Here is a 144,179-nt window from a genome sequence, read left to right as displayed (position 1 = left end):
GGCTTCAGCTAAATGTCACTTTAGTTCCCAGTTTTCTACATTCAAACCAAACTTGCAATTTTTACACATGCAGCTAGCACGCTGATTCTAAGTTCAAAACTATGGCATTTAACAGTTGCAAACTATGTGCCACTCAACAGTAGGTCACTCATTTATTTTAAACATTTAGATTTTAGTGTCTTTCAGTCCAGTTTCACTTCAGCTGCTGACATCCACAGCTCAGCCAGTTTTGTTATAAACGTTGTTTTGGGCTCTTTCTTTTTCCAGATTTTGTATGCACACAAGTCTACCTTCTGCCAAATGTCTGCTGGTGTTCATTGAGATTTTTGAATATCTTGCAATGTTTAAAATAGGCATTTTTAGCTTGCATTTCAGAGAAACAAAGGTGATTTCAAAGCGCTTTTTTTTTTGTAGCCACCGGTACTGCTATTTTTCCTTTGGCACACATTTCACTCCTGGCACTCCTGGCCTATCACGCTCGCACTGGTGGGTGGCAGGTCAGGCGACCATTTTGGTGTGCGCAAAACTGCGCAGTTCTCCTGGTTCTGGGATAGAATGATGGGCAGCGACAGCTCATCCCCACATCTACCCAGTCTATTGATTTAGTTTTGTTCTGGGATAGAATGATGGCCGGCGACAGCTCATCCCCACATCTACCCAGTCTAATAATTCAACATGGGTCAAAACCCTTGACAGGTTGTGCCACAAAGACAACATATTCAAGGTATCAGAGGTGGTTCTGTCTCCAAGCTCCACCTTAAAGGCCCTTACGACTTATAAGACCCTCTTTACCTTTTTAAAGACATCTTCACTAACTTTGACAATTTTTGATGCAATCATTGCCTGAGCATCCCTGCCTACAAACCCAGAGTGTCCCTTTACCATAAAGTCTGTTTTTCCATTAGTGTTTCATTATTTGTGCACATTTCTTTTGTTACTTTAGTTAAAAGTCCTATTTTCATTCAATCTTGGTTGGGCATTCTTTTATTTTGGTAATCTTGTACTTTGTTTAGTTTGCTTATGTTACAGCTTGCATCCCTCCCGAAGATTATAGACTGTTTTCTGCCTGTGCTGCTCTAAGAGTTGAAGGTGGAATTCTTGTCAGGCCGTGACTTTTTCACCTTTATGATTGGCATTGCTGCTAGTTTTGTGTAGTGTGGAGCTGATCAGGAGTTGTATTCACTACTCAGCCCTGGACTCCTGTAGAGAAGGAGTGTGAGGAATTGCCATCTAGCAAGGGTGCAGGAGGCCTAGCTTTTTTGATTCATATTAATGAATAAAATGATGTGGTAATTCCATTTCTGAAAGGGGAATCTGCTGATCAGATTCCCCTTTCGTAAACTCCATGCTGAAAGCAATGTGTGTACCTGTGCCATTCTGCATCAGTATTCCTATCTGCAGTGTCTGCTCTACCCGATGTACAGAGCAGGTGCAGAGGTCAAATATGAATGCTGCAATGACAGCCAAGTCTCAGGAGCAAAGGGGCAGCATTTAAGATATGCACCTTGGTACAAACACTGTAAAATCGTAAGGCTACTGTCCTGGTGGCAGATACATCTTTAAAACTGCAATACCTGAGTTACGGCATGGTGTATGTTATTTCTCCTAATTTTTAGAGCCACAATTTGATATCACACATGTGTTAGCCGTGTAAGCCTACATAAGCTGTTAAAGGATAATGTTTTTTCTCCCAAAATAGGTTGGACCCTGCCACTGCTAACAGGACTGTAGCTTTGGTGATTGCCTCTCGTTGTTCATTTGAGAGGGCAGGTAACAACCTCCCCAGAGAGAGAGACACTCCACAGGAAGCTGACCTTTGAACAGGAATCAAAGGGCACACTATTTCACAACAGTACTACACTCAGACCATTGTGCTGCATATCTAAAGGCTTTTTAATTCTATTGAGAAGAGAAAGCAGTGGGGTTAGTGTTGACTGAGGGAGCTATTTACATCTACAGGAAGTATCCACAATCTTGCTTTTCTCTGCTTCTATGTTTTTTATTCCTGTACCCTCCTCTTCCTGTAGAACAAAGAACTTTGGGTGTGAAGTTAGAAGGCAAAGTCCACTTGTTCGCTGACTCAAACCAGCTGTTTGTCCACCCTCGACTTGAACGTCAAAAATGTCACTTGCCAACTCGACCGAGAGGTTACATGGAATGAATGAATGCATAACGGCAGCAATGTTGCTGGCGTAACACGTAGTACACGCGAGGGTGTTCGCGAGAATAAACTTCAAGGGGAGTATGTGTGGGCAATGTAGGAGTAACCCAGAGTGATGCATAACATTGTTAGAGTGGAAGCAAATGTTTTTTTCTTTCTACCGCCTCAGAGTATGAACTAGTAGGATCCTGGAATATACATCTATAAAAGTAGAGGTACTGATTGTAATTAAGATACAGGAAGGTCAAAAAATGGGGAATGGTCCCCTAGGGGACCAATATACTAGGTTGATGTGTAGATATGAGGAACAGGAATACATTTGAAAATGATCTTGATTAATATGGAGACAGGGTGTTAGAAGGGAAAGATAGGCAATATTATTTGCCTGTGCTCATGGGAACCCAATGATTCAAGGATATGACGGTTGTATAATAGAGTAGTTTGATTGAAAACGAGAATATAGATCTAGCATGTAATTATCCCAAAATCTATTACAGAGCTTGACTGACTTGGAAGACAGTTCTGGATAATAAGAATTGCTGGAAGTCTGAAGTTTGCAATTGACAATATTACATGTAGATGTAAGTATGTATAAACATAGATTATATTAAGTACCCCCGAAGAAATGACCCTGTCTCACTATAGTTTTCCTAGTCTGAAGGAAACAATTTGAACCATCTGATGATCAATTCTTTTGATATGCATTGCTGAGATTGAAGAACTTCCCTTGAAGGAGAAAGGAAAAACTTTGAGCGTTTCCATCATAACATCTAGATGTGATCATTTTGAATAAGTATAGTGGCAAGTGTTCGTGCACAGAGTTGAAAGAAAGGAAATCAAAGAGGTTGATTTCATGTTTGTTTGCATCCTGGGTGGGGTCAGATGGTATTGAGCATTATGTAGGGATGGGAACAGGATTAATTCATCTATGAACGTGGACCCCTTGCTCACTATTGTTGGAGAGGCACAGCTCCACCCTACTGGGGAGTTCCAACCAGCCCAAAACACGTGCCTGGGGTTGCTGTTGGGGTTGCTGTTGGTACTGTTTGGTTTATACGTCAAGAAATATCACTCTAACATGTTAACTTAATGATTACTGTTGAGAATCATGTTGTGGAATCAGAAAAAATACAATATTACCGCTGTTACACCAAGCAATGGAAAATACACCAACACGGGCTTGTAAAGATTCCCAGAATCTTTATTACAAAACTGAACAGTATTCAACAAAGTACACAAATAGCTATTTGGCCGTCAATACATCACAGAGACCACCAGCAGGGTTCAATGTGAGCAGTGAACAGAATTTCCTAGCTGGACATCGACGCATTTATACAATTTGTAAAATGATGTCCAGCCCTCTTACAGGTTAATTATACACTGGGCGAGGGTCGCGCCAGGTTCACTTTCCTAATTTACATATCACGTGCATGTGGTTTACTTTTGAATATATTTACTAACACACTTCATTATTCTTTAATTTAACATTTATACTCTTTATATGCTGTTTTAATACAGATCAAACAAATGTTTCACATATTATATTTGGATAGCATTACTGTTCTTGTATAGTTGTACTTTAACATTGCTAATTCAAGTAATCCCCTGCACCCGAGGTCAACAAAGGACAAGGTCTACATGACCCTAACATGCAGCCTGAAGGCAGGTTGGACATTAACTCTCCTACAGAGGTTGGAGAGGTTAAGGCAAGAACAAGGGCACACGAGACAGCCATTTTAGATTACAGGGTGTCTTTGTACAAAAAAACCCAAAATGGCGGTTCTAACCTAAAATGGAGGCTTGATTCAAGATAGCGGTTTACATCAATTTCTAAGGTCAAGACCTTGCCGTAGAGAGTTATTCGCATACAATTTTAAGCAACTTGGCGTAGGCCAATATACATACAAATCGTTCTAATAGGAGGCATAATTTAATATCCGGTTTGACAAACCCTTATTTTGGTCTATGCCAAGTGCTAACACTACTTCTGATCTGCTTACAAGTAACTCCATACGTCATTGTCCATACACCCGGAATCATTGTCGGACATATCTATTGCCATTAGATCTGACACCAGAGTTTCTTTCAACACATACTCTTTGGAAACCTTCTTTGGGGCGTATATGTTATGCCCTAATACACTTGTTGCTTGCGTGCAACATCCCCCTAATAATGAGCATATACCAGGGAGACACTGTATACAACAGCAGAGAAACAGAAAACTTCCCAAGATAATCAGCAGGGCCGAGAACAACTTCCATCCCCATGACCGTAGGAGGTCCCAAAACCATGTACCAAGTTCCCAGTTTCCCTCAGGAACATGCACTTCTGAACTGTAGATTTTGGATAGCACTAAAGATCGTCGGAGAGGAGTCTGGTACATAAACGCAGAAAGCGGACCCCACTAATTTACATACTCCTCCTCGCTCTGCCAGGATGACATCTAATGCCACCCGGTTCTGAAGAGCCACCAATCTTATCGCTCTCTGTTCTAACGTCATATTATAGAGTATGTCAGTGGTCCGGTTGATGGTTCTCTCCAATACTCTCGCTAGTCCCCTGATATCTTCTGAATTCGTAATTTGCCCAAAAAATGGCACAAAGGATTTCATAATATCCCCTAGAGTTTGCGCTGGAGTATCCCTTTTTACACCTCGTCGTGGACGAGTCTTTGAAATTTTTACAGGACTGGCAATAAATACCCCAGGTAATAGAATCCCCAAATAACAAGTTCCTTGCCAATCCCTGGGCAACCATGGAAATGCCACATCACCGCAAATGGAATAGATAGGTTCACCTACGTACAGAGGTCTGTTTTCACTAGTCAAATTTGCGACATTTGGGCACTTTCTAAAATTACCCATTGACCGTGTTCCATTCCTCTGTATGCAGAAGAATGCTGAATCGGGGCTATGATTAACAGAATAAGATGGAGGCGTGGCATCCTTATTGCCTATAGGAGCCATTTTGAAAGAGATTAAAGACTGAAAGGCATGGGACAATCTATCAGAGGGCCTAACAGAAGCAACGTTCGGCTTACTTCTATTTGCAAAAAGCGAGCATCCCAGGGGCATCAAAACATTCTTTTCAAAACTATTTAAATTTGTACCATCAAAGTTCCCTGAGATGCTGTCATTCCATCGACCAAAAAATAGTGCTCTAAGAGAAGGGTAACAGGCAGTTGTCAAAGGTAAGGGATAAATATACCAACCTAGCCCCTTATCCCCATGTTGCGGTAGATGTGTACAGATCCAGCAATTGGTCTTATTAAAAATTGCATGAGTGGCATTCATTATTAACATAAGGGTATTATTCTGATAGTTCCGTCTATGCAAAGAATCCCTAGGTGACAAGGTATGTAATTGCACAGAAGGAGTGGGAATAACAGATACATTTTCAATAGGTAAAAAGTCCTATAACGGATATGCTTCTTCCAGATACCATGACCCAAACCCAACAATTATTAAAAATCCAGCAATTATCACGAAAAGGCAACAATACACTTTGGGGGTCCCTTTACATGCTTGATCATTGTCTCTGCTAGTCACATATTTATCTAAAAGTTCGGTACGAGCGGTAGCGGGTGCAGGCATTGTAGTCTTGAATCGAAAAAACACCAATTGTTCGTTTGCTGGCGACTCCAGTTGCACGTCTTCTTAATGTCTTTCCCTCAACCCTTAGCCAACAGAATCTTCCCGCACAGTCGGGCCAAAAGGCAAGCCGTCAAATGAGTTTCTCAATCGCACAGTCAGACCATGCTGTACGTTTACTTCCTTGGGCGCAAATTATATTTTGCAGTTTCTGGCGAGAACAAAGTGTCGTCACTTCCTGCTGGAAGTGGCGAATGGACGGAAATGGGATCAGAAAAGGATTGATCCGGAAGTTCCACTGTTGGGGAGTGCGGAGACAAGATGGCCGTTTTGTCCGGCCTTGCGGATTCTGAAGCGGTCTTGGATTCTCCGTTGTTGGTTGTTGCTGTTTCAGGCACCCTAGTTACAGCATTGGGAAGAGTTTCTGATTCTTCTGTATCGTATGGCATGGGCTGTGGGATACGTTTGGTGTGCGTTGCATGGATCCAGTGTTTACGACCCGCTACCCGCACGGCAGTCTGGGTGACTAGCAGGACTTGGTAGGGACCACTCCACCGAGGTGCAAGGCAAGACAACCTCTCAAAAACCTTCGTGAGGATCCAGTCCCCCGGTCGTAGACTGTGACCAGGACCCTCGTAGTGCACAGGTAATGCCTCTCGCATCTGGTGATAAATTGAAAACAGATTTTTAGTCAACTGGTTACAGTAACCTGAAAGAAGCACATTTTCTATATCCCGTAATGAGCGACTTTTTGGCATACCCCAAATATTAGCAGGTCTCCCCATTACCACCTCAAAGGGAGAGAGCCCAGTCTTAGTTTGAGGGGTTGTTCTCATCGACAGTAATGCAATCGGTAAGGAGTCCGGCCACTTTAGCTTGGTGCCAGCACACGTCTTAGCGAGTTTGTTCTTTATAATGCCGTTGTGCCTCTCCACTAATTCGGCACTTTGGGCATGTCTAGCAGAATAGAACCGCTTGTCAATCTGTAATCCTTTGCAAATTTGTAGGATTACAGTGGCAATAAAGTGTGACCCATTATCTGACCAGATGACTCTCGGCAGCCCAAATCTAGGAAAAAACTCTTTCAACAGAGTCTTTGCCGTGGTTATGGCCATTGCATCTCTAACCGGGAAGGCAATAACCCACTTAGTAAAGGCACAAATAACAACCAATACATATTTAAGATTGTTACACCGTTCCATTTCAATAAAATCAAAGTGAATAACCTCAAACGGGACAGAAGGTGGAGCGAAACTTCCTCTAGGAGTCGAGGTACCTTTCCCACATTGTGCTGCAAGCAAACCATGCAGTTCTGGACAAAACGCTCCGCAGTTTTGAAAATCTTATCATTGGCCCATACACTGTGTAGCATTTTTGTCAATTTTCGCGCACAAACATGTGTCGGACCATGAGCCATAATAACCATCATTGTAATGTAGGCGTCAGGGAGTAACCATTTCCCTTCAATATTGTTTACCCAACACCCATCATCATCCAATCTCCCTGCACCCTCGATCCATCTCTTAGTTTCCTCTATGGTGGCATCTGCCAGATTATCTTTTACAGCATCAATACTTTCACCCAAAGTGCAAACATTTACAATTTCTTTTACAGCATACATTTCTGAACTGAAATATCGGCGAAAGCATTCCCTTTTCCTTCATCATCTGTAACCTTTTGATGTGCTGAACATTTTATGATAGCTAACTGAACAGGGAGTGCAAGTGCTGAAAGTAATCGCACTATTAAAGTGCCATGCTGGATTTTCATTCCATGTGTGGTCAAGAAACCTCGTTCTTTCCAAAGTCTACCGAAATTGTTGCCCACCCCAAAGGCATACTGACTATCAGTATATATATTCACTGTAAGCCCTTCAGAAAGTTCACAAGCTCGAGTTAACGCTATAATTTCTGCGGCCTGCGCAGAGTTATGCATAATTCTTTTAGTTTCCACAACCGTGCTTAAAGTAGTAACAGCATAAGCAGCCGTGGATGTACCGTCTGGAAGTTTAAAACAAGAGCCATCACAAAATAGCTCTCCTTGTGGGTTATTCAAAGGCGTGTCTTTCAAATCGATTCTGCGTTTAGTCTCTTGTTCTGTCATATAAAGGCAATCGTGTGACGTATCGTCACAATCAACAGTATCTTGCGAGACAGGTAAAAGTTCAGCCGGATTTAATACACAACACCTCTGAAGTTGAATGTGGGGGGCAAACAAGATTAGTTCATATCTTGTCAATCGTGCAGAAGTGAGGTGTTGCGTTTGAGTTCTATTCAATAGGATATCTACAGAGTGAGGTACCATTAGGGTTAACGCATGACCCAGGACCATTCCCTCACTCTGTTTTACAGACTCAGCAGCAACAGTGCGCAAACATCTTGGCAAAGCGCATGCTACAGGATCAAGGGCGGAACAATAGTAACCGCATGGCCTATTCTTCCCTCCATGCTCCTGCGTTAACACAGCCAAAGCACATCCATCAAGTTCATGCACAAACAATACAAAGACCTTATCATAATTCGGAGTTCCTAAAACCGGCGCTGAACACAGCGTGGATTTGAGCAAATCAAATGCTGTCTGGTGTTTCAAAGTCCATGGCAATGGCAAAGAAATGCCCTTCTTTGTCAAAGCCAGCATTGGTTTAATCGTTAACGAAAAGTTAGGGATCCATAATCTACAATAAGAAGCCATACCTATCAAGGCTCTAACTTCCTTTTGCGTATTTGGGACAAACATGCCAGAAATGGTCTTTATTCATTCAGGTGTCAACCGTCTTCCCTCCTTTGACAGGAGATGGCCTAAATAGGCGACCTCCTGACAACAATATTGGAATTTTTTAAGTGAAGCTTTGTGGCTATGTTTTGCTAGATGAAAAAGCAACAACATGGTGCCTTCTTTACAGGCGCTCTAAGAATCAGCAGCCAAGAGGAGGTCATATATATACTGCAGTAATGTGCAAGTAGTAGGCAACTCGAGGGTATCAAGCTGCTCTTTCAATGCCCTACTATAAATACTTGGACTCTCAGTGTACCCTTGTGGTGCACAAGTGAATGTAAACGAGCGTCCATCTAGGGTAAACGCAAACAAATACCTGCTATCCTTGTGTATGGGAATACTGAAAAACGCGTTTTTAAGATCAACAACGTTAATCAGCAGAATACTAAACAGAATCATGGTTAGTATCGTTGTAACATCAGGTACAATAGGAAATTGAGGAGCCACAATTTTGTTAATGGCACGTAAATCAATTATAAAACTAAAGGGAATCGCATTATCACCTTTTTTGTATACTGGCAAAATGCGGCTGTTACATATGCTACCCGTAATCTCCTCAATTACTCCACAATGTACAAAATCAGAAACTATACATTTCAAAGCCTGTTCGCTTTGAAATGCGTCAACTGAGATCTAATATTGCGGGATGCGAGGCAATTTTACTCCATGTTTCAAAATAATTTTGACAGGTTCAATTTGAAGAATGCCCACATCAATTGCCCATAAGCACTCTGGGACATTACTAAATTCTGGCGGTAAAGGTCGAGTCAAAAACTGAGAGGCGAGTGATTGCTGAGGTGAAATTGTTAGCCGAATTCCGTCCGGAGAGCAATGTATTACTGCATGCAATGCCTTCAACAAATTTAGCCCCAGCAAGTTCTCCCCACAGTTTGTGGTAAGTAGAAATGGACACTGTTCCGTGAAGGGACCCAGTGTTATTGGTACCGGCAAAGCGACCGGACAAACTACAGGTGTGCCTGAAAAACCCTACGGAAACGTTGGACTTCCCTGACAGGGGAATATTTGGAACCCGTGAATGATCAATGGAACATTTCTGTGCTCCCGTATCTACTAAAAATAGATGCTTTGTATTTCCCACCGCCATCTCAACGTAGGGGCCTTTCTGATGAACGGGAATAGGCGTAGGTTCCAAATCCTGCTTCGGGCAATTCTAGCGGAACAGAATATTATCAAAAGGAAGCTCTTCAGAAAGGTACGCGGCAGAAGGGTGATCAAAAATGTTTCTATTATCCACATTCGAAACTTGCTTATCTTGTGAAGGAGGTTGCTGTGATTCTGGTGTAAACTGACCTCTGCCAGGGCCCCCTGCACCTGGGCGACCTCTGGATCGTCTACCCATGTTCCCAAATGACCTTTGCCTTAAGGTCGGACATTGTGCGTGCCAGTGGCCTTCCTGCCGGCAATAGGCACACTGGTTAATGGTTACCTGAGCCAAGGGCGCACTTCCCTGTAGACTGTACTGAACTCTAAATTGAATCCCCCTCTAGGGTTTCTAACAATCAGTTGTAATAAAACTTTAGTTTTCAGGTCACCCCTTTTTTTCTCAAGTTTTTCCTTTTCAATATTTACACGATTTTCATAGTACTGAGCCATATGCAGTACTTCTGATTGAGACTTCGTCTGCCAAGCGCTTTCAGAAGACATAATCTGTAACTGGATGTCAGGCAGCAATCCCCGTACAAATTTGTCGACAAACAACCTTTTCCCTGACTCTGTGCCTAAGTCTTGTCCACTGAAATCTGAGAATACCTGCTCGAACCGATTGAAGAAATCGGTAGCACCCTCAGACTTTCCTTGGACACAGGCCGTAAGCTTGTCCCAAATGATTCTTTTTTCTGGAACCATAGTTTTCAATTTTACAATCATTCTATCAGGCAAGGTTAATATCACTTGAGGTGGTCGCTCGCCAGCTGGTCTTTCTCTGTCTAGCCTAACCATGTTATCCCATGTATCTCCTAACCCAGGTATGTCATCTATAGTCCTAATCTGTTTCCACAAATCAACTGGCAGGAGTACGGGAAATAATAGGTCAATATCACTTGAAGTGAATACCGATGACTGTAAGACCGACTCTATTTCTTCATAGAATCCGGTCAGATTCTTTCTTATGTCGGGAATAGATTGCTTTATGGTGTTCACTTCCTGTCTTGAAAACGGGACGTGAACAAACTGTGAAACGTAATGTGCAGGAATTTCTCCAGCTACTATTCCTCGTCCAGCATCGGCTGCAATCTCAACTTTCGGATCAAATGTCGGAGGGACCTCTCTCATAGGCAACTAAGAAGTAGGCAGCTCCGAACGCTTACTAAGCAACAGAGCCAAATCAAGCGCGAAGGCAGTTGAAGAAGTATCAATCGGAAAGTCTCTCTTATAAACACTCAACAATTTTGCGGGACAACAAATCTTTCTTCTTACACACTCATTCTGCAGGTGCTCTACCATCACCTGGATCACTTTCTTTTGCATTTCTAACGTATACTGACTATATGTGTCATATACTTCATCTGGAGTTATCGACATAACCGAAATCCATCTTATCGCATCCTTTATACAAATTCGCGCTTCCTCTCCTTTTAATTCTCGACGAGGAGAAAACCGTTTCTGTAAGCACAAAATACCTAAACTACCACCATCTTCTTCCTCATTCTGTCACTCTTCCAACTCCTTTCTATACTCAAAAATCCTCTCAACATGCTCATATACCTTCTCCGCAGTATCTCTGGACAACGCTAAGGCGTTCAAATCCCGTAACCCTTGTGGGAAATCTACATCATTTAGTCTATTCCACATTATGCTCAAATGAGTCCCTAATCCTTCGATAAAAACATTTTTCTCAGGAATATCTTTTAAATTTTCGAGTGTGGAAAAAACATCAGCTTGTTCACCCTTCTTCATACAATGTTTAGCCCAAGCTGTCAATTCACTCCTTTTGTCTGGGGACACAGTATTACGAGTCACAACCCTTGGTCTTGCTCCCTGGTCTACTACAAGCGATGCAAAATCACTTGGAAGAGGAAGAGTAGGCACATTCTGAATACCAACAGGTGAGGCAAAGGGGCAGGCAAAGGGGCGATGGCTGGAAGAACAACAGGAAGAACAGCAGGGAGGACTGGAGGAACTATAGGAGGGGGAACTACAACAGGAAGGGGCAAAGCGCCTGGAGGAGGGACGTACAGAGGTGGCGCGGAGGCATCAGGCCTTCGTTCATGCAAAAGCTTATTAATCAATTCATCTGACGTATGAACATCTTTTGAAGGGTACATTTTCTGAATGCCTAATTGAAACGCCCTGTCCGTGTTCCTAACTGACTCCAATTGTTTATTTTGATCATATAACTGTGCCTTTTCGACACTTGTCATATGTCTATGCATGTGTTTCTCTCTACTCTTTTGTTGCTGCAAAGCTTCTGTTTTCCAACTGTGCAACGTGTCAAATGCTGCAGGTCTTGCCTTTTTCTTTACTAATACAGACTCTAAATATTCTATACGAGGGATTTCAAAACTACCATTGGTTGGCCACTGAAGTTCAGAATTATGTCTGGTTTGTCTGTGCTAAATGTCATTAAATGCTATACTACCAAAGCCTTTCTTACAGTACATACAAATACATGCCGGCGACCCCTCCTGTGGTGCGGGATGGCTGTCTTCCAAAGATTGTCTGTCGCTGTGGAATAATGCCCTAAAGCAGGCAGACAATTTCCCAGGCATATCAAAGTTCTGGTGTTACCTGGTTAAATAATTGTGCTTGCAAGTACAATGCTCCATATTCAAATTGTCAGGGTTAGATTAAGAATCGGGGCACGATTCACCTGACCAAAGGACTGGGAGGCCCGATCGGGTTACTAAGGACAATGCTAAGGACCCACGTGTCTGGTGATTTTCGGCAAATTTACCCACCTCAAATATATGGACCCTCGTCAAGACGTCGCCTCGGGCGACAGCTCACCGTCCAGGGATCGGATTTTGCAGTTTCGTTGAGGAATTCACTTCTCGTCTAGAGTGGCCGGTTCTGTTGGCACCGGCGGATCCCGGTCCGATAGCCGAGCCAACCTTCAACGAGACAAAGTCAATCTTGAGGGTCGCTATTCGGGCGCCATCTGTGGAATCAGAAAAAATACAATATTACGGCTGTTACACCAAGCAAAGGAAAATACACCGACACGGGCTTGTAAAGATTCCCAGAATCTTTATTACAAAACTGAACAGTATTCAACAAAGTACACAAATAGCTATTTGGCTGTCAATACATCAGAGAGACCACCAGCAGGGTTCAATGTGAGCAGTGAACAGAATTTACTAACTGGACATCGACACATTTATACAATTTGTAAAATGATGTCCAGCCCTCTTACAGCTTAATTATACACTGGGCTAGGGTCGCGCCAGGTTCACTTTCCTAATTTACATATCTCGTGCATGCGGTTTACTTTTGAATATATTTACTAACACACTTCATTATTCTTTCATTTAACATTTACACTCTTTATATGCTGTTTTAATACAGATCAAACAAATGTTTCACATATTATATTTAAATAGCAGTACTGTTCTTGTATACTTGTAGTTTAACATTGCTAATTCAAGTAATCCCCTGCACCCGAGGTCAACAAAGGACAAGGTCTACATGACTCTAACATGCAGCCTGAAGGCAGGTTGGACCTTAACTCTCCTACAGAGGTTGGAGAGGTTAAGGCAAGAACAAGGGCACACGAGACGGCCATTTTAGATTACAGGGTGACTTTGTACAAAAAAACCCAAAATGGTGGTTCTAACCTAAAATGGAGGCTTGATTCAAGATGGCGGCTTACATCAATTTCTAAGGTCAAGACCTTGCAGTAGAGAGTTATTCGCGTACAATTTTAAGCAACTTGACGTACGCCAATATACATACAAATCGTTCTAATAGGAGGCATAAGTTAATATCCGGTTTGACAATGTGTTCACATTTGATGTGATAAAAATAAGAGGGAATAGCCATAATTTTTAACAAATGAGCATTTGTATGCTATATTTTAGATTTTGATATTGTGTATTTTTTTTTAGGTGGTGTAACTCACCCTAATCGTTGCTAAGTGGAACAAGGAAACTCCCCATATTGGTCTTGACGAAGGTTGCATTAATAAGTGGGCAAAGATTGTTGATGTCCTGAAAGACAACTGAAACACGTGTAGACAGATATCGGTGTGACTAGGAGCACACAGATAGAACCATCAGATCACTTGGTGGAGGACTTATTTCATAGTATAAAAAGAATTTGTAGCTGACTAATAGTGGGTCAGAAAAAAAATATATGTTATTGGTTTGTTATAGAAATGAATAGTGAATGAATGGTAGGAGTGAATCAGTATGAGTTGAATATGAAGATATTTGTTTAAATGTTTTAAAAAGGTATTTTATATTTTGATATGAGAATAAAAGATTTTGAATTCAATATTGGGCATTTATTGGTATATGTAAAAAGATAAATGTGTTGTCGTGGCTATTTCCTATCCTAGGGTCCAATTTTTGGTGATTACTAATATATTAAGCGTAGAGGCCCAGGGATTAAAACCAGGCACCCTTTTTGTTTGGAAACTAGTGATGTTCAGTGCAGTAACTGCACAAAACAAGGGGGGTCCTGGGAGTCTCTCTGCTGGACATTAGTCGTGGTTATAAGAGACTTACCCAGAGTCTTTTACTCACTATCTTTCAGAGAGGAGAAATATGTAAAACATCATCCTGTATCCTGTCCTAGGGAAGTCCAGCACTGAAATGCTAAGCAATTCTCCTCTGAACAAGAGTACCAACAGCAACCCCAGACATGTGTTTTGGTCTGGCTGGACCTCATCAGCAGGGTGGAGCTGTGACTCTCTAAGAACAGTGAGCAAGGGGTCCACGTCTGGATTCCCGTAGTATCTTAGAGTGAGACCCAAAGTTACTTAAATTTGCAAGAAACAAGGGGAATCCTGGGAGTCCCTCTGCCGGACATTAGTCCCAGTTATGAGAGACTTACCGAGAGTCTTTAGCTCACTATCTTTCACAGAGGAGAAATATCTAAAACATCATCCTGTGTCCTGTCCTAGGGCAGTCCAGCACTGAAATGCTAAGCAATTCTCCTCTGAACAAGAGTACCAACAGCAATCGCAGACGTGTGTTTTGGTCTGGCTGGACCTCATCAGCAGGGTGGAGCTGTGACTCTCTAAGAATAGTGAGCAAGGGGTCCACGTCTGGATTCCCGTAGTATCGTAGAGTGAGACCCAAAGTTACTTAAATTTGCAAAAAACAAGGGGAATCCTTGGAGTCCCTCTGCCGGGCATTATTCCCGGTAATGAGAGACTTATCGAGAGTCTTTAGCTCACTATCTTTCACAGAGGAGAAATATCTAAAACATATCAGTCTGTGTCCTGCCCTAGGGCAGTCCAGCACTGACATGCTAAGCAATTCTCCTCTGAACAAGAGTGAAAACAGAAACACCAGACACGTGTTTTGGACTGGTTGGACCTCATCAGTAGGGTGGAGCTGTGCCTTTCTAAGAACAGTTAGCAAGGGGTCCACATCTGGATTCCCCTAGTAACACAGGGATTTGCAAAATATTGTTGTGGATATTTTCCAACTGTTCTATACAATGTGTTTATGTATCATCATGAACAGTATTGTGTTACACCTGAAATTATACAACAATGGAAATGCATAAAGCGTAATACTATTAGTGGTCGCCATGGGAATCTTATTTTAAGGTATTCAGGTATCAGGTGTATTACGCAATCACATATGTGTGTTTGGGAATGGTTTAGACATTGCAGCACCGTTTTCTCAAATTGTATAGGGGATTCCTACATAAAGGCAAATCAATTAATGGACGGGCTGTTAAACTGAATGTTGGATTCTTTGTCTATGAAATAGTGTAGTTTTGATTTGGGTTATAACAATGCGTGTTCATTTTCACATATGCAACTGTAAGCTTTAAACCTTTCAAGATGTCTAAGGTTAGGTGCTGAACAATTTTTCTAAACTTTACGGGGCTACCTGCGATTAGTAGAATTAATGAATGGACAGGTTCTTCAGCCGAATTTCGGATTCTTTGTGAATTAGTGAAGGTTTGATTTGAGTTCTAACAATGCGTGTTAATTGTCGCATGTGTTACTGTAAGTCTCCTCACAGGACATTTAAGGTTAGATATAAAACAGGTCAATTTTGACGTTTGGTTTATCCATCACCAAGATGGCGTGCAGGTTGGGCTGCTTCCTGTATAATGAGGAACAGCCTAGTAGTCCAAGTATGCATTGAGTTGCAACAGGCAGCCACCACTTGCTTGACAACATTTTGAGGCTGAACAGCATTTATCAGGTAAGGGCGGGCTGTACTATATGAGCTGGAGAGGTTGGCTGAGTGGCTGGGTGGTGGCATTATCACAGGGACTAAGGATATGTTCCCTATGTGTCTTTTTTCTCCCTCACCCGTGCCACATCTGGTTACCATAAGCGCTCTGAAATTAAAACAGATTGGTATTCTGAAATTGCGTAGACATATAACTTCTTTTATATTGAAGTAAGACAAATTTTGCAATCTTTGTATATGACAATTTAGAAGTGGTTGGTTAATATACCATATCAATCAGTACGCAGGAAATGCTAATTATGAACATTGTGGATATGAATCCTTTTATATACGTAACTACAGACGTGCAACACTCTTAATTTGTTTTAGGTAAGTTGTCTAACATTGGTACAATAAGTATGTTTTGGTGAGGCTAACCAGCTGAGTAATTGATAACATTAACATTGTGTTACAAGCGGTTTAGGCTAATTAGGATTATATTTTGTTCACTCAATTTTAGCACTTATTCAACATGAGTGGGCATGGCAGGACGTTCAAGGTACGCATCCATCATAAATATATGTTCTTATTTTAATATTACTCTAGGGGTTTGAATCAATTAGCTTGGGATGAGCATATCAATATGGATTTAAATGTAATGTTATGGTGTGACACAATATGCAAAACATTACAAATGGGTTGTTTTTACTCATAAATTGTTTGTCATATTAAATGCGTATATGTGACTTGTGATATGTTTCAAAACTCTCACCTCCCACACATGTTATTCCAATTATTCCTTTTATTCCACTTACCTTTCATTTCCTCCCTTTGGAGTTTCTATATCGTCTATTGGAAATGTATCCTTTTTGCATCTAATGATACAGTAATAATAATAATAATAATAATAATAATAATAATAATAAAGTGAATCTGTATATGTATACACATTATATATGATTTTGTTGTATTAATTCTGGTTATGTTGTATTAACCATCATGATTGATAGCACACTCCTGTTGCAGACTGGACTTATGTCCGTCATTTTTTAAATGTATATTTTGTATCATCTAAATCACATAATTGATTGGATTTAAATCAATGACAACAATTGTATGATGGAAGATACAATTTGGTAAATATCAGCCTTAGAACAAGAACTGTGCTCGAAACACGTGTCCTCTGTAAACAAATTATTGATTGAATTCACATAAAAACTTGTGGTGAACATGCGCAGTGCGATTGTATCATTCTTTTAGTGGAGTAAGGATTTAGTCCCCCAGATCACTGTGTTCAACCAGCTAGTAGTAGAGTTGGAGTGGCCTCGGAAAAATAAGCTTGCCCTGTTCTATCAGGGTCTCTGTGATGATTTGCAGGATCTGGAAGCCCGGCTGCACCCTAAGCTGTAGGAATGCCCTGGCATGTTAGACCTGGCCTTGTGGTTGGATCATCGCCAGAGCGAGCAAAAGCAGGACGAGAGGCATTGTGAGAGCACGCCCGGCCCTGCCCGGCTAGACTACCAAAGTCCAGCAAAAGCAGAGAAATCAACAGATAGTGAAGCAATGCGGATAGGGAAGGTGAGAGGGCCATTACACCCAGCCATTATCCCTTGCCATTAATCCTGGTGTTACTAGATCAAGTGCATGAGGCTACAGTCTACACAAATCTGGACCTATGGGATGTGAGTAATTCGACGATCTGCACTGGAGAGTGTGCCTGCCTGGGCTTTTTTAATTTTTGTTTATTTAAAAAGAATTGCTGGGGATTGCCACGGAAACAGCAAGATACCTTATAGCCAGATCATGGGGGAAGCATACTGCACTGATGGTTACTAGATAGCTAGAGTTTATGAATACATGTGAACAAAGAGAAAATAGATATGCACAGACACTGCCAGCTAGTAGCCGTCCAATCGATTACTGGGCCCCCCTTTAGACAATACTACTCAAACTGGACACAAAGCACTCAGCCAGAGCAGGAGGGCTCACCATAAACAAATTCTGTTATGGGTGTCGTGGAAAGTCCCACATAAAAAGAAAGAGATCGGTAATGTGTATGAAAGGGGTACAATGAATGTGAGATCCCACTGTTACCCATACCACATTGTATAGCTGGTGGCACGTGCGGTAATAGAAGAAAGAGGACAAATGACCTCAGAGGCCTTGCAAAGGATAATATAACAGTTACAAAAAAAGTGAATTGCTCAGGATATACAGAATATGTGTATAGTACTGGCATGCCAAGTCTTGGGGGGGTGAGATGGGAGGGGGGAAAGAGCAGGGGGTTGATGTTAAGACTATTGTTCAACTGTTATTAAAATCAATAAAGAAACACTAAAAAATATTATAATAATAACAAAAAAAGAATTAACGATTTGAGATCAACTTTCAGAAAATATATGGGGCCATTACCGCACATATTGTCCACAGTCACCACACAGCAGAAACATACTCATGTACTCTGGGAGGACACAGCTTAGTAGCATTGCCCTCCCCTGTCATGGAAAGTTGAAACCTGACAGCTATGGGTACATCCAAAGGCTCTGGCCATGTGCAGCCTGATTAGCATTTCAAGGCCCCATGGATTTGCATCTCCATTGTTACACCTTGCTCGTGGCAGTGATACTGAAGAATGTTAATTAGCAGGCCTCAGGGAAGGCCTGGGTGCAGGAAGTGACAATGGAGACCAACACATCTTTGTAATGCAGTGTGAACTTGGTACTACCACCCCTCCTTGGTATGAAAGGGCAGTGAATTTCCTGTCTGGAACCACTCCTTTCAGAGCAGGGAAGTATGTGAATTGTACGAGACGAAAGTCTGTCTGCAACCCCCTACTCCAAAGGATGCCCTTGTTGTGACCAATCACCGTATAGGGCTCAGTTAATTAGGGATACACTTTGATGTACAGCAGACAGGAAGTTGGTTGTTGTCATCCTTCCATTGTCTGTTGCCCAGTGCTCTGGTTCAGACCTGATCCACCACTGAAGATTGTTGGTGTGGAGCCAGGATTGGTTCATTGAGTGGGCTTAACCTGCACCAATCACTGGCGCCCGTATGGCTTTAAAAGAGGTCTGAGCCCATCACTGATCACCTAAAGAATTTGCAAAGAGTAAGATTAAGGACTCATTTGGCCCAAACTGAAGGTACAGTCTACCTTATATCTTCTGCCAGTGAAGGAAGGCCTAGAGTCCCAAGAGGGGAGCAAGATCCCTCCCCTAAACATCTCCTAGGGAACATAGGTAGATACCGGACTGAGAGGACCCGTCCAGCAACTCCAGAACTAGTACCCAGCCAGCACAGAGCAGGCCCAGCTAAGTTCTGACAGCAAGCTTCCTAGTTGGGAAGTGCCGGAGATTCTCTGGACAAAGGACAAGGCAGTTGCCTACTAACAGCCTCCTGAGCTTTGGGCCATCTGCCCTGAAAGGACAAAAGCCCAGTGAATAAGATAAGAGGAGTGCAACACAAGCATCATCCAGTGTCCATATTTTTAATGACTTTTTCAAGACAGTTGAGTCCTCGAGCCGCATCTGGCTGCACCGCTGACTGTTGTCATGCCGCAGTAGCCAGGGCTGTCCGAGACGCCTCGAACAGCATTCCAGATCCACCAACCAGCTCAGAGAAAACACTTCTGGGCCCCAAGCCACCGCACCTGACAGCCTGCAGACCTCCGTCCAGCCTCACTTGTCGAACTGCCTGCTGCCTGGAACTGGCAGCTGTCTCTAGCCACTAAACTCCGTCTGATGGGCTGTGAAGTGCCCTGGAACTGCCTCGACTCTGTCGAGCACCAGGAACTTCTTCAGCACCAAGAACATTGTGGTTCTGCCCCCCTGGACCTTCTCTGAACGCCGCCAGAGACAGTTAAGAACTTTTGCCCCTTTGGAGCAAAGACCAAAATAAACTTGAACAGTAAGACTGATTGTTTCTGCAACTACCCTCCTGTCAGTGTCCAGAGTGCCTCCCTTTCCTTTGTGAAACTGTCTGCCCTCTGTGATCCTTTACAGTATGGGTTGTAATTGTAGTGTGCTAGAACTGTCTGTTGTAGTAATAATAAAGTATATATCTTTATACAACCTTGACTGGACAGCCCCTTTTATCATTGGGTAACAATTGAATTTTTGCTGTGTTGCAACTAACCAATGATCCAAGACGTTGCAGAGATAGGCCTGCTGTTCCGTCCATGTTACCAATAGTGGACAAGGAGGTCTTATAATTTACTTGTATTCCAATCTGTTCGGATCCCTCTGGTGCACTAAAGGTGTGGGGTTGATTGATGGTTTAGAAACCAAGATTCTTCCGTGGACCACTGCTGCCCCGGAAGTTGATTCGTCGCAGGGGTGCATAACATCTGGTGTGGGTGTGTGAAGGAGATGAGTAGAGGACCATGTTCAGAACGAAGTTCGGATTATACGAGTTTCAGGTCATGCCATTGGGTCTCTGTAAAGCACCCGCCACCTTCAACCACGTCCTGGGTGAGGTGCTTCGAGAATATCTTGATGTGTTTGCTGTCATTTACCTCAACGATATCCTGATCTACTCTCCCTCAAAGGAGCAACATGTCCACCACGTCAAGGCAGTGTTTCAATGGCTCCGAAAGTACCATCTGTATGCCAAACTAGAGAAATGTGAGTTTCACTGTACCACAGTGGAATTCCTGGGTTTCAACTTGTCATTGGATGGAGTGAAAATGCACAGCAAGAACGTACAGACAATCATGGGTTGGCCATCATCAAAATCAGTGAAAGAAGTCCAGGCTGTGCTAGGATTCATGAACTTCTGCCGTCAGGACATAAACAACTTCGCAGAGAAAGCCATGTTCATTGCCCGGCTGTTACATAAGGGGGTCTCTTTCACGTGGGATGCAGCAGCCGAGGAGAGTTTCCAGCACCTGGAGAAGACGCTCACAACAGCCCTGGTACTTTTGCATCCAGATGTCACCCAACTGTTCATGGTAGAAACAGACGCTTCCAGTTAAGCCATTGGTGCTCTATTGTCACAACGAGATCAGAATGGCCATCTACACCCAGTAGCTTCCTACTCATGAAAACGAAACAGTGCGGGACAGAACTGCATTATAGCTGACCAGGAGCTTCTAGCCATCGAAGCAGCATTCACAGAATGGAGGCACTACTTGTTAGGGGCCAGACATACCATCACAGTACTGATGGACCATCAAAACCTACAGTTCTTAAAGTCTGGACAAGCATTAAACCCGCATCAATTACGGTGGGCCATGCATTTTGCAGATTTCAACTTCATAGTAACATACTGTCCAGGCCAAGGGAACAGGAAAGCCTGTCATGGTATCCAGAGGAGTCAAGCAAAGAACGGGAGAAAGAAGTACCAAAACATATAGTCCCTCCGATCTGCATAATAGCAAGTACCTGTACAGATCTGTTCAGAGATATCGGAAAAGTGATGTCTGCTTAAGAATTACACCAATGGAATGACCCACAGAAGCAACAAACAGTGAAAGACGGGTTACTGTATCATGACACCAAATTGCACCTGCCTACTGAGGCATTAAGGAAGCAAGTCTTGCAATGGTGCCACAATTCACGTATGGCTGGTCACCCAGGGATCACCAAGACCAAAGGCCTGGTAAAGAGACACTACTGGTGGGCTACCCTCTACAAGGATGTCCCGTCATATGTACAGAACTGTAAAGCGTGTGATCAGAACAAATCAGATCACCAGAAGCCAGCCAGTCTATTACACACATTGCCAACCCGTGCAACACCATGGCACACGATATCTATGATCAACAACTGCGGGAGGCATGAGGGAAAAAGGGCCTATAAGCAATCCCTCCGACAGGTTTATGAACCTTTACTAATAAACAACAAAATGCTTGTAGGTGAAACACTGTTTCAGGGGGAGGTTCGCACATCTGTCAAGCAAAAAGATCAATCTAATTACAGTTTACCAAAAACAAATATTTTATTCTTATCTAATGAAGTTAAAACTTGTTCAATTCTTTGTTATATCTAACAGTACAAAACAGTGTATTAAGGGAAAAATACAGGTGTTTCCTTTCCGCTAATACAAATAAAGTGTCCAGTGCTGTGCAAACAGCATCAACTATGTAAAACTCACATCACGCACACCATGCTCTTCCAATCATCCAGATTTATAAAACGTTAACCATCTCAATATCTATGGAATTCATTGTGGACCTCCCACCCTATCAAGAGTACGCACCTATCCTTTCATTTATTTATTTATTTTATTTGGATTTGTTAAGCGCCCCACGTCCCGGTGGCTTTGTGGCGCTGTTACAGAATATTTGACTTGGTAACAAGCTGACGACAATGGTTACATGCATAGACCATGTCTATTTGCGATAAGTGTATGGAGGTCCATTGTTACAGTGGAACAATGTGAGAACAATTGTTATTATCAATAACAGACAGAGATGGTGTTCCGTGGTTACAGTGGAACTGCTTACATATTGTAAGGGTTAGTATTGGAGCATAGTTTAGTTGAATAGTTTGGGTTTTAGCGCTTTTCTGAATGTGAATAGGGATTCTTCGTTTCTGAGATTAGGTGGCAGTGAGTTCCAGGCTTTAGGAGCTAGGACTTCAAAGCTGGTAACACCAGCCTTGGTTCTGTTGAAGAATGGGACTGAGAGTTGGTTAGAGTATTTGTCGTGTTTAGGTCTGTGGGATGGAGCTTGGTGTATTCTTTCCACTAGATAGGCTGGTGCTGTCTCGGCGAGGCATCTGTGTGTGATCGTGAGGGCTTTGAACGTTATGCGATCTTTGATCGGGAGCCAGTGGGCTCTTTCCTAGCCTGGGAGATGTGTTCTTCTTAGGTATGTTGAGGGCTGCTCTGAGGGCATTGTTTTGAGCGATTGTTGTAGATTCACTCACTAAGTTAGTCCACACTTCATACCATGCAAAGGTGTCCCCAGAGCCAGTGGGCTAGTGGATCTATTTATACAGCACATCATTTGCGTGCATGAAGTACCTCAACATATTGTGTCTGACAGAGGAACCCAATTTACGTTGAGGCTTTGGTGAGCCTTCTGCGAGCACACAAGCATTACAATGAAACTGTCAACAAGCTACCACCCAGAGACTGACGGGAAAACTGAAAAGCTAAATCAAACAATCGAACAATATTTTCGCTGTGTCACTCACAGCGCTGAAGGAGCATGGGTAACAGCCATTTGGTTGGGAGAACTAGTGTACAATAATTCAGACACCAAATATTTGCTATTTATTTAGCACTTACGGATTCCATTCTCATGTTCAACATTCCACACAACCATCCACCGAAAACCCCCTACCCTCGGTACAGACCCATAAGGCCTGACTGGCGCAGCTATGGAAGGAAGTGCATCTCAACTTAGAAACAGCCAAGGAAACCTACAAAAATATGCAGACAGAAAACGTAGACCAGAACCGTGCTACACTGTTGGGGATAAAGTACGGCTATCCACCCGGCATCTCCGGCAGTCTGGACCCTGTAAATTGAAGCCCCGATAGATTGGGCCATTCACAATTGAAGCAGTTATTAACCCTGAAGCCATGCAGTTAAAATTGCCTGCCCATATGCAAATACACTAAGTCTTCCACACAGCCCTCCGAAAACCTGCATTGCCCACCACAAGCACCACACATGCGCCACCTATCTTGGTGGAGGGCTACCCCGAATATGAGGTGAAAGCTATCCTAAATTCACGTGTGAGGGGGGTCAGGTTCACTACTTGGTGGATTGGGTTGGTTTCAGCCTAGAGGATCGCTCAAGGGAACCGGCCTGAAACATACATGCCCCTCGGCTCCTACGCCTCTTTCATTCTAACTATCCCAGTAAACCTGGCCATTCCCCAGGGAGGGGGTGTACTATAAGGAGGCAAAGAGGCAATCAGGCAAAGGTGGGAGGCAGTATACTGAGTAAGGAGCTAGACAGAGGCAGTGTAACGTTTGTAAAACATGTCCCTCACAGTAGATGCCATATGTGCGCCCTGTGTATGTGTGCGAATTGCTGAGCAAGGGGTGACACACTGAAAGTCATCATAAACTTAAAGGAAAGCATGCATGCAATGCCCGAGCTCACAGCCATTGGAGGAATGGGGGAAGGACTACACTTCCCAGCATCCCCAGCCACCTCTCAAAACTCTCACAGGCTCACACACAGCAGGAGGAAGCCCAAGCCATGCCCGCTAAAATGCACATGCCTGCAAGACTCATTTTTATGTGCTACAGACTTTCGCCTGTGCATACGCTTATCCGGAGAGCTCAGGTACGCCTAAAATTACTTGCGGGGCTGCTGTGTTCCTGCAACACTCTGCAGGCCCCACGATCTAGAAGATAAGTACTGCGGTTTTCTGCATATTGCTTGCATGGGGATACTAACCTGACCATGCATGGTGGAAAGTTGCGATCTAAACAACTGGCCAGTTTGAGTCCATTGCATTCACAGGCGTGTACATGTGTATGTAGTGATTGTGTGTGACAGCATAAACAAAATAGAGGTCCAGAACCAGCACAACAATCAGAGACCAGGAGTAGATTTCCTTAAATCCCCATACTCATCCACTACTTCACCCTAATCCTCTACGTGGTTACCCTAAACTCCTTCTACCCATCCAATCCATGGACCCTAACCCTCCTTCCCTACAGGGGTTGAGGCAACTCTGTGTTATCAACTGCACAGACTCTAATAGACCCCCAGGGGGAGGCAGGTGTATGTGCCTACCTCTGCCTGTGGCTGGACCTTTCAGATTAACACCCCCAGGCAGAGAAAACAACTGACTTTCTAGAACACAGGAGCCTGTTTGCCCGCTAACTTTCCACCCATGGTTTCCATAGCTGACATACTCATGACATACCGCACATTCCAGCATGGATTCCCCAAGCCATTACAACAAATATATGGACCATACTTTAGTATTTCCACCCAGGATCATGGTGTAAATGAACAGAAAAAAATGTAAAATATACCTGCAGATATATGACACCAGATTCCTTGACATGATGACATCACAAACTTCTAACATGCCTCATGGGCTAGAACATGGCATTTTGCACAATGCATCATAAATTGGGTATGACCAAGTTATAAGATATTATGGGTGTGATATGCTGCGATGGTTGTGGCCATGGTATAGAGTGTATAATATACTTACTGTTTGGTTTAGTAACTGGGGTACATGAATTTCTTGTTAATTTCTGTGATAAAAGAAAATAGCATGTTAGTATTAGTATTTTGTAATGACTTATTACATTGTATAATCACCTTTTTTTTTTGGACCCTCATATTTAGTTGATTACAAACCAGAGTACTGTGCAATTTGCTCAGTTTCTGTGTTCGTTGCTAAAATCATTGGGTCTGTGGGAGAAAAAGAAAATCCATGTTGGATAAAAAAAACCCTTTTTCTGTTATGCTACAGTTTATTTGTTTGTTTGTTTTCAGTGTTCACTTGTTGCTTCTGGCTAATGCTTTATACATTGGGTTGTTGCATTTTTTTGGAGCACTAACATATTATTTATTTGTTTGGATATTATGAAATTTTGGAGCAGTTAGATACCAGTAGTCGTATTCTAACTGTCTATTTATTGATATATTTTAGTGGCATTGATTTATCTGTTTCAATATTGTTAAATTTTGGGACAGTTAGATACCAATTGGCGTATTCTAACTGTCTATTTTTTGCTCTAATTTAGTGGTATTCATTTATCTGATTAGTTGTTGTATAATCTTTGTGCAGTTAGATAGCTTTTGGGAATATTCTAACAGTTTATATTTTTTACTACAAGTTTACTTAAGGTTTAAGTACAGTTTAGTTATCAAATTTTGGTTTTAAGAACATTAAATAAGCGTTTGTAAGATTTGCTGGTCATCTCTGCTTTAGAGTAATGGTACTATCATTACATTCAAACCATCCACATTTCTTTTTTATATATGCAGTGTAGTGCCCTGAATTGGTTGTGGCTCCTGCGTGGTAGATTATACCTATTGTTGTGAAGGTTTTCTTACCAAGTGATATTTGACCATGTGCATTAGTATTACATATTTACTATGTGTTTGTATTACTAACGTGGAGCGATTATCTGAATTGCGGGTAGAACATAATCTTCCATGGTTTGCATTTTGTACAAGTTGCTGAAATGGAATGGATTCACAATTAGGTATTGATATATATATATATATATATGAAGCGTTCATTGGGGATTTCTTCTTGTGTCACATTGTTGCAGAGAGTGCATGTATGTTTCCACATGTATGAAATCTGGAAGATTTCATTTATAGGTATGTTTTTGTTTTCCAGTACTTGCAGTAAGTACATTAGACATTCTTGTCGATTTTCCTGTGAGTTTATAGTGAATTTCACCATTCCAGCAAAGTTGTCCAATTGTTGGCTCATTCCATAAACACTATACGTGTTGTCAGGATTGTTTGCTGCATTTCTGTGAAGTACTAACATTTGCATACACAATGGGTCTGTACTGTGTAAGTAAATGTTGTCAACATTTGGTGGTAATTGTATTGGAATATTCATTGCTACATTTGCGTAGCAACGTACACCAAATATATTTGAGATTTTAAATGGACCAGGTAGTTCTGTATCTGACTGCTTTTTTTGGAGTTTGTCTTCCTTCTTTGAAGAAGTACCTGGTTTACTTTCCCTAATTGATTCTTTTTTGCTTGTGATAGTTGCTGAAGTATTACTTTCTTTTACTCTCTTTGGAGGATATGCAGTGACATCATGTTGCATTTCTGTTTGATTTATTTTTCTTTTATAACGTTTTACTTTTTGTGGAACAGAATATGTGTTTAGATGGGGGGTGTATAGTGAGCGAAGTCTATTGTATTCTAAAATGCAAGGAATATCAGCGTTTATTTTACTTGCATCAAAGTTGATTAGAAATAGACCGTTTAGTGTACGTAAGCGTGATAGTGCTACGTAGCGCATGCCTTCTTTAAAAACTGTGTTACCAATATCTATCATTGCTTTGTCTAGGGGAAGACCTTGTGATTTATGAATCGTGACTGCATATGCAAGAGTTAGAGAAAATTGTTCTCTGCGTACATACATGTCTTTGAAGAGAAGAAATCGAGCTGTTGAGCGTCCTATCCTTTTTACTTCTGAAAGTTTGTCAAAGAGTATATTGACAAACTGAATTTTGTTGTCACATGGGTATGTTTGAAAGCCAACAACTGTACCCAGTGCTCCATTAACCAGTCCTTGGTCCACGTCAAGGTTACGTTTAAGCATTACTCTGCAATTTAAGGATACTTTTAATATCTTTTCTAAGCCTTCTCTGTTTGAGATTGATTTTTCTAAACTATTTAGTCTTGTTGTGGCTTGGTCACACATGGGTAGTGTCATACCATGCACATCTAGTTTGTCTGTGGCGCTAATTTCCATTATTGGTTGCATTTCTTTACTTAACATTATTTCATTGAATTTGAAATAGCTTGCAAGAGTTGGCATTAAGGCCATACAATTGACATTTTTGTGGGCTAATTGTTCCATAACATCTGTAGCACATGCATTATCGCCATAACGTGCATTAATTTGCTGGGTTTTCAATATTGGTTCTGCTTCTTTAGAAAGTATACCAACTCTGATACTTTTTAAGATGTTGGCATAAGTGAGATCTGCAGATTGCCGCATGTTTTCTGTTAATTCTCTGTATTGGAAATGTTGCCAAATGTTGACATTTCCAATGCTGCCAACAGTTTTACGGTAGAGTTTGTGTCCTAATGTTTTAAAAATAGGCTCCCCTTTTACTGGTGTCAATTGAAGAATATCTCCGAAAACAATAATGTGTTTTCCTGCAAAGCGCTCTTCATAGTTTGTTTTGAGTACTTCTTGTAATCTGAGGTGAATCAAAGCCAACATTAGGTTGGAGACCATGCTCACTTCATCTATTAGTAGCATTTTCATTTGTTTCAATACTCTGCGTAGTTCCATTGCAGCTTCTGCAGAAAGCTTGTAATAGTCTAATTTGTTCTGGTGTTCTACTGGCAATAGTAGTAATCGGTGTAAAGTGACACCACCTATGTTGTGGGCATTTACTGTGGGGGCAGTGACAACAGCTGACAGTTTGTTGTTTGTCAATTGTTGAAGGAACTTACTGATGATTTTGATTAGGAATGTTTTGCCAGAACCAGCTTCACGACTGACGTACAGTAGTATAGGTTTATAATTATAGCAGGAACATTCTTTATTTCATGTTGTACACCATGTGCAATTTGTTTTGTTACTTCTTGAAAAATGCTACGTTGTTCATTGTTTAGTTTTGATTGTAGTATAGTTAAGTCTTCTTTATCTTCATACTGACACATGGTGTTTTCTACTTCTATCATAGCTAATTCTGCCTCATTTATTATTAGTGGTTCTACCAGTGGTTCTTGGCTTCCTGTTACAGAAGGTTGACTACTGTCAGGAGTGTCCTTATCTAGTTGGGCCTGGAGTTCTTCTTCGTGTTGCTGTTCATTGTGCAAAATTGTTTTGTACTGTGTAAAGTTTACATCAGTTATAGTGCTTTCATTTGCTTTGAAAGCATCTTCATATAAGTCATAGTTATCTAGTATTTCTTCTTCTTTTCTCCATGGTTTAAAGAGTTGTAGCAGGGACGTGTAATATGCTTCTTTATGTTGAGGAGTCTTTAATGACAATTTGATATGATTAATTACATTTGGTTTAATGAGTTTAACTAAGCTGCCTTCACAGTTTGTCACTCTGTATTTACCTTTTTTTTCAACAGGTTTTATATTATTTTTGTATGTGTAGTTTTGGGCTATGTGGTATAGACACATGGTTTCCAAAGTATTACTTCTGTTTGGGTAGTATGTGTCCAATAAATTGTTTTTTAAAATGTCTTGGCTGTTGGGATCACGTTTGGCTATTGTTTCTATATCTTCGTATGATTTTAGAACTCTTTTTCTAGATTTAGCTGGACCATGACATAGCCATACTATATTTTCAGATTTACCATACAATGCAGTACCAGTTAAAGGATCAGCTGTTTCATATGATCCACATTCTCTATGGGAGAGCATTTTTATGCCCAAGCTGTATAATTTCTGAGACACTGTTTTATCTGATGACAGGTCATTCCAGAGGTCTTGGAGCTCTGTCTTTTCTGCTTTGGTTAAGTATGCTGTGACATATCGTGCAACTGCATTAGCATTGTCTGCAATGTACTGCACATCTATGTTTGCATTCCATAAGTGGGCAATGATTGCATTATAATCATTGATATATTTTTCTTCTTCTTTTCTTTTTATGTAATATGTATTTTTAGGTGACTTACCTTTAACACTATGTCTAACTGAAGACATGAGGTTGTTCACTTGACCTGTATTTGTAACTGGTCTAGGGAAACCAAATCAACATTTGGTGTAGTATTTCCCTTTGTTTTTGTATTTGCAACAACAATATTTTCCACATTTGTGTCTTTGAAATTGTAAAATTTGTACATGAAGATCACTATTTGTGGCTTCTGATGGAATTTCACAAGTGACATATTTTTCAATAAACTGTACTGTGGCATCACTGTCTTGACCAAATTTAGGAGCATCTTTAATCCATAAAAGCATGTGGATATGTGGTGCTCCTCTGGCTTGGTATTCTTTTCTGCAAAAGAAGTGTTGCACTTCTCCAAGGGGAGGAACAGTTGTATTACAAATAAAATGTAGCATAGCAATGAAGTGATGGTGAAAATATCTTGAAACATTAACAGGATCCAAAGAACAACGTTCTCCAGGTGTTAGTATATCTATGTTTCTTTTGTTTTTGTTTGATATGCGTAGGAAATCATGTAAATCTTCCCAGGCATATTCTGCACAACTTAATGTAACAAACCAAGTGGATGGACCAGGGTTTCTGATCAGACAACGTACATCTCCATGACGTTGAAACCAGTACTCTTTAGTACCACGCATATTTGCTAATAGATTTGTAATATTTGATTGTAAAACCTCATTCTTTTGTTGCACTTTTTGTAACAATTGTGTAGCTGTCATATTTTGAAAGTGTGATCCTGATTTTAATATGTGTGCAACTCCGTAACATAAAGTTGCTAGTTCACTTTCAAAGAGTAGGTGGAATATGTATTCCACATTTTGTCTAAATCTGGGATCTTCAGAATACATCCGTAATGAGCGGTATTCTGATGCTGATATTTGAATAGGTCTATCATCCTACCTTCCTCCTTTGCCAGTAGGAAAGAGTAGAGGAAAAGCACGTGCTTCTATACTTTTTCCCATATGCTGATTGGTTATCCTTTTGTTTGACGCATTTGGTACGTTTCCAGAGCATCTTCTACGGTGTCATTAGAGTGGAAAGGATGAATTGTATAATGGTCTAAAGTATTTGATATTGTAGCAGGATCTAGGAGCTCAAATTGACCAGTTTCTTGTGTTTCTTGAATTATTTCAGTTGTATACTTCAAGTTTTCTTCAATATTAATTGCTTTGTAATATTCATTATTCTCTTTAAGATATTGCGAGGCTTGTCTAACTTTATGTAAATCTACCAGCTGTTGCCATATTGTTTTGTCTTTTGTAGGTACTCCATTTACTAAGATAATTAAAGATTGCTGCATTGGACGTTGCACTCCTAGAGTATGCACATTTTCTTTTAGATCTAATGGTAAATAAACTACTCTTCCACGAACGCCTTTTACCAATTCAGAGGGAGGTCATTTTGCTGTTTTTGGTTGAAGGCGTATTATTGCTTGAAATTGGTGCACTGTTTGAATTATGATGCTCTCATATAAAATAATTTGTTGTAGGGGTTTTGCTAGTGGGTATAATTCCAAATTATTTGTGATAGCACGTGAAGGAGTTTGGTTATTGTCAAGTTTTGTAGTGCAGTAATTGCAAAGTATTAAGGGGTCAGTTATTTCATATTTGTTTTCTGCTAGAAGGTAGAGAGCTAATTCAAACCATTTAGAATCTTCATTGTCTTCTATTTTGTATGATAGGTCTACAGTTTTTGTGTTACTTTTATAAAAAGTTCTGTGGTAACATAGAGACACATGGTTTGGTACTTCAGCTAATGTACTTTTAAATTTTATTATTTCTTTTTTGTATGTGTTTAGTAAAAGGTTGCCATTTGTAGAATTGTTGCTAATGTGGTTTAAAGCTATTTCATTCTGTAAGTGGCTTTCACTTCCAAAATATTTTTTCTAGATATAGTCAATGGGCCTCATTCCGAGTATGGCGGTAAGGGATACCGGTCACCGTTAACGAGACCGGTGCCGGTAATCCCTTACCGCCACATTCCGCGTTCCCTTTGCGCCCTCGTCCTTAACGCCTGCTTTTAGCAGGTGTTAGGGACAAGGGCGCAAAGGGGCGTTTTAGCCAATAACGGTGACCGTAAAGTACGGTCACCGTTATTTGCAATTTCCCCATTCCCATTGAGTCTTATGGGGGCTCATTTGGGAATGGGGAAGGGCCCTGCGGAATGGGAAATTACCGCCCTGGTCAACTCGGAATAGGGCAGTAATTTCCCATTCCACCAGGGCAGTGCCGGTACGGGTCCGGTGCCGACCAAGGCACTACTACCGCCATTGGTTAGCGCCGGACTCGGAATGAGGCCCAATTTCTTCAAGTAGGTCTTTTGCTATACCATGTAGAAGAATGTTATTTAAATTTGCTAATGCTAAAGCAAGACTTTCAGCATAGTACAGTTTATAGACTAGATTTCTTATAGTTGAATGATGTGTTGAAATCCTTTTGATATCATGGAAGGTGGTTTTACAAGTAGGTCCTGTAATGCAGGCCAATGAATGTCCTTGTAGTCCTGTGTACTTGCGCACTGGACAGGTTTCCATATTTTGCAGTAGTTTAATGTTGATTTGGTCTTTGCTTTTTACATATTGATTGAGGAATTGGCGTAAAGACTTGAAAAATTGTTTGGGAATGTTACACATTGACGTGCATGGCCATTTGTACACTAGATGTTCTGATTCAGTTGAATGGAGGGGTAATTCTAAGTTTTCAGGGCATATTTTTGTAAGGAGTACTTCTTGTTCCATTATGGTATTATTCACTTTTTCATAACCTCGACCACTGCTTTGTATGGCAATTGTATTTGTTTGCTTTTGTTTGTACGCTTCTTCATTAAAGTATTGTTCTGTGCTCGTAGTGTGATTCCATTCACCTCCGCATATACTTAAGAAGTTCTTTCTGTTGACATTTTGTTTATTGAGAAGCCTTTTTTGTAATTTAGTTATTAGTTTTGTTAGTGGTTTCATTTTGTTTAACACTAAAATAAATAACTTTCTTTTGAGAAGAATTGCACTGTCTATCAACACTTCTAAGATTAATTTCCTGCAATAGGTTTTAAGGGTTGAACCTGGTTTCTCTCCTGTTTTTATAAGATTTTGAAGCACTCTGTGACGGAACATTTTGGCTAAAATACTTTTCTTGGTAGGCTTACTTTGAACTTTATCAAGATTTATAGAAGCAGTGTTATCTGTAGTGATAGCTGTTTTTTTGTTAATTGTTTTCTGGTTTGTTTTACATTTTGATAGAGAGGCACATTTTTTCCACTTGAAACTTCTTTTGTTTCACTAAATGACTGTATTAGCTGTTTTGTTCCAACTTCTTTTACAAATTCCGCTAGATATGGATGCTTATGTTGGACACTTTTATTTTCATTTGCTCTACTTCTGCGTTGCTTTCTACGGACTTGACTTTTGGTAGGCTTTCTTTAGGGTCTGTTGAAAAAAATAAAGAAGGTATGGGTTGGGGTGTTCTGCAATGTATGTGTGCTATGTGCATGAGTGTTTGAGTAAGATGAGAAAGATGTATATAATGGTGTGTGATTGTGCATTGGGAACTACAACTAGTAGGGATGGGTATTCTTGAATTTATATGCTACGAAACTGGGGTTCAGATGACAGAAAAAAGTAAGCTAGTGGTGTGGATAAGTACAAATAGTAAATCTAATGTATACAATTAAAACAGTTGTTTGTTCTATAATATCCAAATTGTAGCAGTTGAGTTGGGTAATTTGAGTGTACAAAAATAGGAATGTGTGGGCCATTCTGTCTGTAAATCGCTATTTAAGACATGCAGATTTTTGGACAGAATGGTGCACAATCTCTATTTCTAGGCACATAAATAGCATGAATTAACTTTACAGTGTGTTTCAGTAATAATACAAATATTATTGCGATATTCTACTTACTTTTTAAAAAAAATGAACAGGTCAATTCTTAGTTCTTCTTTGTTCTTCAAATTCGGTTGCTTCTTTTCAGGAGAATGGTCTTCACTGCAATTGTAAAAGAAACAATTTAGTAATTTTGTTTGTATATAGCACTGTTTTTAATTTAGACATTGATTTTTTTAATTGAAATCCTCAGCGCCTTCCTCAAAACCATTAAAACAATCTTATTTACATAAGATACGTCGCACAAGTTCAATACACATGATATGTTCTTAATGAACACATTGTATTGTAATGACTAACTTTAGCAAACAAAATATCTTTACTATGTTTGTGAAATTCATAATGTACCACTGAATACCACTATTTCTGTAACTAAGGTCTTACAGGTAATAGTGTCTCAATGTCATGCTTAAATTAAAGTAATTGAATAAATAAAGAAATAAAACAAAAATATTAAGTCAGTTTGAAAATGTGTTCATGTATTGTACAGAAAATAGGCATACCTGTAGTTTGTGTTCATGCATTTTGATACGCATGGAGCTGCAAGTAGAAATCTTGGAGACTTGTACAGTATTTCTTGTAGATGGTGCTTGCCAATGATATGACACTTGTACTCAGAGAGATTCACAGTACATTTACAGTGCTGATCTATGATGATGCAGTTAGATGTAGAGGTCTTGGTGGATGGTCATGTGACTTATTAGCTACATCCAATGATGGAATGGCACAGAAAGTGAAGTGGAAATGGTAGAAGGGCTGTTCATGTTACGATATGTCGGCGGACATGGTGGTAGTTCGCGGACATCGGGTGTTACATCCAGGGATTTTTGGGTTCAGAAGTCATGCAAATGAGAATGAGCACTGAAAGGGATTGGTCAGGAAAGTTTAGTGGGTGTGTTGTGCCAGGAGAGATTTTCTCAGATACTCTTTTTGCTGAGAGAACAACAGATAGCTATGGCTGTGTGTTTCAGAAAACAGATTGTTTGGATTTTGGGAGATTCATGGATACATTGGTTGAAGGTACATGCAGAAAGCTGTGGAGTAGCTGTAGATCTTGGATTTCCACATGTGGAAGTACACTGGCATGTAGTACATGGAATGAATTGGTTGAACTTGCTACCTCTTTGTGCTAGTTTGGAGACAGAACAACCTCCAGACATAATTGTAATTCATTGTGGAGGGAACAGTTTAGGACATGTGTCTGGAATTTCTTTGCAATTTTCTATGAAAGAAGGACTTGGGAAGGCCATGGACATGTTCCCTAATTCTCAAGTAATATTTTCACGGATTGCACAGAGACAAATGTGGCTGCGTTCTTCTACATTTGGTCCACAAATGGAAAAAGCAAGGCCCAATGTTTATAAGGCTGTTTGTGCCTTTCTAAGAGATTTTGGCATGTCCTCTTTTCACAATGAAAATATTATGTTTCGTAGTACATATATTTTTTGCAGAGATGGAGTCCATCTTACTTATGCTGGCAATCAGATTTTTTTGAGAAATATACAAAATGCATTACGACCTTTTTTAGATTCACAGCATCCATTTTGAATTAGGTGTTAAGTATTTATAATTTTTGACCTACAAACACCTCCCAAAGGCTCTTTTCAGAGCCACCACTTCCTTCCAGAGAAAATTGCAATGGTTATGATAGGGTAGCAACCCAATTTTTTAGATGTCCGCGCACTGTCCGTGGACTTCTGAAAAATACAAAGGGCCCTGCTTCATTTATTTTCACTTCTATTTTTTAACTGTGAAAGGCGGCTCTTGTTGTAATTTTGTATTTTTTTGTTTTTTTATACATGACACACTAGGAGAGGAGGGAAAAGGAGGGTAAGAAAGGGTGAGCTGAGAGAGGAAGATGTAGAGTGGGTTTTATTTGGGTAGTGAGCAGGTCTTCTCATGCTCTGAGACAATAGTCTCAAAAGCACTGCAAAGTCGCTCCCCCCTGCAGAGTACTGTGTCACAGTACATACATACAACTGTGACCCTCGAAAGGTAAGGGTCATCAGAATTCTGTATGGCCTGTGAGGCAGCTTGAGGAAGACGTTGTCCCACAGAGGTGGTCCTTGTGGTGACACGATCAGAAACAGAGGATGAAGGAAATCAACCTACTACGTTCTTCGCAAGGTACAACCTGGCAAATAGCCCCAGAGTGAAATGACCTCAGGTGTCGCTTCATGGTAGTGGTCCCAAAGCTGTACGAACCGTGCCTCCCACGACTGAGTATCATTTTGCACTCATTGCAGGTGACACGGTTCGCACAAGCCTTAGGACCATTCCCATGAATGGTAAACAACCGCCACACCCAAGACTCACGCCTAGTGTGGGTAGTAGGGATTTCCTCTACCTCATTCTCCTCATCCTCTTCTTCCTCTTCTGCATCCTCACTCCTGTTCCCCTCTTCAGGCCCTTGGGGAGGTGGTGGTGGTGGAGGGGTGGGGGTGGTGCTGAGGCAGACACAGCACCAGGTGGCAGCAGTGGAGCCACAGAAGCCATCAGGTTGAAGATGGAAATCTGCAGGTTGCAGCAAACATCTCTGTGCTCTGTAGAATAGCCAGAAACACAAGGGCGTAGTCTTTTATAGGGGTGCTTGTGGGCAGTCCGTGGACATGCGCGCTGTCCGCGGACAGATCAAACACAAAAAAAGGTTCAAAAGGTTTCAAAAACTATGTATAAACTTATAATTAGTGTGTGGGACTTGTGCTATGGTGAGTTTTTATTGGAAAATATTGTGGATTACTTGAAAATGTACTTTTAAATTGTTCGGGGACACGAACAGTGTCCGCAATCAGAACACGTGATCAGCGTGGACGCGGTCACATGGTCGCCTCGCGAACATGTTCGCGAAGGAATCGGCTGTCCGCAGGACACCAAATGCAAGGGCATTGGTTTGCGCATGCGCGTTGATGGTCTATGGACACTGTTCGGGTCCTGAAGTAATTAAAAGTGCGTCAGACGTCAAACGAACAGTTACAGACAGGCGTTTGTTCTTAGAACTGTGTCAACTTGCTTGCGAACAATACAGACAGAAATAGCGTCCTTAGAACACCTCCATTTTTGTTTCTTTACGAATATTTCAGGACACCGTGTGTGTTCTTAGAAAAGTTTCAACTTGCTAGCGACCAGTACGGACAGGTATAGTGTTCTTCAGGACAGCTCCATTTTCGTTTATTTACCGAACATTTCAGAACACCCGCGCTGTCCGCGGACACCTACATTGTTTTTTTTTAAAAAAAAACAGAAACTAATTACAACTCAATATAAAAATGTAACTTTATTTAATATATATCAATAATTTATGACAGAGAAGATGAGGCAGAAACGGAAACAAAAACAGGAGAATTAGGGGTTTCAACATGATTGGGATGAGACTTCCTCAAAACGTTTTGGGTTATGGAGAGGGTTTGGGGATAATTGACTGGGATATGGTGAGTGTGGACAAGTACACGTGGGGCAATGGTATGACGCTTTTGTTTTAAAATGATCTTCAACAAAAGTTTTCATGTTATTAAAATTGGTCAACAATAAATCCATCTTTTCTTTTATGCTGTCAAGCGTGTTTTCCATAACAGCTTCTTCAGAGGTATTTTCTATTTTGGTATGCTCTGTACAAAAAAAAAATATATATGTTAAATGTATATAAAATAATAATAATTAAATGGTTTATATTGTAAAGTGTTTACCATTAGCTTCACTATCTTGTGACATTTCCTCATGTAGGAAATGCTGCTCTAGCCATTCCAGAGTACTGGACATTTCTGTGAGAAAAAAAAGATATTATATTTTTTTTATCTAATGCAGAAAGTTTATAAATATATGAGTAAAATGAAGTACACTTACTATTTCAGGTAAAATATGTTCTAAGTACTGTGTAGGTCTGGTGTTGTTCTTAGTTCTGTAGTGTCTGTGAGGTAATTATGTTGGAAGCCAATTTATCTTCTTCTGGTATATTCAATTTTAGAACATATTGAATTTAAATGAATGATTAGTGTGTTACATATATGGGTTACATTTCTTATGTATTACTACATTTAATGTGTACGTGTGTTGCTTTTTGAATTTGTTAAATGTTCCTATGTTATGATATAACAATCATACATAACCCCCCAGAGTTTTTAGGTAGTGGTACTGTTCTCCGAACATGTCCGCGGACATTAAAAGAGTTCGCGGACATCAAGTTCAGTAGAAGAGGTTCAGTATGTTCCATATTACATGTACATAAAGTCAATGTTATTATTGTTAAGTTGCGCAACTAAAAACCTATAAAATTCAGTGAAAAAACTTTGTTAAAGGGACGTTATGGTTAAGTTGTGCTACTAAAAACCTATGAAATTCAGTGAAAAAACTTTGTTAAAGGGACGTTATGGTTAAGTTGTGCTACTAAAAACCTATGAAATTCAGTGAAAAAACTTTGTTAAAGGGACGTTATGGTTAGCTAAGCAACCATAACTCGCGCTACCACCGTGAACTGCTGTTAAGCGGAAAACCTGTGCAGTTCCCTCTGGGACCACTGCAAAAGATTTAGGCTTACAGGTGTTGGCAGTAAACCCACTTGGTAGCTGTCTGTACCACACAGATTCACCTGGTAGCTTTGGCTGAGCAGTCAGACATCTCTCAAGAAAAGTTAGCCAGTATGTGGAGTATACAAAATAGGGCAATTTACACAGTAGAACAAGCAAACACGGAACAGATCTTGGGTGTAAAGATATATAGGTATTTATTTATAACAACACATCTATGGAAAACGCTCTGGCACTAATACGGCAAACAACTTCAATTACAATTACTATAAGTAAATCAGTCCCCCCTAACAATAGTTTGACAAGTCTAGGTTCAATGGCACCACTTTTTTGCAGACAGAGGTGAATGCTTTAACCTAGATGGCACTCTAATATTCGTTAGAACGGGAGAGAAAAGGCAGGGTATGAAATCAACTCGGTACCAACACGTTTACGAACAAATGCAAGGCAAGTAAGGCAGGGTCCACTGTAGATCGCAAAGTTCAGAGGCCAGGCCCATTCGGAGAGAGGCAAGGCGATATGTCCCAAAAAGTATCACAGTGGAAATGCACTTCGAGTCTTTGTCGCAAATTGTTATAGAAAGATTGGACCAGTTCAGAACAGAAAGTTGAGAAAGCTTGGAGGCGACCCAATGGAGAGGCGAGGATTAAGACACCTCACGCTAACCTTCACAAGGGAAGCCAGGCGGACATGGTACCTTGTATGTGGAGAGACAGCTCCGGCGGGGGCAGTTGTTCCTGGTGGTGGATGCAAGTCGGGGCTTTGCCAAGAGAAGAGATGATCTCGTTGTCAAAGGAAATTTGAAGATCGTTGCACCACCAGGGAAGAGACCAGCCGCGGAGTGCTCCGTCACAAGGCACCACCGTTTGGTCACGGTACAGTGGTTAGTGGCTATCCGGTTGCCGGGGTGCTCAGCACGGGCAATTCGACCACTACGTCCTGGAACGAAGAAAAAGCAAAGGGGACTGGTTGTTCCCACCAGTCAGGGGAAGAAGACTCTCCAGCCGGGAGATCTCCTCTGTCGTTGGGAAGTGGTGAGTCGGTTCAGCAGGGCTCCATCGGAGGTGTCGTCGTTGCAGGTTGGCTCAGCTTTACCCTCGTCGGATTCTTAGGTCCTGTGGCGACTTCTGAAGATCCAGTCCCAAAAGCCCTGCTTTTATGCAGAAAACCCCCATTCATTCAGCCTAGCTGTCAATCAAAACACGCTAAGTGGTGAGCGGGGTGGCTCACCTCTTGGGCCAATCACACCAGAGTGCGACTTGAGTTGGCAAGGCAACTCAGTCCAGGGTGCCTAAACCCCCTCCCACATTCCCTGTGGTACCCAGACAGAATGGCACCACTTTGGAGGGCCTCTGTGCAGAAGCCTGCCAAAAGTGGAACAAAGGGCTCAACCTTTGGGTTAGGAGTCACAGAGACGAACACAGACGCCATTTTAAAAACCGAGTTCTGGCAGAAAATAACAACTGATAGATTTATTTAAGACAAATAAACCGATGGTATGTTAGAGACTAACGAGAAAAAGTATTAACCTCCAACAATGGGAAGAATCCCATAGAGTTATATTCGGGGCCAAATATAACAAGTAGTTTCCACTGCCACCAGCCAAAACTCGACAAGGGGGAACGGGACAGTGCCCCCCTCGAATAACAGACCCAGGGGTAATCGAATTACCCCTACCAGTACGTCCACAATAGGATGGTTTGTACTAGTTCTGTTAGTAAATTTAGGTCTAGTAAAGCCAAATGGTGACTTTACATGCCCTGGGAGACAGTAGTCAGTCCCAGGGAATGGAGTCTATGGTGAGGGTCCTCTAGGACGCCCCGGTGTTACGGCACGGAGGGTGCGTTGTAACACACATAGCAAAACATATGAGACCCTATGGAGTAAAAGACCCCATAGCCCATAGAACACATTGACATTCACAGGAATTATCCACATTCATGTCCAAGAGTGGGAAAAAAAGAGTCTCACTCTTGGCAGGATGGAAAAAACAAACACCAGAAATCCAGCAAAGCTGCTGGGGGACTCACTAGGTTAGGAAATTCAGCCTAAACAGAGAATTCTCCCTAACAACTGCTAAGACTAACACCCAAAACATCAAAGATGACATCACAAATGTCATTGATGACATCACTGATGACATCACATGTGTATGTACTTTTCATGAAATATGTGTACACGGGATTCTTATTATAATGTTGTGAAAAAAGTGTCAATGATCATTGCAATAAATATCATACCCTAATTAGTGCATTGAACGATGCATTGATATAAATAGCATTCTATTATGGGGTTCTATCTAGTATACTAAGCTACTCATGCAGAAACATAACATTGTGTGCAGCGTACAAGATGAAGGTATAATATTCGTAATGTTAACATGTTGAATAATGAAATGATAATTGTTTTCTGAATAGATTTTTGGGTACTGTGAAATGTGGAATAAGTAGCTAATAAAACACATGTATTACGTAATTGCATTACTATAGACAAAACACAAAGACACAAGAACACATAACAATATGGGTATATACAGGGAAAGTGAGGTTAGCAAAAAAGCACAAGTAGTAGCAGAAACAATTCATAACTTAACTGATTATTTTCATGCAAATAAATGATTGCTCTGTTTCAAAGCTGCTATTTACCCTAGGTATATGTATCACTTGATGTGATTGGACCATAAGGAAAGTAGTGAGAGTACAATGTATACAAATATGACCATACACAGGGAAAGTACAGCCATAAAAAAAACAACACAACTGTCAGAAAGTGCTCATATGTCTATTGATTATCGTTATGCACAAAAAGTATTGCTGTCTTTCAAGCTTGTGTCTTCCCGTATGTATATGTTTCACATGATGTGACTGGACTCTAAGGGAATTACTGTAAGAACCTACTTGAAGGATACGTCTACAAATAAAATAACATTTTTAGTTTCTGACTGTTACCGAAGAAAACCATGTGGCCTAGATATGTCAGCAAAAGAAAAAAGAGTGAGCCAGACATGTGATGTCATCAGTGTTAGTCTTAGCAGTGCACGGTGGTGGCGCCAGTTATGGCTGCTTAGCTTACCATAACTGGCGAATTTCAAGGGTTTTTCGGTTTTACTTGAAACCATAACGTCCCTTTAACAGAGTTTTTTCACTGAATTTCAAAGGTTTTTAGTAGCGCAACTTAACCATAACGTCCCTTTAACAAAGTTTTTTCACAGAATATATATATATATATATATATATAACCCTCTCCACAAAGAAAAACTTTTTGATGAGACTTCCATCCCTTCATCTCCTCCTATCCATCCTCTTAAACCCCCAATTCCCCTGTGTTTGTATCAGTTTCTGCTTCCCCTTCTCTTTCATAAATTGTACATCTATATATAATAAAACAAAAATATTATGTGTCTTAATTCAGTTCTTTTTTGAATTTTTGTTTTTAAAAAGGCAGTTAGGGTGACCGCGGACAGTGCAGGTGTCCGGAATGTCCACAACTATCAAAAATGGGGGTGTCCTAAGGACACTATACCTGTCCGTACTGTTCACAGGCAAGATGCAACTGTTCTAAGAACACATTCTGTGTCCGGGATGTCAGTAAAACCAAAAATGGAGGTGTCCTAAGGACACTATACCTGTCCGTACTGTTCGAAGGCAAGTTGAAACTGTTCTAAGAACACAGTCGGTGTCCGCGATGTCTGTAAAAACCAAAATGGAGGTGTCCTAAGGAGGCTATACCTGTCCGTACAGTTCGCAGGCAAGTTGAAACTGTTCTAAGAACACACTCGGTGTCTGGGATGTCTGTAAAACCCAAAATGAAGGTGTCCTGAGGACATTATACGTGTCCGTACTGTTTGCAGGTAAGTTGAAACTGTTCTAAGAACACACTTGGTGTCCGGGATGTCCGTAAAACCCAAAATGGAGGTGTCCTAAGGACACTATACCTGTCCATACTGTTCGCAGGCAAGTTGAAACTGTTCTAAGAACACAATCGGTGTCCGGGATGTCCGTAAAAACCAAAATGGAGGTGTCCTAAGGACACTATACCTGTCTGTACTGTTCGCAAGCAAAATGGAACCGTTCTTAGAATACACTTGGTGTCTGGGATGTCCACAATTAACCAAAATGGAGGTGTCCTAAGGACACTATACCTGTCCGTACTGTTCGCAAGTAAAATAGAACCGTTCTTGGAACACAATCGATGTGCGGGTTGTCTGCATGTATGTACAATGGGGGTGTTCTAAGGACACTATACCTGTCCGTACTGCCTAAAGAACATCTACGCACATGCGCACCACACCCGTAACTTTTCCGAACATCGCGCCTGTCCGTAACTGTTCACGTCAATTGTGTCACATTTTTAATTAATTTCAGGACCCAAACACTGTCCGTAGAACATCCGCGCACGTGCGCACAACCATTCCCGTGCATTTGATGTCCCGCGGACACCAATTCACTTCACGAACATGTTCACAACGCCATCATGTGACCGCACCCATGCTGAGCGTGCGTTCTGAATTGCGGACACTGTCCGGGTCCCCGAACATTTTAAAAGTGCTTTTTCAGGCTATCCACAGTATTTTATAGTAAACATTCACCATAGCACATGTCACCCTGACTCTCTACATACTTTTTGGAACTTTTTGAGCCTTTTTGGGATGTTCGATCTGTCCGCGGACAGGGCGGGTGTCCACAAACCGCGCACCCTCACCCCTATAAAAGGCCACACCCCAGAGCTCATCCTCATTGTGTTTCTGGCTATCTTACAGAACACGGTTTACTTTGGCTGCCAATCTTCCAGATTTTTCTGAAACCTGATGGCATCCATGGCTCCTCTACTGCCACCTGGTGCTACATCTGCCTCAGAACCAGTCCCACCCCCTCCACCACCACCTCCCCAAGGGCCTGAAGAGGGGAACAGGCGTGAGGATGCAGAGGAGGATGATGAGGATGATGAGGATGAGGATATGGAAGTCTCTACTATCAGCACTCGAAGTGAGTCTTGGGTGTGGCGGTTATTTACCATTCATGGTAACGTACACAAGGCGCGTGCAAACAAAGTCACCTGCAACCAGTGCAAAATGGTGCTGAGTCACACGAGGCTTGGTTCGTACAGCTTTGGTACGACTACTATGAAGCGGCACCTAAGGTCGTTCCACGGCGGGGCCGTTCGCAAGGTTGTACCTTGCGAGGAGCATAGTAGGTTGAGTTCCTCTACTTCATCCTCCGTTTCTGCTCCTCTCACCACAAGAGACACTCCTGTGGGAGTGCGCATCCCTCCATCCCTCCAGCTGCTTCACAGGCCATTCACAATGCTGATGACCCTCACCTTTCGAGGGTCACAGTTTTGTGTATGTACTGCGATGCAGTAATCTGCAGGGGGGAGAGACTTCGAAGTGCTTTCGAGACTAGGGTCTCAGAGCACGAGAAGACCTGCCCACTACCTAAGTAAGGCCCACCCTACATCTTCCTCTTTCCACCCGCCCTTTCTTATCCCCGTGGTTGGTGTCCCCCCTTACCCTCCTTTCCCCTCCTCTCCTAGTATGTTGTGTGTAAAAAACCAAAAAAAATATAAAACAACACAAATAAAAAAAGGCTCTTTTCAGAGCCACCCTTCATGTTCTAAAAATAAAAGTGACTAATAAATGAAGCAGGGCCCTGTGCAATTTTTTTGAGAAGTCTCTGGACAGTTTGCGAACCGCAAAATCATTGCACTTTTCTCTGGGTGGAAGTGGTGGCTATGAAAAGACCATTTTGGTGGTGTTTTTTTGTATTTGAAAAACTTGAAATAGTCAACACCTACTGCAAAAAAGATGGTTGTAATTCCACAAAAGGACACAATGCATTTTGTACATTTCTCTGAAAAATGTAATTACCAGCATAAGTAAGATGGACTCCACCTCTACAAAAAATATATGTGCTACAAAACATAATATTTTTATCGTGAAAAAAAGGACATGCCAACATCTCTTACAAAGGCACAAACAGCCTTATTGACATTGCGCCTCGCTGTCTCCATTTGTGGACCAAATGAAGAAGAACGCAGCCACATTTGTCTGCGCAATATGAGAAACTATTACTTGGGAATTTGGAAACATGTCCATGACCTTCCCAAGTCCTTCTTTCATCGCAAATTGCAAACAAATTCCTGACACATGTCCCAAACTGTTCCCCCCACAATTAATTATAATTATGTCTGGATGAATCTCTGTCTCCAAACTAGCACAGAGAGGTAGCAAGTCTAGCCACTCATTCCACGCACTCCATTCCAGTGCACTTCCACATGAGGGAATCCAAGATCTCCAGCTACTCCACAGTGTTGTGCATGCACCTCCAACCAATGTATCTATGAGTCTCCCAAAATCCACACAATCTGTTTTCTTAAACACACAGCCATAGCTAACTGTTCTTCTCTCAGGAAAAATACTTTCTGACAAACTCTCTCCTTACACAACACACCCACTAAACTTTACTAAGCAATCAATTGCTCTGCTCACTCTCATTTGCATGCCTCTCCACCCCGAAATCCCTTTATGTAATACGCGATATCCGCAGACTACCACCATGTCCGCGGACATATTGTAACTTGGACAGCCCTTCTACCATTTCCACTTCACTCTCTGTGCATTCCCTCATTGGATACAGGTAACCAGTCACACAACCATCCACCAATCACATCCACAACCTCTACATCTAACTCCATCAGCAGAGTTCAGCACTTCACATGTACTGTTGATCACTCTGAGTACAAGTCTCATATCATTGGAAAGCACCTACTACAAAAACTGCTCTACAAGATTTCTACTTGCATCTGCATGCATATCCACATGCATGAATACAAACTACAGGTATGCATATTTTCTGCACAGTACATGTGCAACTCTTATAAATGCATATAAACAGAGTAACTGCCACTTATACTGTATAACCTATAAAATGAATTTACTGTCATTTTCCCATCTGATATATTGAACTGTCACTTCCAAACCTGTCTGCTATCTATTTTTTTTGTACACACACACCTATCTAAAAGAAATATAATATTAGAAGATGGGAAAAATAACAATATAATTGTGGAAAAACACTTAGTAGTGTATTATGAAATTATACACAGCCAGTAAAAGGTCATGCATCTTCATACACTCACACACATAGACACTATAATTGAAAAGCTGCCAGCTGCAATAACACCAATACCTGTAAGTCACATCCTTCTGCTTTATTACCCACACCTTCACAAATGCATACATTCCATGCTTTTCTATACAGTTTCTGCCATTTACCTTATAAAAATTGCAAAATAAATATATCATTATTTCTTCTTTCTCCTAACATCCTATAACACAGATTTAAAAAACCAAGTGAGTTTCATACACTTAATATTCTGCTAATTTGCAAAGCATGTTGAACTAACATATTGTGAATAAAATATGAAGGCTGCACATAGTCAAAAGAAACTGCATGCATACACTATGTTCAGATATCAAACAAACATACTACTACAAAAACATAAAAATTAATCTCTCAATTAACATCATTGCTATAAACACACAAAATTACTAACTTCTTTCATTTACAATTGCAGTGAAGACCACTCTCTTGGAAAACAACAACATCTGAACTAAAAACACCAACTACAAAGAATCCTGCTCATTCCACAAAAAAGTGTAAGTACAATACTACCTTACTTTCTCTGCCTAGCCTTTAAATCTCTCCACAATCTTGCTGCCCCTTATCTCTCCTCTCTCCTCTCTTTCTACACTCCATCCCACTCCCTTCCCTCTGCTGACCACTTTCTTCTCACTGTTCCTCCTTTCCCTTGTACCACATCCCATTTCCGCTCCTTTCATCTCCTAGCCCCCCTGCACTGGAACTCCTTACCTCTCTCACTCTGCTCTATTTCTGCCTTTTCTACATTCTATACTTTCCTCAAATCTCTCCTTCTCCATTCCCTAACATGAAACCCCTCCCACCTTCTTGCCCCCTCCCCCATGAATTATCTCCTTAATCATCTCCCTCCCGTTCCCTCTCCCCCATTCTCACCTTTAACCCCATCTGTTTCCCTCCTCCTCCTCTTCCCCACCCTTCCCTCTCGCTTCTACTGAACTATTCACCGCCTTCCCTTCACTTTCATTGGTCTACTTACTGTTTTCTTGGTCTGATTCTCAATTTTAAATTGTTTCCACTGTTAGTGTTATAATTTTACTTGTTATATTTATCATCTTGTTACTAAAATATATTACTCAAACACACTGTGCAGGTGATTCATGTAATTTGTGCACCAAAAAAACAAAGATTTGTGTACCATTCTACCCACAAATCACCATTTATTAAACAGGGATTAGCATGCAGAATGGCACACAAATCCCCGTTTTTCAGAGCACAAATAACATAACTCAGCCCCTAGAATATTAGTATTACAAAACAAAGAATAGTTTTAATTGTATACCATTTGATTTACTATTAGTGCTTATCCTCACCACTAGCTCACTTTTTACTGTCATCTGAACTGCAGTATAGTAACACGCAAATAAAAGAGTAGCCTTCCCAAATAATTGTAGCTGCCCAATGCACAATCATACACCACCAGATACATCTTTACAATCATACTCAAACACTCATGCATACACCACACATACATTGCACAACAGCCCAACCCATGCCTTCTATTTCTTTGTTTCAACAGAACACACAGAATGCCTACCAGAAGGCAAGTATGTAGAAATCAACACAGAAATAGAGAAAATGAAAATAAAAATGTCCAAAATAAGCATCCATATCTAGCAGAGTTTGTACAAAAAGTTCAAACAAAACAGCTTATACAGTCATTTAGCAAAACTAAACAATCTTCCAGTACAGAAACTTTGCCTCCTCTATCAAAATGTAAAAGAAAACAGAAAATGATTAACAGAAATGCAGGTACCACTACTGCTAAAATTGCTCCTATAAATCTTGATATAGCAGGAAGTAACCATACCAAAAAAAGTATATTAACAAAAATGTTCCGCCACAGAGTCCTTCAGAATCTTATAAAATCAGGAGACAAATCCTGCACAACCCTTAAAAACTACTGTAGAAAATTAATCTTAGAAGCTTTGATAGACAGTGAAATCCTTCTCAAAAGAAAGTTATTTATTTTAGTGTTAAAGAGAATGAAACCACTAACAAAACTAAGTACTAAATTACAAAAAAAGCTTCTCAATAAACGGAATGTCAACAAAAGTAACTTCTTAAATATCTGTCGAGGTAAATGGAGTCCCACCACAAGCACAGATCCATATTTCAATGAAGAAGCATACAAACAAAATCAAACAAACACAATTGCCATCCATAGCAGTGGACGAGGTTATGAAAAACTTAATAATACCATACTGGAATAAGAAATACTGCTTACAAAAATATCACCAAAGAACTCAGAATCAATTCTCCATTTGACTGAACCAGAACATCCAGTATACAAATGGTCATGCACGTCAATGTGTAACATTGCCAAAAAATCTTTGAAATCTTTATGCCAGTTCCTCAATCAATATGTGAAAGGCAAAGACAAAATCAAAATAAAACTGCTGCAAAATATGGATACCTATCCAGTGCGCAAATACACAGGACTGCAAGGACATTCATTGGCCTGCATTTCTGGACCTATTTAGAAAAGCAGCTTCCATCATATCAAAATGATATCAACACATCATTCAACTATAAGAAATTTAGTCTATAAACTGTACTATGCTAAAAGTCCTGCTTTAGCACTAGCCAATTTAAATAACAATCTTCTACATGGTACAGCCAAAGGCCTACTCAAAGAAATCAACAATATCCAGAGTAAATATTTTGGAAGTGAAAAACACTTACAAAATGCAATAGCTTTACAACAGACTAGCAACAATTCTGCATATGGCAACCTTCTAATGCACACATACAAAAAAGAAATACTAAAATTCAAAAGTGCATCCGCTGAAATACCAAACCATGTGTGTGTGTGTGTTGCCGGAGAACATTTTATAAAAGTAACACAAAAACTATAGACATAACATACAAAATAGAAGACAATGAAGATTACAAATGGTTTGAATTAGCTATCTACCTTATAGCAGAAATCAAATATGAAATAACTGACCCCTTAACAGTTTGCAGTTTCTGCACTACAAATCTTGACAACAATCAAACTCCTTCACGTGCTATCACAAATAATTTGGAATTATTCCCTCTACCAAAACCCCTGCAACAACTCAATTTATATGAGAGCATCATAATTCAAACATTCAAGCAAAATTACCTCCCTCTAAATTGGTGAAAGGCATTCGCGGCAAAGTAATATATTTACCATGAGATCTAAAAGAAAATGTGCAAACTTTGGGAGTGCAACATCCAATAGAACAATCTTTCATTGTCTTAGTAAATGGTGTACCTACAAAAGTAAAAAAAAATTATAACAACTGGGAAATGTACATAAAGTTAGACAAGCTTTGCAATATCTAAAAGACAATAATGAATACTACAAAGAAATAAATATTAAAGAAAACTTAAGAGAAACAACTGAAATAATACATGAGTCACCAGAAACTGGTCAATTTGAACTTCTAGATCCTGCTAAAATATCCAATATTTTAGAACATTATACAATTCATCCATTACACTCTAAAGACACCATAGATGATGCACTAGAAACATACCAAATGCGACAAACAAAAGGATCACCAATTAGCATATGGGAAAAAAGTATAGAAGCACATGCTTTTCCTTTACTCTTTCCTGCTGGTAAAGGAGGAAGGTACGATGATAGAGCCACTCAGGTAACAGCATCAGAATACCGCTCATTACGAATGTATTCTTAAAATCCCAGATTTAGACAAAATGTGGAATACATAGTCCACCTACTCTTTGAAAGTGAACTAGCAACTCTATGTTACAGAGTTGCACACACATTAAAATCAGGAACCCACTTTCAAAATATGTCAGCTACGCAATTACTACAAAAAGTGCAAGAAAAAGATGAAGTTTTACAATCAAGCATTACAAATCTGTTTGCAAACATGCGTGGTACGAAAGAGTACTGATTCCAACGTCACGGTTGTATGTTGCATGATAAGAAATCTTGGCCCACCCACTTGGTTTGTTACATAAAGTTGTGCAGAATATACATGGGAAGATCTACATGATTTCCAACGCATATCAAACAAAAACAAAACAAACATAGATATACTAACACCTGGAGAACTTTGCTCTCTAGATCATGGTTATGTTTCAAGATATTTCCATCACCGCTTCATTGCTATGCTACACTTTATTTGTAATAAAACTGTTCCTCCCCCTTGGAGAAGTGCAACACTTCTTTGGGAGAAAAGAATACCAAGTCAGAGGAGCACCACATATCCACATGCTTTTATGGATTGAAGATGCTCCTAAATTTGGTCAAGACAGTGATGCCACTGTGTTAGAGTTTATTGAAAAATATGTCACTTGTGAAATTCCATCTGAAGCAACAAATAGTGATCTCATGCAAAAATTGTACAATTTCAAAGACACAAATGTGGCAAATATTGTCGTCGCAATACAAAAACAAAGGGAAATACTACACCAAATGCCGTTTTGATTTCCCTAGACCAGTTACAGAAACAGGTGAAGTGAACAACTTCATGTCTTCAGTTAGACATAGGCCCTCATTAGGACCCTGGCGGTAAGGGGTTTACGCCAGCGTTAGCTGCGCCGACCCCTTACCGCCAACTACGAGTTCCCAAAGCGCCATGGTCACTTTTACGCCCGCTTTTTGCGGGCGTAAAAATCCATGGCGCTATGGGACCTTGGTGTTAATTACGCCACCGTAATGTACGGTGGCGTAATTAACGCCTTCCCCACTCCCATTGAGCCCTATGGGGCCGAAATGGGAATGGGGAAGGGTAAATGGGTCAATGGGGACTTACCGCCCCGCCAACCTCGGAATGGGGCGGTAAGTCCGCCATCCGCCATGGCGTAAACGGACTTTACGCCATGGCGGAAAAGTCCGTCGATGGCGGAAAAAATCCGCCAGGGTCGTAATGAGGGCCATAGTGTTAAAGGTAAATCACATAAAAAATACATATTACATAAAAAGAACAGAAGAACAAAATATATCAATGATTACAATGCAATCATTGCCCTATTGTGGAATGCAAACATAGACGTGCAGTACATTGCAGACAATTCCACTGCAGTTGCACGATATGTTACAGCCTACTTAACAAAAGCAGAAAAAAACATGGAGAAAAGAAGAAGAAATACTAGGTAACTATGACTCCTATGAAGACACTTTCAAAGCGAATGAAAGCACTATCACCAATGTAAACTTTACACAGTACAAAACAATGTTGCACAATGAACAGCAACACGAAGAAGAACTCCAAGCTCAACTAGATAAGGACACTCCTGACAGTAGTCAACCTTCTGTAACAGGAAGCCAAGAACCACTGGGACAGCCACTAAAAGCAAATGAGGCAGAATTAGCTATGACAGAAGTAGAAAACGCCATGTGTCAGTATGAAGATACAGAAGACTTAAGTACACTACAATCAAAACTAAACAATGAGCAGCGTAGCATTTTTCAAGAAGTAACAAAAGAAATTGCACATGATGTACAACATGAAAATAAAGAATGTACATGCCACATTACAAACCTATACTATTATACGGCAGTGGTAAAGCTGGTTCAGGCAAAACATTCATAATCAAAATCATCAGCAAGTTCCTTCAACAATTGACAAACAACAAACTGTCAGCTGTTGTAACTGCCCCACAGGTTTAGCTGCCTACATCATAGGAGGTGCAACTTTACATAGATTACTACTCCTACCAGTAGAACACCAAAACAAATTAGAATATTACAAATTTTCTACAGAAGCTGCAATGGAACTACGCAGAGTGTTAAAACAAATGAAAATGCTACTAATAGATGAAGTGAGCATGGTCTCCAAATTAATGTTGGCTTTGATTCACCTCAGATTACAAGAAGTACTTTAAATAAACTATGAAGAGCTCTTTGGAGTAAAACACATTATTGTTTTCGGAGATCTTCAATTGACACCAGTGAAAGGTGAACCCATGTTTAAAACCTTAGGACACAAACTCTGCCGGAAAACTATTAGTAGCATAGGAAATGTCAACCTTTGGCAACATTTCCAATACAGAGAATTAACAGAAAACATGTAACAGTCTACAGACCTCACCTACGCCAACATTTAAAAAAGTATTAGAGTTGGTGTACTATCTCAAGAAGCACAAGCAATATTAAAAACCAGGCAAATCCATGCACTTCATGGGCATATCTCATTTGCTACTGATGTTATAGAACAATTAGCACACAATAATATCAGTTGTATGGCCTTAATGCCAACTCTTGCAAGCTGTTCCAAATTCAATGAAACAATGTTGAAAAAAGAAATGCAACCAATAATTGAAATTTCCGCAACAGACAAACTGGACATACATGGTATGACACTACCCATGTGTGAACAAGCCACAACAAGACTAAATACCTTAGAAAATTCTATCTCCAACACAGCTGGTTTGGAAAAAATATAAAAATTATCCTTAAACTATAGAGTAATGCTTAAATGTAACAGTGACGTGGAGGAAGGACTAGTTAATGGAGCACTGGGTACAGTTGTTGGCTTTCAAACATACCCACATGACAATAACATTCAGATTGTCAATATTCTCTTTGACAAAATTTCAGAAATAAAAAGGATAGGCCGCTCAACAGCTCGATTCCTTCTCTTCAAAGCCATGTATGTATGCAGAGAGCAATTTTCATTAACTCTAGCATACGCAGTCACCATTCATAATTCACAAGGTCTTACCCCACACAAAGCATTAATAGATATTGGTAACACAGTCTTTAAAGAAGGCATGAGCTACGTAGCACTATCACGCTTACGTAAACTTGACTGTCTATTTCTAATCAACTTTGATGCAAATAAAGAAAACGCTGATATTCCTTGTATTTTAGAATACAATAGACTATGTTCTTTATACACCCCACATCTAAAAACATATCCAGTTCCACGAAAAAGAAAATGTTGTAAAAGAAAAATAATTCAAGCAGGAATGCAACAGGATCTCACTGCAAATCCTCCAATTACCACAACCAAAGAAGAACCTATTACTCAAAGTAACTCCGGTACTTCTTCAAAGAAGCATCAAACACTCCGAAAAAATGACTTGGACACAGACCTATCTGGTCCATTCAAATTTTCAAATATAACTGGTGTAAGTTGCTACGCAAATGTAGCAATGAATATTCTATTTCAATTACCACCAATTGTTGATAACATTTACTTACACAGTACAAACCAATTGTGTTTGCAAATGTTAGTACTTCATAGAAACGCAACAAACAATCCTGACAACACGTATAGTGTTCATGGAATAAGACAAGAATTAGACTACTGTGCTGGAATGGTGAAATTCACTATAAAATCACAAGAAGATCCACACGGATTTCTAATGTATTTACTACAAGTACTGGAAAACAAAATCATACCTATAAATGAAATCTTCCAGATTTCATACATGTGGAAACATGCATGCACTCTCTGCAACAATGTGACACAGGAACAAATCCCTAATGAGCGCTTCGTGTATGTATCCATACCTAATTGCGAATCCGTTCCATTTCAGCAACTTGTACAAAATGCAAACCAGGGTAGATTATGTACTACCTGCAATTTAGATAATCACTCCACCATACTAATACAAACACATAGTAATTACATAATACTAATGCTTCTACGTTACAATGCAGATGGTACCAAAAACAACTGCAAACTGACTGGATTCACACATGGTCAAGTATCACTTGCTAAGAAAACATTCACAACAATAGGTATAATCTACCACGCAGGAGCCACAACCAATGTAGGTCACTACACTGCATATATTAAAAAGAAATGTGGTTGGTTCGAATGTAATGATAGTACCATTACTCTAAAGCAAAGATTTCCAGCATATTTTACAAATGCTTATTTAATATTCTTAAAACCAGAATTTAATAGCTAATCTGTAATTAAACATTAACAATACTTCAATTAAATAACTATAAACTTTTATTTATTATTATTTAAAGTGCATTAGCCACAAATTTGACTTTTAACACATTTCACAAACAAAATATTACATATAGACTAAAAACAAAACCTTTACAGTTTATAGGAACACATATTTCATAATAAAACAATGATAAAATAAATCAAGGAAAAAAGAGAAACAAAATGACAAAACAGTCTAGCAAATTAAAAAAAAAAGGAAATCAAGTTATTACTAGCTTCCATTTCTTTAAAACTCTGCCCACTTCAATCGATAGAGCCATCTCGTTGCCCGATGTTAGCCTCGCCAAGAAATCATCAGAATTTAAATGAGACTCGTTATGGACAAATCTGCCGAAAGAGCTGGCCCTGTCACTCCAAGTCCCCGGGCACTTAGAAAATAAATGTTTAGTGGTCTGAACTTTCATAGTTACACATCTATCGCAAATTGGATCAGTATCCCCTTTTTTATCCCTTATTGCAAGTAGTTCCAGTGTTGGGAGAATGTTTAAACGAAATCTCAAAAAAGCAGATCTAAACAAAAAGCTAGGGGACTTCTTGAGATAAGCCGGAAGAAATGATAAGCGCTTATCTAAGAGTGTGAGGGAAGCTGATCTTTTAGTTCCCCGCATCACCTCAATCGTATGGATACAATCAGCCAATTTCAATTTTTTCTTCACTCTTAGAGGGTTCTGTAAGAGGGACTCAGCATCAGAACCACAACAGGACAATAATTCCAAGCAAGTTGATTCTAACCTACACAGAAAAACATTATTGCCATGTACCCGCTCTACATCAGAGTCTTCAAAAAGTGAATTCTTAGGGGGATCAAGAATTGACCTATAAAGGGTAAGCCATTTCCAGGTTAGCCATGATCTGAGTGAAGACAGACCCAACTCATAACGTAAGGAGACGATCGCAACACAATCGGGGAGTCCCAAAGTGCGTTTCCAAATCTTCGATTCGATAACATCCCAGTCTATGTCAAAAGCTAGAGAATTGTAGTCCATACCATATAAAATAATGGGAACTACCTTCCCGATATAAAATCTTATGGGGGGAATAATGGTAAATCTGCCGAACTTAGAATGGATTTTTCTCATCTGGGCTCCCAACTTGATTAATTTTAAATCCATAGAGGCCATCAAATTAAGCCTAGAGGGGAAAGATCTTAATTCCGCTCCCAAATAGGTCAATTCAGAGACAACCTCTACCTGGGAGTGGTCTAACTTGCAACTCTAATTCCTCACTATTTTGTTGGGCCTCCTGAAAACAAGAATCTTAGATTTTGAGGGATTTATTCTTAATTTATTAATCCTGGCATAGGATTCTAAAGCACTTAGCAGGCGCTGCAGCCCCACTTGTGAGTAGTCCAACACTACTATATCATCGGCATAGCCTAGCCAATTGATTTTGGCATTACCGATGGAGGGAGATATCAACCCAATGTTCTGTAGCCAATCACCTAAGTCTGCCATAAAAAGGTGAAAAGCAAGGGAGCCAATAAACAACCTTGGCGAACCCCTCTCGTTATCCTGATTTGATCAGAAAGAAAACCTGACCTACCCAGTCTAACCCGCATGTAATTGTTAGAATGCAACTCTATCAGGATAGAGAGTAAGCCCGGTGGTATATCCCAGGCCACTAATTTACCCCATAATAGATTTCTATCAACCATATCAAAGGCCTGTGATAGGTCAATCCAGGCTCCAAAGAGAGGAGAGCCTCCCTTGGTGAAGGATTTCGCAGCTAGGCAGCTCAAGACTAACCCATTCAATGACGTCGACAGACCCTTTCTAAATCCGGATTGCTGCTTCGGAATAATACCCTTCATTTTTGCCCAGAGTTCCAGCTCCCCTAGAACGATACCCGAAAAAATTTTACTATCGGCGTCTAGGAGAGAGATAGGGCGATAATTAGAGGCCAATAGCCTATCTCCCTTCTTATAGATCGGAATGACTATTGAAAGTCTCCATGAATCAGGGATACTCCTCCCAGCGATAATATTATCAAAAAGGGCTTTAAGGACCTTCGCCCATGTTTCTGGATCCGATTTAAAGATCGAATTACTTAAGCCATTTGGTCCAGAAGCTCTGGACGCTGAGGATTTTCTAATTAATAGTTCTATATCTAGAGCGTTAATCTCAAGCACCCAATTTTGGATTACGTCAGCAACCGAGCATAATGAGGCATCAGAACCATACACCTTCGAAAAATGTTCAATCCACACCCCCTCTTGAATAATAGAATCTTGTTTCTGCTGTTGAGTAGCCTCATTCATATTGATTGAAGACCAGAAATTTCGGGAATTCTTAAGAGACAGGACATATAACATTCTCTCAGCATCTTGCTGTAATATCAGATGATGATGGGCACGAATCCAGTTCCTGTAGTTATTTTTCAGTTTAACCCACCCCTCCCTATATGCCTTCTCACACAAACCCGCTCTCCTTAGGATCGAAATCTGGGACCTCAATTCCTTTTTACGATTTATAATTTGAGCATTAAAAGAGTGTTTATGTAACTTGTGAGTTTTCCGCACGTGGGGATCCACTACTGCCTGTACAGACAGGAAACTCAGGAAAGCACTAGGAATACAGAAGTCAGACAAAGACTGATTAGATAGATAGCTCGTCCTGCGGCGTAGCTCACTATTTAGTAACTGACCTCCTTTTTGAAATTTTCTAATGGCGTTACCTGAGTTCTTAACAAAGAGCTCCTGATCATAACTAAAAGTTACTGGATCGCAATCATACGATACAGTCGCTTTCAACATGGCGTGATCATCTGGATTCCCTTCTCCAACTAGCAAAATGTTACAATTTTCAAAAATATTGCTAGAGACAAAGAAATAATCTATCGTGGAGAATGATGTACCTCTATGCCAAGTGGGGGAATTAGGAATATCCCCCCTTATATTTCCATTCAACATAGATAGATTCCAATCCTGCATGAACCTTAGCCATATTTTTCCATTCATAGACTTCTGTTTACACTTGCCTGATCTAAGATCCACAGTAGAGATGCATTGAGAATTAAAGTCCCCGGCAATAAGAATTTCATCCCCCGGGTATCGATTAGAACAATCGAGTAAACCCTCCGAGAGAGCACACAGGAACTCACTAAATAGAAAAACGCCTGAATTCCAGTATAGATTTACCACAATCCAGCTCAGGCGTTCATTGGAGTTTCTCAAAGATACTCTCACCATTAGGATCCCCTGGATATTATTTGAGACAATTACCGAGGATTTAAACTTCTCATTACTAGAGGCCACCAACAAACCCCCCATTGGTCTACCCCTCCCAGGAGCTACTGCCAACTGTTGAAAAATTGTAAATCCATCAATGCCAACTAGACCAGTTAGCCAGGTTTCTTGGAAAAGAATTAGATCGAAAGTTTTAAAAATTTCCGATCTCCTGGGCTCCTCAGAAAAAGATGTGTAGCCTCTAGTATTCCATGATAGCACATTAACTTGAGGTGACCCTAGAGCTTCGGATGGGTCATCCCTACCTTAAGAAAAACTTGGGCAATCACTTCTGGTAGCATATCCCACATATTCGTTGAGACAGAAGGGGAGAGATCCTTAGTGGTTACCCCCCAACGCTGATCTTGGTTGGCTATCCGGCGGGACTCGGAGGCAGTAATTGTAGGGCAAGTACTAGAGATCTTCAGGCCCCTCTGCTCCCATGCCACCGCCTCACCCATAATTAGATTCACACCCAAACTTGATTTCAGTTCTATTGCCACTATATTAGTATCAGTATCATATGGGAAGCTCACTGCTTCAATGTCATTTGAGGAAAAATACTTCAAAGCTGGGATTGACTTCAATTCCGTTATTATTGCCGAGCGATTTAATGGAGAAACACCACATGAAGATGGAATTATTCTTGATAAAAAGACTGTCAAATCTGAGTTCTGTTTGTATAGTTCATCAGGGAACTGAGCTGATAGGACGGAATTTCGATTCTCCGTCAAAGAACTTAAGCCGGGTGAGGCATCTGTTCCTGTAGCCCCAGGAGCACCATCATAACAATGGCAGGCCGAACCAACATTAGCTTGCGAATTATCACTGCTAGATGGTCCCCCCTTCGCTCCCAGATCAGTCCCCACCCTTGGTTTTTTCAAGAAGATGGGAGCAATTTTAACCAGAGGGTTAGATGGCAACTTTTTTTGATTCGCCCTTAAAAAAATTGGAGCAATTTTTTTTGGTTGATCCACGTAGTCGGTTTGACTTCCCACCGTGGATTTACCACCAGGCACTATCGATTCTTCCACAAGAGGTGCTTTTTGGGATTTTGGTTTGGGAATTTTCTTCCCTTTTTTGAAAGGAGACTTCGCCACAATTTTTTCAGATTTTTCAGGGGATTCTTGGTCAGCATTTGAGTTTCGTGGATGCTGATTAGATCCAGAATTGATCTGTTTTTTCTTTCCTTTCCCCTTTTTAATTACAGGAGTGATGGCTTCATTGGCTGGTGGCCTCCTATTTTTCATCTTCTTTTTGGACTTCCCATTCAAATTCTTCTTCCTAGGGACTGCTAAATCCAAATTCGAAGAGGAAATATCTATTGGAGAGCCCTCAGGTGGGCCCCCCACTTGAGGATCACTATCCGCCAGGGCGGCCAATCTCATGAACTCCTCCATCACAGATATCGAAAGGGGAGTATCGTCAACCATGGCCTCCACATGAAGAGGAATGGGGGGACCTAGAGGGCCTTCCTGTGATTGGTTATCCGATCGATCCGCTTTTTCTAATAGGATCAGGGACGTCTTTTTTAAATCCCCACATAAATCAGTCAAAAGGGCCATTTTACATGATTGGTCCTTTACTTCTTTATGGAGCTCAGCCAAAAGCCCTCCCAATGATTCATTGACTGCTGATTTTAGGGCTATCATGGCAATTTCATTTAGTTCCAAGTCCTTGTTCATCTCCATTAGAATACCCGTATGCTGGTAGACCTCAGTTTTCAGATTTTCAAAGACTTTAACCAAAGAGGATAGAACAAAGTTCAGAGCTGTTATAGTAGGTGGCACAAGTTCTTCAATAGAATTCTGGCTCGACGCAGCCGGCCCCTCTGGTACAGGTAAGGAAATAGGCAGCTCCTGGGGGATCTCCCGAGAGCTTACTTCGACCGATGTTGAAGTCCTTCCCCTATCAGGAGTTGAGATTACGGCTTCTAACTCCCACATATCCTCATCTCTAGGTTCAATCAAGACCTCAGATTGATGAATTACAGATTTTTCTAAATGGACTACACCAATCCTAGGGACTAACAAATGAGGCATAATGTTATTCAGGGAGGGGTCATCCACGGAGCCCAGTTGATTTAAAATCACATTCTTCATGGTAGAAGTCCTCAGGGTGAAATCAATGTCACCTTGGAATCGCGTACAAATCGGTTGGTTTCTAGGCGTTGGCAGGTCCTCCATATGTGATGCAGAATATGGCAAAGCCGAACCTGCTGGAACCTGATCATCTGATGGATATACACCTGGAGGAAGAAAGATACCACCACCCGTTTTATAGGGTTTAAAGAAGGATTCCCTCGCTCTTGCCTTCTCTTTACGTGGTGCCTTCTTCCCCATGTCCACCGGAGTAGAGTGTAAAGGTCTCTGAACTTCTATGGGAGCCACCGCACTGCGAAGATCATACATGACCCCCTTTTGTTTTGTTTCTGTTTTTTACCGATTTAGGGGCCGATTCATGGAACCAACGTGCGCCGAAAATCCTGGCGCAAGCATGCACAAGCATGCCCAGGCGGAAAGAAACAGGCGCACGCGCACGCGTGCGATTCATGGAAGTCCCTGCGCGTGTTCACCGCGGGATGTGCGCCAAACCCGTGCATGGCGCACAAGTCACTGCAACATCGCGAAAGGCGTGCACGACGCGCACAGTGAAAGCGCACAACCCCAGCGCACACACCAGAAAGTGGGCGGGACATGGGGCATAACGCGCGGAATGGGGAACAACTCTCGAAAATAAGGGCGTAACTGGGGATGTACTGCAGGGAAGCAAACGGAACGCCCACACGCACTCGAACCACACGTATTCATGGAATCGAATAGGGCAAAGCCACGCACAGCCAAAGCCACGCACAAGCTGAAACACGGCCGCCACACGAAGGCAGGCGGTAGAGTCCCAGCGCATCAAAAAAGTGGCGCGCGGGAAGTTAAATACGCGATTGAGCAGGGTACGTGTATTTCGGGGGTGCGCGGGAAGTTACACACGCGATTGGCCTGGGTACGTGGATTTCAGGGGTGCGCGAGAAATCCCACACGCGATTGGCCTGGGTACGTGCATTTCAGGGGTGTGCGAGAAATTCTACACGCGATTGGCCTGGGTACATGGATTCCAGGGGTGCGCGAGAAATTCTACACGCGATTGGCCTGGGTACGTGGATTTCAGGGGTGCGCGAGAAATCCCACACGCGATTGGCCTGGGTACGTGTATTTCAGGGGTGCGCGAGAAATTCTACACGCGATTGGCCTGGGTACGTGGATTCCAGGGGTGCGCGAGAAATTCTACACGCGATTGGCCTGGGTACGTGGATTCCAGGGGTGCGCGAGAAATTCCACACGCGATTGGCCTGGGTACGTGGATTTCAGGGGTGCGCGAGAAATTCTACACGCGATTGGCCTGGGTACGTGGATTTCAGGGGTGCACGAGAAATTCCACACGCGATTGGCCTGGGTACGTGGATTTCAGGGGTGCGCGAGAAATCCTACACGCGATTGGCCTGGGTACGTGGATTTCAGGGGTGCGCAAGAAATTCTACACGCGATTGGCCTGGGTACGTGTATTTCAGGGGTACGCGAGAAATTCTACACGCGATTGGCCTTGGTATGTGGATTTCAGGGGTGCGCGAGAAATTCTACACGCGATTGGGCCTGTGCGAGTGGGGCAGTGTATGACGTGGGTGTGCGGGAAGTCGAAGAGGTGAATTGCCAGTGTGGGTCCTCCCAGGTCTCCCCTCTACCCCCACCACGACCTCTGCAGGCAGCCCACACCACAGGGGACTACCCTGCACCCCTGGTCATGTCCCGCAGGCAGCCCTTCCACCATGGGCATGCCCCCCAGCCAAGCCACATGTCCCCTTGCACCCCCACCCCCCAGCACCGTGGGGCACCTGCCAGCAGGCCCCCAACCATGTCCCACTCATGTCCCCTTGCACCCCCACCCCCCAGCAGGCCCCCACTCATGTCCCCTTGCACCCCCACCCCCCAGCACTGTGGGGCACCTGCCAGCAGGCCCCCACTCATGTCCCACTCATGTCCCCTTGCACCCCCACCCCCCAGCAGGCCCCCACTCATGTCCCCTTGCACCCCCACCCCCCAGCACTGTGGGGCACCTGCCAGCAGGCCCCCACCCATGTCCAACTCATGTCTCCCACCACCCCCACCCCTCCAGTCACCAGTGGCAGCCTCCACCTGGCCCCCACCCATGTCTCCCACCACCCCCACCCCCCAGCCACCAGGGGCAGCCTCCAGCAGGCCCCCACTCATGTCTCCCACCACCCCCACCCCCCAGCCACCAGGGGCAGCCTCCAGCAGGCCCCCACTCATGTCCCCCTGCACCCCCGTCCCCCAGCAGTACAGGGTCACCCTCCACCAGGCCCCCACTCATGTCTCCCACCACCCCCACCTCTCCAGTCACCAGGGGCAGCCTCCAGCAGGCCCCCACTCATGTCTCCCACCACCCCCACCCCCCAGCCACCAGGGGCAGCCTCCAGCAGGCCCCCACTCATGTGTCCCACCACCCCCGTCCCCCAGCAGTGCAGGGTCACCCTCCACCAGGCCCCCACTCATGTCTCCCACCACCCCCACCCCCCCAGCCACCAGGGGCAGCCTCCAGCAGGCCCCCACTCATGTCCCCCTGCACCCCCACCCCCCAGCAGGCCCCCACTCATGTCCCCTTGCACCCCCACCCCTCCAGTCACCAGGGGCAGCCTCCACCAGGCCCCCACCCATGTCTCCCACCACCCCCACCCCCCAGCCACCAGGGGCAGCCTCCAGCAGGCCCCCACTCATGTCTCCCACCACCCCCACCCCCCAGCCACCAGGGGCAGCCTCCAGCAGGCCCCCACTCATGTCCCCCTGCACCCCCACCCCCCAGCAGGCCCCCACTCATGTCCCCTTGCACCCCCACCCCCCAGCCACCAGGGGCAGCCTCCAGCAGGCCCCCACTCATGTCTCCCACCACCCCCACCCCCCAGCCACCAGGGGCAGCCTCCAGCAGGCCCCCACTCATGTGTCCCACCACCCCCGTCCCCCAGCAGTGCAGGGTCACCCTCCACCAGGCCCCCACTCATGTCTCCCACCACCCCCACCCCCCAGCCACCAGGGGCAGCCTCCAGCAGGCCCCCACTCATGTGTCCCACCACCCCCGTCCCCCAGCAGTGCAGGGTCACCCTCCACCAGGCCCCCACTCATGTCTCCCACCACCCCCACCCCCCAGCCACCAGGGGCAGCCTCCAGCAGGCCCCCACTCATGTGTTCCACCACCCCCGTCCCCCAGCAGTGCAGGCTCACCCTCCACCAGGCCCCCACTCATGTCTCCCACCCCCCAGCCACCAGGGGCAGCCTCCAGCAGGCCCCCACTCATGTCTCCCACCACTCCCACCCCCCTGCCACCATGTCCACCCTCCAGCAGGCCCCCACTCATGTCTCCCACCACCCCCACCCCCCAGCCGCCAGGGGCAGCCTCCAGCAGGCCCCCACTCATGTGTCCCACCACCCCCGTCCCCCAGCAGTGCAGGGTCACCCTCCACCAGGCCCCCATTCATGTCTCCCACCCCCCAGCCACCAGGGGCAGCCTCCAGCAGGCCCCCACTCATGTCTACCACCACCTCCACCCCCCTGCCACCATGTCCACCCTCCAGCAGGCCCCCACTCATGTCTCCCACCACCCCCACCCCCCAGCCACCAGGGGCAGCCTCCAGCAGGCCCCCACTCATGTCCCCCTGCACCCCCACCCCCCAGCAGGCCCCCACTCATGTCCCCTTGCACCCCCACCCCCCAGCCACCAGGGGCAGCCTCCAGCAGGCCCCCACTCATGTCTCCCACCACCCCCACCCCTCCAGTCACCAGGGGCAGCCTCCACCAGGCCCCCACCCATGTCTCCCACCACCCCCACCCCCCAGCCACCAGGGGCAGCCTCCAGCAGGCCCCCACTCATGTCCCCCTGCACCCCCCCATCCATGGGCCAAAGCAAGTGACTCCTCCACAAGCAACCATCCCTGTCTGCTGCTGTGCACCCATACGTTAGCCTGTCCCACCGATGGTGCACACACTGTCAATGCAGTAAGGCAGGCGCATGTGGCCGTGCAGGAAACGGAAGACCAATGGGACAAGATTCGCACATGATACAATGGTCCCTGGCTGAGCTGCTCGACGTACATATCAAGGTGCAACTGCAGTACAAGTTGTGCACTGGCAGCCGCAGATCACAATAGCCAGTGCACCTCCCAACTAGCACATGCTAACAACATGCCCTGGCCACGAATCTGTGCCTCACTGGGTGTCCCTGTGCGTCGTATCAGGACATGGCTAGGAATGCCACTACACCAATAAGTATGCCTCAATGGACCGGGGATCACTCCTGGAAATGTCTCATGGCCCCAGCATGTGCCACTGACAACATGTAAAGCCACTTGCCATTTGGCCCTCAACGTATGCCAGCTGTACTGTGTGCATATCCAACAATGCCTGGCAAAGCACCACAGCACTGGTGCCACTCAGCATGCATGTGCAAGTGTCCTGGTGGAAGGTTGGCTGCGGTGTGGGCCCTTGTGCTGCTCACCTTGGCTGGAGAACCTGGAAACACGTCTGCTACTGTTGGACGTTTCCGCACAAGCCCTGTGCCCCTGCTTGCGCACACATCCACACATCTGCACCACCGAATTTGACCAGTCCTCTGCATCAGTCGTCCCCGTGTCTGCTGGCAAAGGCAGTCTGGAGCCTCAATCACCTGCAGGAAGTGCATGGAAGAAAAAATCAAGACATGAAAGTCCCCTGTGTGTGTCTACATGCTGTCTGTCACTGGGCCAGGTCACAGAGCTACATCCAAACACCTCCCACCATCATCCACAGGCCAAGGGTGCAGGCTACTGTGCACAGCATGAAGTGCATCAAGCACACTTACATGCAAGAACAGACATACATGACAATCCACAACAATTAATGCATAAATCAATCACACAATCACCCAAAATTACTACAGACATCGGGTGGATGAAACGCAAACAATCCCCACTAGGGGTGTGAACACAAGTATCACAGCAGTAGACAGGCCACAGTTATGAGGCAAGTCCAATGCCCTTGTGTAAAATGTTGTTACACCGAACCATCCTAGCGAGCCCATGGATAAGGGAAGCAGGAGTGGCCTATGTGAGTCAGGACCCAAGCTGCAAACACATACACAAGACAAGCTCGAAGGGCCCTGCTGGAACAGACAGTGGATGCTTTCAAAAACCACAAAGCACCACACCGTCACATGAATGCACAATAGACAAACAATATTAAACTATATTAACTAATTAAACAAAAAACAAAATTAAACTAGATAAAATGATTAAACTAAAAACAATATTAAACTACATTAACTAATTAAACTAAAAACAATACTAAACTATTTTAACAAATTAAACTAACTAACCTAAAAGGAAAAATCAAAAATGGCCACATACGACCCGGGGGGTTGGGAAGGCACCCAGGAGGGGGGAGGTACAGGGTGCATCTCAACACCCACATGCAATGATGTTGAGGAAAAAAAAGATACCTCCATGGGCTCAACGCCGGCACACCACGACCTGTGTGGAAGATAAGTCATCGTCCGAGTCTGCCTCTTCCTCTAAAGGAGGACGTGGGCCAGGAGCCTGACCACGCCTAGGCGCAGCTTGCCCCTCGTCGACAGCAAGTCTGCCGGACGGGTGAGCCTGGTTCTGTGCAGCAATTACACGCAGGTCTGCATGCAGTACCTCCCGTGATACACGTGCTTCCTCTTGCAAGGCAACACGTGTAGCACAGAGTTCTTCCTGCGTGGTCTGGCTGGACAACTGATGCACCTCCCGGCAAGCACGTAGCTCAGCCGAGATGGTACGCTCTAGCTGCTCAAACCTCTCCTCTGCCCGCACTCTCTGGGACATCAAGAGGACACCCAGAGTGGATCTGAGGGAGGCATACTCCTCCTTCAGGGCCTTCATGTGTGCCTCTGCGTGAGCATCAATAGCTTGACGCAGAGACAACATTCCAGCCTGGCGTGCCCTGTCAGAGGCCGCCATGCCCAGCCTGAGCTAGCGGGCCGTGGACCGTGCCGCCTGCTGCTGGAGTAGCACCTGCCTAGCAGGGGGGAGCACGGAATGGGCCACACGTTCCATGCTCGCAGCGATGGTATCAAGTGCTGCCCCCTGACGTTCGGAATTGGCAGACATGTCTTGCTCCCACTCAGTTAACCTCGGTGGCACGCGGCCACCGCGTTGCCGGGCCTGACACCTGCGGGACCCAAGGACCGGGCGTCCTTGTGGGGTTGGCACCGCCCGGGGCTGCACGACTACATGCCCCCGTCTACGTGATGCCCCAGGCACATCAGAGACTGTTGTGGAGGGTGACCCTGCGTCCCGACCCACCACAGGCGGAGGTCCCACCCCTGACTGGCCCCTCAATGCAGGTGTCGCGGACAGAGGAGTGTCCACATCAGAATCACTCACCGCAGATGTATGGACCTGATGCACATCCAACTCAACATGGCTGTCAGAGTGGTCATCTGAGCTGGAATCATAGCCAGACATACCCAAGATGGACTGAAGCACATGTGGGTTCTCGTGGACTACCACCCCACGTCCCCCACTTGTGCCGGGTCGTGCATGTGATACCAACCCTGTGTCAGGCATGACAACACCATCCTCTGGCTCCATTGCGTCATCATCTGAAAGGTGGAGAGAAATGAATACATCAGGACACATGTCAGGAGTACATTACACACATCACACAGACAGCCAACACATGATGCAGACATGTCACACACAAAAGATTACCGGGCATGCATGCATGGTCAATGTGACATTGCATCAGTGTGTAGGCATGTAGAACACTGTAACATGGCTCAGAAGTGTGTTCCTGCAGTGGCGAACATGCATATGTCATTCACTATCTACATGAACAAGTACTCCATGATGTGTATCATATATATGGAAGTCAGTGGAAGGGCACGTTAAGGCATCACGTGACATGTGCATGCAATGGGTTGCATGGCTAGAAGCAAAGGGCCAACACCCCCCATTCAATTTGCTGGGATGGCTTGCGTGGTAGCAAAAGTCAGAACTGAGACATATGCCTTTGCAGACAGTGTTGACTGGAATCTATGGCATCATCTGAGTCAACTGTCAACACAGCAGATGATGATGGGACAGTAAGCAGGACCCATGAGGAACCCTCAATAGTGCACCCGAGTGTGCAAAAGCCACTGCAGCAGATGGACAGATTCAGTGGCCCTGAAAGTGGGGGAGGACTGTGCCCCACAGAGACTGTGACACCCTAAAGATGTGTGGGATGCAGGACAGGGCCAGAGTGTGCATGGGATGGCCAAACAAATTCCATTAAATGTAGCACATACAAGACACGTACCACAATCATCATCCAGGCAAGGTCACATAGATATGATCTGATAATGCATAACTAACGCGCCCATTCAGAAGTGTTCCAAGGGGCGATGAGGCAGGTAGGGGTGAGCAAAGGGAAGACGGCCAACGATCCTACCAGGCCTGTTGACATTCACATTGCGCAAGTGCATGGGTAGGGTGAAGGGATATGTGCAAGGGGAAAGTGAGGGCTAGAAGTGCAGTCCAGGGTAGAGGGAAATATGATGAATGTGCCAGATGCTGGCAAGTGCAAGGTCAGTGCAGACAAGTGCTGGCAAGGGGGCTGTAGGGATACAGAGACAGTCCCGTAGTGCAGGGGTCGACTGGGAGTCTATGCAAGTTGAGGTTGCCCGGGCCAAGGTCCTAAATAGTCGAATTGGCACACTTGTAGATTCAGTGCAGTGCCAGGCAACAATCAGAAGAGGAGAGGGGGAGGGAAAGCAGAAGCAAAGAGGAAGGTTTTGAGGTGCATCTGGAACGCGAGATGGATCTACTCAAGTTTCAGGGAGGCATGGAGGCGACTCCAGGGGGATGCCCCTGCCGCGGAGAGCGAACCTCCCCCAACTCGGTGCCAGAAGAAGTGGATGAGCCTGAGGTAGTTGGAGGCAGATGAGCAAACAGCATGAGAAGGAAGATATATCGGAAGAGACAGTTGAAGGTATTCAGGCCCCAGGCCCCAGAAGGCCTTGTGAACAATGCAGAGGGTTCGGAACTCAATCCTTGCAGCCACTGGGAGCCAGTGTTGAGCATTCAGTGTTGGAGAGATGCCGGTGCCTGGACTTGAGGCCAAGGACAAGTCTTGCAGACCTGTCCTGGACAAGTTGCAGAGGGCGGAGTGTAGAGGCAGGCAGTATGAGAAACAGGCAGTTACAGTACTCCATCTTTGCAATAACCAGGGCTTGGGAGACAGTGAGCTTCTGTGTGAAGGAGTTGAAAGGAAGAACACCTCTGAGGAGGTGCAGCTTGTAGTGTGAGTACTCATAGTAGTCAGATATGTGAGGAGACAAGGAGGGCGTAGAGTCGAAGCTGACCACAAGGTTTGTTGCCTTGCAGGCAGGGGCAGGAAGAGGGCCAAGATTGGGCGACCAGAGAGATGCAGTGGAGGAGGGAGGGGGTGTGCCGATGAGTAGAATCTCCGTCTCACTGGCATTGAGGCAGAGGTCACTGTCAGCACACCATTCCTGGATTGCAGACAAACAGTCAGAGATGAGGGAAGGAGAGGAGGAGTCCAAGGTTAGAGGGAATATGAGCAGGAGTAACATCCGCATAGCACGGAAAGTGGCATGCATGTAGAGCACATGGAGCATGAATGGGCACCCATGTCCCTGTGGAGCATCTGCCAACTGCCCAGTCCAAGTGTGACACCCTGCATGAAGGGCAGAGGACACTTGCACGTGAGTCATGCAATGACATAGTTCCAGTGCTGAGTGGAAAACACCCTGGGCTACATGCAGGAGGGCCAGCAAGCAGGAACATGGACTGGAGGGCCATCTGGGTGACTAGCAAGTGGCTCTGGGGCAAGTGTGGAGATGAGGACAGTCCCCTTCTGCTCTACATGTAAACCACCCTGCACATCAAGCATGCATCTTTGATGCGTTGCAGGACAAACACATGAGAACCATGTACACATACCATGTAGTGCCAGTCAAGCACAACACATTACACAGGCAAACCATACACGGGCTGCACATACACGCAACAACACTCACTGGACTGTGCATCAAAGTCCTGCATCTCTCCCACACCTTCGACCAATCCAGCTGGAATGAACTCCGCAACGAGTGTCTCCTGCGGAGTGAGGACCACCTCCTCAGGTGCTGGCCCACCGCCAGTCACCTGGGTCATGCTGTAATTAGAGGCACGCTTGGCCTTAGCGCTGCGTTTGAGGTCATCCCAACGCTTCTTGCACTCGGCACCTGTGCGCACCTCATGGCCGATTGCACTCAAATCATCCGCAACATGGTTCCAGTGGGTATTCCGCTGGGCAGGTGTACTTTGTGAATCGGGCCCCACTATCATGTCCGGATGTCCCTTCACGTAGCCCACAATGCAGTCCAGTTCCTCCTTTGAGAAAGGCTTCTTCCTTGACGTGAAGGAGGCCGTGGCTGTGTCTGGGGTCTCAGCCTGTGCTGCAGATGCAACCTTCCTCCTCTTGGATGATGGCGCAGACCCTGGCTGGCGATAGCCGCCCTGATCACCATGGCCAGTGGGACCGGTGGATTGGACCAAGGGAGTGGCAGGTTGTAGGACGACCGAAGGGCTGACATGCGTCTGTGGCTGCGGGGTGCCCTGGAATGGGCCCTGGGCAGCTACATCTGCCGTGCCAGGGTCATTGACCGCAACTGTCCCGAGTGGTAGAGTCACAACCGGGGTGCTGTTGGCTGCACCTGCCCCTGCAGTTGTCAACACCCGGCTGGACGGGGCAGAAGATGACATTGCTGCCCCAGGGACACATGTCTTGGTCAGGCCAGCCCTGCGTGCACCTCCGGTCTTACTCCTGACCTGCTGGAAATCGTCAAGGGATCCTTCGAGTGCCAACGCAGACTGCGCTGGCAGACCCTAAGCCTGGGTGGTGGTGTTCACAGCTGCACCTGCAGCCACCACTACCCTTTGGGCCCTGGCAGTCGATGGAATGGACTGCCGGGTCACATGGGCGCCAGTGCCAGGTGCAAGAACTGCATCACCTGCAGGCGCAGGGGGTGGTGGCATGGCTGCACCAACACGTGGCACATCATTGTGCTCAAGTGGCGCACCCCTGCCTCTGGCCCCTCTGCGTTCGCCCTGGACACCCTGGAGTCCCCCTACTCCCTCGTCACCCCGGCCACGTCCCTGGCCACGTCCGCCACGAGGAGTACGCCCAGCTGAGGCGCCCCTCACCTTTCTTGGCCTCCCAGCCATGGCACAGATGGAGTTGTGCCGGCACAGATGGAGTAGTGCCAATTGGAGGTGTAGACCACAATTGTCCTGGGCAATTGGGGTGAAGGGGGTGGGATGCAAGTTGTTAACAGCACCCCTGCACCTGCAAGGCTGTGTGTGACCCCGGTGATGTCGTGACGGGTCACGCAACGCTCAGGCACCCCAAAACTGCAGTCAAACCGTGCATGCAACCCCTGCAGCCTACGTGCGTGGAATTAACCTCCCGCAGTACGCGGTGGCACCCAGGAACACGAAAAACGCGTACGCGTGGGACACGCAGGCTACTATGACCTCGAAAACGGGTGCGATACACAGGGGCACCCACAGTGGGAAAATAGCGTGCGCAACTCACCGTCTGACTAGCGCGATGCAGAAAAACACGGGTAGCCAATACCCCCGCCAAAAGAAGAGATACGTCCTAGGGATACGTCCTAGATGTGAAGTTGAGATGGTGGTGAAACAACACGGAGCAGCAACACACACGTCGGTCTCCACGAAAGGCACGTACACCGAAATGGCGGACACGCTCACCTTTAACCCGTGCAGGGGAAACGCCCGTGCGCGTCACGTCACTTACATGACATGCATTCACACGGCTACGTGCGATATTCACACGTGCTGGATCACAATGCGCACCCACAGGGAAACGCCCGCGATCACGATGCGCACCCACAGGGAAACGCCCGCGCGCGTCACGTCACAGACGCGCTTACGCGCTAAGGGCCTTTGGTCCAATGAAATCACGTACGCGTGCTGACGTGCTTACGCTCTAAGGCCCTTTCCTCGAATTACACTCTGACGTGCAGATTTTTCACGTGGAAATTCACTCCGTATCAAGCTGGCCACGCGTAAGCACACGGAAGGCCACGCTCCTGCCCAGAAGGCCGAATTACTGCCCCCCATAGCCCCGAGCAGCCTCCCACGAGCCATCTGCTGCTGCTGCCTGCCTGCCTGCCTGCCTGCCTGCCTGCTGCCACATTGCCCTGCCATTTGGTGCCTGCACATCAGCCATCTGCAGGGGTCCAGTTGCTGTGTCCACCCCTGCTGGAACAGTAGACTCCTGACTGGGATACCATCGCTCTACAGCCCAGCCCCAGGACCCAGTAGCCCACCCACGCCTGCCTCGGGGGTCGCCATGTCGGGGCAAGCACCATCTGAGACCAGTGGCGACCCCCAGCCACAGAGGCAGAGGGCCACCAGCTTCAGTGAGTAGGAAGTTGGTGTCCTGGTGGAGCATGTCCTGGGGCATTATGATGCCCTCTTCGGAAGACCACGCGCCGACAAGGAAGGACGGGAGAGGATCTGGGACGATGTAGTGGTTGCCATCAACGCGGAGGGGGCGGCAACCCGCGACATCAAGCACACCAGGAAGCGCTGGGAGGACTTGAGGTCCAGGACCCTCAATAAGGCCCGGCGCCTCGCGGAGGGGGGCCGGGCATGCCTGACTGTCATCCAGATGAGGGTCCTGAAACGCGTAGACCCAGCGCTCCACGCCCAGATCCTTCAGAGGCAGACCCGTCTGGAGTTGAGCGGTAAGTGGCCAGGCATTGCTGTGTGAGACAGGGCATGTTGCAGTGTGCTGGTTGTCTGATACATGCCTGTATGTGTGACATAGGCCATGTACGTATGTGTGTGTGCAGGGACATCATGTCAGGCATGTGAGTACAGTGATGTGTGAACCACATGGTTGGTGCATGTGTACAATTGCAACATGGGGGGCTCTGCGCGGAATGGACACATGGAAGCATGGCAGTCTCTGTTCCTGGACATGGGTGGGGGTGAGGGATGTGTGCTGGTCCCATGTACACGTATGGTGTCCATGTGTGTGTGTCTGACCTGCGTGTCTGTGACTTGTAAATGCCATGGATGCTTGTCACATGTCTGTGACAATGTTCAGATTCACTGATGCAGCCTAGTCATCCTTGTATCCACTGCGTCTGTGGTGTGCGAGGCCGGATGGATGGAACTACGGTGAGATGTGTGCATGTGATGGCAAGGCCCATGATGCATGTGAGTTCAAAACCAACATTGTATGAATCATGAGTCCCTTGGTCATGTATGCCAATGTCCATGGCATGCGCCATTCCTGTTTCTGCATGTGTTTTGCCTGCACTGACCCATGTGTTCTGGAGGGACATGATGGAAATGATGCATGACAGTGCCACTCATCTGCTATTGCTTCCTGTCTAGGGGACCATTGTACAGTACCCTGATGCTTGTGTTCTATGTCTCCCTCTACACAGTGGCAAGTGAAGAAGAGGGCGGAGAAGGCGCTGTGGAGCAGAGCCGCGGGGATGCCACCATGGCTGCAGCGGAAGGGGTGGGTGAGCCCCCACAGGGGCTTGCAACGGCGGAAGACGGCGTGGAGACATCCAGGTTGGTGGTTTCCACAGAGGGGGAGGAGGCCGCTACTGAGCCACACATGGGGCCTGGTGGGGGCATCCCCGCTGGTGCAAGTGGTGCAGTCCAGGGCCAGGGGCAGGAGGCAGCACAGGTCGCCGTGGAGGGGCCTGTGCATGTCACTGTCCCTGACACTGTGACTGCACCACCATGCACCAGCAGGGATGCCCCATCCCAGGCCCGTCCGCCAGAGTAGGGGAGTTGTCCATGTCATCTGACACTCCTCTACCTGCGGACGTGGGGACCCCTGGCCGTGTGGAGAGGGTCCTGATTGGTGTCGCGTTGCGCACGGCTGGCATTCGTGATGAGGTGCATGCTTCCCGGGAGGAGCATGCACATCATCACGAAGAGCACCGTGCGTAAGTGAACCATTTGGGAGCCGCCATGGTCGGGGGTTTCCTACATGTGTGTGGCCTTCTGGCGACCCTCTCCTCCTCTGTGGAGGCTATGCGCCAGTCGTGCTCCATGCCGTCTTCCGGCCCAGATGCCACCAGGGCCCCCTGTGGACCTGCCCCGACCAAAGCAGCCAGCTCGGTGGGGACCCCATCCCTGCCACAGTCGGGAGTCGAAGGTCCAGCAGGGGTGGACACACCAGCAACTGTCCCCCTGCAGATGGAGGATGTGCCGGCATCATCTGGCAGGGCACGTGCACGACGGCATCGGTGGATACCATCAGCCTGGATGCCGCCGTGCTGGCAGAGGCAGTGGCGTCGGAGGCAGCAGCAGGCTCGACGTGGGAGGCATCATGGCTCGGGGCCATCAAGATCAGAGGGGCAGGCATCGGCTGGAGGGCAGGAGAACCCTGGGATGGCAGTGTCTTCCGTGTGGGAGCAGTTGGTCCAGCGGATAGGTGCGGAGCGGCAGCGGGCGGAAGAGGAGCGGCTCTCCATGGTCAGGGCGGAGTTCTCCATGCGTCGGGCGTTGAGGCGGGCTGAGTGCCTCGAGGAAGCTCGCAGGGAGTTTGAGTTGAACACGGGGTTGTCCCTGCGAGACCTCGGGGCCAGGACAGAGTCCCGCCTCCGGGACATCGACATGGAGTTCGATGATGCCCTGGCCGGCAACATCACGGAGTGAGCCGCAGGACTTGCCCGCTGCCATTGTATATAGTTCTTTAGTTAGTTAGTGATAGGTTTCCTTTATTTTTTAATTTTTCTTTGGACCGCTCGGACAATGGCCACTTTTCTGTATATATTTTTTGTGTTAGGTAGTAGTAGGTTTCATTTATGGTGTTGGGCTCATGGACCCTGGGATATTCTTTTTGCATCGTTTTTTTTGGACAACTTTTTTTGGATTTATATGTGTGTTCTCCATGAGTCAATGGTTTTTCCTTATTTTTTTCACCCATTTTTTTCCTTTGGACTACATTAGTTTTTGAATTCCTTTGTTTTTTGATTTTTTCTATTAGTTCTCGGACATGGACCATTTGTTATGTCATCCCCATTGTTGTGTGTTTCATTTCTTTAGTTCTTTTTCATCTTTAATACATATTTATATTACTTTCATTTGTGGTATTTTCTCTTTGGTTTCATGCATTTCATGATATGGGTTTTGACATTCACTTGCACCCATTGTGTATGTGTGTGTGACGGACATGTGTTCATTTACATACTTGCCATTGGGGTTGTATCATGTAATTGCATCTACTGTGTGGGTGGATGCAATCCTTGGCTGGCTGTTTGTGCTGGGTGTGCTGCCCATTACTGCCATGATTGAGTTTCGTCAGGACCTGGGGGCAGGGGGACATGAGTGGGGGCCTGGTGGAGGCTGCCCCTGGGGGGTGGGGGGTGGGGGTGATGGGAGACATGGGTGGGGGCCTGGTGGAGGCTGCCCCTGGGGGGTGGGGGGTGGGGGTGATGGGAGACATGGGTTGGACATGGGTGGGGGCCTGCTGGCAGGTGCCCCACAGTGCTGGGGGGTGGGGGTGGTGGGAGACATGGGTTGGACATGGGTGGGGGCCTGCTGGCAGGTGCCCCACAGTGCTGGGGGGTGGGGGTGCTGGGAGACATGAGTTGGACATGGGTGGGGGCCTGCTGGCAGGTGCCCCACAGTGCTGGGGGGTGGGGGTGCTGGGAGACATGGGTTGGACATGGGTGGGGGCCTGCTGGCAGGTGCCCCACAGTGCTGGGGGGTGGGGGTGGTGGGAGACATGGGTTGGACATGGGTGGGGGCCTGCTGGCAGGTGCCCCACAGTGCTGGGGGGTGGGGGTGGTGGGAGACATGGGTGGGGCCCTGGTGGGGGCTGGCCCTGGTGGCTGGGGGGTGGGGGTGATGGGAGACATGGGTGGGGGCCTGGTGGAGGCTGCCCCTGGGGGGTGGGGGGTGGGGGTGATGGGAGACATGGGTTGGACATGGGTGGGGGCCTGCTGGCAGGTGCCCCACAGTGCTGGGGGGTGGGGGTGGTGGGAGACATGGGTTGGACATGGGTGGGGGCCTGCTGGCAGGTGCCCCACAGTGCTGGGGGGTGGGGGTGGTGGGAGACATGGGTTGGACATGGGTGGGGGCCTGCTGGCAGGTGCCCCACAGTGCTGGGGGGTGGGGGTGGTGGGAGACATGGGTTGGACATGGGTGGGGGCCTGCTGGCAGGTGCCCCACAGTGCTGGGGGGTGGGGGTGCTGGGAGACATGAGTTGGACATGGGTGGGGGCCTGCTGGCAGGTGCCCCACAGTGCTGGGGGGTGGGGGTGGTGGGAGACATGGGTTGGACATGGGTGGGGGCCTGCTGGCAGGTGCCCCACAGTGCTGGGGGGTGGGGGTGGTGGGAGACATGGGTGGGGCCCTGGTGGGGGCTGGCCCTGGTGGCTGGGGGGTGGGGGTGATGGGAGACATGGGTGGGGGCCTGGTGGAGGCTGCCCCTGGGGGGTGGGGGGTGGGGGTGATGGGAGACATGGGTTGGACATGGGTGGGGGCCTGCTGGCAGGTGCCCCACAGTGCTGGGGGGTGGGGGTGGTGGGAGACATGGGTTGGACATGGGTGGGGGCCTGCTGGCAGGTGCCCCACAGTGCTGGGGGGTGGGGGTGCTGGGAGACATGAGTTGGACATGGGTGGGGGCCTGCTGGCAGGTGCCCCACAGTGCTGGGGTGTGGGGGTGCTGGGAGACATGGGTTGGACATGGGTGGGGCCTGCTGGCAGGTGCCCCACAGTGCTGGGGGGTGGGGGTGGTGGGAGACATGGGTTGGACATGGGTGGGGGCCTGCTGGCAGGTGCCCCACAGTGCTGGGGGGTGGGGGTGGTGGGAGACATGGGTGGGGCCCTGGTGGGGGCTGGCCCTGGTGGCTGGGGGGTGGGGGTGATGGGAGACATGGGTGGGGGCCTGGTGGTGGCTGCCCCTGGGGGGTGGGGGGTGGGGGTGATGGGAGACATGGGTTGGACATGGGTGGGGGCCTGCTGGCAGGTGCCCCACAGTGCTGGGGGGTGGGGGTGCAAGGGTACATGTGGCATGGCTGGGGGGCATGCCCATGGTGGATGGGCTGCCTGCGGGACATGACCAGGGGTGCAGGGTAGTCCCCTGTGGTGTGGGCTGCCTGCAGGAGTCGTGGAGGGGGTAGGGGGGAGACCTGGGGGGACCCACACTGGCAATTCACCTCTTCAACTTACCGCACACCCACGTAATACACTGCCCCACTCGCACAGGCCCATTCGCGTGTGGCATTTCTCGCGCACCCCTGAAATCCACGTACCCAGGCCCATCGCGTGTAGAATTTCTCGAGCACCCCTGAAATCCACGTACCCAGCCCAATCGCGTGTAGTATTTCTCGCGCACCCCTGAAATCCACGTGCCCAGCCCAATCGCATGTAGGATTTCTCGCGCACCCCTGTAATTCACGTACCCAGGCCAATCGCGTGTAGATTTTCTCGCGCACCCCTGAAATATACGTATCCAGGCCAGTCGCGTGTAGAATTTCTCGTGAACCCCTGAAATACACGTACCCAGGCCAATCGCGTGTAGAATTTCTCGCGAACCCCTGAAATACACGTACCCAGGCCAATCGCGTGTAGATTTTCTCGCGCACCCCTGAAATACATGTACCCAGGCCAATCGCGTGTAGAATTTCTCGCGAACCCCTGAAATACACGTACCCAGGCCAGTCGCATGTAGATTTTCTCGCGCACCCCTGTAATACACGTACCCAGGCCAATCGTGTGTAGAATTTCTCGCGAACCCCTGAAATCCACGTACCCAGGCCAATCGCGTGTAGATTTTCTCGCGCACCCCTGATATACACGTACCCAGGCCAGTCGCGTGTAGAATTTCTCGCGAACCCCTGAAATACACGTACCCAGGCCAATCGCGTGTAGATTTTCTCGCGCACCCCTGAAATACACGTACCCAGGCCAATCGCGTGTAGAATTTCTCGCGAACCCCTGAAATACACGTACCCAGGCCAATCGCGTGTAGATTTTCTCGCGCACCCCTGTAATACACGTACCCAGGCCAATCGCGTGTAGAATTTCTCGCGAACCCCTGAAATCCACGTACCCAGGCCCATCGCGTGTAGAATTTCTCGCGCACCCCTGGAATCCACGTACCCAGGCCAATCGCGTGTAGAATTTCTCGCGAACCCCTGAAATCCACGTACCCAGGCCCATCGCGTGTAGAATTTCTCGCGCACCCCTGGAATCCACGTACCCAGCCCAATCGCATGTAGAATTTCTCGCGCACCCCTGAAATTCACGTACCCAGGCCAATCGCATGTGATGACACCCGCACACCCCATGAATACACGCTCCCCGCTCTGCGTTTGCTGCTGCTTTTTGCGCTTGATTGGGGATTTTGATGGCTTTTCCCTGCGCGAGGGGCGTTCTTGGGGGCGTTACTGGCGCTGCTGCAGGGTCGCTGCGCCACTCTGCGCCACGGCTGGTTGTGGTTGTTGGAATCCATGAATACGCTGTGCGCCTGAATGTGTTTTGGCGCACGCGGCTGGCGCAGACTACCACACGCGCACACTGTGCGCCAGCCGCGTGCGCCACTTGTGCGCCGGATTCTATGAATTACCCCCTTAATCACTATCACTTAATCGCTAACAATCACTATCAAGTAGGAGTTGGGACCAGGGTACCAGGGTACCACGGAGTTTGCAGGTGGCAGTTTTCTACTGTCCTACTGCCTACCGCCTTCCCCCGCCAGCCCCCCGCAGCACAACTGAAACCTGAAGGGGAAAAACGGAAAAGGCGGATCTGGCGAATCTAGCAAGACCCACGGGAAACGGGTCCGCCCAGGAGAGGCAGGTACAAAAAAAAAAGAGAGAGAGATATTGTGAGCAGCGAGAGCAGCAAGGGCAGCGAGGGCAGCGAGGGCAAACCCAGGGCCACACCACGCAACCCGACTCCCAACTCTAGGGCGCCCGTTTCTGCCTGTTTCTGCCCTTGCCACTCGCCCTTGCCACTCGCCACTATAACTATAAACTGTTTCAATCCGCCAAAAGGTATCTAACTGCCCCAAGATTCTACAACAACCAAACAGATAAACAAATACCACTAAATTAAAACAAGAAACAAACAGTTAGAATACGCCAACAGGTATCTAACTGCCCCAAGATTTTCACAACCAAACAGATAAAACAATACCACTAAATTATGACAAAAAATAAACAGTTACAATAAGCCAACAGGTATCTAACTGCTCCAAAAATATGCAACAAACCAACAGATAGAACATTAGCCAGAAACAAGCAGTGACTCTGAAAACAAACAAACAAATAGACTGTAGCATAACAAAAAAAAGTTTTTTTTATCTGACATGAATTTGTTTTTTCCACAGACCCAATGATTTGAAAAACAAACACAGAAAATGAGCAAATAGCACAGTACACTGGTTTGTAATCTACTAAATATGAGGGTCAAAATGAATAAACCATGTCTATTATTCAATGCTTTAAGTCCTTACAAACTACCAATACTAACATGATCTTTTCTTTTATCACAGAAATTGACAAAGAATATATGTACTTCATTTACCAAACCAAACAGTAAGTATATTACAATAAGTACAACTGATAAATACTGCTCCATAACACAACAACTGAAACAAACAGTGCATATAACTTCATTCTTGAATGCATGGCCCATGCACCCAAGACTCTAGGACCTGGCCACAACCACTGCAGCATATCACACCCATGAAAGCTTATAACTTCGGTACTTATAACTTTGGTCTTGCGTAGGCCCAGGCCGCAACCACGACATACACCCAAGACTCTAAGCCCTGACCACAACCACCACATACACCCAATACTCTAGGCCCTCACCACAACCACCATATGCACCCAAGACAATAGGCCCTCACCACAACCACTAAATCACCCAAGACTCTAGGCCATGCCACAACCACCCCAGCATATCACACCCATAGATCACACCCATGTTTGATTCTATGGTTGTGATCTATGGGTGTGATATGCTGCGGTGGTTGTGGCCAGGGCCTAGAGTCTTGGGTGCATGGCCGAAGGCATTCGACCATGCTCCCAAGACTCTAGGCCCTGGCCACAACCACCGCAGCATATCACACCCATGGATCACACCCATAGAATCAAACATTTTAACTATGCCATTTAGCCTTTTTAATGTCCGCTGAAACTATGCGTGTTCTTAGAAAAGTTTCAACTTTCCTGCGAACAGTACGGACAGGTACAGTGTCCTCAGGACACCTCCATATTTGTTTTTTTTACGGACATCCCCGACACGATGTGTGTTCTTAGAACAGTTTCAACTTGCCTGTGAACAGTACGGACAGGAATAGTGTCCTTAGTACACCTCCATTTTCATTTAATTACGGACATCCCGGACACCGTGTCTGCTCGTAGAAGAGTATCACCTTGCCTGCGAACAGTACGGACAGGTATTGTGTCCTTAGGACGCATCCATTTTCATTTAATTGCGGACATCCCGGACACTCTGTGTGTTCTAAGAACAGTTTCAACTTGCCTGCAAACAGTACGAACAGGTAAAGTGTCCTTAGGACATCCCCATCTGGGTTGATTGCAGACATCAAGCACAGAGTGGCTGTCTGCAGACACAACGAACAAAACAGCGGTGCCTACCGCCTAAATAGATACAATATTTGAACAATCTCTTACTCCCCCACCCTCCCCAAACAGTCTTACAGGCCAACACATTTGCCAAAATTGTATTTCCCCACCATTTGTCACTGCGCTGTCTGCGGACGTCCACGGATACAAGATGGCGGGGGTTTCCAAAATTCTGATCCACGCCACGCTCTCCACATCCAATCGGCGATCACGCTGCATGTCCAAGGACATGACGCAAGTCGATTAGCCAATCAGGACACTGTCCGCGGAGAGAACAGGGAAGTGTGTCCGCGGACCGAACATAGATATCACAATTTTTTTTTAACCTACGTTTTGGTCATTTTTTTTAAAAAACTACTTGACGGATTTTCACCGGATTTTCGTCAAATTATTTTCGGGACCAAGCTGCTGCTCCTGCCTCAAATTTGGTGAAAATCCGGCCAGCGGTTTGGGCAGTAGGTGTGAGCAAAGTTTGTTCCCCATTCAGTCTATGGGAAAAAAAGACATTTATGGACCCACCTATAACTTGCCCCCCCCCAGACCAAACCTCACCAAACTTTGCAAAGAAATTCAGAGTGGGCCATATACATTCTTTGCAAAGTATGGTGAGGATTCGTCCAGGGAGAGCGAAGTTATAAGCCGCCCAAAAAGTGCTCAACCTATGGAAACAGCAACTTAACCATAACTACACGGCCACTACAAAAGTGGAGCATTAAAGGGGCTATAGGTAGGCACTATAATCTCCTGTTTCAATGGAAAGTCTATCAGCAGGGCAATTCCTTATTCTGTTTCTGGTTTCAAGGGATACTGGGGAAGCAGGGTAATCTCTTAGAGTTATCTATCCTAATCCTAACCGATTCAACATTTATAATACATCCCATTTCATTTACATGCAATAATCAGGGATAGTGTTAATCAATTCTTACAAGTCTGGTGACAACTACCCAGTCTTTTGTGGAACAGATTTCTCCTGTAGAATGTAAAAGTCGCTAAAGCAGCTTCATTACTCTTATTAGGGACACTCAAAAATACTCCATATGGGGTAAAGTAGCTAGTGCAATTAAATGCATGTAATAGGTCGTTTCTAAGCAAATTACCAGGAACTGATGGACTACGAAGGAAAGCATTTGTATCTGGAGAAACTGGCCATCTCCCAACTCAATCTCCACACTGAATCTGTTGGTTGTCTTCATGACCATCAGTCTGGCTTCAGAGCTGCCAGAAGCACGGAAACTGCTCTCCTGAACATCCGTGAAGACCTGCTCTCCAACCTCGACTCTAACACCCCTCTAACACCTCCTGCTTGATCTCTCTTCTGCCTTTGACACTGTCAACCATGCCATCCTGCTCAACCGTCTCCGTGATAACCTGGGTATCACTGGTCAGGCTCTGGCTCTTCGCTCATCTGCCTCAAACTCACTCAGGATCAGTCGCTTCTCCAAGCAACGAGTTGGTGGCAGATCACTCTCTTCGGCATGGGCCTCTCTCTGGAATAGCCTTCCTGCCTCCCTGAAACTCGAGGAGAACCATCTCTGGTTCCGTAAACACCTCAAAACCTTCCTCTTTGCTTCTGCTTTCTCTCCTCCCCTCCCTTGCTGAATTCCTGACTGTAATTGCACTGGTTACCTGGCCACCCCTTTTCTGATCTCTGGCCCAGGCCCCGTCAACTTCCCAGCTGTACTGCCTCCCTGGCAACCTCTGCATTTGGGGACCGTTTTCTGTATCCCTTCAGTCCCCTTTCCAGCACTTTGTCTGCACTTCCTTGCACTTGCTACCAGCTGGCTGATTTATGTGTTTTATTTATCTTATTTATTTCACTTCCCATGTACTGCACTTTCCCCTCCCACTTGCCCCCTCACACTTTTCCTTTCCCCCCCTTCCCATTCTCTTGCTCGATCTGAATGACCCTGGCCTAGTAGGATCGTTGTCTGTCCTCCCTTTGTTCCCCCCCTTGCCTCGTTTGCCTTGAAACACTTGTGTATATGCGTGTTATAAATGCCATATCATATCATTTCATTTCATATCATATCATATCATATCATATCATATCATATCTGCCCGTGATATTGAACCAGAAATTCACCAAATACGTAGGACAAAGGGGACAATTACAGCATTATTCCAGGTGGAACTACATGCATCCATTGTTGGAGTGGTTTGCTCACAGGCTTTGCTGTAGTGGTGATAAGTGAGAGGAACTTGATGATGATGGTTCAAGAGACAAAGATGATACCATTCTTGACGACATTGACAATAACTCTCTAATGGACCTCTGCTATTCGCTGCAGAAGAGGACTGCAGCGGCTGCAGAAAAGCTGTTGGTACACACGGGTTAACAGGTGGCACTTGAGATAAACAGAACGGCACCAGAAGGCAGATTAATTAAAGATTCAAACAAACTATCAAATATTTTCCGTCATTCACACACATTAGTGTCTGTCGAACAGGGGAGCATTTCTGCTGAACCCATTGCTGAAATACACCCTCTTATTTTTACAAGGCAATTTGGCATGGGCATGTTATTAAAACTTTGCAGCAATTCATGAAGATTTGATATACAATGCTGCCCAAAAAGGAAGAGTTGTGCCTTGCACCATTACGGACCAAGCACTTTTTTTCTGATAAAGAGACATTGTTAGCCCCCCCCCCACTACTGAAGACTCCCAATCTAACATTCAGAGGTTCAGTAACATGGTTTGGTATTGTAATATTGGATACTACTATTGCTTTCACACTTTCAGAGGAACAAGAAACATCTGGGAAGCATTCTGATCACATGGCTGATGCTATCTTCTGTGTCTACTAAACAAGAGACAGCATACCCATAGAATTTACAAAAGGCCCTTCCTGATTTCTGAGATTCCCAGGGCACATAGTGTGCTAATCTTTGATGATTTCCTTCTACACTTCGGGGCTTTGGTGGCTTATTTTGAGTGAACATAGGGACACAGGGGTTTGCAAAAGCACCATGTCCTGGGGGAGGAGGTTTGTTTCTTAGTGATCTGAACAGTCATTCCTTTTCCCAGTGCTTCACTTTCTTGCAGTAATTAAAGGCCATACAATGTACATATCTTCCGGGTTGCACCTGCTGTTTCCCTGTCAGTGTTCCTTTTCCTCTACCCCACCACCAAACCCTCTACAGAACGCGTACCTACCTTACACGATCATTTTCCCCTGCATGTTCTGTAACTGTAATGCCATATGCTTGGTTTCAATATTTCACTGTCGCCTGACACAGTGATTCCCTAACAAAATTAGCTTGGACAATGGTTTATTCTGCCACCCTATGTAAATGGTTTTCATTTGTGTTTGACAGAGTGTAACAGGGAGGCAAAATGAATATCTGTACAAAACTAGGACAACCAGCCTGTGTTATTTCCACCACATTTCTGGTCTCAGTGACGACTGTGGCGGCAGAGGTGGAACATGAGAATTCACCAGGGAAGACTTGACAGTCAGTTTTTGAATCATTAAACTCACTGATCATAGAGGCATTATATCATTCTGTCATTCGCGGGCTATATGTCACCTCCTGCCTTGACCGATCTTAGTCTTAGTGCCGTAAATGTTCCAAGAAGAAAGCCCTTCTTAAAGCAAGCTGAATGTGCATATTATCACGTGTTAACTGGTGCCATGCTTCAAGAAGTGCGCATGTGGCACTTTTGCGCTTCCTGCATGTATTTTCCATCAATTACACTTTTTTGTTGATTCCTTTTTCCCTTGACCTATGCCGCTCACATGTCCCCCTTCCATACACTTGGTTGTTGTAGCATTCCTACTAACCATGATGTGATTACGTCATTACGATCTTTGGTCCTTTAGTTGGTTCTCCATTCACGTCTTGTTTTGATCATTATTCAGCAACCCATGCGCATTGGAGGGTCTGCCGGCTCTCTTTACTCTGTCTTTAGCTTGTTATATATTGTGCTCTTATTTTGGATTCTATTTCTTCCATTTTGTTTTCAGCACTACCCCTGGACCTTGGCAGCCATTACAGTTTGCTTTCCTATATTTTCCACATATCCTGGTAATTGTACAACGCTGTCGGTGGCCTTGTTATATTTCTATGGGGCACCTCTTTGTCCCCTGCATCCTTTCATTTGACATGCCCTCCTTGTTTTTCTTCTTTTGCGTTCAAATTATTGTTAGAGAGTGTCTGAGACCTGTATGGTACATTTATTTTTAGCTTTAGAAAACCAGTACCAGCTTTCACTCCTTTTGTATTTCTTTGTATCATTTTGTTTTTTTGTTTATTCTTTTATTATGAGGGCTGGATATGCACTGTGTTAACCTGTATCATTTGGTATTTTTGGATTACATTTTTTTATGCATTTATTTTGTAATCACATTGCTTTTGATTTTTATTCATGTCATGTTGCTCTGATGTTTTTCTTGACTTTTTTGGCAATGACTTTGTATTTTGAATATTTCATATTATTCCCGTTGATAGAGTTGCCCTGAGGAAGGATAGATCTCTGTCCGAAATGCATTGGCCACGTGCTCTGTTTTTTCTCAGTTTGAATACAGTTTTACGATTCACAATTAGTAACTTAAAGCTTGATTTGTCATTATTTCTCTCAGACATCTTAACCTTTGTTAATTCTCTTTGCTACCAGTATCTATGGTGCACCAGTGCATCTTGTTTGTGAGCAGCCTTAAGGTTAGCTGGTCTTACATTTTTGCTTTCTTCTATTTCACCCAGTCTGTGTGTGCTGGGTAGCCACAGTACTCCTCCTGACTTGAACATATTTTGTTTCCCACTGCTTTTTCTACATTTGTACCTCATACGCTGTGCCCACTCTCCACATTCTTTTTTCCTGTTGCAATTGGTAAACATGTAATGAGAAGGCATCCCATCAGGTCGTCTGGGTGCCTGTTTCAAATGCCCTTTGCCTACCTGTCCCTCAGTTTTCGTACCACTCACTCAAAACTCAAATACCCCTTTTGCACACATACTGCAACTCCACTTTTTATGGCATCCTGAGATGGAAGGGGATCAATAACCTGAGACATCACTAAGTTGGTCAAAAAAGGTGTGTTGCAATCTTTCTGAACACACCCCATCCGACCCTGCGTAAAGTGGGTACCAAAATGACCCTGTCCCTGAGATGTTATTACATTATTAGTTTTATTATCTTTGATTCCCTAACTACCAGACCAAATTACCAGAAGACAATTTAACCTCTACAAGACCATCATTACCAGTGATAAACTGCCAGGGTGTTGCCAGATCAATGTCAGGTTAATAAAAATACCACTCCAAGCATCATGATAATATGTCAAGAAAAGATGAACTTCAAAACCATACCCAGAACCTCCAGCCCATATTGGCATAACCCTAAAACAAATCTGTGGGCCTCATTCCAAGTTCGGAGGTAACCACGCCGCTATTTGCGGCATGGCTGCCTCCGAACTCGTCCAAACTCCGGCCCGGTGAATGGAGTAATTACCGGTCTATTTCGAGGTCAGAGGGACCGGTAATTCCCCATTCACCAGGGCCATTCCCCATTCCCATTTGAGCCCCCATAGCGCTCAATGGGAAGGGGGAAGGCGGCAATAACGGTAACGTAAATTATGGTACCGTTATTGACGCCGGAGTCCCTTTGTGGGTCCCATCCTTAACGCCTACTAAAAGCAGGCGTTAAGGAAGGACCCGCAAAGGGAACTCGCAGTAGGGCGGTAAGGGTTTAACGGCACCGGTCTCATTATGTTGACCGTTAACCCTTACCGCCCTACTCAGAATGAGGCCCTGTGTCTTGTTTAGTCATCTTGAAAACACCCTGCTCCCCTTAGCAACCATGTAATCGAAACATCATTGGTCCACTTCCTTCCAACCCCTCATCTGGAGTGTTTTTTGGATAGGACCGCCTACCTCTTGGTTCAGTGCTCAATGGAATGTTTGAGAAGAAGCAGTTTGGAAGTTCAGCAGTTTTTCCTCATTGCACGGCAGGCCTGAGACAACAGGGTGTTGCAACAGTTTAGATTGTTGGCAAAATGAGACATATACATTAATTGTCTTACAAGCTCAGGAAAAACAGCATCCTACATCTACCAGGACTTAACTTCTCTGACAAAACCTGCCCTATAGACCCCTTAACTTAATAGGTCACTCTAGAAATTGCTAGGCTGTCTAGCACACACATCCCACCTACGGCTAAATAACCTCTTAGGCCCACTATAGTGTTTACTTCAAGACACTGCAAACAAATAAAGCCTTTCAGTCTGCTGATTCTCACTGAGGGGCGTAGGATATCCACACCTATGATGTCTTCCACCAGCCTTTAAACAGCCCCTTTTATCATTCTAGTTATGTCTGATGAAGCCCATCATGTGGGTGCCTCTGAGAATGGCGAGCAGTACTTTTCAGTGCATCCTAGAGCACATGCTACATACAGCACAGAGGGGAAGAAGTGATGGAAAAGTCAAAGGAATTGTGACTATCCAACGGTCTGCTAATAAAGAATATCAAAGGGCTTGGGGAGTGATTTAATGGGGTGTGGTCAACTTCATTTTGGTTGTGTATATTGTGCCTGCAATTTATTTAGCTTTATTATTATTGAAGTATTTCCCATAATCTCTATTGAGGAATACAACTGTTGCAACATTTCAGACTTCTACCTATCCCACAATACTTTTTTTCCCTGGCATAATTAAAGGATGGGACAGTTTGAGTTTCTGGATTTAAGAATAACTTTCAGAAATCAACTGCTTTTAACATATCTTAGTCATGACAACTAGTTGCTACGATCTTTCAGAAAATCCTTTAACTACCTGGCAGTACTCATTACATCATCATATCATTCACTGCATAGAGCTAATTTAATTTGACCCCTTTGTTGAAAGAACTGTTTCAGGACCTGATGTCAATCTTACACTCTGTCATGGTTTATTAAAATGCACCTCCTTCCAAATATCTTATATGTTCATCAAGCGCTACCTTTTTAATTACCCACTATATTCTTGAAAAATGTTCAGGATAGGATTTTTAAATTCATCTGGTCTCACAAAAGGGCCACAAGGACAGCATGATTTTCTATCTAAAGCTACCTATTTTATAACTAATACTAGGAAGCGCTGGTGTGCCGCTTATCTAAAAGCAGATAGGAAACGAAAGGAAATACCCAAACACAAGTCAGGTGAATATTTCTAAACTCGCTTGTCCTGTGAGTAGTTACCACACTTCCCTCTTGGACCACTCTCTTTCATTCACAAATAAAAAAGAGAACATCTAAGGCGTATTGTCAGCAGTCTATGTGTAGGTACAAATCATGTAATTACCCTATATACTTCAGATTAGATTAGATTCTCTAAGGTTAACAAATTGTATGCTAAAAAGATAGCCTTAATTTGCTATGGTTAAGACACTAACTCACTGCTCTCTCCGGATGGATAACATTCATCCGCATGGAGCTAGGTGTAAGAGATGGTAGGCTAGGTCAGAATATTACTGCTTCCTAACTACAGCATCCGTTGTCTACCGGTTTCAGTGGTGTATGGTTATTATGGCCACTTTCTTCAGGACAGTTTTCAATGCAAGCAGTGATATATTCACTGAAGTCTAGTTTAATATTCTTCATTAAGATTTTAGTTAGAGAGGGGTAATATCATAATAATCAAAAACATACAGATGATGGTAAAGACAGTGTGTTCAAAGATAATATAAACAACAACTGAGCAAAACTGTGGAATATGGTTGGGGAAAGACAAAAGAATATTGTTCCAGAAATGTCAAGAACCAGCTGAATGTAACACAGTCTGTATTCAAAATATAAGAGAATAAATCATAGACAAACAGGGGGGCAGACAAGGGGAACTAACATGAAAACAAGAGGAAGGAAGGGAGGGAAAGGAACATATAACCTTAAAACCTTATACACTTTGAGGTTGAGTCAGCAAGAGTAAACGTGCATTCAAATTTGAGGAAGAAAGGATGGTGCAACAACAGCCAAACACGCATTAAAGGATAATTTAAGAACTGTGGTAGGTCAGGCTGAAGAGGTCCAAGTAGCGGATAAAAAATCCCTTTTGCATTATATTTGGGAATAGTATCAAGGTTACTGGCCATACATTGTTCCATTCTCTGCACATGGCAAATGTTGTTCCACCATCCCTTAATAGAAAGATTGTGCAAACTTTTGCAATTGGAATTGACAAGCTTGAGGGAAAGAGCAATGTAAAGGTTGTTGAAGATAACTTATTCCCGTAACTCAGTAGTAGTAATGGCAAGACTACCCAGAAAAACATTGAGAAAGGAGATGGGAATATTAACATCAAAATTAAAGTGCAGGAATCGCCACACCTCTTTTTAGAACTTGCGAACATGGGGAAAGTCATGAAACATACTTTCAGATTTAATTTTGGATATTTTCAGCATAGTAATGAAAGCTCTATGAGTAAAAAAATACAAATGTTCCGTAATATTAGCAGAGGTGGAGCTACTCTTAAACTTTGCGAATAGTACAGAACAAGTTTTCCAAATTGGATTGCGTAGACCATTTGGTGGTAGGATGAGCCGTAATGCACAAGACTTTGTAAAATGTAACCACAGGGGCAACAGAAGCCATGGTTAAGAGCAGATGTCTAGAGGCACCAGGTAAGAGAGTACAGTGTACTGAACTCAACAGAGCATCCAAACATGCATTGACCAATTGAATGTAAAAGTCCGAATTGGGGATGGGAAACTGACATTTTAGCTGTTTAAATGAAATAGGGGAGCCGTTTTCAATAATCTGATAGAGAAATCTGATGCCTTTATTTAACCAGGACTTGCGGTATAGAGCCCTGCCATTGATAGTAATAGCTTTATTATGCCACACAAATGGAGAGAGGTTCTGGGCAGTGGATCTAAAATGGGGAAAGAGAAACATTCTTATGGTCAAGATAGAAGCCTTAGTGGGGTCTGATAGTGAAGAGGAGATATGACTGAAGATGTGAATTAAATCAATAGTGTTATGAGGAAATACCAGACTTTTTTCCTGCATACACAAGAAGGGGTGTGAGAGGGCGGAGAAAAGGTGAACCAACAACTAGTTTGTTTGAGTAAAAAGGCACAGTGATAGAGTTTGAGGTCGGAAAATCTGACCCCCCACCATCATACAGGGCCCTTAGTTTCCTAATAGCAATTATTTTACATTTCCCTGCCCCCCAAAGAAAGTTGAGGGAAATAGAGTTAATGGACTTAAAAAAATGAGGCAGGTAGTGAGGTCAGGAGTAGTTGCAGATAATATAGGACAATAGAGACAGCATCATCTTAATGGTATCATGGCGACCCCACCAGGAAAGGTAAAGGGCTGACCAACTCAAAGTGAGTTCTTTGAGTCTATTGATTAGTACCTCAGCATTGATTTTAACATTATCAGCCACAGAAGAAGCAAATCGTAGGCCTAAATATTTGAATTCAGACACCATTTGAATCCATATATGTCTAAATCATGTTTAACGTGGAAGGAGTTGAGGGGGAGAATTTCTGACTTCTCTCTTTTAAGATAATAACCGGAGACCAGGGAAAACTGATATAGCGTGTCTAACAGAAAAGGAAGATGAACCTTGTTTTTTTTTTATAGGAATCAAGATGTCATCAGCATACGTGGCAATTTTAGTACTGGAAGCTCCATGTGTAATTCCATGGATGTTTACGTCAGATCTGATGAGTTCTAATAGAGGGTCTACCAAGAGAATGTAAAGAATAGGGGAGAGAGGGCAGCCCTGTCTGGTGCCTCTAAGTAAAGGAAAGAAGGACGAGGAAAGCCCATTAATGCAGATAGAAGATTTAGGGCAGACATATAGAAGTTTTATAAGCAAGATCCAAATTGACCCGATCTAAGGCTTTTCCAGCATCCAGTGCAATAGCAGCATATCCTAGATGATCTCTTTTATCTTTGGATACCAAGTGTATGGCATCCCAAAGAAGTCTGGGATTAGAATAAATATTCCTACCTTTAACATAACCAACTTGATGAATATTGATCAAGGTGGGAGGGGAAGATTCAATCTTGTTGGCCAACAGGCCAACATTTTGGCAAAAATATTGCTTTCTGCATTAATGAGAGGGATTGGTCTATAGTCTTTGGGAAGAATGGGGTCTTTGTTAGCCTTGGGAAAAAGAATAAGAATTATTTCGGAGAAGGACCCAGACGATTCCTGCTGAGCTGCAAAATAAGAAAAAAATGTCTTTAATCTGGAGGAAAGGGAGCTAGCAATGTGATAGAACAATTCAATGGAGAACCAATCGGGACCTGGGGCTTTCCCTTTACCTAGTCCTTTAATAGCAGTGTTAATCTCAAGAAGTGTGATCTCACTCTCTAAATGGGTGAGATCTGTTTGAGGATACGATTCTCTACTATTTTTATTTAGAAAAGAGTCAATATGAGAAGGAGAAATCGAGGTGTCTGGGCTATATAACTCAGAGTAAAATTGTTTAAAGCAGTGGAGGATGTCATCTGGATTAGTCTTGAAATTGCCAGATTTATCTTTAATGCGCAATATAAACATCTTTTCCTTCTTGAATTTAAGGTAAGAGGCGAGGGAACTGCTGGCCTTGTTAGAAGTCTGCTAAACTTTAGTTGTATATTTTAATACTGCACCAGTAGCTGATTCAGCGAGTCCTTTATTAATCTGAAAGCACAAAGCTAGAACCAGGTGAAGATTGACATTTGAGGAGAATTATTCATAAAATAGCTTTTCAGCATCAGAAAGCTGAAGGTATAAGTCATCAAGATGAGCTTTATGTAATTTCCTTTTCTTATAGGAGTAAGCGATGACATGACTCTATAATGTCCCTTTAAAGGCATCCCAGTTGGTAACAACTGAAGTGTCATGATCTAGATTTTTAGCAAAATACTGTTGATGAAGGGAATTAAAAGACTGGATAAACTGTTGATCATGAAGCAAGGTATTATTCAATCTCCAGTGAGAAGGTGTCTTTTTAATATCAGCAAGGTTAAACATGGTAGAGACCGGGGCATGATCAGAGATGATGATGTTAGAAATGGAGGAATCGATGAGTGAGTGACTTTGATTAAACAATATATTCGAGATGTGAGAGAGTATAATGAGGGGATGAATAAAAGGAGTAATCCAAGTGATAGGGTGAGAGAGAGTCTCCAGGTGTCAACAAGACCACTCTCAGCTAAACAACGCATAAAGTCCTTATGAGACCTGGAGCTTTTCAAAATGCACTTGGATGTCCTGTCTAAAAAGGGATCCAGTAAATGATTAACATCTCCACATAAAATGAGGTTATTGAGGCCAAAGGTAAGAATAATGTTTAATAGAATCCCAAAACTCAGGACCAGGGTGAGTGGGGCCATACACATTCATAATGGAAAGAGAGTCAGAGTTGACCAAAAGTTTAACCCAAGCCCAGCGACAATTAGTATTAGAGTCATGTGCTAATATTTTGAAGGGTAGTTTGTGCTGATGAGTATAGCCACAACATTTTTCTTACCAACGGCGGGGCTAGCAATAACATCTTTAATTCAGAATGACTTAAGCTTTATGGTTTTGAAAAGAGACAGGTGAGTCTCCTGAATGCAAGCTATAGATGGTTGAATTTATTAAGGTGGGAGATGATCGTGTGTCTCTTAACGGGGTTATTACACCCATTGATGTTCAAGGTTATGCACTTAAAAACCATGATAGCAAATGGTTGTGGGTAAAGAGAACTACAACATATGGACCAAAACACATAACCAAACGAAAGTGATCCAGAGAGAAGTGCAACAATAATTCATATGGAAAATTCAACACATATGAAAATAAGATATATGGCTTCGGAACAAAGACCAAACATTGGGGGAAAACGTGAGGGAAATGGGGAAGGAAAGTGAAGCCAGACCATAGCCACGGGGTGTTTACACTTAAGGGGGAGAAAAGGAAAATAAATACTATTCCTAACGGTAAAGTACATAAAAAATGTATGGAGCAATAGGGTCTGACAACATTTTTTTTTTTTGAATCTGGAATAAAGTATCGGGAACAGGTGACACCACCAGGAGCATCAACCACACATGGACAATCGTCAACATGAGATGGGCCACAAAAGTACACCAGCACCATCAAAAATATACAACAAGAGTTGGTAGCAATAATGTATAAAAATGAGTTAAATAACACTTCCAAGTGTAGATGAGGATCAATGTCTTGACATGGAGTGGAGTGAATCCCAGGGAACGGATGTGTCCATACCCTCATTTTTGATGGTTTGAATAAAGGCCTTCAGATGGGCAGGTTCATCAAAAATGGCAGTACGCCCATCATGAGTAATTTTGAAGGCTCATGGATGAAAAAGGCTGTATCTGACATTAAGCTGCTTCGGAGCTGGGCAAAAGGAGAGACATTCTTTACGATGTTAAGCAGTGATTTTAGCCACGTCCTGAGAGATATGGATTTTGCTTGCTTGCCAGGTACGGGGATTCCTTTCCTTAACCTTGGAAATCAGAAGTTGGAGTTAAGTAAATTTTAGAAGATAAAATATCAGCATGTGAGGGGGTTGATTAGATGATGAAGAATTTCTGATGGGACCAATACGATGGGCATGCTGAATGTGAGGTATTAGGTTGGAGATGGAGCATGACTGTTTGCATCTTCTGTAGGAATGATATGGGATCAGATCCCTCCGATTCCTCCGGCAGACCTGTGACGCGCAAGTTATTTCACCTACTTCTATTTTCCAAATCCTCTGTGTGCTTTTGAAGATCCTTAATAGTTTTTTTTCAAGCATAGCTACTTTATGGGAAACATCCTCCACAAAACCAACCCTTCTTTCCATTTGATCCATTCTTCCTTCAAAAGCCTTCCACCAATCATACAGCTGCTGCAGTTTCTGATTAGTGGTTTCAATAAAGGGCTTCAAAGCCCTGATCGCTGGCAGGATAGCATCAATAGCAGGTTCAGCAGGAGAAAGTGGTGGTGGTGAGTCACATTTAGGTCTGTTGAGATTGGCCAAGGGAGGCATTTAATCCTTGGGAGTAGGCTGTGATTTTTAAGTAGCCTTACCCGAAGCCATGCTAGCAAATAAGGTTGATAAGATGACAACAGTAGAAGTGAGGAAACACAAATGCAGGAGAAACCTCCAAACAGTCAGCAGTAAATATCCAAGCTTTAAAGGCTTTGTGATCAATACCAAAATAAGTAATCAGAGTGAGTTATGTAAGCGGCGCCGGTAAAGTAGCCTTCAAAGAAGAAGAACATGAGAATGGAGAGCCTTGTGTGAAATAAAGCAAGGTCGGTGAAGTAACAGGAGCCACAACAGTTGGTAGGGCGCAAAGAACACTGTGATTCAGAAGAATGGCTGTAGAACAGCCGGAAGGTATCCAGTGAAAAATGAATGGAAAGGAGGTGTAGAGAAACTGGTAAAAACAGCAGTAAAATACCTCAGGGATGAGCCAACAGAAACTTGACAAAAAGCAAAATATGTTGTGTTTTCTGATATAACCTTGTCACAATATGGCAAGGAAGCATGCGAGGCAGCAGAAATCCAAAAATTTACAAAAAACAAAACAACAAAAAAAGCGCTTAACTTATGGCATGAATTGGACGTCAGCCGCAGTAACAGAATGACACAGGTGGTGGCACACTCTTCAAGCTAAGACCAACCAGCCGACAAGGCCCAAGCTGTCTCGTTGCATCGTGTCCATCACCCGACACTTCCTCTCGTGATGTGGCAGGAGAATGGCAGAAAGGGCGCTTGTCTTTCCTCAACGACAAAGTTCGCCAAAAAGTCACTCTGGGTCCTGGGGGAACAGCAGAGTATGATGGCGTGCAGCACAAAGCTAAATAGCAGAAGCTGAGCGAGGAAGAAGGGCGGTGGCTAATTATTTCATTCATGATATGGGATGATGGTCTGGAGTGGTTTGGTCAATTGGCCATGCTCCCAGGCACCAAGCCACGCCCCACATTCACTGAAGTCTAAGAGAGGCGATGGGTGTAGTATACATTACCCCACCGTCCTCTGTTGCCATGTATGAAAAGCTATGAGCAGAAATCTGCAGGGAAATGAATTATTGCTGGTTCACGACACAGTTGCAAAGCTAAACAGATTAGTTAAGGATAATGCACTTAGTGTTGGCATTTCCTAATAGCACTATGGGCCTCATTACGACCCTGGCGGAAATGGAAAAATGATGGCGGAAATGCAATACCGCCATCGAACACCGCTCGTTGCGATTATGACCCGTCACCGTAAAGTACGATGCCATTAGCGACACCGCAGTGAACGGCAACGCTAACTGCACCAAGCACGCGCACGCGCGCCTTGCAAAACCGGAATCACCGCCATGGCGCAACGGTACGCGAATTCTGACCCTAGCGGACATGTACTGAACGCCATCAAGCACGTCGTAAAGTACCATTCCGCCATGGCGAGAAATACGGCATCGTGAACCAACCGTAAATGGCCCACTGAGTGCCTGTACTCCACTCCCTGGCCACATTGCACAACTCCTGGCAGGCGCAATGTACTCACACTATGCAACCAGTGAAATCTACAAATCACCCATGCATGCCAACGTAGAAATGCATGCAGGGGCTCAAAGCGCCCCGTGAGTGGGCATCCATGTACGGCATGTCACCATAGCCGTACTGATGCAGCACAGGCATGTGAAGGTACAATACATCAAAATGAAAATCAAGAACACATGACACAAAACAACAGTAGTCCCCCATCGCTTGCCACCAGCGCAAGGCAACATCCAAAACAGCATCCTGAGGGGGATTGCACCAGCCCTGTACTCTTGCCAGTAAACAAACCAACCATCAGCAGAAGCATGTACCACACAAGTTGGCAGAGTGACTGAGCAGCCAGGCTCATCCCAAGAGGGGCCGATGGGAGCTGCAGGGCACAGATGGCATGAATACAGAAGCTATTCCAATGGACATGACCCCAGTCCCCCTCCAACAAACGCACGCAAACACAGGCACCTGTGACCAGCCACATTCTGAACATCCCATCATTCCACCAATCGACCTGGCTGACAGGCACCAGTCGGCCAAAAGCCAATCCCCCGCCCCTGAACAGCACATCATGTAAACAGTCACAATGGCAGCCCCTATCCGTGACCATACTGTGCTACGTAGGCAAACGCGGCCAGTACTGTACCACACAACTCAACTCAGAAGGCGGAACACAATGCAGATCATCTCGCAATACATACCGCCACAAATCGAAAATCGCCACATCACCTGCAAAGAATAACGCAACACGACAAATATCGGAATACAATTTAAATGCACATCCAAATGACAAAGGCCCCACAGCAATTTGCAAAATAACACCAAAACATCCATCATCACCGAGGGCTGCATCTGCAATAATTGACCAGCTTCCACTTGTGTGACGCCCTGTACCATCATGGCACACAGGGCCTACATCAACGTTCCAAAAGGCAACATGGAAGCGGCAAGAACCGCAGGTCCGTCCCATGAGGCAGGCACTAGTCGAGCTGAAAGGCCGAAATGTTGCACCTAGCCACCAGTACAGCGTAAGGGCATGTGGCCCATTGGCGATCGTCCCATAAGATCGAAATGGTGCTCCACTGATTCACCCGAAGCTGCAGGTGTCGATAGTAAAACCCATCTGGAGGAGTGGCGTAGAGATGGCATCTGCAATAGGGCAGGAGATACCTGTCACCCAAAAGAAACACAAATTAACCGATTGCATTACGGGACTCATGATGCATTACAATCTTCATTCAACACACCAAATCCACACCCATATGCATGCTAGCCCACTCCAAAGGAATATACACACCCCTAAATCAGTATCGATTCATAACGAAATCAATCGAGGTAAATACACCATTGGCAACGTCGGTTACTGTGCATGCGTCCGTCAAGATAGAACCCATGACATGGGATTAGTAACGTGCCTAGACACAAGTGTATGAAGGCGCGTCGAGACAGGGAGGATCCGACAAGGGCAGATAGACGTAAGTCCCACTATGGCAGCCTTGCATCACATAGCGCAGGGGAAGGGGAGTGATTCCAAAAACCCATGTACATGGCAGACCCTAAATGGAATCATCTGTCCATGCATCCATTCATCATTCCCTCATCCCGCAATGAAAACGCATGAATATACACTCACATAATATGCGAAACTTCCATCGCGTCTGTGCGTAATGCAGTCTGCAAAAACCACTGTGCTCCTGGCCGGATCTGTAGTGTTGTGAAGCAAGATGGATTTGGGAACGTCCTGCCTTATCGTCCACTACGCTATTGCGCATCCCATTCAATTCATATCATTCATTGCTTGCTCGTTATGGGCCATGTCCCAAGGACATTCTACAATAGAACGTTACATTTCCAGCCAGACCTGTGGGCGTATCCTCGCCGCTACTTCAAAACCAAAAATGCTGGCCTTCGAATTCCTCACTTGCAACATTACGTCGAAAAGGCTTCTGTGAACGCTTGCATTCACAATTACATCAATGTAGTGCGGCTGTGTGTCATAATGCTAACTGGCTGCAATCACAAATGGGACGCCACGCCCGTCGGTGAAGTACGTTACTGTGCTGCATGAGGGTCGGCCATCGATCGAGCCCTACATACCACTGACTCTTCACAGGTATGTAAGCGGCTGCAATTATAGCATGTGTAACAATGGGAGCATAGCATGAAAATCAGTCAGAGTACATCACACTGCCATCGGGATTTGATACATGATTCCAATCCCAAGATGCCATGCGGCCAAATGCAGCCTTACGTGCGGGACGTGCTCGGCCAGAAGGGATTGCATCTGCCACAGATTCATTCAATCAGCACAGGTGGAGGCCATACAGGCCGACAGCACATATATAGCAGACCCAAACCCCTCCCACAACCACTCCCACTCCAAAATGCTACCGGCAGGACTAGCGATGTTGGGCCTGGGGGACCAGATAGCACTGCAAGTGCTACTACTACAAGAAGACGACGAACAACAACAGGTACAACAACCGGGCGCACAGGGGAGACGGAGGAGAAGGAGGAGGAGGAGGGCAAGGCAGGGTCAGCAAGGCCCACAAGCACTGCCACTACCAACACGCAGGCGGCCCGCAATCCCACGCCTCCGAGCTGATCCGTTCAACCTCACTGCTGAGCAGATCCACACCCTCTACCGTTTGGACCGGGACACCATAATCGCCATTGTGGACATGACACATGCTGACCTCGTGAGCATGATAGATAGCCCAACCGCCATCCCACCCCTACTGAAGGTGGTGTCTGTACTCCACTTCCTGGCCACAGGCACCTACCAGCACACAGTGGGACAGTTGCATGGCATTTCTCAGCCACTGTTCTCACGGACACTCTTCCAAGTGCACGATGCCCTCCTGAAGCACGGCGACGACCACATCACACTACCACGCACGTACCAGGAGATTACCAACGCAAAAGTGGGATTCCATGCACTTGGCGGCATCCCGGGTTGCATTGGTGCCATCGACTGCACCCATGTTGAATTGGTTGTCCCACATGCCATGGAGGTCCAGTACCGCAACCGGAAACAATTTCATTCAATCAATGTGCAAATGGTGTGTGACTCCAACAAGATCTTTACGCATTGTTGTGCCAGATTTCCAGGATCTACCCATGATTCTATGGTCCTGAGGAACACAAGAATACCACGCTACATGGAGCGACACGCAGGGCACAGATCCTGGCTACTCGGTGAGTCTCATTCCATGCATGACATCGTGGCCCATTTGATGCGTCAATGACCTTGCAGGAGGGGGGGGGGGCTACTTAGCACTATCATTCCACTGACACCCTTTATTCGTCTCATACAGGTGATGCCGGGTATCCACTGAAGAGATGGCTCCTTACACCAATCCGGAACCCACAGAACGAGCATGAGGAGGACTACAACCATGCCCACTCACGTACCCGTGTGGTCATTGAACAGGCATTCGGCCTACTGAAGGCTCGTTTCCGCAGGCTCAGCAGGTCTGGCGGGGCACTCATGTACAGCCATGAGAAGGTTTCTAAGATGGTCATGGCATGTGTCATGTTGCACAACATGTGCATACGTAGGAATGTGCCCATGCCCCCTGACGCTGTACTGCATGCACCTGAAGATGATGATGATGATGAGGGTGGGGATGTGGAGGCACCTCAAGGAGTCCATGAGGCACAGGATGCACGTGCAATCCGACAGAGCATCATAGATGCATGCTTCTAGCAACCACGCATGGTGCCTATTACACGGAAAGGGGACCTGTGGCACTGTGTGTGTGTAGTACAGGCACATTGTGGACTGTACGCCTATGAAGGCCTCGTACGCAAATATCAATGTCCACACATGTCATTGGATGATAATGAGGTGCTGTATTGTTAATGTGATTTGATTTATACACCCTATGGACCCGCCACCCAGTGAAGCCCAACACACCCCCTCCACCCTACTACCTCCCCCCCCAACACCAGTGTCCAAATATGCATGCTGTCCGTGGGTAGACGCTATTGCAAGCCCCCTCTACGGGTATCAGGGGCACCCCTGACCGTGGAGCGCAGGTTCCTGCCAGATCTGCGTTGGGGGCTGCCCTGGACGGAACTTGCCACGGATGATGTCTCTGCCTGCTCGCGTCCATGCATGTCTCTGAGGGTTTGTGAGAGCTCCGAGAGCACACGGCGCACAGCAGCAAGTTCAGCACAAACGTCTTTGGACGTCGCATGCAGTTCCCCCCTCAGGCTCTCGGTGCTTTTCTCCATTTGTGCTCTCAGGCTCTCGGTGCTTCTCTCCATTTCTCCCCTGAGGCTCTCACTACTTTTCTCTATTTGTGCCCTGAGTGTCTCGGTGGATGTTTCCATGGCTGCCCTGGAACCCCCACATTCATTTGCATGGTCCTTGAGTAGCGTGGACACTTCCTGCTGTTGCTCGATCAGCAGGTCGAGGGACTGTTGCCTCTGCTGGGCCATGGACATTTGCGGTGGTGTGACAGGGGGGCTGCTCAACACATGTTGCCTTGGCACAGGACTTGTGGGGGTTGGCCAGTCGTCGTCTTCAGGGTGCCCCTGCGTGGTTTCGTCATGGTGTAGGGGATGGAACATGCAGGGGGATTGGGAAGGGTCATGGATGGTACCTACGTCGCCAGCACTGTTTTCCGTGTCGGAGCATGCTGGCATGACAGCTGTGTCACCTATGGTGCTGCTACCACCAGAGGCAGTGCCATCAGATACGTTCTTTGGGGGGACCTGTGGTGCTGGGGTTGTGGACTTGCTGGCTGCTGGGGTGCCTGTTGCAGTCCCCTCCAGTGTGCTGCCACTTGATTCCTGCTGCTGCCGTGTCTTGATCCTTGCACCTGAGGTGGAGGCTCTTGGGACGTTGGTCCTGGCCCTCTTTGCAGGCGTGCTGGTAGGGGTGTCCTGCAGCTCGTCGTTGGTATCGGACCCTGTGGTGGAGTAAAGAGGGGCGAGCGTTAGTTATGGGTCTGTCGGATTTGGAATGGCAACGTATCAAATGCATTGGGGTGGTACATGAGGCTGATTTGGGACTGGGCCTTGGAGGTGGTCTCATTTTCGTGTGGATTGAGGATGCATTCATTTGGCTGCCTGCAGTTAGGGGGTGCATGCTGCACATGTAGGGGTTGTTTATGGCATCTTGATTGATTTGTTTATTCATTCTGACTTTTAGAGGGCGCTGTCAGGGCAGAGTATGTATTGCACTATGGGGTCACATGGTACTGCACATGTTCGTGTTTTGTGGATTTCGCATTGTTTCTCTTGGCCAACCTACCTGATTCTCCGGATGTCGGCACTCCTTTCTCCATCCCTCCGACTCCCTCTATGCTCTCCATTCCTATGGTGGAGGCGCAGATATCCTCCCAGGGGGTCAACTTGATGGGCGACTCTGAACCCCCCCCGGTAGCTGTGGCGATGTTCCTGTTCGCAGAAAGTATGCTGCGTACGCGGATCCGCAGGTCGTCCCACCGCTTGCGACATTGCTGTGGCGTGCGGGGTGTTGTCCCCACCGCACTTACGCGCTGTGCCACCAGGGCCCATATGGCCTTCTTGTTGGCAAGGGCCGTCCTGGTCATTTGACTGGAGAAGACGACGGCGGCATTTTCCTGGAGGGTCTCGGTGAGCACGGTCAGTTCCTCTCGGGAGAAGTGTACCTGCCGCTTGCGATCACACGCTTTCTTGGCTACCTTTCCCATATTTATTTTTTTAACTGGGGTTGCTAACGGGTTGGGATGTGTGTCAGGGTCGGATTTTTAATGGTTGTGTTGGGATTCGGATTTTATAGTTGTGCGGCGTGCTGTTTCCCGTTCCGGCCACATGCTTTTACTTCCGTTTCCGTATATTTACGGTGCCCGTAATTTGCGGTGCCCGCTCGTTACGGTGACCGCTCATTACGGTGACCGCTAAGATGGGTGGCGGTATTGCACCTGGTGCAGCGTACGGCGGCGGTAAGGGCCGTTTTGGGGTCATTTCCGCCATCGCAGCCTTTCGGATTCCGCCATGGCGTAATGCTCGTGCCCGATGGGTCGTAATTAGCCGCACTTTGCTCCTTCGTGCAATGGCGGAAACGCTATTTACGCTGTTGCGGTCCGGTCAGTCACTTTCCGCCAGGGTCGTAATGAGGCCCTATGTCTCTCAAGACACACACAGGAACACAACCACCATCCAATGGCTATTCAACTGCTTTTGTCATTTAAATGTTAGTCAATTCGGACATTTTCTGCCGACCTCAATCATTTCCGTGTGGCAGACCTGTGCATTAGGTGTAGAGGCAGTTGTGTAACTCTGGTTCTGAGTCCACGGTAGGAAATCTCCCTGTTGGGAAACTCTGAATCACACAAGACACAACGGGACAGGAACACGCATTAGGCTGTGTTTTATTTCGCTCAGTGCCTATTGCTTAGTCAGAGGCTGTAGCAAATTCATTTTAACAGGGAAGCAATCAGGTCTATGGTTAAATCAAAAGAACCCTAGTACAAAAGTATACCATCCATAACCAGCTACAAGAAAAACATAGAAGATCTGGACTCTTTGATGAAAAAATTCAGAGAACTAAATCTCAACAGAAAAATACAGAAACTCCAAAAAGACATTGATCCCTTTACACATGAACGCACATACCCATACATCCAAGACAGTCACTATGATCAGACCACGAACAACCAGATGGGCCCGAATCAACAGCGTAGATGGAGGCTACCACGACAAAATACAGAAAAGTTCACACGACAAAATACAGAAAAGTTCACACCGGCAACTTGGAGCTTCTTGAGTGGAATCTCGGATGATGATGACAGACCAGGCAATTCAAATGGGAGGGACCGGAATGCTTCTAGGAACCGAGATCAGTCACTTGGACATGTCCAGTTCCAAGACACCCAGTCCGGAAGGACTGGTGTAGGACTCATTTTGGAGTCCTTAATGCAACAGGTTTTCTGTTTTGAGAAACCGGCAAACGAGTGGTGTGACAATGATGTTAGCACTTTTGTACAGCTACTGCTTGTCTCGGGAAGATAGCTCAAGGGCAACATGCTCGCCTTGGAAGCAAGACGACATGGAGCAACACATGTTCGATCCCAGGTCCGCGCTTAGAAACCTCTGGGTATTAAGTTTGTTATAAATAACCTATCATAACTCATTATCATACCTAAGCTAAAGCCTCATTTTAACTAGATGGTTGATTCAAACTAGCTCTCTACCATGTTCAGAACTGGAAAGATATACGTCATGTATCTTTGCAGGTTCTAGCGGGATGACAACGAAACCTCGCCTGCTAAAAAAGAAATCATCTTTTGATTTCAAACTGTCAGGCTGAACACGCAATTAAGGTAAGGAGTGCATCTAAATCGAAGAGGGGTATTTTAACAAACGTACATTTTGTGCATAAGATTATGAACAAATGTTGTGTTCTCTCTTGATCCCAAACACCCCACCCCCCAACTTCCTTCCATATCCCGTGTATCCATGTCCAGGTGCGATGAACAGCCATTGCAGAAACTCTCCTGTTTGTTGTGGCCCTGAAGAAAGTGGTGTAACCACCATACCACTGAAACCGGTAGGCCCGTTCTAAACCTCTTTGCAAGTAAAAGGACCACCTAAATGACTCAGTGGTCCATGCAGGTATAAAGTGTGATACCTGTGAGAGAGATAGAACATTCTAATAGCACCATCACCATCACATGTAAATACATGTTTGGGATGCTACGAAGCATGGTTAATCGGCTCACAAGAGTTGTTCCATTTTTAATTTCTGTTTGTTTTAAATTTTGCCAATTCAGGGAAAAAGATTTAAGGAATTATATTTCACCTGTAGGGCGCAATGCACTCAATTCGATTATAAATCACGATTTGTGCTTTTTATGTGATGAAAAGTAGGAACTGTGTCAAAATAGTCATAGGGTAAGTCTCTTTTCTATCCCCTAACCCTAGATATGCAGCTTATCAGCATGTTTTAGGGCTAGCCACTACACAAGGGAATAGGTTGGAGGGCAAGCAGTTTTTAAATTACAAAGAAGGTAACTCATAAAAAGGAAAAGAAAAATGAATCACTAACCTGATATATGCTCAGTAATATCCTTTCAGCTCGCTGATGGGAAGATTAATCACAAACTTCTTAGCTTGGATCAAGCTCACCATTGCTCACTTGTGAACTCCTTACTGGCCTCATCTTGCCATTTGCTTGCATAGAATATGGGAAATTGTGGCTTTGGAGAAGGTAGCAGCTGTGTTTCATAACCAATTCCACTAGAACAGGGCAATATGGGCACGTTTGATTAATTTAGTAGGTCCAGGTATGCCTTTCAGTATTAAGTCTTTCACACTGTTGTAGTCTACCATTGTATTCTTATCACACGATAATGCTTACTTATCTGTGTGATCTGGCAAATAATACGCAACTAGTCCCTTCCTATCCTGCACTCATAGGAGTTTCTCCACTCGTCCTTCATGGCTTAGGTGAATCTGGATCAGTCTCCATATTATTATACCATTTTACATGTTTTCTTCTTCTTTTTCTCTCTTTCTTTAACTAGCCTTTCTTCTTCTTCTCATGAGTAGTTGGAGAAGGGTTTATTGTGGCAATACCTCGGGCGGTATTGGCCCGCCACCGAGTGGCTTATTGCCATTAGTACCCCAGCCCGTTAGACCGGGGTACTAATTGCTTTTTTTACTGTTACGTTTCGGAACAGAAAACAAAAAAAAAAACGGCAAAAAAATGGCCACCGCCATGGAAAGGGAAAACGTAGTCCGTTTTCCCTTTCCATGGCGGCCATCGGGAGCAGAAGCTCTGGGAACAGAAGTGTTCCCAGCACGTTTGCTTCCAAGAACAGAAGAAAAAAGAAGGTAAGTGGGGTCGGGAGGGGATGGGGAGGAAGAAAAAAAAAAACGTACCGCTGTCTCCGGCGGGGGACGATGGAAGCCTCCAGCCGTGTGGAGGCTTGGAGCGAGTCTCCACACGGCTGGAGGTTTCCATTGTCCCCCGCCGGAGACCGCGGCATAGAAGGTAAGTGATGTGATGTGGGGAGGGAGGAGAGAGGAAAGGCTGGGGAAAAAAAAAATCTTACCTGAGTCCCCGGCGGGGGACGAAGGTAGCCTCCAGCCATGGAGAGGCTCGGAGCGGGGATGGCCCCACTTCGAGCCTCCTCATTGGCTGAGGGGCTGACACGCCCCCCGCTGAGGACAAGGCGGCTTGAATCCCGGCACGAACATCGATGAATTCTCGGCCGGGTAATGACCCGGCGAGAGCCAATCAGAATGCTTGTTGCATTCTGATTGTCTCTCGCCGGGTACAAATGCTAGTTACTCATTGCTACAAATCTATAATTGTGATGAATTTTCTTACATATTTCGATTAATAATGTAATCAGGTGTTAAAGAGACTATTGCGATTTTCAGATACAATTTGGTGCTTATTTTCACGTTTTCCAAACAATGTCCAACTTTTACAACTTTGTTATGTATCTCATTCAAAATCAATACATATATGGTGAAGTGCTGGGAATGTGCAGTCGAACAGGCTATTATCAAGTGCAGCTTACACTTTTACTTGGAGTTACTGAAGTTGCCTTATATCAAAACTGTGTGGAGAGGAGGCCCCTACCACACCCTCACCTGTTACTTCAAAAGCAGGGACTTGGCGCGTAACACGCGTACATGCTGAAGTGCTGGGAAACTGCAGTTGAGCAGTCTAGCTGCTGGCTGACGGACAGACAAACCGATTAGAGTAGGAGCTCTATCATCTTCCTGCTAAACTATATATCGCTGTCTTCTATTGCTGAGGTTTTCATTTTTTCAATCATGCCCGCAAAACAAGTGTATCAATTACAAAGCAAGACATAGCGTTTAGGCATTCAAGGTAAGACTATACAAACACATCTTGACAAGAGTAGTGCTGAGAATATGGAGAGGAAAAGGCCAGGCACTATACTTAATTCAGACTCAGAGTGCGTTAAAATTACAGAGAATTACAAGCAACACATGCATGCTGATATGTTGGTGGAGGCTACTGCAACTGTTTCATCACAAATGGATAATTCATCTTTACCCCCTATTGGCAATTACTGTTAAATCTGTTTTATAATACCTAGCGTGAATTGATTTGCTACCCACTCCCGAGTTCTCCTATTTTGTGCTCTGGAGGTCAATGAAACATTCTTAAAGAGTTATTTGTGATTTGTTCTAATATATCTAAGGAACAGAAGGAGCTATGTGGTGCTGTATGCAAGGTTGTGGATTTTGTGACAAACATCATCAATCCTGATGATTTGCAAACCAATTACGTAAATGTCTTAAGCCCCTTACACCAAGATGACCAACAAATATTACAGGAGGCCAAGTCTTTAGAGTCATTTAATATCTCAAATGCTAAGATTGCGGGAACGGGTACAGCTGAACACTTGACATCAAGGCAGTACCAAGATGAATTGGAGATACTCATTGAACAGAGTGATTCTTCACCAACGATATGCAAAACCCTGCTAAAAGAAAGAATAGCAAAGAGAAAACTCGAAAAATAAACTAGCAGAACTACAGCTTGGTGAATTGTCTAAACAGGACACCCATACAAAGAACACTGGTGCTTTGGAATGCACTCCAACTACTAATATATAGATTGTATCCTCTAATCATAACTACGAACCAATAAAAAAGTATCAGCCTTACAAGAAGCACAAAGCAAAGCATCAACAACAAAAAAACCTTAATGGTACGTTGGACACCTGGTTACAACAACAAGAAGAGACTAGCAACAAGGACGGCTCGACACATCATAGTAAAGATGTATTAATACACCATCAACATCAGTGGATTAACTTTGCTGAAAATGTTGGGGGACATGACATCTGAAGAAAATATGTCCCAGCCAAATGAATAGGGAGAAAATGATGTGCCATGAAAGTTGGGTGGGACAAACACCCCTGTGCCCCCCCTAAAATTACGCTCATGCTCAACGTGATTGTGGTGACACCACTCTCCAACACCTAAATGATGACTTGGAGAAGTATGAAAGTGATATGATATGATAGTTCATTTATATACTCTGGAAGCAGGGAAATGCACACATGCCTTTACCACAATCTAGACCCAGCTGGCGTGACATTGCTACAACTACTTTAACGGCTCAACCTGGTAGGACAGTAAGAATGATTAAAATTACTGAACTATTTACCACCTCTGAGAGTCTGTTCATGAATAGAGAGAACGTTTTACTATTCCACTGTTTAGCAAAATCACATAGTATTAGTACACGAGATATTCAATTGATTGAACTAACTGCTTTATATTGCACTAGTAATTAGACAATGGTGCATTTGTGTCTCTCTGGTGATAGTTGATTACTTGGAAACTCACAATAGAAACTTAAAAAAAAAAATGTTATTTGATATTTCTGCTACCAATGAATATGAAAATACCATTGAAGTTTCAATGGATCATTGCATACAACCACATAATAATTCGAAAATCATTGAGAATAGTAATGGAAGAATTATTAAATAGTGTGACCCAAAGAAGATGCCATGTGTTAACTGCAGGAGGCATGGTCTTAGTTGTCTGTTGCTCTTGGGAGATGGAACTATTGACCAAAAAAGGCGTACAAGGAAATTAATCTATTTTAAAATGTATGTTTGGCATGGTAAATGATGTAATTCAAACTTGTATTCCAGATTGTACCATGGTAAACTGATGTGGAATGAAGAGAATCTAGTGTAATACAAGGACAAGCTGAAGGGTAATGCCATTTTATCAGGTGATTTTGCTAAGAAAAATAATTTGAATACTATTATGACTAATGAAAGTATATATTATGTAATGATTGCTTAAAAAAGTGAGTTGAAGATTATCCTACCTTATCTTATTCTAGCAAAAAGTGCCCATATTTTGCATGGGTTCTGTAGACAGACATGATAATATGCTCATCAATTATTGATAATCATGGAAAATCATTGACAATCATGGAGCAGACTTGGAGGGGAGGTGAGAATTGGCGTGCTGCAGCATAATGGGGCATCCTGTGCGCTCTCCCCACCTGTCACCTCACACTGCTGTACACTGTGGTGCAGATATCTTGGAAACAGTGCATCCTAGGGCCTTGAAATGTGGTTTGTTTCCAAGAGACCTTGAAGTCCTGTTCCCCATGTCCAGCTGCCTGAAATTAGCTCTCTCCAGTCCTTCTCTGGCCCTCTTGATGTATTACCGGTTTGGAATTGTATGAGGAACAAACTGATTTTCCATTTTATATATAGAAGATTGGTGTTTGGAAGGGGATACTACCAAAATTAAGATAATTCAGATTATGTAAAGTAAATATTACAACACCACAACATATATTAACAGTTTGCACTAAACGTACACATTCCTATGCTGTGGGGTATGTGAAATGTGTAATATTGTCCAAATCCAGACTAACCAATTTTGGTCTTGCTTATGTATTGCTAAGTTACTGGATGTGACTGCAGCATCTTTTTCTATTTGGTGAAAAACTAAGAAACGTATTCTGGTTACGGAAATATCGTTGCATCAATAATTGTGATTAATAAAATTATTTTAAGATTCATTTTAGGATGAAATGCTGTATTAGTCATTTGTATACTATATCTTAAATGACCATCTATAGATTGATTTGTTTCTCATATATCTACTAATGTTTGTATACAAAGTATTTTTTACTTTTGTCTTAGTATACAAGGTGTTATGTAAACCATTTGCACTTGAAATAAACATATATATATATAACACTCATAGACACTCAAAAGGCAACATAAGAAAAGTTAAGAATTCACATAGTTCAAAAAATACAAAATGTTGCAGTTACAATCCCAAACTGCATTATTCATCACAATTTAACACCAATAAAAATAAAAAGTTCCTCATCGATGTTGTGTCCTTGCGGGGGACTCCTGTTGCTGTAATTTCAGAGTTCTATCACCTCCTCTCAGGTGACTTGGTACATGAATTACACCGAAGAAGGAAAAACCAATCAAACTGCTCCCATGGTGTTCATCGAAATGTTTAGCAATAGGGTATGACAAATCCTTGTTTTTAATGCCCTCATGCGCTGTGAAATCTTGATTTTTAAGTTGCAAGTGGTGCTGCCCTCGTACCTCTTTTCACAAGGACAACTGAAGACATGAATTCAGTTTCACATGTAATGCTTGGAAAAATAGTATAACTCGTTTGTAAGACTGGGTGTAAAAACTATGATTGCGATACTGCATATTGACACACTTTATATTTCTGACATTTGAAAAATCGCATGCAATTTCTAGATAACCAATTTTGTTTTAGTACTTTAACAGGAGGCACATAGCTCAACACCAATTTATCTTTCAAGGATCATGATCGCCTGCTAGTAGTACTTGGGTGCACTGGTGAAAGTTCAGATAGATCTTTATCTATTTCAAGAATGTCACATTGTTTAAATATGATGTTTCGAATGTAGCGAGAATTTGAAAAATAAGTCAAAATCAATCTCGTGGCTGATGTTTTCTACTTGTAAAATTATCAAGTGAAGAGTAACGATTTAGGCATGGCAAAGAAAATGCATAAATACTTCTGTGCCTACTCCCTCCTAAATGGCCATATTTCCAGTGCCTAAGGAAATTGTTAAAATCCCCCAAACCAGAATTTTTAACTAGCAACAGGATTATTTCTGCTCCATCATAGCCAGTCTGCCCAGCAAAACAATTACAAGAACACATCAGAATATCTTTCCCGTTACTTTTACTTTGTCACATTCTACAAGTTTGAGGAGTGGTTATAACCAGGTTGCAGCAATGCCTTTCTCCAGTTCAAGAGTCTAATTTTGGCTGGGGAAAATCATCCACAAACAACTAGAAGTGGATATAGGTAAAGTTTCTGAGGAGCATCAGAAAAACATTATTTTTGCTGAATCACATTGGGGTCTGGTTTGTGTCAAAATGAAACTGATTGTTTATTTAATAGAGTGTCTATTTTAGATTTGGAAATGGCATTCTGATGGTCTGAGCAGATAGCTCAATAAGGAATGATCCATAGCAAGATAGTTAAAGTCTGTTGTCCATTTTTGGACATTTAGGATTACGCAGAGCAAGCAAACCCCACACGTTTCCAAGAGGCAGGCACTCCATATCCCCTGCTTCCTCTAACATATTAGGGCATACATTAAATAATCTCTGCTTGTATACATCACAAACAACTGATCCCTTCCCAATAGCCAAACTATTCCAAACCAATCATCCTTCCCAAACATCCACTTGCACCTCCCCCTCAAGGTTTCCTGAGCAATGCAGCACATACACCAAACAAGATAAAAGGCCCCTAGACACAAAAGACCCATATGGAGGTAATTACCATGAATTAATCATTCAAGACGCCCTCTACCTTTACTACTCTCTCACTGCACATACATTTTTCAGCCTCACAAATATATATTTGCAAAACCACATGAGACCATCATGGACACTACATAAAGTGGCAAATACCCAATTCACTGTACCCCGCACAGCTTTAACATCATGCATTCCCATCACTGCCTCTTTATTGCACACACCTCACCCAAACACACACATTCATGATCAACATCTCATACAATAACGTGGTAAAGAGAACTAATCCAGTCACCACACTTCAGAATGCATAAACATACAACTCACCCTGCCCTAGAGCAACAACTCACAAACCTGGTGAGCAACATTTCCTATCACTAAATGAGACAGACACACCAAGCAATGCCCTCACTCTGTCTGTATTTGAAGTGATGAGGGGCACGGAGGTGATTAACATAAACGTGTGTTTATTTATGTATCTTACATTAACATTTGTGGATTACGTTACACTAAATACTATCTATGATAGGGGACATGAATTGATCCGCTGCTCCTTCTCTGTCTTCTTCTCCAACTGCCTCTCTCCAACGTTCTCTCCTTCCTCGAGCTCCAATCTCCTTTCTTCTTCTCCTGGCACGCGGAATGCACATGGACAGTCTGCTTTCCTGATGCATACTGTGTCTACATTGTTATAGTGTTAGGACACTACACATCCCCCTTCCTTAACACATGAAAACAAAACTACAAATTCAGATAGTCTGAGAAATGCTTCGGTCGTCTGTAACGTCTTCCTGCTCTGGATCTCCTGCTGACTATCAATGAGCGCTCATCTGGAATGTTTGCCAAGGACAAAGTACTTGTTGGATCTTGAATCCCACTTCTATATTCCCTTTTACATTCTCCTTCTCCTCTACCTCTTTCACCACATAACTTGGTCTTCCCATTCTCTTCATATCTCCTCTCCTCCAACTTAGTCCACTCATCTGCATCTTTCTCACTTAACAACATCACTCTTTCGTTTTTCCAGACTCTGCCATCTTTGGTTTTCACAGCATGAGAAAATACTTCCACCACTCTAACTGGTTCGGACCAATGACAATCATTCTTCCTCAGAGGTACAGGAAGTTTGATTCTCACAAAACAACCCACCTGTGGCATTATTCACTGTTTGAATTTCTTAACATCATGCAGCAGTTTATTGGACATCTGAGCTTTCATTATGTTGTCTCCCACACCTTCCAGATTCACCTCTGTAGCAACAATAGCATTCATCCACCCAGGGAATAGCTTGGTGTTGGCTTGCCTGCCTCTGCTCAATTCGAAAGGGGATACTCCTGTGGTAGTGTGGGGCGTGAATCTGTGCGCTAATTTCACAGCATCCTTGATAACACGATTATACCTCTCAACAATCCCATTTGACTGGGGATGATAGATTGCAGAACAAACATGCTTAATGGATCTTTCACAAAAGTATTTTTCCATCATCCTGGATTTAAACTGTGAACCATTGTCCGTTAGGACCTCCTCAGGATAACCCTCTCTCTCCCACACCTCCTCCATGAATTCAATAATTTTCTGTGTGGTCACCTGTGGCATAAAAGCTATCTCTACCCATCTAGTCAGCATGTCAATAATGACCAAGCAAAACGTAGCACAACCACCACTCCATATCGGACCAATCACATCCATGGCAATCTTCCTCCAAGGTGTTTCAGGGATATCTCTCAAAACCATTGGGTATTTTGCCCCCATACACACTTTGTCACTTCTCATACAAAGGATACATTTCTTGACGAGTTCTTCGGCTTGACGGTCACATCCGGGCCACCAGTATGTGTTTCTGACTCTTTTCTTTGTTTTGACAATCCCTTGATGACCTTCATGACTCATCCGTAATATTCTTTCTCTGAGACCACTCGGGGGCACCACTTTATCTTAGCTCATCAAGTATTCTCCTTCTCCTCTACCTCTTTCACCACATAACTTGGTCTTCCCATTCTCTTCATCTCTCCTCTCCTCCAACTTAGTCCACTCATGTGCATCTTTCTCACTTAACAACATCACTCTTTCGTTTTTCCAGACTCTGCCATCTTTGGTTTTCACAGCATGAGAAAATACTTCCACCACTCTAACTGGTTCGGACCAATGACAATCATTCTTCCTCAGATGTACAGGAAGTTTGATTCTCACAAAACAACCCACCTGTGGCATTATTCACTGTTTGAATTTCTTAACATCATGCAGCAGCTTATTGGACATCTGAGCTTTCATTATGTTGTCTCTCACACTTTCCAGATTCACCTCTGTAGCAACAATAACATTCATCCACCCAGGGAATAGCTTGGTGTTGGCTTGCCTGCCTCTGCTCAATTCGAAAGGGGATACTCCTGTGGTATTGTGGGGCGTGAATCTGTGTGCTAATTTCACAGCATCCTTGATAACACGATTATACCTCTCAACAATCCCATTTGACTGGGGATGATAGATTGCAGAACAAACATCCTTAATGGATCTTTCACAAAAGTATTTTTCCATCATCCTGGATTTAAACTGTGAACCATTGTCCGTTAGGACCTCCTCAGGATAACCCTCTCTCTCACACACCTCCTCCATGAATTCAATAATTTTCTGTGTGGTCACCTGTGGCATAAAAGCTATCTCTACCCATCTAGTCAGCATGTCAATAATGACCAAGCAAAACGTAGCACAACCACCACTCCATATCGGACCAATCACATCCATGGCAATCTTCCTCCAAGGTGTTTCAGGGATATCTCTCAAAACCTTTGGGTATTTTGCCCCCATCCACACTTTGTCACTTCTCATACAAAGGATACATTTCTTGATGAGTTCTTCGGCTTGACGGTCACATCCGGGCCACCAGTATGTGTTTCTGACTCTTTTCTTTGTTTTGACAATCCCTTGATGACCTTCATGACTCATCCGTAATATTCTTTCTCTGAGTCCACTCGGGGGCACCACTTTATCTTTTCTCATCAAGTACTCACTTTGCAGGTATAGTTCGCTTAGAACTTCCCAGAAAGCCTCAGTTCCATCATGATAGGTCTTATTTTTTTTCCATCTTCCTTCTTCAACTCGTTTCATTACTTCCATCAGAATCATGTCTTTTTTTAACTCTCCGTCCCATTCTTCCTTAGATATTGATTGGTCAGAAATTTCACAAATGACTTCTTCATCGTCTGTGTTGTCCTCTTCTGCACCAACACCAGACAGTCGTGACAGACAGTCCGCCGTACAATTCTTCGACCCTGGAATGTGTACTACTTTGAAATCGAACTCCTGAAGTCTGGAAACCCACTTCCTAATTCTGCTATATACTTTATCCAGTCCTTTCGTGTTGAACGTCTCCACCAAAGGTTTATGATCAGTATGAATGTTGAATTGTAAACCCCAAACAAAAGTTCTAAATATCTCCGTGCCCCATTTTATGGCCAAAGCCTCCTTTTCTATTGACAAGTAATTTTTTTCTGCTCCTTTGAGAAGCCTAGAGGCAAAAGTGATCACTAATTCTTGCCCATCGTAAAACTGAGATAGGGAAGCACCCAACCCAACTTCACTCGCATCTATTGTGATTACTGTTTTTTTTCCCCTCACAAAACTTTTGAGAGAAGGTGCTTTAGCGAGTGCTTCCTTGATGAACCGAAACTCCTTGTCACACTCAGCATTCCATATGAATTTTTTATTCATTTTCAACAGACTCCTCAAATTCACTGTATGGTCAGAAAAGTTCTCGATAAATTTCACATAATATTCTGCCATACCTAGGAATGTTCTGAGTTGATCTTTACTGCATGGTGTAATCATCATTTCAATGGAGTCTGCTAGCTCTTTCTTTGGTGCAATGCCATCTCCTGAGATAACATTTCCTAAGTATTCAATCTCCTTCCTATTTAATTTGGACTTTTCCTTACTGAGCACCAGTCCTGCCTGATGCAATTTCTTGAGAATTGTGTTCACCCTCATGTCGTGCTCAGTCTGATCACTGCCATAAATTAGGACGTCATCTTGAAAAAATGCTACACCTTCTTCTCCAGCTAATATCTTGTACATCACTTTCTGAAATGCTGATGCCGCTGATATCAGGCCAAAAGGCATTCTGCAATATTGGTATAGACCTTCTGGCGTTATGAAAGCCGTCAAATGTTTGGATTGGTCATGTAATCGAACTTGATGATATGCGGCTGTGAGGTCTAAAGTGGAAAAGATCTTTGCCGGACCTAGTGTCAAAATGAGTTCTTGAATATTTGGTAGAGGATGGCGATCAGGTATTACACATTTATTTAGTTCTCGCATGTCAACGCACAGCCTCACCTTCCCTGAACTTTTCCTTACAATTACCATTGGTGATACCCACTCGGCTGCATCGATCCTCTCGATTACACCTTGACTTTCCAGTTTCTGTAGTTATTTCTTCACCTCATTTCTGAGGGCTAGATGCACATTGCATAGTTTTTATGCAACAGGCTTAAAACCTGATCAAAGTAATATACAATGTGAGAAACCTTTCAGGCGTCCTATTATATTTTCCCTGAATATTTCATCCTTTATTTTCTGTAGATTATCACCGGTTTCACCATCTATTTGGTATACAGTATCACTGGCATTGGGATCCAGACGGACTATTTGGAGTTTCTGATGTGTCCAGCTGAGTAACGATGTTTCTCCATTTCTTGAAACATAAATGTGTCCATTTGCTCGTCTGTCCTTGAATTCTATTGTAGCTATGAACTAACCAATCAGTTCTATTTTAGCTCCCCCATAGGCTTTTGGCTTTACATCAACTTCACGTAAATATTCCGGGCCACATGTTCTCCATACGCTCTCCGGAATCAGGGTATATTTGCCCCCTGAATCTATCATCATCTCTATGGGACAGCCATTCACTTTTATCTCTGCCCTGGGGCTTTCTAGCGAGGGATCATCCTCGGACCAGAGTTTTTCTCTGACTTAGCTGCTTCTGCATTCAAGCATAAGTTGGTCTCTGATTCTCTCCTCTAGCTGTTCATTGAACTTGCAATTCCATGCTAACTTCCTCAGTGCAGAGATGCATTCTTCTATTGTCTCATCTTTTTCTTGGACTCTCTTCCCAAATCTGTACCTCTCCAGTATGGTACTGATTTTCTTTTCGTAGTGCTTATCTAGTTTGTATATTACAACGTTATATTCATTCATGTCTCCTCTCTCTTGATCTGTCAGATCAGGAAGATCTTCATATTTCTCTTGCCCTGCTGGACCAAAACAGTGTAAGAGTAGAGACTTCTTTCTCTCTATGCTATAGTTTGCATACTACGTTTGCATAGTGTTCAAAGGATTTGAGCCAACGCTTCCAGGGTAGAGTTGGTTCTCCCACTTCTGGCAGAAACATGTTTGGAGGATGGACCCCTTGCATTGCCATGGTGGCAAAATTGAACTGTGTGCACTAAGAACCTGGTGGGTTGTGCAGAAGTGGAGTGTGTCCTTGTGGTGTCCAGCACTGAGATCTTCTTGCTGTAATTTGTGATATTTTAAACTGTTGCTGCAAAGTAGTTTGTAGTATTTTTAAAACTGTTGCTGCAATGTAGTTTGAAGTATTTTTAAAACTGTTGTTTCAATTGTAGTATATTTGAAAATGAAATCTTCCTGCTGTACTCGGTAGTATTTTTTTTTAAACAGTTGCTGCAATGTAATAACATGCGCACTGTCTTGGTAACGCTTGTTACTTCAACGTTTGCATTTCACTGCGTTCGTCATGTGCAGATATGTAATCACAGACTCTCTCGAGCACCAATACACCCCCTGGCAGCAGTTCGTTATTATGTGTTCAGCGCATCCGCACAGGAGCGTAAGGATGTGTAAAGGGAGCGTCCAAAGGGAGTGTCCTCTTCCCCGTTCTTACGTGACTTGGGCGGTCAGAAACCCAACGTGCGCAGCCATAAGCAGGAAGCAGGGAGGAATGAACATTTCCTATCACTAAATGAGACAGACACACCAAGCAATGCCCTCACTCTGTCTGTATTCCACCTTCAACACTGGATCCGACATCTATACCTCACACCTCTGTTAAGACAACACAAGTGAGACTCTCAACGATAGCTTGCTCATGTTTGTTGCAAGTTTTATGGGATGCTCCTCCTCACAATAATTGCTTCATTCTACTCACATGACAACTGCACATATAACCCTTCAACTGACTCCTTACTCCTGGGCCCCGTACACATGTGCACACACACAAACAAACACGCACCCACGTGTTAGAGCAGGTTGCATTATTCACCCTACTATGGAGCTGCTCCCTGTGGGATGATCATCTGCCAGCAGTCAGGGTGGTGTGGGGTGATTCCACAAGATCCATCTTTCCCATTGGGATCTCACTTGTGCGAAAACCACAACCAGTTTATGACATGCTGCTATTGTCCCCATACAAACCGGTCAGATAGCAGAACGAGTAGAGGGCTCACTTTGACATCCGTGCAGAGCCTGCTGATGCCGGTTTGAATCCCGGCAAGGGGAAACTCAGCCTTTCATCCTTCAGAGGTTGGTAAAGGACCACCACACATGTTGGTAATAACAAGCAGCACTCAGATGCCTGAGGGTTTGTAGCGCTATATAAATACATATTATTATTATTATTGTCTTTTGGTTAGATTCTTGATTCCTTGTGTGACTGTTTATGTTGTAGTATGACTGCTGTATGTTGGACAGAGCATATTTAATCTAATTCTGCTCCTGGGAGGCTTTTCTTCCATTCAGTTGCGTGAGAGCTAACGCACATGACTTGGGGCTGAAAAAAGCATTGTGCAAAATATCTAAATTTGAGTGTTTTTCACTGTGTTCTCATTAAAAACAAAGTGAACTTATTAAATAACAATCCGAAAATCTGCTTCTGAAATTGATATATTGCTCTTGTTACTTGTGCAGTTATTACTTGCTGGACAATTCAAGTACTGGTTATTTTGCTGATGTAGTCCCTTTGGACTTCATTTCCCAGATACCCTTGCAACCTTAAACTCCGTTGGTGGCGCGCTAGCACTGGCATGGGAGCAAGGCGGAACTTTGCCGGTTTACGTCCAGGATGCGTTAGACGCCACCCGTGGCACGGTTAGCTGAGCATTGAGACTCCTTATCAATTACAGGTACATTTTTCACCATAGTGGGGGCGAATGAGGGTAAACTTTGTGGCGCCACTTGTGTGGATACTGCTAAACACACGTTCCTTGATAAAGCAGGCAATGGCCATTGCAGATTACGTCATGGAAGAACACATAGATATGTGTGCCATTACGGAGACCTAGTTACATGTGGCGGCAGGATCTGCTTTACTACTTGTGGTTCATGACGGGTACTCCATTATTCGCGTAGATAAACCCATAGGTACGGGGGGGTGCACTGATTTACAAATCATCCCTCCAGATCCACACAATCTGCCTCAAAACATTAAATCCATGTGATATACTGCGTGCTAAGGTGCTGATTGACCCAAATACGACCATTGACTGTGTGCTTGTATATCGTCCACCTACTACAATGCCTGAATTTCCAGAATTTTTGGGAGATATACTGTTCCCTTTTATTAAACCCTCCTAAAGGGTAAAACTATTGGGGGACTTTCATTTAAGACTCCATGATGAGTCGGATCAGACTGCAGCAATTGCAGAAACGGCACTGTCGAATATGGGCTTTCAGAACAATGCACAGACTACAAAACATATCAAAGGGAGAATCCTGGATTGGGTTACCATCTTAAATGATTTACCAGATAAGGTGGAAGTAAGGCCGGGCCCTTGGTCTGACCGTTTGCTCATCCACTTTAACCTTGTTTGTCCACCCCAGTCCAGGAAACCCAAACCAGAAAGGCTGGTGGTTACCTCGAGAAAAACACATTGGCTATCGGCTGCAGTACTAGCTCCCCCTTTTTGAAGATATGCTAAATATACTACCTCAACTGGACTCTGCTAATAAAACAGCTATGGCCTATCAAAAGATGCTCGAGAAAGCCATAAACATAAGAGCGCCAGAAAAGACATGCCATATTCTGAAAAGGGAAGCCAACTGTTGGTTATCGGATGAAATTCTACATCTTAAAGCAGAGAAGCACAAGGCGTTTGAGTGCTGGAAGATGTCTATCTGCAAAGTCAATAGAACCAAATATTTGGCAGCAGCTATAGCTCATAAAGATGCTATTACTTCTGCAAAAAGAAATGGCCTTTGATGAAAGGATAAAAAGTTGAAACTCAGACACTGGAGAACTGTTTAAAATCTTGAGAGAACTGGAAAAACAGGCCCCGGTTGAATCTGTGGCCAATAAAGACAAGGAGTGGTGTGACTCCATCCAAGATGCAATGATCCATAAAATAAAAAAAGATCCAGGATGATATGCAAGCGAAATGGGACTTACATGATACCCCACATGAGGGTGATCTGACCCCCCCCCCCCTTTGAGTTTGTACCAGTCACAGAAAATGAAATGTTGGCCTTGGTAAAAAAGAAAATAAGGCCCACTTTCTGTAAGGGTGATGGGTGTCCGTCGAGAGTAGTGAAGGCCTTTGCTGTTCAGCTGATCCCGCCCCTGCAGCCTTCGATCTAGTGGATCACTCAATACTAGTTTCTAGGCTCAAACATGCTGCCCATTTCCCCACAGCTGCGGCCAAATGGATTGAATCCTGTCTGTTCCAACTTACTGCTAGAGTTGTTGTTGATGACTACAAAGCAGAAGTGTTTGAAATTGATTGCACAGTCCTACGGGGGCCATGCCTGTCCCCTGCATTGTTTAATCTCTTTACGGCACCACTCTTTAAACTACTTAGTGACGGGGGGGTACTTTTCACAAACTACGCTGATGATGCTCAGTGCCTAATCCCTCTGTCAGGAAATTATACTAGGGACTCTGAGGCAATCAATGGGGTGTATGCAATAATTCAGACTTGGATGGTGGAAAATGGGTTGGGCATGAATGATGGGAAGACCAAAATCATGATTGTGGACACAGCAGCATGCCTGCAACAACTAGGACTGAGCTTAGTGAGTTTCACATAGCTGGATTTGGTATCCACACCCTCCAGAAGGTAAATACCCTGTGCATGGTGCTCGACCAAGGGCTCAGCATGAAGGCTCATGTAAGCTTCCTAGTGTCCTCTACATCTTATTATTTGAAATTGTTGGTAAAATTCAGGCCGTCCCTGCCGCCTGACAATCGTGTAACAACTGCAAGGGCAATCATTGGTACTAAACTAGATTATGGCTACAGCCTGCTACATGGAATATGTACAGGATATAAGATGCATCGATCACGCAAAAAAATTCGGTGAGAGCTGTCGAGGGACTGAAAAGGAATGTCGCCGTAGAGAGGAGAGTATTGCACTGGCTTCCTATGGCCAGCAGGATACCCTTTTGTCTACTGTGCATTACAAATAAATACCAGTTCTCAGTCAGTCCAGCCTACTTTTCTAATCATATCTCCTGGTTTACCGGCCCGAAGAACACTGAGATCCAACACTGTGGGTCTTCTTCAAACTCCTCGGGCTAAAGCTGATGTGATAGTCCAAGGCTCCTTTCGTTTTGCAGCACCAAGAATTTGGAATGCCCTTCGCCCAGATCTGAAAATGCGTCAATCCATGGGAGTTTTCAAAGCTGGACTTACAACTTTGCTGTTCTTCTGATGTGGGATCTGACCTCTGATTTTATGTCAATCTGCTTTTGTTTCTCTGTCTTGTTTGTTACTGTTGGTGCCACTATGTCTCCTGGCCTATGACCGGTGCATTATAAATACATATAAATAAATAAATAAATAATACAACCACCAGGGTTAAGATGCAGTGTAATGGGCAAATGTTGCTTTGTATAAATGCTGTGTAACTTCCCCTAATTTGTCTTGAAATGGCATGAAAACAACATACTAATTATAAACTATAATAGGAACAAATTCTCCTAATGTAAGAAACATATGTCATGGAATTGCAATTAGAGGGGCACCATACTCTCCTGTGCTCTAGCATCTTGAAGCATGTTTTTTGTGCAAGGTGGAATTACCAGTAATTATCACAGATCAAATAATCGGGAAGACCAAAGGAAGATGCTGATATACTGTTTTAATCTCAATGAAAAAATACATATATCAAATAGATGCTTGATATGTTCACACCTCAGTTTGCTTGCACAGAGTTTATATACTTTTACATATGTCATTCATGATGTCATCCTAAGTGGCCTTTCATAAAAACCTAAAGCTGGGAGGGATTGGATTAGAGGAACATGTCCACTTATATAATTATATGAATGTTAATATCTCATTAGCTGCACCTTGTCTATAGGACACGCCCTGAGCTACTTCTACGTATGTCACATACTAATTATAGCAGAGAATAAAGTAGCGGGCTAATAACTGCAATGTTGTATATTAAAGTGCGTGGTAGGCCTTTTGATTGGTTGGCAACCCTATACAAACTTGGACTTTCGGCTCGTTTTAGCAGCACATTAACAGAACAATCCTAGGTGTTTGTGCTGCATCAACTTGTTCTCTGTTTTCCCAATTAGTCCATCATATGTCATGGACCTGATCCTTAGCCAAGGTCTATCATTAGTAGTTCACCTCATAGGCTGCTCAAGGTTCTGGGATATTCGAGGGAGTGCGCGCACATCACTATCTTAACTTAAAGCCCTAATGAATAGCCTTTGATTTGAGTTCTTCATCACTTGTCAGGAGGCCACGATCTTGTCCATTTATGCCTCTCAATTTCTGCTATTTGAGTTAATTAAACAGGGTGCTGTTACCATCTCTGGCATTTAGAGACTTGCTCACTCCACCTCCCATAGACTTTTTCCTTAGTCAGTGTTCAATACTTGGCATCAGAAAATGTCCTTGCCCTCCTAATCTTGGCAGAAGTATGTCTCCTGCACATGGTCTGTTTGTTCTACTCCCTTTGTGCCTTGCACTCATCATCTGAAATAGCCTCCTTGACTTCAGGTCAACATACTTCCATATTCAGCACACAAAAACAGCTTCTTCATCAATTCTTCAGTTTGCAATCCTACACTCATTATTTAGGTAACTGGGTTGATTCTTTAGCACGAGATGTCATCCATTTTCTTCCAATGGCCATCCTAAACATTATATATTTATTACATTGCCTGCGGTAGCAGCCATGCAGTTATGGTTAAGTTGCTAAACCCATTGGAAGAACACTTTTTGGGTGGCCAATAACTAAAACTAACTAATAACTAAAAAATAATTCTCACCAAACTTTCCAAATAAAGGAAATGGCCCACTCTGAATTTATTTTGCAAAGTTTGTTGATGTTTGTTCAAGGGGGGGGTAAAGTTATAGGGAGGGTCACAAAATGTATTTTTTCCGATAGACATAATGGGAAAAAAGTTTGGTCAGGCCTATAGACCAAACCGCTGGACGAATTTTCACCAAATTTGTGGCAGGAGTGACGGCTTGGTCCCGAAAGCGTGCTTTTGTTTATTGTGTGTAAATCCATCCAGTAGGTTTCTTTAAATGACCAAAACATAAGGCATAACAATTAGTGATATCTATGTCCGCTCCGCTGACTCACTTTCCCTTTTCGGTCCGCGGACAGGCCTCTGATTGGCCAGAAAAATGTGCAGACTTTTGCATGGTCCACCGACATCGGGACACAGCTGCTGATTGGGTGGTGACAAAACGTGAAATGCGTCAGTTTTCCTGAAATGGCTGCCATCTTGGATTCGCAGACTTCTTGGGGTCCGCGGGCAGCGTGGTGAAAACATAAAGAAAAAAAGCAACATTGCACTTGTCAAACTCAACAAACAATCTCTGGGGATGTGGATGGGATGGGATATTGCCATAAGAAGCCAAAAAATGGGTTGTTTCACCCCCCCCCGACAGTCTGCAAAACACTCCAGATGTCCTGGGGCAATACTGGGGTCTTCACGGACACTACAGATGTCCGAGGACATCTGTACCTATTTATGCATTACAGGGCTGGGGAAAAGCAGCTTTTGGATGGCTTATAACTTTTGCCCCACTCAATGAAACTGCATGTAATTTTTCAATTTTATTCTAGAACCAATCCTGAATGTTTTTTTTTGTGAGATTCTGTTAAGAGGGGGCAAAATTAAAGGAGGGGTCCCAAAATATTGTAAAGGCATATAAATGTGTCATTTGACGAATCTGCACAACATTTGGCAAAACAATTTTGGATCTAGATATAAATGGTTTTCTAAAGTTTGGTGGGATTTCCTCACGAGGGGGTGAAACTAGAGGGGGGTCTCAACATTTTTAGATGGCTTATAACTTTTTTGCTATTTGACGAATGTGAACACAAGTTTTGAGAAAGATTATAGACCCAACCTTCAATGTTTGTGTAAAGACTGAATGGATTTTGTCAAGTGGGGGTTAAGTTATATGACTATTGTATGTACATATATTTGACACTTTAAAAAAAAAAAAATATGGGCGGAATTTCGAGCAAACTCGTAAGGAGCATTGGCAATCACATTAAAGCATGGTTTTGCAAATGTGCACGTGTATTATTTTTTGACAAGTGTCATAATGTAGATACAAAAAATAGTCATATACCTTTGGTGACTGATGTACAGCTTGTGGCCGTGGGCAGTAGCCAGATTGTCTGGGTCATGCCATAAGGTTATGACGTGGAAAACCTGGCTACTGGCCATGACCGCTATGGACGAAGAATTGTGTTATACTGGCTATGTCTACCTGGGACCGGCTATGTGGTGAAGTTATTCGAAGGTAAGATAGGTTTGAAAGGGAACAAAAGTGCTTGTGGTAATATGTTCACACGGTTTTGCAGGCTACCATGGCAAGGGAAGAGGGGCTGTGAATGTAGCCCCGCCTTCTCCTTTCATGTGGCTGTCTTGGAAAAGGATTTTCCTTCCTTCTTACACAGGCGTCTCACTATAGGAAGAAAAAGCTATGTTTTAGCACCCTGGGTTCCCCCTTTGGGAACCAGGGGTGCTAATGGCCTTTATCCCACATTTCAGGGCTGCAATGACGATAATGGTACGTAGCCCTCCTTATTTATTTATTTATTTATTTATTTATTTATTTATTTATTTATTTATTTATTTATAATGCGCCAATGCCCACAGACATCAGGCTACGTGGTTACTGTTTTTGTTGAGGAAGATGAGGTGGAGGAAGACAGTTTACTACTTGCTGAGAAAGGAACAACCTTTCTCAGAGCATTTTGGTCATTGGATTTTGTGTGGCGGCTCATGGCGGTGGTCCCGTAGGAGTACTGTCCAGGTAGTCTGCGACTGAGTACAAAATTGCACTCAGTGCATTTCACTTTGCTAGCTTTAGCCTTTGGTACACTCCCAACAGTAGCAAAGAACTGGCACACCCATGATTCAATCTTTGTGCTAGAAGTAGGCACTTCCTCTACCTCATCTTTTTGGTCCTCTTCATTTTCTTTGAAAGTACTGTGCTTTTTTTGTTGTGAAGGATCTCTAGCTGGTGGTTGTGGTGATGGCTCTTGGGGAGGAGGGATGGCAATAACTGATGCCATTTTTAAGATAAATAGCTTTCTGATAAAAATTATTCCAAGTATGTACTGTGTACTAGATTGGTAATGGATAATGAGTACGAAAAGGTGCAGGAGGTGTGCAAGGGAAATTTTGAAGTTGAAAGTTCCTAGATCAGTAGAAAATGCTGAACTGTCTTCGAAGCACAGATCCGATCACGAAGTTCAGACACCTTCGCGAACATGTCACCGTGCCGGGAGCAAGCATATGGTCACGCGGCACTGTCCAGAAGGTCTGCGATGAAGTCAGACGTTCCCCGACATCTACGGATGCAAAATTCATTCAAAAAGTTGCAAAAAGTGTATAGACGTGTTAAAAATGATGCTACAAGGTGGGGAATTTAAGTTTAAACTTTGTAAATTGGACACAAATATTGCTTATTGGCTAAGTATGATATTAGTAAGTTGTAGGAAAATATCATGCACTTGTAAAAACCCATGAAATTCACTGAAACAACTTTGTTAAAAGGACGTTATGGTTAAGTTGCACTACTAAAAACCTATGAAATTCTATGAAAAACCTTTTTTAAAGGGACGTTATGGTTAAGTTGCACTAATAAAAACCTATGGAATTCAATGAAAAAACTTTGTTAAAGGGATGTTATGGTTAAGTTGCACTAATAAAAACCTATGATGTTCAATGGAAAATCTTAGTTAAGGGGACGTTATGGTTAAGTTGCACTAATAAAAACCTATGAAATTCAATGGAAAAACATTGTTACAGGGACAGTTATGGTAAGCTAAGGAACCATAACTCGTGCCACCACCGTGCACTGCTAAGACTAACACCCAGGACATCAAAGATGACATCACAAATGTCATTGTTGATATCACTGATGACATCACATATCTGGCTCACTTATAAAGGGGGTAATTCATAGAATTCAGCGCACAAGTGGCGCACGCGGCTGGCGCACAGTGTGCGCGTGCGAATCCCTGCGCCAGCCGCGTGCGCTAAAATCCATTTCCGCGCACAGCGTATTCATGGATTCCAGCCACCAAAACCAGCCGTGGCGCACAGTGGCGCAGCGACCCTGCAGCAGCGCCAGTTACGCCCCCAAGAACGCCTCTCGCGCAGGGAAAAGCCATCAATATACCCAATCCAGTGCAAAGGGCTGCGCTAACCCTGTACCAGCACGGCAAGCGGGCTACGTGTATCACTGGGGTGCGCGGGAAGTACCTCACGCGATTGGCCCCGTGCGAGCAGGGTACGCGTATTTCAGAGGTGCGCGGGAAGTTCCACACGCGATTTCCGCAGGGTACGCGTATCTCAGGGGTGCGCGGGAAGTGCCAAACGCGATTTCAGCAGGGTACGTGTATTTCAGGGGTGCGCGGGAATTTCCACACGCAATTGAGCCCGTGTGAGCAGGGTACGTGTATCTCAGGGCTGCGCGGGAAGTGCCACACGCGATTTCAGCAGGGTACGTGTATTTCAAGGGGTGCACTGGAATTTCCACACGCGATTGGGGGTACGCGTATCTCAAGGGTGCGGGGGAAGTTTCACACGCGACATCAGCAGGGCACATGTATTTCAGGGGTGCGCGGGAAGTTCCACACGTGATCTCATCAGGGTACGTGTATTCCGTGGTGCGGGGGCAGTTTCACACGCGACATCAGCAGGGTACGTGTATTCCAGGGGTGCGCTGGAAGTTCCACACGCGATTCCATCAGGGTACGTGTATTCCAGGGGTGCGCGGGAAGTTCCACACGCGATTGGGCCCGTGCAAGCAGGGTACGCGCATTTCAGGGGTGCGCGGGAAGTTCCACATGCGATTCCATCAGGGTACGTGTATTACAGGGGTGCGCGGGGAGCACCACACGTGAATTGCACATGTAGGTCCTCCCAGGTGTTCCCTCTACACCCTCCACGGCCCATGCAGGTGGCTCACACCACAGGGGCCTACCCTGCACATGTCCTGCAGGCACACCATCCACCATGGCCATGACAACCAGCCAACCCACATGTCAACTTGCACTACTGCCCACCAACGCATGTCCCCCTGCACCCCCAGTCACCAGGGGCACCCTCCACCAGGCCCCCACCCATGTCTCCCAGCACCCCCACCCCCCAGCAGTGCAGGGGCACCCACCACCAGGCCCCCACCCATGTCTCCCAGCACCCCCACCCCCCAGCCACCAGGGGCACCCACCACCAGGCCCCCACCCATGTCTCCCACCACCCCCACCCCCCAGAAGTGCAGTGGCAGCCTCCACCAGGCCCCCACCCATGTCCAACTCATGTCTCCCACCACCCCCACCCCCAGGACTGTGGGGCACCTGCCAGTAGGCCCCCACCCATTTCCAACTCATGTTCCCCAGCACCCCCACCCCCCAGCACTGTGGGGCACCTGCCAGCAGGCCCCCACCCATGTCCAACTCATGTTCCCCACCACCCCCACCCCCCAGTACTGTGGGGCACCTGCCAGCAGGCCCCCACCCATGTCCAACTCATGTTCTCCACCACCCCCACCCCCCAGCACTGTGGGGCACCTGCCAGCAGGCACCCACCCATGTCCAACTCATGTTCCCCAGCACCCCCACCCCCAGCACTGTGGGGCACCTGCCAGCAGGCCCCCACCCATGTCCAACTCATGTTCCCCACCCCTCCACCCCCCAGCAGTGCAGGGGCACCCACCACCAGGCCCCCACCCATGTCTCCCAGCACCCCCACCCCCCAGCCACCAGGGGCACCCACCACCAGGCCCCCACCCATGTCTCCCACCACCCCCACCCCCCCAGTCACCAGGGGCAGCCTCCACCAGGCCCCCACCCATGTCTCCCAGCACCCCCACCCTCCAGCAGTGCAGGGGCAGATTCCACCAGGCCCCCACCCATGTCTCCCAGCACCCACACGCCCCAGCCACCAGGGGCAGCCTCCACCAGGCCCCCACCCATGTCCCCCACCACCCCCACCCCCCCAGTCACCAGGGGCAGCCTCCACCAGGCCCCCACCCATGTCTCCCAGCACCCCCACCCCCCAGCACTGTGGGGCACCCTCCACCAGGCCCCCACCCATGTCTCCCATGACCCGGACCCCCCTGCAGTGCAGGGGCAGCCTCCACCAGGCCCCCACCCATGTCTCCCACCACCCCCACCCCCCAGCCACCAGGGGCAGCCTCCACCAGGCCCCCACCCATGTCTCCCACCACCCCCACCCCCCCAGCACTGTGGGGCACCCACCACCAGGCCCCCACCCATGTCTCCCAGCACCCCCACCCCCCAGCAGTGCAGGGGCACCCACCACCAGGCCCCCACCCATGTCTTCCACCCCCCCACCCCCCCAGTCACCAGGGGCAGCCTCCACCAGGCCCCCACCCATGTCTCTCAGCACCCCCACCCCCCATCCACCAGGGGCAGCCTCCACCAGGCCCCCACCCATGTCTCCCAGCACCCCCACCCCCCCAGTCACCAGGGGCAGCCTCCACCAGGCCCCCACCCATGTCTCCCAGCACCCCCACCCCCCAGCACTGTGGGGCACCCTCCACCAGGCCCCCACCCATGTCTCCCACCACCCCCACCCCCCAGCAGTGCAGGGGCACCCACCACAAGGCCCCCACCCATGTCTCCCACCACCCCCACCCCCCAGCAGTGCAGGGGCAGCCTCCACCAGGCCCCCACCCATGTCTCCCACCACCCCCACCCCCCAGCCACCAGGGGCAGCCTCCACCAGGCCCACACCCATGTCTCCCACCACACCCACCCCCCCAGTCACCAGGGGCACCCTCCACCAGGCCCCCACCCATGTCTCCCAGCACCCCCACCCCCCAGCCACCAGGGGCAGCCTCCACCAGGCCCCACCCATGTCTCCCACCACCCCCACCCCCCCCAGCACTGTGGGGCACCCACCACCAGGCCCCCACCCATGTCTCCCAGCACTCCCAGCAGTGCAGGGGCAGCCTCCACCAGGCCCCCACCCATGTCCAACTCATGTCTCCCACCACCCCCACCCCCCAGCACTGTGGGGCACCTGCCAGCAGGCCCCCACCCATGTCCAACTCATGTTCCCCAGCACCCCCACCCCCCAGCACTGTGGGGCACCTGCCAGCAGGCCCCCACCCATGTCCAACTCATGTTCCCCAGCACCCCCACCCCCCAGCACTGTGGGGCACCTGCCAGCAGGCCCCCACCCATGTCCAACTCATGTTCCCCAGCACCCCTACCCCCCAGCACTGTGGGGCACCTGCCAGCAGGCCCCCACCCATGTCCAACTCATGTTCCCCACCACCACCAGCTATCCAGCAGTGCAGGGGCACCCACCACCAGGCCCCCACCCATGTCTCCCAACACCCCCAACCCCCAGCAGTGCAGGGGCAGCCTCCACCAGGCCACCACCCATGTCTCCCACCACCCCCACCCCCCAGTCACCAGGGGCAGCCTCCACAAGGCCCCCACCCATGTCTCCCAGCACCCCCACCCCCCAGCCACCAGGGGCAGCCTCCACCAGGCCCCCACCCATGTCTCCCAGCACCCCCACCCCCCAGCACTGTGGGGCACCCTCCACCAGGCCCCCACCCATGTCTCCAACCACCCCCACCCCCCAGCAGTGCAGGGGCACCCACCACCAGGCCCCCACCCATGTCTCCCACCACCCCCACCCCCAGCAGTGCAGGGGCAGCCTCCACCAGGTCCCCACCCATGTCTCCCACCACCCCCACCCCCCACCCACCAGGGGCAGCCTCCACCAGGCCCCCACCCATGTCTCCCACCACCCCCAACCCCCAGTCACCAGGGGCAGCCTCCACCAGGCCACCACCCATGTCTCCCACCACCCCCACCCCCCAGTCACCAGGGGCAGCCTCCACCAGGCCCCCACCCATGTCTCCCAGCACCCCCACACCCCAGCCACCAGGGGCAGCCTCCACCAGGCCCCCACCCATGTCTCCCACCACCCCCACCCCCCAGCACTGTGGGGCACCCACCACCAGGCCCCCACCCATGTCTCCCAGCACCCCCACCCCCCAGCAGTGCAGGGGCAGCCTCCACCAGGCCCCCACCCATGTCCAACTCATGTCTCCCACCACCCCCACCCCCGAGCACTGTGGGGCACCTGCCAGCAGGCCCCCACCCATGTCCAACTCATGTTCCCCACTACCCCACCCCCCAGCACTGTGGGGCACCATCCACCAGGCCCCCACCCATGTCCAACTCATGTTCCCCACCACCCCCACCCCCCAGCACTGTGGGGCACCTGCCACCAGGCCCCCAACCATGTCCAACTCATGTTCCCCACCACCCCCACCCCCCAGCACTGTGGGGCACCTGACAGCAGGCTCCCACCCATGTCCAACTCAGGTTCCCCACCACCCCCACCTCCCAGCACTGTGGGCACCTGCCAGCAGGCCCCCACTCATGTCCAACTCATGTTCCCCACCACCCCCACACCCCAGCACTGTGGTGCACCTGCCAGCAGGCCCCCATCCATGTCCAACTCATGTTCCCCACCACCCCCACCCCCCAGCACTGTGGGGCACCTGCCAGCAGGCCCCCACCCATGTCCAACTCATGTTCCCCACCACCCCCACCCCCCAGCACTGTGGGGCACCCGCCACCAGGCCCCCACCCATGTCTCCCAGCCCCCCCACCCCCCATCCACCAGGGGCACCCTCCACCAGGCCCCCACACATTTCTCCCACCACCCCCACCCCCCCAGTCACCAGGGGCAGCCTCCACCAGGCCCCCACCCATGTCTCCCAGCACCCCCACCCCCCAGCCACCAGGGGCAGCCTCCACCAGGCCCCCACCCATGTCTCCCACCACCCACACCCCCCAGCCACCAGGGGCAGCCTCCACCAGGCCCCCACCCATGTCTCCCACCACCCCCACCCCCCCAGCACTGTGGGGCACCCTCCACCAGGCCCCCACCCATGTCTCCCAGCACCCCCACCCCCCAGCACTGTGGGGCACCTGCCAGCAGGCCCCCACCCATGTCCAACTCATGTTCCCCACCGCCCCCACCCCCCAGCACTGTGGGGCACCTGCCAGCAGGCCCCCACCCATGTGCAACTCATGTTCCCCAGCCAACATGTCATCACAATCTAGATCCCTGGTCCCTATGGTCAGCCTCCAAATGCAAAACACCCACCCGAGTATTGCATCCACCCACTCATAATTTGCAATTACATCACAGAACACCAATTGCAAGTTCCGAAACAAACACATTTCCCTCACATACACCCAATGGGTGTCAGTGATTCTCAAAACACATATCATGAAATGCATGAAACCAATGAGATACCACACATTGAAGTTCACCAAAAAAAATATGTATTAAAGGAAACATAAATAGAATAAAAAATGAAGAAACAGAAATGTGAATGTACAAAAATTAAAAGAAGCATGTCCGTGAAAAAAAGCAAAACCAAAAATAAAATTCCAAAGTAATGCCATTGCTCCATGGTTAAAAAGTGAAAAAAAAATACAATCCAACAGTGAACTATGTACATGGGAACAAGCCAGGGTCCATTATCCCGACAAAATAAAGGAAACCTATCTAACTACACTAACTAATAAAATAAACTATATACAAAAATGTGGCCAATGTCCGAAAGGTCCAAATAAAATCAAAACAAAAATGAAACCTAACATTACCTACATAACTATGTACAAGGGCAGCGGGCTAGTTTCACGGCTCACTTGTGGATGTCCCGGGCCAGGGCATCATCGAACTCCTCCTCAATGTCCCAGAGGCGGTCCTCCTCCATGGCCCCGAGGGTCCGCAGGGCCGTCGACGTCTCCACCTCCAAACTCCTGCGGATTGCCTCGAGGCACTCGGCCCGCCTCAGGGCCCTCCGCATGGAGTTCTCCGCCCTGACCATTGTGAGCCGTGCCTCTTCCGCCCGCTGCCGCTCCGCATCTATGGCGTGGCCCAACCGCTGCAACACGGAAGACACTCTTTGTCCTGGGTCCTCCTGCCCTCCGGCCGATGCCTGCCCCTCCGATGTTGAAGGCCCCGAGCTTTCATGGCTCCCACCACGTTGCTGCTGCTGCTGTGCCTCTGCCCGTGCACTGCCTCCTGCTGCCTGCACATCCTCCGCTGGCTGGGGTGCAGTCGTAGATGTGGCCACCCCTGCTGGACGTCCGACTCCCGACTGTGGCAGGGATGCCTCCTCCACCAGCCTGGCCGCACCATCAGAGGCAGCTCCACAGGGCACCCAGGTGACTGATGGGTGGGAAGATGGCACAGAGGACGACTGGCGCATAGGGGGTCCAGTTGAGGAGGGGGTTGTAGCAAGCCCCATCAGACGGAGGAATCCGGCCTGGGTGACCTGTCCCAGCAGGCTGACGTGGTCAACGAGCCATTCGAGATGACGTGCAGTCTCTTCATGAAAAGACTGCAGGTCACCTTGCATGGCCCGTTGACGCAACGCCACACCAGCCAGGACAGGCTCAACCCGGACCTGGATAGCAACGTCCGCAGGCAGAGGAAGGCCAGTTGACGTGAGCTCATCCCCTGCCTGAAAACGGGTCTGGACGTAGGCATCCCTTTTGGTGCAAGATGATGCAGGGACAGGATCAGGGACAGGATTGCACACAGGCACCTCCGCGGCGGCCTGTGCTGCCTCCTGTTCCTGGTCCTGCACTGCACCACTAGCACCAGTGGGATCCCCACCTCCAGACCCCATCTCTGGTGCTTGCACGGCCTCCTCCTCCACCAAACCCCCCAACAACCTGGATGACTCCGTGCCATCTTCCCCTGTTGGGCACTGTGGGGTCCCAGCTGCCCCTTCTGCTGCCGAGGAGTCCAACTCCAACCTCCGCCTCTTGGACCTCCCCCCTGCAGCTGCGGCCTGGGACGCGGCACCGGACTCCTCACTCCCCGACGAGATCACAACATGGGAGGGGAGCCGGGCCTTGCGTCTCCGGCTGGCGGTGGGATCCCCGCCGCTGTGCTCCACAGCACCTTCTCTGCCCTCTTCATCAGTTGACGCTGCAGACAGGGAGAAACAAAACACAGGCATCAGGGCACTGTACAATGGACACATACACACATGACAGTTGTACATGAGTGGCATTGGCAAACCTCAGACATGTCATCACAATCCCCAACACACATGTCATTACAACTCGCACACATGAGCCATACAACAGCCATATCGCTACTGCCACCACCATCCATACACATACAACAGCATGAGCAGCCAAAGGTGAGCCAGACATCACATGCAACACAGGAAGTGCACCACACATGTACACACACCACCACACTTGCATGCATGTGTACACCTCTGCCAAGTGTCGCAGTGTTCAGACAGGCATCCATGTCACATCTGCCAATCAGGCTTCCACATACCGCTGTCACATGCATCCATGTTGCATCACTGTTGCACCCTTGTCAAATACACACACATGCACATGTACACAGTGCTGATACATGCAGCCAAAAACAACATACATGCGTGACATCACGGACATGTCTACTTACATACACATTCATCCAAACATGTGTGCCCACACAACTGCATTTGGCATGCAAGCCTATACACACAAGCACCATCCATGTCTCACACATTCCAGCCCTCGCATGTGTCAGCCCCACGGCCCTGTACACCCCCACCCATACTCGACCCCATACAAACAGATGTGCAACCTGCACACTACTGAATAATCACCACACGCACTGCTCACAATCAGGATGCATGTACACTCACCGCTCGACTCCAGACGGGTCTGCCTCTCAAGGACCTGGACGTGGAGCGCTGGGGATATGCGTTCCAGGACCCTCATCTGTTCTTCCGACAAGTGGACCGGGCGCCCCTTAGCATCCGCTGCCTTCAAGAGGCGCCGGGCCTTGTTCAGGGTCCTGGACCTGAAGTCCTCCCAGCGCTTCTTGACATGTTGTAAGTCGCGGACTGCCACCCCCTCCGCGTTGATGGCAGTCACGATGTCAGTCCAGATTCGATTCCGTCCTTCCTTGTCGGCGTGGGAACTTCCGAAGAGGCCATCATACTGCCCCAGGACTTGCTCCACCAGGACACCAACTTCGGTGGCACTGAAGCTGGTGCCCCTCTGCCTCTCTGGCCGGGGGTTGTCAGTGGTCCCAGATGGTGTTTGCCCCAACATGACAACCCCAGAGGCAGGAGTGGGTGGGCAACTGGGTCCTGGGGCTGGGCTGTGGAGCGATGGAATCCCAGTCGGGAGTCTTCGGTTCCAGCAGGGGTGGTCACAGCAACAGCACCCCTGGCTGATGTGCAGGCAGCAGATGGCAGGGCACGTGGGCAGCAGGCAGTCAGGCAGCAGCAGATGGCAGGTGGGAGCGTGCTCGGGGCTGTGGGGGGCAGTAGTTCGGCCTTCTGGGCAGGAGCGTGGTCTTCCGTGTGCTTACGCGTGGACAGCTTGATACGGAGTGATTTGGCACGTGAAAAATCTGCACGTCAGCATGTAATTCGAGGAAAGGCCCTTAGCGCGTAAGCGCGTCTGCACGCATAAGCATTTTCATTGGACAGGAGGCCCCTCAAGCGCAAGCGCCCCTGTGACGTGACGCGTACAGACGTGCATGCGCATTTCAGCGCGCGTGAAAAACTGCACGTCCGTGTGTAATACGAGGAAAGGGCCCATGCGCGTAAGCGCGCGTGGAACTGCACGTCCGTGTGTAATACGAGGAAAGGGCCATGCGTGTAAGCGCGCGTGGAAACTGCACGTCCGCGTGTAATACGAGGAAAGGGCCCATGCGCGTAAGTGACGTGACGCGCGCGTGCGTTTCCCTCAGCATGGGTTAAAGGTGAGCGGGCCCAGCAGTTCGCTGTACGTGCCTTTCGTGGAGACCGACGTGTGTTGCTGCTTCCTGTTGTTTCGCGCGCCATCACAACTTCACAGCTATCAAGGACGTATCTCTACTTTTGGCGGGGGTATTGGCTACGCGTGTTTTTCTGCATCGCGCTAGTCAGACGGTGAATCGCACATGCTCTTTTTCCCACTGCGGGTGCCCCTGTGTATCGCACCCATTTTCGATGTCATAGTAGCCTGCGTGTCCCACGCGTACGCGTTATTCGTGTTACTGGGTGCCACCGCGTACTGCGGGAGGTTGAATCCACGCACGTAGGCTGCAGGGTTGCATGCACGGTTTTACTGCAGTTTTGGGGTGCCTGAGCGTTGCGTGACCCGTCACCACATCACCGGGGTCACATACAGCCTTGCAGGTGCAGGGGGGCTGTTAACATCTTGCTTCCCACCCCCTTCACCCCAATTGCCCAGGTCAATTGTGGTGTACACCTCCCATTGGCACCACTCCATCTGTGCCAGCACTACTACATCTGTGCCATGGTTTGGAGGCCACCAAAGGTGAGGGGCACCTCAGCTGGGCGTACTCCTCGTGGCGGGCGTGGTCGGGGACGTGGCCGTGGTGACCAGGGAGTAGGGGGACTCCAGGATGTCCAGGGCAGCCAAAGAGGGGGAAGAGGCAGGGGTGCGCCACTTGAGCACAATGTTGTGCCATGTGTCGGTGCAGCCATGCCACCACCCCCTGTGGTTCCGGGGGATGCAGCTCCTGCATCTGGCACTGGCACCCATATGACCCGGCAGTCCGTTCCATCGACTGCCACGGGCTCAAGGGTAGTGGTAGCTGCAGGTGCAGCTGTGGACACCGCCACCCAGGCTCAGGGTCTGCCAGCGCAGGCTGCGTTGGCACTTGAAGAGCCCTTGGTAGATCTCCAACAGGCCAGGGGGGAAACCATAGGGGCAGGCCGGGCTGCTCAGACCAAGACACGTGTCCCTGGGGCAGTCATGTCATCTGCTGCCCCGAACAGCCGGGTGTTGGCAAGTGCAGGGGCAGATGCACCCAACAGCACCCCGGTTGTGAGTCTGCCAACCAGGACCGTTGCGGCCAACGACCCTGCCACAGCTGATGTTGCTGCGCAGGGTCCATTAGTGGGCACCCAGCTGCCACTGACACAAGTCAGGCCTTTGGATATCCCTCCACCTGCCACTCCCTTGGCTCAATCCACCGAACCCACTGGCCATACTGGTCAGGGCGGCATTAGCCAGCCAGGGTCTGTGCCACAGTCCAAGAGGAGGAAGGTTGCACCTGCAGCACAGGCTGGGACCCCACACACAGCCACGACCTCCTGCACGTCGAGGAAGAAGCCTTTCTGTAAGCAGGAACTGGACTTCCTCGTGGACTACGTGCGGGGCCACAGCCGTGACATGCTAGTGGGTGCCAATAGTCAGACCACGGCTGCCCAACGTGACACCCACTGGAAGCATGTTGCAGAACATGTCAGTTCATTCGGCCATGAGGTGCGCACGGCGCAGGAGTGCAAAAAGCGATGGAATGACATCAAGCGCAGCACTAAGGCCAAGCGTGCCTCAAATTACAACTTGACTCTGGTGACTGGCGGTGGGCCTGCACCAGAGGAGGAAGAACTCACTCCGCATGAGGCTCTCGTTGCGGAGTTCATACCACCAGAATTGGTCGAAGGAGTGGGAGAGAAGCTGGACTTTGATGCCCAGTCCAGTGAGTGTTGATGCGTGTTTGTTGAGGACGTGTGTATTTCACTTGTGGGATGTGTTGTGCATGATTGCTGCAACATGTGACGTGTACATGGTTCTGATGTGTAAGTAATGCAATGCTACCGTCATGCATGTCTCCTCTGCCTGATGCATGTCTCCTCTGCCTGCATGCGGGACTCCATGTAGGCATGCTCCCTTGCCCCTCCTCCGCCACTCTGCACCCCAGTTCCACCTTTGCACTGGTTTACTTCAATCTTGCCAATGTGTACTTTCTTGTTCATGTGTCCTGTGTAGATGCAAACTTCCAGCGTAGAATCTGCCAGACATATGCCGTGTGGTACAGCCTTAGTACTCAATGCAGGGTATCTCACTTGTACTGTGCATGGGTCAGATGTCCCGTAGGGACATGAGTGCCCATTCATGCTCCATGTGCATTGCACGCATGCCCCTATGTGTCCTTGACTGGATGATCACTGTAATATAAGTCCTTGGTTACATACATTGCCTGCCATCTCATCAGCCTTCCCATGTCAACTGTTGCTCAGTCCTGCGTTGCACACATGTTTAGGCTCTGACAATCTGTGGCTCACAGGCCTCAGCCTGTTCAATGGCCAATGACTCTGTCCAACTCTTGTTGTGTCTTCTTCACACGTGGGCGGCCTCCGGAGTTTCCATCATGTGTCCTGCCCACTGTCCCAGCATCATTTGCAGTGTTGTAATTTGAATCACATCAAGCTGTTGATGCCAGTCAACACTGCCTGTCAATACACAGGTGTATGGTCAGCCTTTTGATTCCATGCTAGGCATCCCTGCTTTGGTACTGGGGTGGAGGGGTGCTTGGCTTCTAGACATGGTACACATTGAATGCACAATGCACGTGATGTCTGAATTTGACATTGCACTGCCTTCACATTTCCTGGCACACACCATGTAGTGCTTGTACATGTAGGTAGTGAGTGGCGTACACATTTTCTGCACTGCATAGACCCACTTCCATGGAAACTGCCACCTTTCAACAGGTCTGATCACAGAAGCTATTCAAAGTAGACCCAGCATGCATGCCAGGTCATATGTTGTGTGTCACATGTCTGCTGGATGCCTTTGCTGTCGGTGTGTGTGTGTGTCGTGTGCTTCTGACATGTGTATTGACCTTTTTCTCTCTATTTTTCAGGTGATGACGCAATGGAGGCAGAGGATGGTGTTGTCATGCCAGACACAGGGTTGGTAACGCCACATCAACCCGGCACTAGTGAGGGTCGTGGGGTGGTAGGCCACGAAAACCCCCAAGTGCTGCAGTCCATCTTGTCTCTGGCTGCCTATGAGTCCAGCCTTGATGAAGACTCTGACGTCCATGTTGAGTTGGATGAGCATCAAGTCCATGTGTCAGGGGTGAGTGATTCTGATGTGGACACTCCTCTGTCTGCGACACCTGCACTGAGGGATCAGACAGTCTTGGTTCCTCCGCCCGTGGTGGATCGGGACGCAGGGTCACCCTCCACACCAGTCACTGATGTGCCTGGGACATCACGTCGATGGGGGCATGTAGTCGTGCAGCCGCAGGCGGTGCCAACACAGCGAGGACCCCCGGTCCTTGGGTCCCGCAGGGGTCAAGCCCGGCAACGCGGTCGCCGCGCGCAACCGCTGTATACTGAGTGGGAGCAAGACATGACTGGCAATTCCGAACGGCAGGGGGCAGCAATGGAGAACATCGCTGAGAGCATGGGGCGTGTGGCCCGATCTGTGCTCCCCCTGCTAGGCAGATGCTTCTCCAGCAGCAGGCGGCACGGTCCACGGCCCGCTCGCTCAGGCTGGGCATGGCGGCCTCAGACCACGCCAGGCTGAAATGTCGTCTCTGCGTCAAGCAATTGCTGCTCACGCAGAGGCGCACATGGATGCCCTGAGGGAGGAGTATGCTTCCCTCAGATCCACTCTGGGTGTCCTTATGATGTCCCAGAGGCAGCAGGCAGAGGAGAGGTTTGCACAGCTTGAGCGTACCATCTCGGCTGAGCTACAGGCTTGCCAGGAGGTGCAGCGGTTGTCCAGCCAGGCCTTGCTGGAGGAACTCCGTGTTACACGTGCTACCTTGCAAGAGGAAGCACGTGTATCATGGGACGTTCTGCATGCAGACCTACGTCACATCGCCACACAGAACCAGGCTCACCCGTCCGGCAGACTTGCTGCCGATGAGGGGCAAGCTGCGGCTAGGCGTGGCCAGGCTACTGTGCCACATCCTCCTTTCCAGGATGAGCCAGACTCGGACGACCATCTATCTCCCACATAGGTCGTGCTGTGCAGGCGTTGAGCCCATGGAGGATTTTTTTTTGGCTCAGCATCATCGCATGTGGATGTTGAGCAGCACCCTGTACCTCCCCCCTCCTGGGTGCCTCCCCTCCCCCCCGGGTTGTATGTGGCCATTTTTGATTTTTCTTTTAGTTTAGTTAGTTAAGTTTCTGTTTGATAGTTAGTTTAAATAGGTAATGTAGGTTTTCCATAGTTAGTGTAATTAGTTAATAGTTGATTTAGTTTAAAATTGCTAGTCTATTGTGCTTTCATGTGACGGTGCGGTGCTTTGTGGCTTTTGAAGGCATCCACTGTCTGTTCCAGCTGGGCCCTTCATGGTTGTCTTGTGTATGTGTTTGCTGCTTGGGTTCCTTGACTCACATATGCCGCTCCTGCCTCCCTTATCCATGGGCTCGCAAGGATGGTTCGGTGTTACAGCATTTTACACAAGGGCCTTGGACTGTCATATCTGTGGCATGTCTGGTGCTGTGTGACTTGTGTTGACACCCCTAGTGGGGATGATTTAGGTGTCATTGTCCACTGTTCAGCTTTTGCTAGATGGGGTGTGTCATGATTAATGTGGACATTGATTGCTATGCATTGTGTAGTATGTTTCATATCTTTCCTGTACATTTGCCTGTTGCAATTCATGCTGTAGATAGTGTTCCACACTTTGGAGGTGAAAGACGGACTGATAGTGTGATTTGTGATGTGACTCTCTGACATGGTCAAGTAATGAGATGCCTGATGAGACACACACAGATGACTTTGAAGCATTAATCATGTGTTTCATGCCCTTTCTGCAGGGGGATGAGCCTCCAGAGCACCTTTGCCAGCAGACATGTCCCATTGGACGACGGAATTCTGGACCCGTTTGTTGGTGCCCACATGCACATGTGTGCAGAAGCAGAGGCACAGTGATTGCAGACCCACATCCTAGAACTGCTGACATGTTCCAAGGAACTCCAGGCAAGGTGAGCATCACAGGGGGGCCACGACACAGCAAAGCTTGCACCAGGCGAGTTGCACATGCAGGCTTAGTCGCAGCACTGAGGGTGAGCTTAGACGAATATTGGTGTTGAAGCACACAATGCAGCTCAGATGTGTTTGTGGACTGATGGCTGCTGATAGTAGGGTTGTCTGGGACACATGCAGGGGCAGTGACACATACCCTCCGGTACACCAAGGTCCATTGAGGCACTTGTATCAACCATGTAGCCTTCCGAGACATGGAAAGGGGCAGCTCACAGGGACATACAGCAAGGAACATACTCGGGTGCAGTGCATGTCTTTTCCACGTACTTCATGATAAATGCACTGCCAACTTTGTTTCGGTCATGGTGGTACGCAACTTGCTCTGTAGTCATGGCTTGCTATATGGGTCTGTCTGCTTACCCAGGGAACATTGCATGTTGTGTGAATTGTGACACATTGGTGTTCCATTTGCCACGCACCCAGCAGCGGCTGCCTTACTGCATTGACTGTGTATGACCCGTCACAGGGGTGATGTTATATATGGGTAGGAAGCATCAACCACAGATTGTCTGTTTGTAGAGTAGTCTGTTGCTATGGGGCATGTTTGGTGTTGTGTTTTTGTGCAATTGGCACATACAGGTTGTTGACTGTGGCTCTCTTTGCAGCATTGCAGTGCTCCTGTAACCGGACCTGAGAGTGCGCAGGCAGGAGGCCAGCACTCAAAACCAGAGCTAAGTGTCTTGTTGTTTTTCTTACAAACTGCTCTGCATAGGCTTGCTGGGGAGTGTACTGATGCATGGATGTATGTGTGGTTCAATTTGGTATGTTTTTTTCTCCCTAATCACCCGTGATCCTATGCAACTTTGAAACCTGTACCCTCTACCGGTTGTTCCTGCTTCCCGTACCTATCCAAGCAACGTTCCCTGACCCTCTTTCCCCACTGGGAGAGCGGATGCCTGTGTAAGCCCCGAACTTGCAGGCGCCAAAACCCTAGAGGGAGTGGTTGGTTCGTACCACTCCTGAGCCTGGAGTACAGAAGGCCATGACAATGATGTCCAAGTTTGTTTGGATTGTGTATGTGTTCATGCAGGTTGTACATTTTCGTGCATTCCCTAGTTTCATGTGTCATTCCTCCTCCCCTCTCCTGCCACTCATTCCAGTCATCCAGTGTGTCAACACCTGTCCCGACTGCATATCCCTGAACCTTATTCCCCACCAGGGTCTCAGGGGCCTGCGTGAGTTTGACCTTGCAGGCACCCGGGACATGGTGGGGGTGGTTGTTTCGTGACACTCCCGCGCCTGTACAGGGTCCTGTGACAGTACACATCCATTCATGGTGCATCATCCTATGTCATGTACCACACATGTCTCACATCCTGTCTTGACATTGTTTTGCTGTGCTACCTTGGTTGTTGCATCATTGTGGTAGTACTTGGCCTTTGTGAGGTACTGCTACGTCAAGTCATCTAAAGGAGGGTGTTCGGGTTCATTTTTATGCCTTGGATTTTGTGATTTTGGAAATGAGTGTGGATTCTGAGGGTTCAGGCATTACACGCGGACGTGCAGTTTTCCACGCGCGCTTACGCGCATGGGCCCTTTCCTCGTATTACACACGGACGTGCAGTTTTTCACGTGCGCTGAAATGCGCATGCACGTCTGTACGCGTCACGTCACAGGGGCACTTGCGCTTGAGGGGCCTCCTGTCCAATGAAAATGCTTATGCGTGCAGACGCGCTTACGCGCTAAGGGCCTTTCCTCGAATTACATGCTGACGTGCAGATTTTTCACGTGCCAAATCACTCCGTATCAAGCTGTCCACGCGTAAGCACACGGAAGACCATGCTCCTGCCCAGAAGGCCGAACTACTGCCCCGCACAGCCCCGAGCACGCTCCCACCTGCCATCTGCTGCTGCCTGACTGCCTGCTGCCCACGTGCCCTGCCATTTGCTGCCTGCACATCAGCCAGGGGTGCTGTTGCTGTGACCATCCCTGCTGGAACCGAAGACTCCCGACTGGGATTCCATCGCTCCACAGCCCAGCCCCAGGACCCAGTTGCCCACCCACTCCTGCCTCTGGGGTTGTCATGTCGGGGCAAACACCATCTGGGACCACTGACAACCCCCTGCCAGAGAGGCAGAGGGGCACCAGCTTCAGTGCCACCGAAGTTGGTGTCCTGGTGGAGCAAGTCTTGGGGCAGTATGATGCCCTCTTCGGAAGTTCCCGCGCCGACAAGGAAGGACGGACTCGGATCTGGACTGACATCGTGACTGCCATCAACGCGGAGGGGGTGGCAGTCCGCGACTTACAACATGTCAAGAAGCGCTGGGAGGACTTCAGGTCCCGGACCCTGAACAAGGCCCGGCGCCTCTTGAAGGCAGCGGATGCCAAGGGGCGCCGGGGCCACTTGTCGGAAGAACAGATGAGGGTCCTGGAACGCATATCCCCAGCGCTCCACGTCCAGGTCCTTGAGAGGCAGACCCATCTGGAGTCGAGCGGTGAGTGTACATGCATCCTGATTGTGAGCAGTGCGTGTGGTGATTATTCAGTAGTATGCAGGTTGCACATCTGTTTGTATGGGGTCGAGTATGGGTGGGGGTGTACAGGGCCGTGGGGCTGACACATGCGAGGGCTGGAATGTGTGAGACATGGATGGTGCTTGTGTGTGTAAGCTTGCATGCCAAATGCAGTTGTGTGGGCACACATGTTTGGATGAATGTGTATGTAAGTAGACATGTCTGTGATGTCACGCATGTATGTTGTTTTTGGCTGCATGTATCAGCACTGTGTACATGTGCATGTGTGTGTATTTGACAAGGGTGCAACAGTGATGCAACATGGATGCATGTGACAGCGGTATGTGGAAGCCTGATTGGCAGATGTGACACGGATGCCCGTCTGAACACTGCGACACTTGGCAGAGGTGTACACATGCATGCAAGTGTGGTGGTGTGTGTACATGTGTGGTGCACTTCCTGTGTTGCATGTGATGTCTGGCTCACCTTTGGCTGCTCATGCTGTTGTATGTGTATGGATGGTGGTGGCAGTTGCGATATGGCTGTGGTATGGCTCATGTGTGCGAGTTGTAATGACATGTGTGTTGGGGATTGTGATGACATGTCTGAGGTTTGCCAATGCCACTCATGTACAACTGTCATGTGTGTATCTGCCCTGATGCCTGTGTTTTGTTTCTCCCTGTCTGCAGCGTCAACTGATGAAGAGGGCGGAGAAGGTGCTGTGGAGCACAGCGGCGGGGATCTCACCGCCAGCCGGAGACGCAAGGCCCGGCTCCCCTCCCATGTTGTGATCTCGTCGGGGAGTGAGGAGTCTGGTGCCGCGTCCCAGGCCGCAGCTGCCGGGGGGAGGTCCAAGAGGCGGAGGTTGGAGTTGGACTCCTCGGCAGCAGAAGGGGCAGCTGGGACCCCACAGGTCCCAACAGGGGAAGATGGCACGGAGTCATCCAGGTTGGTGGGGGGTTTCGTGGAGGAGGAGGGCGTGCAAGCACCAGAGACGGGGTCTGGAGGTGGGGATCCCACTGGTGCTAGTGGTGCAATGCAGGACCAGGGACAGGAGGCAGCACAGGCCGCCGCGGAGGTGCCTGTGTGCAATCCTGTCCCTGATCCTGTCCCTGCATCATCTTGCACCAGCAGGGATGCCTACGTCCAGACCCGTTTTCAGGCAGGGGATGAGCTCACGTCAACTGGCCTTCCTCTGCCTGCGGACGTGGCTATCCAGGTCCAGGTTGAGCCTGTCCTGGCTGGTGTGGCGTTGCGTCAACGGGCCATGCAAGGTGACCTGCAGTCTTTTCATGGAGAGACTGCACGTCATCTCAAATGGCTCGTTGACCACGACAGCCTGCTGGGACAGGTCACCCAGGCCGGATTCCTCCGTCTGATGTGGCTTGCTACGACCCCCTCCTCAACTGGACCCCCTACGCGCCAGTCGTCCTCTGTGCCATCTTCCCACCCATCAGTCACCTGGGTGCCCTGTGGAGCTGCCTCTGACGGTGCGGCCAGGCTGGTGGAGGAGGCATCCCTGCCACAGTCGGGAGTCGGACGTCCAGCAGGGGTGGCCACATCTACGACTGCACCCCAGCCAGCGGAGGATGTGCAGGCAGCAGGAGGCAGTGCACGGGCAGAGGCACAGCAGCAGCAGCAGCAACGTGGTGGGAGCCATGAAGGCTCGGGGCCTTCAACATCGGAGGGGCAGGCATCGGCCGGAGGGCAGGAGGACCCAGGACAGAGAGTGTCTTGTGTGTGGCAGAGGTTGGGCCACGCCATAGATGCGGAGCGGCAGCGGGCGGAAGAGGCACGGCTCACAATGGTCAGGGCAGAGAACTCCATGCGGAAGGCCCTGAGGCGGGCCGAGTGCCTCGAGGCAATCCGCAGGGGTTTGGAGGTGGAGACGTCAACGGCCCTGCGGACCCTCGGGGCCATGGAGGAGGACCGCCTCTGGGACATTGAGGAGGAGTTCAATGATGCCCTGGCCCGGGACATCCACAAGTGAGCCGTGAAACTAACCCTCTGCCCATGTACATAGTTATGTAGGTAGTGTTAGGTTTCATTTTTGTTTTGATTTTATTTGGACCTTTCCGACATTGGCCACATTTTTGTATATAGTTTATTTTTATTAGTTAGTGTAGTTAGATAGGTTTCCTTTATTTTGTTGGGATAATGGACCCTGGCTTGTTCCCATGTACATAGTTCACTGTTGGATTGTATTTTTTTTTTCACTTTTTAACCATGGAGCAATGGCTTTCTTTTTTATTTCCCATTGGATTTTGTTTTGTGGACATTGACTTTGGACAACATTACTTTGGAATTTTATTTTTGGTTTTGCTTTTTTTCACGGACATGCTTCTTTTAATTTTTGTACATTCACATTTCTGTTTCTTCATGTTTTATTCTATTTATGTTTAATTTAATACATATTTTTTTTGGTGAACTTCAATGTGTGGTATCTCATTGGTTTCATGCATTTCATGATATGTGTTTTGAGATTCACTGACACCCATTGGGTGTATGTGAGGGAAATGTGTTTGTTTCGGAACTTGCAATTGGTGTTCTGTGATGTAATTGCAAATTATGAGTGGGTGGATGCAATACTCGGGTGGGTGTTTTGCATTTGGAGGCTGACCATAGGGACCAGGGATCTAGATTGTGATGACATGTTGGCTGGGGAACATGAGTTGCACATGGGTGGGGGCCTGCTGGCAGGTGCCCCACAGTGCTGGGGGGGTGGGGGTGGTGGGGAACATGAGTTGGACATGGGTGGGGCCTGCTGGCAGGTGCCCCACAGTGCTGGGGGGTGGGGGTGCTGGGGAACATGAGTTGGACATGGGTGGGGGCCTGCTGGCAGGTGCCCCACAGTGCTGAGGGGTGGGGGTGCTGGGGAACATGAGTTGGACATGGGTGGGGGCCTGCTGGCAGGTGCCCCACAGTGCTGGGGGGTGGGGGTGCTGGGAGACATGGGTGGGGGCCTGGTGGAGGCTGCCCCTGGTGACTGGGGGGGTGGGGGTGGTGGGAGACATGGGTGGGGGCCTGGTGGAGGATGCCCCTGGTTCCTGGGGGGTGGGGTGGTGGGAGACATGGGTGGGGGCCTGGTGGAGGCTGCCCCTGCACTGCTGGGGGGTGGGGGTGGTGGGAGACATGGGTGGGGGGCCTGGTGGTGGGTGCCCCTGCACTGCTGGGGGGTGGGGGTGGTGGGGAACATGAGTTGGACATGGGTGGGGACCTGCTGGCAGGTGCCTCACAGTGCGTGCTGGGGGGTGGGGGTGCTGGGGAACATGAGTTGGACATGGGTGAGGGCCTGCTGGCAGGTGCCCCACAGTGCTGGGGGGTGGGGGTGCTGGGGAACATGAGTTGGACATGGGTGGGGGCCTGCTGGCAGGTGCCCCACAGTGCTGGGGGGTGGGGGTGCTGGGGAACACGAGTTGGACATGGGTGGGGGCCTGCTGGCAGGTGCCCCACAGTGCTGAGGGGTGGGGGTGGTGGGAGACATGAGTTGGACATGGGTGGGGGCCTGGTGTGGCTGCCCCTGCACTGCTGGGGGGTGGGGGTGCTGGGAGACATGGGTGGGGGTCTGGTGGTGGGTGCCCCACAGTGCTGGGGGGGTGGGGGTGGTGGGAGACATGGGTGGGGGCCTGGTGGAGGCTGCCCCTGGTGGCTGGGGGGTGGGGGTGCTGGGAGACATGGGTGGGGGCCTGGTGGAGGCTGCCCCTGGTGACTGGGGGGGTGGGGTGGTGGGAGACATGGGTGGGGGCCTGATGGAGGCTGCCCCTGCACTGCTGGGGGGTGGGGGTGGTGGGGAACATGAGTTGGACATGGATGGGGGCCTGCTGGCAGGTGCCCCACAGTGCTGGGGGTGGGGGTGCTGGGGAACATGAGTTGGACATGGGTGGGGGCCTGCTGGCATGTGCCCCACAGTGCTGGGGGTGGGGGTGGTGGGGACCATGAGTTGGACATGGGTGGGGGCCTGCTGGCAGGTGCCCCACAGTGCTGGGGGGTGGGGGTGGTGGGGATCATGAGTTGGACATGGGTGGGGGCCTGCTGGCAGGAGCCCCACAGTGCTGGGGGTGGGGGTGGTGGGGAACATGAGTTGGACATGGGTGGGGGCCTGCTGGCAGGTACCCCACAGTGCTGGGGGGTGGGGGTGGTGGGGAACATGAGTTGGACATGGGTGGGGGCCTGCTGGCAGGTACCCCACAGTGCTGGGGGGTGGGGGTGGTGGGGAACATGACTTGGACATGGGTGGGGGCCTGCTGGCAGGTGCCCCACAGTGCTGGGGGGTGGTGGCGGTGGGGAACATGAGTTGGACATGGGTGGGGGCCTGCTGGCAGGTACCCCTGCACTGCTGGGGGGGTGGGGGTGGTGGGAGACATGGATGGGGGCCTGGTGGAGGCTGCCCCTGCACTGCTGGGGGTTGGGGGTGGTGGGGAACATGAGTTGGACATGGGTGGGGACCTGCTGGCAGGTGCCCCACAGTGCGTGCTGGGGGGTGGGGGTGCTGGAGAACATGAGTTGGACATGGGTGGGGGCCTGCTGGCAGGTGCCCCACAGTGCTGGGGGGTGGGGGTGCTGGGGAACATGAGTTGGACATGGGTGGGGGCCTGCTGGCAGGTGCCCCACAGTGCTGGGGGGTGGGGGTGCTGGGGAACACGAGTTGGACATGGGTGGGGGCCTGCTGGCAGGTGCCCCACAGTGCTGAGGGGTGGGGGTGGTGGGAGACATGAGTTGGACATGGGTGGGGGCCTGGTGGAGGCTGCCCCTGCACTGCTGGGGGGTGGGGGTGCTGGGAGACATGGGTGGGGGTCTGGTGGTGGGTGCCCCACAGTGCTGGGGGGGTGGGGGTGGTGGGAGACATGGGTGGGGGCCTGGTGGAGGCTGCCCCTGGTGGCTGGGGGGTGGGGGTGCTGGGAGACATGGGTGGGGGCCTGGTGGAGGCTGCCCCTGGTGACTGGGGGGGTGGAGGTGGTGGGAGACATGGGTGGGGGCCTGATGGAGGCTGCCCCTGCACTGCTGGGGGGTGGGGGTGGTGGGGAACATGAGTTGGACATGGATGGGGGCCTGCTGGCAGGTGCCCCACAGTGCTGGGGGTGGGGGTGCTGGGGAACATGAGTTGGGCATGGGTGGGGGCCTGCTGGCAGGTGCCCCACAGTGCTGGGGGTGGGGGTGGTGGGGACTATGAGTTGGACATGGGTGGGGGCCTGCTGGCAGGTGCCCCACAGTGCTGGGGGTGGGGGTGGTGGGGAACATGAGTTGGACATGGGTGGGGGCCTGCTGGCAGGTACCCCACAGTGCTGGGGGGTGGGGGTGGTGGGGAACATGAGTTGGACATGGGTGGGGGCCTGCTGGCAGGTGCCCCACAGTGCTGGGGGGTGGGGGTGGTGGGGAACATGACTTGGACATGGGTGGGGGCCTGCTGGCAGGTGCCCCACAGTGCTGGGGGGTTGTGGTGGTGGGGAATATGAGTTGGACATGGGTGGGGGCCTGCTGGCAGGTGCCCCACAGTGCTGGGGGGTGGGGGTGGTGGGGAACATGTGTTGGACATGGGTGGGGGCCTGCTGGCAGGTACCCCTGCACTGCTGGGGGGGTGGGGGTGGTGGGAGACATGGATGGGGGCCTGGTGGAGGCTGCCCCTGCACTGCTGGGGGGTGGGGGTGCTGGGAGACATGGGTGGGGGCCTGGTGGTGGGTGCCCCACAGTGCTGGGGGGTGGGGGTGGTGGGAGACATGGGTGGGGGCCTGGTGGAGGCTGCCCCTGGTGGCTGGGGGGTGGGGATGCTGGGAGACATGGGTGGGGGCCTGGTGGAGGCTGCCCCTGGTGGCTGGGGAGTGGGGGTGCTGGGAGACATGGGTGGGGGCCTGGTGGAGGCTGCCCCTGCACTGCTGGGAGGTGTGGGTGCTGGGAGACATGGGTGGGGGCCTGGTGGAGGCTGCCCCTGGTGGCTGGGGGGTGGGGGTGCTGGGAGACATGGGTGGGGGCCTGGTGGAGGCTGCCCCTGCACTGCTGGGGGGTGGGGGTGGTGGGAGACATGGGTGGGGGCCTGGTGGAGGCTGCCCCTGGTGGCTGGGGGGTGGGGGTGCTGGGAGACATGGGTGGGGGCCTGGTGGAGGCTGCCCCTGCACTGCTGAGGGGTGGGGGTGGTGGGAGACATGGGTGGGGGCCTGGTGGTGGGTGCCCCTGGTGACTGGGGGGGTGGGGGTGGTGGGAGACATGGGTGGGGGCCTGGTGGAGGCTGCCCCTGGTGGCTGGGGGGTGGGGGTGCTGGGAGACATGGGTGGGGGCCTGCTGGAGGCTGCCCCTGCACTGCTGGGGGGTGGGGGTGGTAGGAGACATGGGTGGGGGCCTGGTGGTGGGGGCCCCTGGTGGCTGGGGGGTGGGGGTGCTGGGAGACATGGGTGGGGGCCTGATGGTGGGTGCCCTTGCACTGCTGGGGGGTGGGGGTGGTGGGGAACATGAGTTGGACATGGGTGGGGGCCTGCTGGCAGGTGCCCCACAGTGCTGGGGGTTGGGGGTGGTGGGGAACATGAGTTGGACATGGGTGGGGTCCTGCTGGCAGGTGCCCCACAGTGCTGGGGGGTGGGGGTGGTGGGGAACATGAGTTGGACATTGGTGGGGGCCTGCTGGCAGGTGCCCCACAGTGCTGGGGGGTGGGGGTGGCGGGGAACATGAGTTGGACATGGGTGGGGGCCTGCTGGCAGGTGCCCCACAGTGCTAGGGGGTGGGGGTGGTGGGGAACATGAATTGGAAATGGGTGGGGGCCTGCTGGCAGGTGCCCCTGCCCTGCTCGGGGGGGTGGGTGGTGGGAGACATGGGTGGGGGCCTGGTGGAGGCTGCCCCTGGTGGCCGGGGGGTGGGGGTGGTGGGAGACATGGGTGGGGGCCTGGTGGAGTCTGCCCCTGGTGGCTGGGGGGTGGGGGCGCTGGGAGACATGGGTGGGGGCCTGGTGGAGGCTGCCCCTGCACTGCTGGGCTGTGGGGGTGCTGGGAGACATGGGTGGGGGCCTGGTGGAGGCTGCCCCTGGTGGCTGGGGGGTGGGGGTGCTGGGAGACATGGGTGGGGGACTGGTGGAGGCTGCCCCTTCACTGCTGGGGGGTGGGGGTGGTGGGAGACATGGGTGGGGTCCTGGTGGAGGCTGCCCCTGGTGGCTGGGGGGTGTGGGTGCTTGGAGACATGGGTGGGGGCCTGGTGGAGGC

The sequence above is a fragment of the Ambystoma mexicanum genome, chromosome 4q (assembly GCF_040938575.1).
Source record: "Ambystoma mexicanum isolate Mex_15411 chromosome 4q, UKY_AmexF1_1, whole genome shotgun sequence".
Classification (NCBI taxonomy): domain Eukaryota; kingdom Metazoa; phylum Chordata; class Amphibia; order Caudata; family Ambystomatidae; genus Ambystoma; species Ambystoma mexicanum.
Note: the sequence above shows the minus strand (reverse complement) of the source record.